General features: G+C 39.1%; 1 protein-coding gene and 5 pseudogenes across 1 annotated transcript; 3 read left to right on the top strand and 3 right to left on the bottom strand.

Moving 5' to 3' along the window:
- The first annotated feature begins 4,573 nt into the window (after positions 1–4,573).
- Positions 4,574–5,018, top strand: LOC130707059 (transcription and mRNA export factor ENY2-like; annotated as a pseudogene).
- Positions 5,019–40,416: 35,398 nt separating this feature from the next.
- Positions 40,417–40,855, bottom strand: LOC130707150 (60S ribosomal protein L32-like; annotated as a pseudogene).
- An 11,995-nt stretch (positions 40,856–52,850) lies between these two features.
- Positions 52,851–57,322, bottom strand: LOC103016301 (protein FAM170A-like; annotated as a pseudogene).
- Positions 57,323–62,804: 5,482 nt separating this feature from the next.
- Positions 62,805–63,290, top strand: LOC130707057 (60S ribosomal protein L21-like; annotated as a pseudogene).
- Positions 63,291–63,523: 233 nt separating this feature from the next.
- On the bottom strand, positions 63,524–113,169 carry LOC130707151 (peroxisomal multifunctional enzyme type 2-like). Its single transcript, XM_057540375.1, has 18 exons — positions 113,061–113,169; positions 111,076–111,135; positions 109,775–109,796; positions 109,628–109,674; positions 108,073–108,157; positions 106,795–106,982; positions 100,216–100,307; positions 97,214–97,238; positions 95,501–95,629; positions 92,196–92,299; positions 90,515–90,751; positions 87,972–88,023; positions 81,755–81,826; positions 78,763–78,866; positions 74,337–74,402; positions 66,238–66,307; positions 65,430–65,536; positions 63,524–63,625 (listed from the first exon to the last, which is right to left on the bottom strand). Exons 1-18 carry the CDS (start codon positions 113,143–113,145, stop codon positions 63,524–63,526), a joined length of 1,647 nt encoding a protein of 548 aa, XP_057396358.1. The 5' UTR covers positions 113,146–113,169.
- A 9,726-nt stretch (positions 113,170–122,895) lies between these two features.
- Positions 122,896–123,377, top strand: LOC130707060 (transcription and mRNA export factor ENY2-like; annotated as a pseudogene).
- Positions 123,378–144,179: the final 20,802 nt, after the last annotated feature.

The raw sequence follows: 144,179 nt of genomic DNA on the forward strand, positions 1-144,179 counted from the left end.
TGGAGAGGTTATTTACTTTTTTTTTTTTTTTTTAATGCTTTCAAGAAATTCAAACCCTGCAGATTCAAAAAGTCGTTTTAATCCGTGTCTTACCCCAGAGGTAACTGCTATTAACCATCTCTTGGATGTTCTTCCAGACATTTCTGTTTTCTATGCTTGATGCCTTTCCTCCTATTTTGATAAAGTTTCCGATAGCAAACAATAGCATTAAGAATCATTTCATTGATTTTAGAGCTGTGGGCCCAATGGGGATTTCTTCCTGTATTCTGTTCATGTCCTGACTGCTACCAAAAAGTATTTAAGGTGGCTTAAATGTGCAAGGGCTATTAAAAAACGGAAAAATTAAGAAAATGTTACATCAGAGAAAGAGAAGCCTACTCAAAGCATATGCTAATGGTAGTTACTCTATTTGGGGACAGTGTCAGGTTTACCCTCAAGCTTCTTGACAGCCAAAGAAATGGCGGAAAACACAGAGCTGCCATACTATTTTCACGTTTGGTAGAAAGATACAATCACCCTAGTTCATCAGAGTCTTTTCCAGAATGGCCATAAATGTATCTAAATATTTGAAGACCTCCAAAATGTTGTGACAGTTTAGAAAGCAACGTCTTAAATTAGGTCTCTTTAATTTAAGGGACTTAATCTGTCTCAACAACAAGAAGGCATCAAAGGTCTCCTTAAAGGGAGAAGAAACTGAAAATGAGAGACTGAGTCCCCTCCAGAGTTCAGTCCTGGGACCCTATCTCCTGTTTATATGCACTCACCACCTGGGTAATCTAATCCAGTCTCCTGGCTTTGAATACCACCTAGAAACTGAAAATGAGAGACTGAGTCCCCTCCAGAGTTCAGTCCTGGGACCCTATCTCCTGTTTATATGCACTCACCACCTGGGTAATCTAATCCAGTCTCCTGGCTTTGAATACCACCTAGAAACTGAAAACGGATTTACACAGCTTCAACCTGTCCCCCCAACTACAGAGTCCTATGTCCCACTGCCTACCTACTATCCCCATCTGAAAGTCTACTGGGAATGTCCCCTCTCTGCGAATCCGGCCCTCCTCCAGTCTTTCCTATCTCGGTAAACCACCACTTTATCCTTCTCTCTCCCTTTCAACCCACATCAGCAAATAAGCAAATCCTGCCATACCTACCTTCAAAATATATCCAGAATTTAACTTCTTTGCACCACCTCCATCCCTACCACCTGTCTGAATCACCCCCATCTCTTATGTAGATTACTGCAATAACCTGACAGATCTCTCTGCTTCCTCTTCTTTTTTTTAACAAAAAATCACAAGTGTGGACAAGAATTGTTAATAGGATAATAGACCCCAATATGCCCAACGTACTTCTCCACTTCCACGCCTGCTCCCCTAGAACCTATTCCTCACACAGCACTCAGAATGATCCACTTAAACCTTAAGTGAGGTCATGTTGCTCCTCCACGCTCTCCAATGGCTTCCCATCTCAATCAGGGTAAAAGCCAGTCCTTACTCTGAACTAAATGATCCTACATGACCTGACCTCCTGTGATCTCTCATCTCTCACTTTGTTCCCCTAGATGACTTCACGCCAGCCTGGGATGCCCCCTAAGCTCACTTTGACATAATCTTGAGCACAGTGCCCAGCACACGGTAGGCAGTCACTATTATTGGCTTTTTACCCCCTTTACAAAAGGTTTTAATTCTTGATGTCATTTAATCCCCATCATAATCCTGGAAGTTATTAGGTAAGGTGACTACTAATATTCAGAGGTCATGTAATTAGACAGCAGAAACAGGATTTATAGCCTGACCTAACTTCAAAGACAATTCACTTTCCCCACTGCAGTTCACCTTCTGGCTGTCAGGATCACACAGCGGTTAAAAACACAGGCTCTGGCATCAGACCACAGGAACTTGTAACTCATCTTTACCAGTTATTATGCAACTGCAGTACAGAAAAGAAATCATGTCGATCTTACTTCAAAAGATTGCAGTTTCAATTACCCAAAAATGCTACTCCTCCAGTTCAAGAATAGAAAGCATTCTTTCTTACTGTCCAAAAAGAGGTTCTCCTTGCTGGAACACTTCCATCTTCTTTGTGTTCACGCCCTCAAGACAAAACTTAATATTCAGAGAACTCGATACAGCTCACCTACTGAGGAAATCTCAAACCTATTCCATTCCCAACATTTCCTTCAGACATGTGCGAACATTTCTTGTTTTTTTTTGTTTTTGTTTTTGTTTTTTTTTTAATAAATTTATTTATTTATTTATTTTTGCTGTGTTGGGTCTTCGTTTCTGTGCGAGGGCTTTCTCTAATTGCGGCGAGCGGGGGCCACTCTTCATTGCGGTGCGCGGGCCTCTCACTATCGCGGCCTCTCTTGTTGCAGAGCACAGGCTCCAGACGTGCAGGCTCAGTAGTTGTGGCTCACGGGCCCAGTTGCTCCGTGGCATGTGGGATCTTCCCAGACCAGGGCTCGAACCCGTGTCCCCTGCGTTGGCAGGCAGATTCTCAACCACTGCGCCACCAGGGAAGCCCCGAACATTTCTTGAAAGATGTAACGTGTACGAAACCAAATGTCCCTTGTTGTAATTATCAGCCACAGGCTTAGCAGTTCTTATACCCAGATTTAAATCTCCCATAATGCTTTATATTACGGAATATAAAACATAGCAATCATATTTACATGAAGAGAATATCTTAAGTGATACCCTTAACTTTGGGCTTGGCCAGGTGATTTCCTTTGGCCAATGAAAGGTGAGTAGAAATGACATGCCACTTCTAAACAGAAGCTTTATGAGACACCAAGAGGATCCATTTTTATTTTCCTTCTGCTGGAAGAACAGCCATGATGAAAGTTGCTCCTTCAGCTGGGATCCTGAAATTAGTACGACACATAAAGCAGAGACACAGCTGACCAGAAGCTGAAAGGTCAGGTAGGTATGAAATTACCCTTTTTTTTTTTTTATGAATTTATTTATTTTATTTATTTTTATTTTTGGCTGTGTTGGGTCTTCCTTCCTGTGCGTGGGCTTTCTCTAGTTGCGGCGAGCGGGGGCTACTCTTCGTTGAGGTGTGTGGGCTTCTCATTGCAGTGGCTTCTCTTGTTGCGGAGCACGGACTCTAGGCACATGGGCTTCAGTAGTTGTGGCACACGGGCTCAGTAGTTGCGGCTCGTGGGCTCTAGAGTGTAGGCTCAGTAGTTGTGGCGCACGGCCTCAGTTGCTCCGCGGCATGTGGGATCTTCGCGGACCAGGGCTCGAACCTGTAACCCCTGCATTGGCAGGTGGATTCTTAACCTCTGCACCACCAGGGAAGTCCTGAAATTATCCTTTATTATTATAAACCATTGAGATTTGTCTGTTAACTCGGCATAACCTAGCAAAAGTTGACTTATATGAGAAACAAGGTACTCCATTTCTTAAGGTCTTACTTCTTACTGGCCTCGAGCTAGTCATAGGATTAACTGATTAGTAATTTTTCCACAAACAAGATACTCCGATGTCATAAATCCTAGGTTTGCTTACTCCTCTTTACTATTTTTTGCTTACTCAGGTAAAAATATGCTGAGCAGAACAAAATTAACACAGGAGAAATGTTAGTGCACATGATACAACCTGGACTCAGGGCATCTGTGTTTTAAAAAAGTTAAAGCAGAGGGTAGTGGTGGTTAGGGAAGAACAAAACCCATTGGTAGCCCAGAAAGTTCACAGCTAGGTCACAGGCTAAAAAGTGGTAGAAACCATCAGTGAAAAGTTCTACATTTTCACATAAACTAAGCTAAACTAAATCTGGCTCTCCAGCCTAGTTTGGTAAATATTTTTCCCAAAACACTAATTTTCTGCCTTTTTGGACTCTCACAAGCACTTGCTGAGATACCATCCCTGAGGCAATGACAAAATAAACAGATACACTGTCCCTGTTTACCTTTTTCTTAGAACTGAAAAACTCCAATCTGAGTTCAACAAATTCAAAGGTAATAAATAAATACAGGAAAACTGATCCACATAAACACATACTGCTGCAAAAGGTTTTACAAAACAAGTTTATAAACTAAGATTATAACTTAGTCACAACAAAAAAAGCAGAAATTTATTCAACCAATCTCAAAGACACACCAACCACTCCCCAGCCCGCCCCACCCCCTGAAAAGGGCTACAGCAAACAATAAAGGAAGGAATGAACAAAGTCCCTTCTTTACAAAAGGCAACATTCTCAGAACTTTAGGAGATACAAAAGATAAAATGAGATACTTGCACTTACGGAATTGAGTGGAAAAGATGTAAATAAATAAAAAGTTTTAAGTATTAATAAATAAATAACAATATTTTTTTTTTAAAGGAAAAAAAAAAAAGTAACAACATGTGCCTTTAGGCCCTGACATGAAATATTTTGGGGAAAACCTGGCAAAAAAGGCCTGAACTATACACGCCCTGACCAAATACCACAATATCAAAATTTGTCCTTGCCCCAAGAAGTAGACTGGATTAACAGCCAGTGGCTATGACCTTAAACAAGGAACATCCAAAGTCGCTGTGTCCCTTCCATAAAGATATATGCTAGGTCCGGGCAGCCGAAGAGTGTGGTTAGCAAGATGAACAAAGGTGCGCAGATGAGAGCAGCAATTAACCAAAAGTTGATAGAAACCGGAGAAAGAGAAGGCCTCAAAGAGTTGCTGAGAGCTAAATTAATTGAATGTGGCTGGAAGGATCAGTTGAAGGCACACTGTAAAGGTAATTAAAGAAAAAGGACTAGAACACGTTACTGTTGATGACTTGGTGGCTGAAATCACACCAAAAGGCAGAGCCCTGGTACCTGACAGTGTAAAGAAGGAGCTCCTACAAAGAATAAGAACATTCCTTGCTCAGCATGCCAGCCTTTAAGATTGAATTAGATTGTGTTGTTTTGTGGTTTTATTTCTGAAAGTAAAACTTGCCATAAATTAGGAATTGATTTCCCAAAATAAAATCCTTTTTTGTATGATGGTATACAGTTTTCAGTAATGATGTATACAATTGTATTGATATTTTTCCCTAAATGTGTTATTTTAATAAATATCTCATGAATTAAAAAAAAAAAAGATATATGCTGAGGAAGAAAAGTATATTCAATATCCTGCTTAGGTCTTCTTTGTTTAGAAAACCTGGCTGCTTGTTCAGTCTTTTATTACACATCTCCGTAAACAAATTGGGAGAAATTTGGCTCTCTGTATTCCCTGATAAGATGTAGGAAAACTGGGATTGGGGGGACAATAATGTGGGCCAACAATTTTAGCCCAGGACAGATATTAATAAATATTGGGCCATACATCTGCCCTATGTACCTACCTGGCACTCATTTAGATATTCCCCACAAAGACTTGGCTGTAGACAAATCCACTCCTAGGTCCATACCAACTGCCAAGTACATCAGGCAAACCACTAAGATTACTAAAACCTCCCACTTTTGGTGTATTCTTCAATACACCATCTTCCAACTGATCCCCCCATAATAAAACTCATGCAAGTGCCCCTTTAATTTAAAAAATTTTTAACTGTTATAAAAGCTTCCATTTGAAAAATTTTTATGAAAGAGATTAAAAAAAAAATACTTTGGATTCCCTGATTCCAAACATTTAGTTATGAAAATGCACTTATTTCTTACCTTATCAATATATTTACACTTACAAGGATTCATCTTGCACCAGTCTTCTACATCGAAAAATTACAGCCCACAATAGACCAAATTCAAGAATTTCCTTTTATATAATGAATGTCGGCTCATCTTTCTCAGTTCTATTAAGTTGCAAATTCTGTGAAACTAGTTCACTTTAAAAAGTAAGATACAAAGTTAGCCTCAATGGGGAAAAAAATTTTGCTGGCACAAGAAAAAATTAGTGATGAAATTTGACCTTAACAAATTATTTGATGTGAATACAAAGGCCTCTGGCTTGTGAAGACTGTATTTTAGTTCCCAGCTACTGAATGAAAAGAAAAATGTATCAACTTACCAACAACTGATGCACCTCTTTCTGCAAAAGCCAGGGCATAGGCTCGGCCCAATCCTATTGAAAACAAAAGAAAAAAATCAGAAGGTTGAGCAAATGTTAGCATAATTTTTCTGGTCCACTCAACTCAATCCCTATTGCAAAGTAACTGGTGAACAATTAATTACATTACAAGGGTAGAGCTTTCATTGGTACTCTCAGCCTCTACTTCACCTACTTCTACTTTCAGGGGTTGGAAAGCTTCAAACTGTATTTTCCACCTATTCTACCTACCATTTCCTATCATTCTACCTAGCTTCTAGGATGGACGCTAGATGTGAATTGGGTTCCACCATTAAACGCATTTGCATGAAATGTGGAAGGAGGGAATGAGGCAGAAGCCACCTTACTGTGACTTTTGGATGTTACTGTTGGTTAAGAAGCTGATTTCTTGAGGCTTCCTAGGTATTAAGCAGGTATAGTGGCAGCTTCTAGATCTAGCTCCCTAATTTCTGGATGGCAGCTTCCATTCTCTAGATCCCTGGGGCCAGTGGCTATTTGGGCTGTGGCAGTTCCAATGGTAGCCTCAGAGGTAGTGGCTCCCCTAATGGACCAGTTTTATACTGTTCCATAAGGAATTCCAAGAGGAACTGCCTAAAACCCAACTGCTTAAATTAAGTCCTTTCCTGTTTCAAATATCTAGTGGTTTCTATATCCTGCTCTGAACCTTGACTACATAATCACCACACACAGGAAATATTTAATTCACACTCAAAGGTATGAGGTGTAAATTTATACATCCAAAAATGGATACGTGCCCATATAAATTTTAGAGGCAGAGAATATCTCAGGAAGACTATATAAGAGACTGGCAATTAGTGGTTACCTCTGGGGAACAGAATTATGTAACTAGCAACAAGGGGTGGAAAGCTTACTTCTGCATTGTTTAAATTATTTTAACATGCACACGTTTTTTTGTTTTTTTGTTTTTTTCCTTTTTGCATGGAAATTTAGTGTGCCCAGTTTTACAGAACATCCCTTACAATTGCCCAGGCCCAGGTCCTTCCCCCCAGATAAGCCTTTGATAACATTCTCCATGTCTCCCATTGTTACTGGTCAGCAGAAGGGTTTCACTTCTTCTGGTGTCAATGTGGATAATCTGAATTTCCCTGAGCAGGCTGGACACCTGAGGGGTGACCAGCACCACCAGCCTCCTGGTGGCCCTGTGGTCCCGCAATGATTGCCCCAGCACCAAGGACCCTGGCAGTACACGTCATTGGTAGCCAGCGTGACAAACGCCTGGTCAGACACCGGCATGGTTTGAGGCCCAGGGCGCCGTGGGCACCGGGCGGCCAAGTGCGCCTGGGCGCGGGGCGGGCTCGAGCAGGGCCTGGCGGAGGCGTCGTCTCCAGGCGACCCGCGCGGACTTCCAGGCCTGCGGCGCTCCGGCAGCCTGTGCCCGGGCCGGCGTCACTGCCCTGCGCCCACCACGCGTCCCCGGTGCCCTAGCGCCTCGGCCCGGCCGGCGGGGCTGCGCTCCGGAACCACAGCCCCGCCCCCGCTCTGCCGCCCCGGGCGCCGGTCCACGCGGCCGCCGCAGCCCCGCGCCAGGCCGGCGCCGCCTCGTGCCCCTGACGCCCCGTGCTCACGTTTTTTAAAATATAATTGATAAATTTAATTGGTAGTTTAAATTAAATTTGAATTAACTGATAAACAAGTAAACAAATATTGAGATGGCTAAATTATCAGGCTCTTCTAAAAAGAACCCAAACTATAAAGTTTTCCAAAACTAAAAGATCACCAAATAATTTATTTTAAAATTTAATCCACTCTGAATGGATGAGAGAGAACCCACCCAATATAATAACTCAAGTCTCCTCATATTTTATCAGATCTAGGCTGAAGCACTTGCTCTAAACATGAGGTTTTCAGAGAAATCAAATACTCATAACCAGAACGCAAAAAAAAAAAAAAAAAAAAAATGGTAACAAAGAAAATCATCAGATGAAAGGAATGGGGTATGTCTCTCGTAGAGATTGATCTAAGTTAATCAGAGAATTATCTCAAAACCAAGCTATACAATTCTCTGAAAAGACATGTCAGTAATCTACTTTTACCATAAAGGCCCATGCAAACTGTACACAAATCTGTATATAAAGTTAAAAGTGACATTCTCCTCCCGGTTTCCCTGTAATACCACTCGTCCATTAACAGGTTCGTTAAGTGTCCTCCAACGTTTTTATATCTGTGCTTACATAAACATTATTTAAATACTTTATGTGTCTTAGTCTGTCTCTCCAACTAAACTAGAAGGTCCTTGTAGGTTGAGATTATGTCGTTCTTTTACATTTCCCACAATGCCCAGCACATCTTTACAGTCAAAATGCACAAAAAGGTAAAGCCAAGAGCCTCTGTTTTCTCTTAATCCTCTTTTAAATCCTGTCTTAACTTTCTCCCACACCGAAGTTCATTGTCAACCGTCCTCTCTCCCCCATTTCTCTTCTGACCTTAACTTCTTTAGCACTGTCAAATATCAGTTGATTCTTTTCTCACAGTGCTTGTTCAGTGCTCTCTTCAGTGGGTTAGACTTCTCTCTGCTTCAAGTTGACAGAGCCTCTGAGATTAGCTTCCTGGACTATTTCACCTTCTAGCTTTACCAATCAAAGGAAGTCAAATGACTTCGAAACCTCTCCTGACTCCAGAATCTCCAACTACTCACACACTTCTCCCTATCTCCAGATCTACAGCTTGCTATTTTATAACCATTTCAAATTCACAATGGCCAGACTCCCTTCTTCCACGGCCCACCTCCACCACTCTCACAACTACATCCCCAACAACTACTACAATCAGCTAATAAATACGAATTCCCGTTATACCACCCATCACGGCAAAATTGTTTACCTTAATCCTAGACAATTCTAAACCTCTCCTTCCAGGTCTCCCATTAAACTATTCAATATTCCAAGCTAAACAACAGCACCTGATATTTCTATTCATCTCTAGAACATGCGTGGGTTGGAGTCAGACTAACTCCCAGACACAGGCCTGGCAGGCATTCACGGACACCCTCCTGGGATGTTTAGCAGTGCCTCAATTCTACAGATATGTATCCTTAAATGAGAACCCCAAGACCTCAAGGACAACAGTCTTCATGAGAGGACTGGAATTAGATCTCAATCTCTCTTTCATAACAATGGCCCAGTGTAGACCTAATGACAGTCTCAACTTTACCACAAAATTATATCTGCCCCAGATCAGTATTCAAATCTAATGGCTAGTAATTGTATCATAATCCAGGCTCTTTAAAATATGAATCAGTTCATGAACAGGAGGTGCTAAATTCAGAACTGTCTAGTCACAACCCATTAATACTTCACAAAATCAATTTAGTGGGTTGTAATCTGCATTTACTTAATGAAACAGAATAGAAACGTTCAAAGTGCACTGCATTTACTATGTACCGTGTCATGAGCTTGTTTCAAATATGGTGCGTGTGTGTGTGTGTGTGTGTGTGTGTGTGTGTGTGTATACCAGGTCCTGGTATAAAATGCATTTCATACTGTGAATCACTCACTGTCAAAAGAGGTTTAAAACATGAGTGCTTTACTTAATTATTTCCATCAAAAGCAAAGTGTGAACAAAATGTTTTCCCAAAAACATAATCATTTTAGAATAAATATAGCTATGGATATAAAACATTTGGCCACCAATTAATACTAAAGATATTTTCTGAAAGGAAGCATGTGAATCCATTTTATAAATGGAGACGTGAAAATACGTATGAATTAACTGTCAGAATTCCACTGTTTGTGACTTCTAATATATAATTCATATTAATTCTGCATTAGGTCCATTCTAGGTATAAGGCACTACCAGTGGGTAATCAAAGGCCCATTAGGTCAAGATCCCTGCACTCGGAGATTACAGAGATCATAGACAGGTGGGAAATAGTGTAAAACCTCACTGCAAAGCATCCGTGTGGGTATGAGTGGTTTGTCTTAAATGTTGTCCTTTAAAAATAGGGTTATTTGGGGGCTTCCCTGGTGGTGCAGTGGTTAAGAATCCGCCTGCCAATGCAGGGGACACGGGTTCGAGCCCTGGTCCGGGAAGATCCCACATGCTATGGAGCAACTAAACCTGCGCGCCTAGAGCCCGGCTCTGCGACAAGAGAAGCCACCGCAATGAGAGGCCCGCGCACCGCAACAAAGACCTGATGCAGCCATAAATAAATAAATAGAAATAAAAATAGGGTTATTTCACATAACCAATCTCCACTTGGCTTCTGAAATACAGGAAGATCTGGCCCACTTCTGAAAGGCCTCTGCTCTCCAGTTTCTACTGCCCCCACCCCACTCTCATTTTATTCCTCTATCGCCTGCCTGAGTCCTGCAGGCATTGGAGTTTGCAATCCGCTTGATAAACACAGAAAGTCCAAAAAGGAGGACTCTTATCAGATGCCTTTTTTTAAAGAAGGCCCTCTCAAGAACTTAAAATCATCCGACAGAGGGAAAGATGACTGACTTTTCAAAGGCAAGGGACTGACATCTCTACTCCTGCGGGGGTGATTCCAGCCCCCAGGCGGCTTTTCCGCCACGTTTAAAACACTTGACAGAGGCCTAGGGAGTCTATTAACAGGAAGAGTCGCAATCGATACGCACAGACGGGCGTCGGGATGAATTATACCTAGTTTTGCAACCCGCAGCCGAGCCGGGCCTCTCTCCTCTCAAGACCTGAAGCCTTGAGAAGCTCCCACAGGGTTGGGGGCGGGTGGAGAAGTGGGCTGCACCAGGAGTTTCTGGCTCCCCACTCAAGGCTGGCCAGCCCCTCCTCACCATCCTCAGCCGATTAGGCGCCCGGAGAACAATCGTTGTCCGTCCTCCCACCCTCAACCCCACCGAGTCCAGTCGCTCGCTCCCCAAGCCGCCCCGCCACCGCTGCCCGCAGCCCAGATGCTGAGATCGCAGCTACAGCTGCGTGCGGATCCCGGACCGCTGGAGGACGCCGGCCCTCTAGCCTTCGCGTACTCACCTCCCCCCGCGCCGGTGACCAGTACCACCCGCCCGTCGAACCTCAACGGCGACGCCATAAGTCCAGCCTGCAGCGACACACATACACGAGGAGAACTACTGGAGTTCAGACTGCGGGACAAGGAGGACAGGAGGACAGGCTGGGGCAGGACGGCAATGACCTGCCTGTTTCTGCGGAGGAGAGAGACGCCGAGTTTTCCAAGTGCGCCTGCGCAGCGATCCCTTGGAACTCTGGGAAATGTAGTCCAGCATGCCTCCAGTCGCGGCGAGAGCCTGCCCAAGAGGCTTGGCTTGAAAGGGCCAGTTCTGCGGCCGGAAGTAACGGGAGCTGCTGGGACCTGTGTAGTAAAATGATTGACTCCCCTAACTTCATTCATACTTTCATCCATCGTTTTGTCATTCACTCAACAAGCGTTTTCTGGATTTAGGCGAGGATGCAACCCCTATCCTTAAGTAGCTTTCAGAAATAGCAAGGGGTAAAAAAGATTTCTTAGAATGTAATCCTTGGACCTCTTGGATGGAAACCACCTGGAAAAATGCAGAGTCCTGGGACCCCAGGCTGACCTCCTAAATGGAACTGTTACCAAACTGGTCAACTGGACCCTCACTAAAGTCCTAGCCAGGCGCCGACACCCAGGGAGGTTCTTTTTCCGCTCAGATTCGCACAGCCAATAATGAAACCTATGCTGAGACTGGAACAGCACAAGCTTTCATTAATGGCCAAAGAATGGAGAAGCGCAAATTTAGTTCACAAATCAACTTCACAACCCAATTGGGACAGAGACACCATATGTTTAGGAGGGCCGAGGTAAAAGGGAGGGAATTGGAAAGAGTGGGAGGCATACTCACGTCTTATCTGAGAACAGGGTTGTGGTTTGGACACAGAACTGATGCAACACTCTTTTTCAGTCCTTGTATGGGCTTTTCCAGTTGTTGTCAAGGCGATCGTCACCTGTCATGGTGCCGGTGGATGGGCCCTTTAGCATGCTAACGTATTACAATGAGCGTATAATGAGGGTCAAGGTCTACTGGAAGTCAAATCTTCTGTCATCTTGGGTCTAGTTGTTCTAACCAGTCCTTGCTTTTCTCTTTGCAGCTTCCTCCTGAACTTAGATAAGAACAACTGGTTTCCATTCGAGGGAGGGGCAGGGGTATGATTCTGGGGCAACAGCCTTGGTAACAGAATCTCAGGGGACAAAAAAGTGTCAACAGGTGCTCCTAAATGATTTTTGCTTTTGTATGGTGAGTACAGTCAAATGATGTAGGTTTTCTCAATTTTGACACTATTGAAATTTGGGGTCAATAATTTTTTTGTTATGTGGGGTTGTTCAGTGCATTGTAAGATGTCTAGAAACATCCCTGACCTCTACCCACTAGATGCCAGTAGCACCCACCCCCAAGTCACAAAAATCAAAATTGCCTCCAGACATTGCCAAATGTCCTCAGTTGGGGTGGGGTGGGGATAACCCCTGAAAGAGAACAACTAGTTTATACTAAGATAAACTAAGCCTCAGAAGTAACATTTTTGGAAACATAATTTTACTAGAATAAATTAAAAAAAGACATAGTGATGATAAGTACAAAAAGAGAATTATAAAGCTAGGATCAAACAAAAATCTTTGTATTTCCAGAGAGTAACCCAAAGCAGAGAATGGGGCTATACTCACAGATCTATCCTCACAACTTACTGGAATCCAAGTGCAGAAGCAGGAAAATATACCTGGAAGGTAAAGGTGATAAAGAAGATTGGGGCTCAGCTCTCTGAGAAGTCATCAGTTAGTGTCCTTCTGTTTATAAAAAAAAAAATTTTTTTTTCCACACACACACACTGTATTTTATTTTTACAAGAGATAAATAGACTGACACCAAGCATTGTACATGGATGACCACAACAAAAGCAACAATGATTGCAATTACCAAACACGAAACAAACTCATACTATGTCATAATATTGACATTCAGTCCAGTAATCCTCCACTGTAACAGCTCCTTTACTTTGCAGTGAAAATTGATTTGTATATTCTTTGCCTCTGAGTCCTTGTGGGATTTTTTTTTTTTTAATTCAGACAGAAAGTCACAAAAATTATACTCATCCTCATCAGTTCACTCAGTCCCATGTAATTAATTTTTTTTTTCATCTTGATCTTTTGTTAGCACTTTTATGAGTTCATCAGTTTTTCATTAGAGTTCTGAAAATGCTTATTCATTCAGTTCAGCAGTACAGTCAGTTACCAGAAACCTGTACTTGTCAGAGTCTTTTCCATGAATTTCTTGAAGATGAAACCCTTTTATAGGAACATATTTGCAAAATCATCAGAGTACACCCAGAACTGTCTGTAAATGACAAAAGACTTAAAAATGACCATGGTTAAAGATTTGATGAAAGTTCATAATAATGCAGTTGACAAGAAAATTAGTTATTTCTGAGATATACATTTTAAAGTAATAACTAGGATTATTACTTATAACATTATACCAGAACATATAAGATTTTTAGAAACTTCATGTAATGTCTGAAACATTTATATTAACATATTTCCATACATATTTCCATACAAATACAAATATAAGATTTTTAGAAATTTCATGTAATCTCTGAAACATTTATATTAACATATTTCCATACATATTTCCATACAAATACAAGATTTTTAGAAATTTCATGTAATGTCTGAAACATTTATATTAACATATTTCCATACAAATAACCCAATGAAAGTTTAGTATTAGTTGTTTTGTTTGTTTTTTTATACTGCAGGTTCTTATTAGGCATCAGTTTTATACACATCAGTGTATACATGTCAATCCCAATCGCCCAATTCAGCACACCACCATCCCCACCTCACCGCAGTTTTCCCCCCTTGGTGTCCATATGTCCATTCTCTACATCTGTGTCTCAACTTCTGCCCTGCAAACTGGCTCATCTGTACCATTTTTCTAGGTTCCACATACATGCATTAATATACGATATTTGCTTTTCTCTTTCTGACTTACTTCACTCTGTATGACAGTCTCTAGATCCATCCACGTCTCAACAAATGACTCAATTTCGTTCCTTTTTATGGCTGAGTAATATTCCATTGTATATATGTACCACATCTTCTTTAACCCATTCCTCTGTTGATGGGCATTTAGGTTGCTTCCATGACCTGGCTATTGTAAATAGTGCTGCAATGAACATTCGGGTGCATGTGTCTTTTTGAATTACGGTTTTCTCTGGGTATATGCCCAGTAGTGGGATTGCTGGGTCATATGGTAATTCTATTTTTAGTTTTTTAAGGAACCTCCATACTGTTCTCCATAGTGTCCTTCTGTTTATAAAAAAAAAATTTTTAATAGCCATCCTGAAACTCTGCCTGGGGTTCAGTTGATATACAGAAAGAAACTTCTTCCATGAATGTCCGACATTCCTTATGAGATCATTTTACTTCTTCCTGAAGTTTATCCTTTAGAAAAGAGCTTCCCAGATGAGGTGTCATGAATGGGTTACAGATGTGCATGAAATATTGATATCCTCAACGCTTAGTGTGGCTGTGGAGAACAGAATGGCTAGAACCCCCTGGCTGATCTCTGGCCTGTGACCATTCTTATCTAGAGCTGACCCTTGAACAACATGAGTTTGAACTGTACAGGACCACTTATGGGTGAATTTTTTTTCAATAGTAAATGCTACAGTACTACAAGATCTGAGGTTGGTTGAATCCATGGTGTGGCACCATGGATATGAAGGACCAACTATAAATTATATGAGGACTTTCAACTGCACAGAGGGTCAGCGCCCCAACCCCTGTGCTGTTCAAGGGGTTGTTCAACCCCTGTGTTGTTCAGCGCCCCAACCCCTGTGTACTTCTGTCAGAATACTGCAGGAATATTTTATATGTGTGATGCGATTTGAAAATATTTAGGAGTTAAAGTATTAGTACTTCTTATAAGAATCTTCATTAGCTTGCTAGGGCTGCCATAACAAATACCACAGACTACTGGCTTAAAAAACCGAAATTTATTTTCTCACAGTTGGAGAGGTTGGAAGTTTAAGATCAAGGTGTCGATTGGTTTGGTTTCTTTTGAGGCCTCTCCTAATGACTGCAGATGGCTGCCTTTCACTGTGTCTTCACATGGTCTTTTCTTGCAGCAGATACCCTGGTGTCCCTTTGTACGTCCAAATTTCCTCTTCTTACATGACACCAGTTAGATTGGATTAGGGCCCACTCTAACAGCCTCATTTTGACTTAATCTTCATTTTAAAGGCCCTATCTCTAAATACACTCACATTTTCTGGTCCTAGGGGTCAGGGTTTCAACAGAAGAATTTTGAGGGAACACAATGCAGCACCAACAGAGATTACTGTTGATAAACTCTTCCTATTTTACTTGAAAATATCTTCATTTCACCCTCAGTATTAAATGATAATTCAGTTGGATATAAAACTGTCAATCATAAACTATGATCAAGTGGGATTTATTCCAGGGATGCAAGGATTTTTCAATATCCTCAAATCAATCAATGTGATACAACACATTAACAAATTGGAGAATAAAAACCATATGATCATCTCAGAAAAGCATAAAAGCAGAAAAATCTTTTGATAAAATTCAACATCCATTCATGATAAAAACACTTCAGAAAGGGAGAAAAAAGGGAACATACCTCAACATAATAAAGGTCATATATGACAAACCCACAGCTAACATCATACTCAATGGTGAAAAGCTGAAAGCATTTCCTCTAAGATCAGGAAGAAGACAAGTATGACCATTCTCACCACTTTTATTGAACATAGTTTTGGAAGTCCTAGCCACAGCAATCAGAGAAGAAAAAGAAATAAAAGGAATCCAAATTGGAAAAGAAGAAGTAAAACTGTCACTGTTTGCAGATGGGATGATGCTATATGTAGAACATCCTAAAGACACTGCCAGAAAACTACTAGAGCTCATCAATGAATTTGGTAAAGTTGCTGGACACAGAACAAATACACTGAAATCTGTTGCATTTCTACACACTGACAACAAAATATCAGAAAGAGAAATTAAGGAAACAATCCCATTTACCATCACATCCAAAAGAAATACAGAGGAATAAACCTAAGGAGACAAAAGACCTGTACTCTGAAAACTGTAAGATGCTGATGAAAGAAATTAAAGACCCCACAAACAGATGGAAAGATATACTCTGTTCTTGGATTGGACGAATCAATATTGTTAAAATGACCATACTACCCAAGACAATCTATAGGTTCAATGCAATCCCTATCAAATTACCAATGGCATTTTTTCACAGAACTAGAACAAAACATTTCACAATTTGTACGGAAACACGAAAGACCCCGAAGAGCCAAAACAATCATGAGAAAGAATGGAGCTGGAGGAATCATCCTCCCTGACCTCAGACCACACTACAAAGCTACAGTAATCAAAACAATAAGGTACAGGCACAAAAGCAGACATAGAGATCAATGGAACAGGATAGAAAGCCCAGAAATAAACCCATGCATTTATGGTCAATTAATCTATGACAAAGGAGGCAAGAATACACATTGGAGAAAAGACAGTCTCTTCAGTCAGTGGTACTGGGAAAACTGGTCATGTAAAAGAATGAAATTAGAACATTCTCTGACACCATATACAAAAATAAACTCAAAATGGATCAAAGACCTAAATGAAAGACTGGATACTATAAAACTCCTAGAGGAAAACATAGGCAGAACACTCTGACATAAATTGCAGCAATACTTTTTTGGATCTGTCTCCTAGAATAATGGAAACAAAAACAGAAGTAAACAAATTAAACTTAAAAGTTTTTGCACAACAAAGGAAACCATAAACAAAACGAAAAGACAGCCTACAGACTGGGAGAAAACATTTGCAAAGGATGCTACTGACACAGGATTCATTTCCAAAATATATAAGTAGCTCATACAGCTCAATATCAAAAAAACAAACAACCCAAACAAAAAATGGAAAGAAGACCCAAATAGATATTTCTCCAAAGATGACATACAGATGGCCAACAGGCACATGAAAAGATGCTCAATATTGATAAATATTAGGGAAATGCAAATCAAAACTGCAATGAGGCATCACCTTACACCGGTCAGAATGGCCATCATTTAAAAGTCTAGGGGCTTCCCTGGTGGCGCAGTGGTTGAGAATCTGCCTGCTAATGCAGGGGACACGGGTTCGAGCCCTGGTCTGGGAGGATCCCACATGCCACGGAGCAGCTGGGCCCGTGAGCCACAATTGCTGAGCCTGCGCGTCTGGAGCCTGTGCCCCGCGACGGGAGGGGCCGCGATAGAGAAAGGCCCGCGCACCGCGATGAAGAGCGGTCCCCGCACCGCGATGAAGAGTGGCCCCCGCTTGCCGCAACTGGAGAAAGCCCTCGCACGAACCGAGGACCCAACACAGCCAAAAATAAATAAATAAATAAATAAATAAATAAATAAATAAGAAAATCCTTTAAAAAAAAAAAAAAGTCTACAAATAATAAATACTGGAGTGGGTGTGGAGAAAAAGGAACCCTCCTACACTGTTGGTGGGAATGTAAACTGGTGCAGCCACTGTGGAAAACAGTAGAGAGATTCCTTAAAAAAATAAAAGTTGAGTTACCATATGATCCTGCAATCCTACTCCTGGGCATATATCTGAAGAAAACTCTAATTCAAAAATATACATGTACCCCAATGTTCACAGCAGGACTATTTACAATAGCTAAGACATGGAAACAACCCAAATGTCCATCAATGGATAACTGGATAAAGAAGGTATGGTATATATATATATATATACAATGGAATATTACTCAACCAAAAAAGGAATGAAATAATGCCATTTGCAGCAACATGGATGGACCTAGAGAATATCATATTAAGTGAAGTAAGTCAGTCAGAGAAAGACAATTATCATATGATATGACTTATATGTGGAATCTAAAAAAATGATACAAATGAACTTACTTACAAAACAGAAATAGACTCACAGACATAGAAAGCAAACTTATGGTTACCAAACGGCATAGCAGGGGGCATGGGGGGAAGATAAATTAGGAGGTTGGGATTAACATATACACAATACTATATATAAAATAGATACACAATGAGGACCTACTGTATAGCACATGGAACTATATTCAATATCTTGTAACAACCTATAATGGAAAAGAATCTGAAAAAGAATAGATATATATACATATGTATAACTGAATCACTTTGCTGTACATCTGAAACTAACACAACATTGTAAATTAACTATACTTCAATTTTTAAAAATTGTTTAAAAAATGTCAGCTGGTGTTATATAAAGTCTAGCGTATTATATATTATGCTAGATAATATGAATATTATGCATATTATACTATATTAAAAACTTTAAATTATCTTTCACATATACATATATATTTAACATATGCTGAATATACATATTTAAGTATACTCTAGAATATATTATATATAAAATAATATACATATGAATATATATGTGTGCATGTGTATGTGTGTGTGTGTGTGTGTGTGTATATACATATATATATATATATATATATATATATATATGTATATACACACACACACATATATATTCCAGCATATAGTTTTAAATGGCCAGGCATTTGAAGAAACAAGACAATGTGAACAAAATCCAGGAGAAAACAAAGGTTATAAAACAGACACCAAGGGCTTCCAGATAATAGAGTTACTGACATAGATTTCAAAATAATTATTGTTATTTCGTTCAAGGTAATAAAAAATGATTGAAAATTTAAGCCATGAATGGAAAATTTTAAATGATCTAATGGATTTTTTAAAATAATAATAAAAATATAATGACTAGATAAAGAATTTCAAAAATGTATTTACTATCAAATTACACATGATAGAATTAGTGACCTGAGATAGGTCAGATAAAATACGTGAAATAAGCACATGGAAAAAATAAAAACATGAAATACTGGAAAAACTTAAAGGTCAAAGAGATGTGTAAGAATTCCAAAGTAGTGAAGAGAGAACATGAAGAAAAAGCAATATTTGAGTAAATAATGACTGACAATTAACCAAAACTGATGAAAAATATATAAAGCGTCTAATTTTAGAATATTCAGGTAAGATAAATACAAACAAAACTAAACCTGACTACATAATGGTAAAATTACAGAATATTGGAGAAAAGATGAAATCTTCTAGGTAGCCAGAAAGAAAATGTTCAAATGAACAAAAGTTTAATTTACGTTTGGTTTTTTATTTCTCTATTTTTTCCAGTTTTCCAATTTTTGAGAAATAATTGACATACATCATAGTATATAACTTTATGGTCTACAGCAGGATGGTTTGATTTTTTGATTTGCATATACTGTGAAGCAATTATCACAATAGGCTCAGCTCACATATAGATACAATAAAAAGAAAAAATAAGCAAAAAGGAAAAAACTGTTTCTCCTTGTTACGAGAACTCTCAGGGTTTACTCTCTTAACAACTTACCTATACAACACACAGCAGTGCTAGCTGTAGTCATCAAGTTGTACATTACATCCCTAATATTTATTTATCTAATAACTAGAAGTTTGTACCTTTTAACCACCTTCCTCCAGTTGCCCTTCCCCCCACCCTCAGCCTCTGGTAACCACAAGTCTGATCTCTTTTTCTATGAGTTTGACTTTTGTTTTTTAGATTCCACATATAAGTGAGATGACACAGTATTTGTCATTCTCTGTCTGCTTTATTTCACTTAGCATAATGCCTTTAAGGTCCATACATTGTCAGAAATAGTAGAATTTCCTCATTTTTCTGACTGAATAATATTCCATTTTGTGTATAGATACAACAACTTCTTTACTTATTTTATCTATCAATGTACACTTAGGTTGTTTCCATCTCTTGGCTATTGTAAATAATGCTGCTATGAATATGGGAGGGCAGATATCTTTTGAGTTAGAGTGTTCATTTTCTTTGTATATATTCCCAGAAGTATTAGAATTGCTGGGTAATATGGTAATCCATTTTTAATTTTTTGAGGATCCTCCATATTGTTTTGCAGTGGCTGTACCAATTTACAATCCCACCAAACCCATTCTCCTCATCCATACCAGCATTTGTTATCTCGTCTTTTTTATAATGGCCATTCTAACAAGTGCGAGGTGATGTCTCATTGCAGTTTTAATGCATTTCCTTAGTTACTAGTAATGTTCAACATTTTTTTCCATGTGCCTGTTGGTCTTTCTTATATCTTCTTTGAAGAAATGTCTATGCAGGTTCTTTGCCCATTTTTTCATTGTTTGGTTTTTTTGCTGCTGATTTGTGTAAGTTCTTTATATATTTTGGATATTAATCTCTAATCAGTTATAGGGTTTCATATATTTTTCCCATTCCATAGGTTGTCTTTTCACTTTGTTGATTGTTTCTTTTGCTGTGCAGAAGCTTTTTAGTTTGATGTAGTCCCACTTGTTTATTTTTGATTTTGTTGCTTGTGCTTTAAGTATCATATTCAAAACATTACTACCAAGACCCATGTCAAGGAGCTTTATTCCAGGGATGGGGGGGAGGTGAAGTCAAGATGGCAGAGTAGGAGGATGCAGAGTTCACATCTTCTCACAATTAGGGCACCTACCAGGCTCTGGTGGGGGACCTTGGACACCTAAGGGGACGGGAGGAACCCCTGCACAACCAGGTAGGACGTGGGGGGTTGGGAAGAGGGAAGCAAAAGTGGAGGCAGGATGGGACTGGTGCTCCTGAGGGGCGGCTGGGGGAGGGGAGGGGTTCCAACGCCCAGAGGGGCCCACTCACCACTAAGGGATCAGCGGGGACAGGGAGATACCTTCGGGGGATCAGAGGGGAATGTGGCCAGCATTTCCCCCACTTGCTCGGGCCCCAGCAAGCCTGCTGGGGTACCAGGCCTGAACCTCCACCCTCTGGGGCCCCCTCCAGTCACGCATGTCCTGTGGGCATGGGAGGGAGGGGGGGAGCAGAAGTAGAGGCGAGAGAGAACCAGTACCCCAAGGGGCAGCTGGGGGAGGGGAGGGGTTCCCATGCTCGGAGGGGCCCACTCATGGTGAAGGGATCAGTGGGGATGGGGAGAGAACTTTGGGGGATCAGGGAATCAGAGGGGAATGCAGCCAGCATTTTCCCGACCTGCTTGGGCCCCGGCAAGCCTGCTGGGGTCCCGGGCCTTAACCTCCACCCTCCAGGACCCCCTCCAGCCACACTGAGCCTAGGCCCAGCTGCCCCTGCCTAAGCCCCGCACCCCCATCTAACCCCCAAACGCCTTTTCTGGCATTTTTTCTTTTTTTTTTTTTTTGCTGTTGTGGTTCTGTTTTGCCTTCTTGTTGTTGTTTCATTTATATTATTATTTTTTCTAATATATTTTTTATTTTTCTAACTTTATTTTATTTTTTATTCTTTGTTACTGTTCTGCTCCTTTTAGTTTGTTGCCTTCTTTTTTTTTTTTTCTTTTTTTTTGCTGCACCCTGCAGCGTGCAGGATCTTGGTTCCCAGGACAAGGGTCAGGCCTGAGACCTGTGGTGGGAGTACTGAGTCCAAACAGCTGGACTAACAAAGAACTTCAGACCCCAGGGAATATTAATTGGTGTGAGGACTCCCAGAGGTCCTCATTCTGGCACCAAGACCTGGCTCTACACAACTGTCAGCGTTGGACTGCGAACTCCAGTGTTGGACGCCTCAGGCCAAACAACCAGTAAGACAGGAACACAGCCCCACTCATCAAAAAAAGTGAGATGACAAAAAAATATGTTACAGAAGAAGAAGCAAGGTAAAAACCTAAAAGACCAAATAAATGAAGAGGAAATAGGCAATCTACCTGAAAAAGAATTCAGAGTAATAGTAGTAAAGATGATCCAAAATCTCAGAAATAGAATGGAGGCATGGATTGAGAAAATACAAGAAATGTTTAACAAGGACCTAGAAGAACTAAAGAACAAACAGTGATGAACAACACAATAACTGAAATGAAAAATACACCAGAAGGAATCAATAGCAGAATAACTGAAACAGAAGAATGAATAAGTGAGCTGGAAGATAGAATGGTGGAAATAACTGCTGAGGGGCAAAATAAAGAAAAAAGAATGAAAAGAAATGAGGACAGTCTCAGAGACCTCTGGGACTACATTAAATGAACCAACATTTAAATTATAGGGGTCCCAGAAGAAGAAGAGAAAGAGAAAGGGTATAAAAAAAAATTTTTTTTACTTATTTATTTATTTATTTATTTATGGCTGTGTTGCGTCTTTGTTTCTGTGCGAGGGTTTTCTCTAGTTGTGGCAAGCGGGGGCCCCTCCTCATCGCGGTGCGCGGGCCTCTCACTATCGCGGCCTCTCTCGATGCGGAGCACAGGCTCCAGACACGCAGGCTCAGTAATTGTGGCTCACGGGCCCAGTTGCTCCGCGGCATGTGGGATCTTCCCAGACCAGGGCTCGAACCCGTGTCCCCTGCATTGGCAGGCAGACTCTCAACCACTGCACCACCAGGGAAGCCCCTGAGAAAATATTTGAAGAGATTATAGTTGAAAACTTTCCTATCATGGGAAAGGAAATATCCACCCAAGTCCAGGAAGCACAGAGAGTCCCATACAGGATAAACCCAAGGAGAAACACACGAAGACACATATTAATCAAACTAACAAAAATTAAATTCAAAGAAAAAATATTACATGCAGCAAGGGAAAAGCAACAAATAACCTACAAGGGAATCCCCATAAGGTTATCAGTTGATTTTTCAGCAGAAACTCTGCAGGCCAGAAGGCAGTGGCATGATACATTTAAGGTGATGAAAAGGAAAAGCCAACAACCAAGATTACTCTACCCAGCAAGGATCTCATTCAGATTCAATGGAGAAATCCAAAGCTTTACAGACACGCAAAAGCTAAGAGAATTCAACACAACCAAACTAGCTTTACAACAAATGCTAAAGGAACTTCTCTAGGTGGGAAACACAAGAGAAGAAAAAACCCACAAAAACAAACCCAAAACAATTAAGAAAATGGTAATAGGAACACATATATCAATAATTACCTTGAGTGCAAATGGATTAAATGCTCCAAACAAAAGACACAGACTGGCTGAATGGATACAAAAACAAGACCTGTACATACACTGTCTACAAGAGACCCACTTCAGACCCAGAGACACATACAGACTGAAAGTGAGGGGATGGAAAAAGATATTCCATGAAAATGGAAATCAAAAGAAAGCTGGAGTAGCAATGCTCATATCAGATAAAATAGACTTTAAAATAAAGACTATTACAAGAGACAAAGAAGGATACTACATAATGATCAAGGGATCAATCCAAGAGGAAGAAAAAATAATTGTAAATATTTATGCAGCCAACATAGAAGTACCTCAATACATAAGGCAAATGCTAACAGCCGTAAAGGCAGAAATCAACAGTAACACAATAATAGCTGGGGGGGAACTTCCCTGGTGGTCCAGTGGTTAAGAATCTGCCTTCCAATGCAGGGGACGCAGGTTCGATCCCTGGTCAGGGAACTAAGATCCCACGTGTTGTGGGGCAACTAAGCCCATGTGCCGCAACTACAGAGCCCATACACTCTGGAGCCCATGTGCCACAACTAGAGAGACTGCGTGCCACAACTACTGAGCCCACATGCTCTGGAGCCCTGCACCACAACTAGAGAGAAGCCCGTGCACCACAACAAAGATCCCGCATGCCACAACTAAGACCCAATGCAGCTGAAAATAAATAAATAAATATTTTAAAAATAATAATAATAATAGTGGGGGACTTTAACACGCCACTTACACCAATGGACAGATCATCCAGACAGAAAATATATAAGGAAACACAAGCTTTAAATGACACAATAGACCAGATAGATTTAATTGATATTTATAGGACATTCCACCCAGAAGCGGCAGAATACACTTTCTTCTCAAGTGCACAGGGAACATTCTCCAGGACAGATCACATCTTGGGTCACAAATCAAGGCTCAGTAAATTTAAGAAAATTGAAATCGTATCAAGCATCTTTTCTGACCACAACGCTATGAGATTAGAAATCAATTACAGGAAAAAAACTGTAAAAAACACAAACACATGATAGCTGAACAGCATGTTACTAAATAACCAAGAGATCCCTGAAGAAATCAAAGAGGAAATCAAAAAATACCTAGAAACAAATGACAACAAAAACACATTGACCAAAAACCTATGGGACTCAGCAAAAGCAGTTCTAAAAGGGAAGTTTATAGCAATTCAATTTCACCTCAAGAAACTAGAAAAATCTCAAATAAACAATCTAACCTTACACCTAAAGCAACTAGAGAAAGAAGAACCAAAAAAAAAAGCCCCAAAATTAGTAGGAGGAAAGAAATCATACAGATCAGAGCAGAAATAAACTAAATAGAAATTAAGAAAACAATAGCAATAAATAAATAAGGTCAGTAAAACTAAGAGCTGGTTCTTTGAGAAAATAAACAAAATTGATAAACCTTTAGCCAGACTCATCAAGAAAAAAAGAGAGAGGACTCAAATCAATAAAATTAGAAATGAAAAAGGAGAAATTACAACTGACACCACAGAAATACAAAGGATCAAAAGAGACTACCACAAGCAACTCTATGCCAATAAAATTGACAACCTGGAAGAAATGGACAAATTCTTGGAAAGGTACAACTTTCCAAGACTGAACCAGGAAGAATTAGAAAATATAAACAGACAAATCACAAGTAATGACATTGAAACTGTAATTAAAAATCTTCCAACAAACAAAAGTTCAGGACCAGATGGCTTCACAGGTGAATTCTATCAAACATTTAGAGAAGAGCTAACTCCTATCCTTCGCAAACTCTTCCAAAAAATTGCAGAGGGAGGAACACTCCCAAACTCATTCTACGAGGCCACCATCACCCTGATACCAAAACCAGACAAAGATATCACCAAAAAAGGAAATTATAGGTCAATATCAATGATGCACATAGACACAAAAACATTACAATTTGCATTTCTCTAATCATTAGTGTCAATGTTTTTCAAGTTGCCTAGGGCAAACAGGAATTCACTGAAGGGCAGAAAACTCATGTCAGTTTGCCATTCTGTGTTTTTTTTTATATGTTGATCTTGCTGTTCCCTGAACATATTGTTCCAGAAGGCAATATTAAAGAACAATCTCATAGGAGGTTGTAGCACTATATTTTCTTCATCGTGAATATGCTTTCAGGGTTCACACAGATGCAGGTTTTTTTGTTTAAACAGAAAAGAAGGAAATAATTAGTCCTTCCTAGATGCAGAATATAGGGATTTTGATCTGAAAAGAGTGTGAAGAAGTTATGGGGTATCACCTCACACTGGTCAGAATGGCCATCGTCAAAAAATCTATAAACAATGAATGCTGGAGAGGATGTGGAGAAAAGGGAACCTTCTTGCACTGTTGGTGGGAATGTAAATTGGTACAGCCACTATGGAGAACAGTATGGAATTTCCTCAAAAAACTAAAAACAGAATTACCATATGACCCAGCAATCCCACTACTGGGCATATACCCAAGGAAAACCATAATTCAAAAAGACACATGAACCCCAATGCTCACTGCAGCACTATTTACAATAGCCAGGTCATGGAAGCCACCTAAATGTCCATCAACAGAGGAATGGGCTAAAGAAGATGTGGTACATATATACATTGGAATATTACTCAGCCATAAAAAGGAATGAAATAGTGCCATTTGCAGAGACGTGGATAGACCTAGAGTCCGTCATACAGAGTGGGGTAAGTCAGAAAGAGAAAAATATCATATAATATCTCTTATATGAAGAATCTAGAAAAGTGGTACAGATGAACTTATTTGCAAAGCAGAAATAGAGACAGAGATGTGGAGAACAAACTTATGGATACCAAGGGGTTTGGGGGAGGTGGGATGAACTGGAGATTAGGACTGACATATATACACTGCTGTGTACAAAATAGATAACTAATGAGAGCCTACTGTATAGCACTATAGTTCTAGGGAACTCTACTCAGTGCTCTGTGGTGACCTAAACAGGAAGGAAATCTTAAAAAGAGGGGATATATGTATACGCATAACTGATTCACTTTGCTGTACAGCAGAAACTAACACAACATTGTAAAGCAAATATACTCCAATAAGAATTCATTTTAAAAAATAACACTTTTTTAAAAAAGAAAAACATTAAGAAAAGAAATAAGGAAAAGAGACTCTGCCAACCAAATGTAAATTGGAAGAAAATCACAACGTGCTGGAGCTAAAAGCAATCTTAGCAGTTGAAATACATGGCATTAATGTCCTCAATTCTTTACCCTGCCCTTATCCACATCCTTCACATACCACCTGGCAGTACCTTCTCCCAGGAAAGAGACAGAAGATACTTCCCTACCCCTTGCTTTCGGGTTTGCCACATGATCTGCCTGGGTTAATGGACTGTTAACAGAAAACTGTTTGTGCTATTGTGCCTGCTCTCTTTCACATCTGTCAGAGCAGGAGAGTAAGCCTGGGCTAGCTGAGGAGGAGGATTAGAGACCTAGAGGGCTGAGCCAGCCAGGGATGTACCCAGCCTAGAACAGGGGACCCTCAGGTGACCTATGGATTTGTGATCTAGGTAAATGCATGTTGCTGTGGGATACTGAGACTATGTGGTGGATCGTGCCATATATTAGTTGATGCCACACCCAACAACGTCAACTCCTTCAATTTATAGAGGAGAACACCAGACCCCAAAGTGGAAGCAGATGGATAGTAGTGGCAGGGCTGGAAGTTAGGCCCTGAAACAGAACCTTGACTATCTGAATATTTACTCCAGGCTCAGATATGCACTGGCCACATGGACATTGGAAAGCCAATTAGTTTGTCTGAATCTCAGTCTTTTGTTTGAAAATGAAGGTAACATGTACCCTAAATAAAAACTAGACATTGTCTGGTCTAAATAAGGTATTCGATGTGAAGACACTTTGTGAAAAAGGGATAAAGACGCTCAAGTGGTTAGTGTTTAATGCATGCCAAATGCGTGATGAAACTTTTGCTTACTTGATATTATTTTATCTCATTTAATCTTTTAAATACCTACCTATTAATAAGGTAGGTGTGCACTCATTTGTTGAAAATCAGGTGATTACCATGTGCTTACAGAGCCAGGTCCTGTGTACATGTAACGAATAAACAAATTCATGCTGAGGGAACTTAAGTAACTTACCCAAGTAACTTAACCTCAAAGAACCTGGCATGTTTTTATTGATCAGTAGGGAGCCTGATGATTGTAGCTCAGGAAAACTGTTAACTATTGCAAAATGACTTTCTGCTACTCGTCACCCAGAAACATGCTACAAAGTTATTCAAATTAGAGTGTCTGCTTTTAGAGCTTTGATCTGAGAATTTTATTAGAAACATCTGTTTTTACTATCCAAATGTCATGATATATATGCCATGCCACCTACCATTAACAGTCACTGGGGTCTCTAATCACAACATTCCATCTGCTCTGGAAGATGACTACCCCTCTCTCTGGGGCACTCCCAAGGGCATAAGGTGCATTTCAAATGTGCCACATGGCCTATATTTTGATTCAAACTACACCCAACATACCTTTAAAACTCAACAATATGTATCTTAGGTTTAACTTCTCGGCATGAGAAGGACTGACTCTCTTTTAAGGTATCCCATAACACTTTTCAAAATTAAATACATCAATATAGGCCCCTGCAAATGTGGGGGGAAAAACATAAGAGAAAAACAGATTTGATTTGCACCAACAAATATTATTTGGGAAAACAGGAGGTCAGTGCCCTAAATTACTGGGAATGCTTATTAGCAATAGAGAATCTTGCCCTGAGTGAGACTTAAGAAAAGCCACAAAAAGAATGAAAATTGTGTAAAGGCAAATAAACTTCTTTTCTCAGCTTCAAGAGTACTGAGCTCAAACTCCATTCCTGGCTTCCTAATTGCACTGTGGTTTAACATAGGAGAATGTTCTCTGAGGTGAAATCTCATGTAATTTCTTAGGGTCTTCAGGGATTTTCGTTAATCCAGATTAAAGTAAATCGATCAGAATATGAAAGGGTTAAGAAAATATGCTTTTATTCCACCTCAAAATCTCTTTCCCAATAAAACATATTTGATATAGATTCTACTAGCAGGTCTTAAAATTTACAATATTCCAAAGAAAATGAGGGATGATGCTGGAGGAGGGCAGTGGAACCCCGCCAGCATTTGAGAGGACTTCCCTCTGGGCAAGGTTTCATTCTGATTATTTATTTTCATTGCACTGAGTCACAAATTTCAGGACACAAAGAAATGAAGGGGCAAGGAGTAAGGGCTTCCTCTTCAACTTCCTGCAAAGCTTTAGTTTTGAATAGAAACACCTTGAAGTCATTATTGCTGAACAAAAATGTGTTGCGGACAAGAAGTCTGCAAACATTTCATATTCTTTTCCTTGTTGAAATATTTATAATGGGTATTGTGGAAAGAAGCACATATTTGGAAAGAATCTCTTTGAAAACTTGCCTAATTGTGATAGCTAAATAGCTTAATAGTAAATAACTAGTTTAATAGTAAATCTATTATGTCTATAAAACCACATAAATATAATAGTATATATAATTATATATAATAGTATAATAATAGTAGTGTAATATTAGTGTGTGTGTGTATATATATAGTATATAGGGACAGTATTCCTGTTCAGAAAGGGAATTTTAACTTAAAAGGTCTTCATTAACAGGCAAAATGCATGGAATTTTCAGCAGGCAAATATTAATACACATTGTGAAAGACAACTGTGACTTTGTGGTAGTATCCTACTTGCATTTTGTAAACTCTATGAAGTGCTTGCTTATCCCCTGCCTGCATTTCAAGCAACACTTACCAGTGACTGTACCAGATTTAAATCATAATTTACAGTCACCAATACAAAAGTGCTCCTGAAAAAAAATTATTCTAGTTTTTAGCATTACTGAGGTATAATTGAGAAATAAAACTAAGATATTTCAAGTGTACAATGGGATGATTTGATAAAAAATATTTATTTTAAATGGAACTCATCTATGGGTAGGAAAGTGAGTTTTGTATTTGTTATGTTTAATCTCTGCCCAAATCAACTTCCCTTTTATTTGAGGTTAAGGAACATAAAAAGTAGAGCTTGGGCTTTTATATCTTTTAAGTGGGTTTCTGCTTAAAGATACTAAAAGACAGCATCTACACTAAAATGCCTTCTGCAGTCAGCATGGTATTTATGTGGTGGCACAATATTTTGAAATATCAGCAGAAGTTCTCCTCTTTTAGTCTTTTTTTTTTTTTTTTTGGTAAGACCGTGGCCTTTTCACCATTCACGCACCTAAACTGTGAGACATTCATAAAGAAAATAATTTTATAGCAAAAAGAAGCCATTTGGGATTCTAAAGGCAAAATCCTGAGTCTGAATAGATTTGAAGACAGAGAGTTAGAGATAGACTTCCTACCATGACACCATGACAGCCAAAGATTCTCCTGATTTGATGGTGGCAGGCAGGGGACAGGAAGGGCAGTAAAGAGCCCAAATGGAGAGGAAATAGGAAGTAGAACTTACAGTTCCCTAAGAAAGGTGAGTCCTGTTCCCTGGCCACAGTAAGCTGAATAATTGAAAACCAGATTGTTTGAGGATGGTGATAGATGCACCTGGAGATCATTAAATCTATTTCTAGTTACCATTAAAGGCAGGTGGGAAGGCAGCAAAGTATTCTAAGGAGCCTCTATTCCCGAGGCCAGCATGATATTGAGATCTACTTAGGTGAAACCTGAAGAAAGAAGCACACTAAGGCTTGGCTGTTAGCCTGCGCTGCTCCAGAAATAGTTCTCAGCTACAGAGACCACAGCAAATAAAAAAGGAGAGGACACAGGGTAGAAAGTGAAAGGTTTTCAGTTCTTCTTAAGGTTCTTGGCAACTGGTCTGCAATCCACAGAGACCCACCTTGGTGTGGGGTGGGTGGAGGGATAATTTAATGAGAAAGGGAGAAGCAGGCATGAATCCTCAAATAGTAAAGGAGATATTTGCATTTGAAAGTGATCGGTAGGGCAGCAAGCACAGAGCTGAAATAGGTGGAAGCACTCTAGGCTGGTGTGTGTTATGCCTCCCTTGAGGGTGACTTGGAGGCTCAAAAGAGCCTGACAACCAGGAATGTGTTGCTTACTTATGCTAATTATGAGCAAGAGCTCAGAGTTCACTGCCCCAGAGAAGCTGCTGAATAAATACAATTCATTGCCTCTCATAAAGCACAGCTGTGTGAAATACCCTGCAGAACCAGATAGAAGTTTGGGGAACTAAAAGGGAACAACTTTCTATTTTTCAATCTGGTCTTTGAAAATAGTTTTTATATTTAAAAAAGAATCCACTAAGTACTTTTCAAATGATGCCAATAAAATTTACCTGGGATTCTCTGTAAATATCAGACAACCTGTCCTTTTTTTTTTTAATCATAGAGACAAAATAAGCCAGACTATCTAATAAATGGTCAAAGAATTTGACAGCTCAGAGGCACTTCATGTTAGGAGCATGAAATATTGTACATGCTTTAAGAGGGGTGTGAATAGAGATTAATATTGCAAAAAAAAATGGAATTGTCAGTGTAAAAAAACTGGGACAGTGTCAAAGAAAAACTGCATTGATAGGGTTAAATAGGCAAGGAAGACTTCATTCAAGACTATTGCTTAGGGACTTGCCTGGTGGTGCAGTGGTTAAGAATCCACCTGCCAATGCAGGGGACACAGGTTCGAGCCCTGGTCCGGGAAGATCCCACGTGCCGCGGAGCAACTAAGCCTGTGCGCCACAATTACTGAGCCTATGCTCTAGAGCGTATGAGCCACAACTAGTGAGCCCACGTGCCACAACTACTGAAGCCCAAGCACCTAGAGCCCGTGCTCCGCAACAAGAGAAGCCACCACAGTGAGAAGCCCACGCACCGCAATGAAGAGTAGCCCCCGCTCGCCACAACTAGAGAAAGCCCGTGTGCAGCAATGAAGACCCAATGCAGCCAAAACTAAAAATTAATTTAAAAAAAAAAAAAAAAGAGTATTGCTTAGGGGTCAAGACTACTGCAATCACGGAGAGAAATTGAACTCAGCTCCGGAAACAAAAGGCAGGAGAGAACATTAAGGCCACCTTGATCAGAAGGTAGAGTTGAGTTTGGAGAGAATTCGGAAATATGTTCCCCTCCTAGCAGAAGCACAGTCATAGGGAAATGGGAACTCGGGACTTGTAGTGTCCTATTCTGTTATTTGGGAAAAGAAAAAAGAGGATTTTCTCTGTCTCTGCCTGGACTCTTGGCAGTGGTGTGCTAGTAAAGGGTTAACAATTTTTTTTCTCCCTCCAGAAGAAAACAGAGCCTTTTTTTGTAGTGTTTGTTAATTTCCACGCTATAAATTTTCCCAAGATGACCTATTTCAAGCTATCAATTTAATGACACTGCAATGTGAATTTGGGAAGAAAGGCTCACAATCAGGTCTTCAGAGGTAGAATCAGCCAACTCAACCACATCACACTGCTTTTTAGCCATACACACTGGCAAAAAACGAGAAGCAACTAGAAATAATAATAATATATTCTAAGGATCCAACTCCTCATTAATGAGGTTTTACACACGTACATAAAGAGAAGACGTTTAGGGTAGGAATAGCTTAAGAATTATAACACAGACATTAATTTATAACACCTTACAAATTGCAGCTGATTTAATTCCCATTACTGAATTCTGATGAGAAAACCGAGGGTCTCAGCTTCACATAACTAGTAAATGGCCAAGCTGGGAATGGACCAGAGGACTAACTGCTTCCCAAACCCTCTCTCTCCATGAGCTCAACTCTGAACAACATTCACAAATCCTTTTCTCAAGACCTACATCCTCAAAAATATGTCTTACCTAGAGCCCACAGTTCTTACAGGTAGATATATCCTTTAAGGATAAACACAACCCAGGATGCTAAAAATATGAAAATTTGTCTGTGAGGGACATCCTTATTCCATGAGCATCCCTTGCACATAAGTGGGACATATTCTGACGTGATCCAATGGAAGAAGAAAGGAGTAACTTTTTGATTTGGAAGGAGACAGTTACAGAAACTTCAGTAGTTTGAAGCCCTGTTGTGATAGATGGGAAAGCAAATGTTAAGTCTAAAATGAGAAGAGAGGCAAAAATAAAAGCCCCTGGAAACAATAATCGGCTGACTTATTCATCTTTGTATCCCTCCGGGTCAGAATGTGGCTGAACTCAGAGCAGGTGCTGGCTACTCGTTTGAAGAAAGGAGAGAGAATTGGAGGGAAAGCCAGATGGAAGGAAAGGTAGAAAGACACAAAGAAAAAAGGGAAGGAGAAAATTCAGGAGGGAGCGAGGGGGACCTGGTGGGTGTACTTTTAAAAATGTGAAGAGTGTCCAAAACTGGAGTAGAAAGGCTGTCGTCACAGCTGGGAAACGTGGCCTGACTTTGACATTCACCTGAGCACTGGTTTCTGCAGGCCCACAATTGACTAAATGTTATTTGTAATCTTCACCTTGCCCACCTTGTCACAACGTGGAACTCTCTTGGTCACACCCATTTATAGGACATAGTTATTAAATATTGTGCAAGACAAAGTGGGTTCTCATGTTATGTCTTTATATTTGTCTATTTAATAATAATTAAAATGAAGTCAATAAAATATGTACATATTTTTATTTTAAATTGCATAGACAATGTACATGTGTTTTTTTATTTTTCTATGAAAAATAAGGGCAATTGTCTTATTTAAAGCACATAGCAATGAGGAGTGAAATAAAAATGCTATAAAATACTCTCTTTTTATTCAGTTAAGTAAATGAACTTTCTACCTGGAAGATGATACTCTCCTTGGCATCACTGTCATAGATTAATGGCAGATTTTTGGATGCAACCATTGATAAAAGATTTTTTCTGGCTTTTAATAAAGTACTGTTCCATGAAGGATATTATAGTCTCCCAACATGGTTCTTTTGTAGAGTGGTTCAGTTTTTTTCCACTTGCATAATTTTCATTTGTTATCAGACAATAAAACATTTTGCTCAGAATATTTCTCCCCTCATCTTGCTTAATTGCAAATAAAATTAATGGGGATAGTATTGGGGGGCAGGGAAGAGAACCAGAATGTGAATACTCATATCATAGTTCCTGTTACACACATACATCTTGAATGTGATTATCTAAACTGACTGAGATAGTCATCCCTGAAGGGGTCTTGCATGTCATAGATGTTGAACGTGGATTTGTGGGGAAAAAAAATGAACAGAAAATAGTTCTGTCTAGGAAGAGTTCTCCATTCACTAGACACCTCTGCCCTTCCCAAGTTATCGGCGCTACGTCACACTGTGTAGTCAGCCACGAGCATAGTCAACTATCAGAACTGGAAAAGAAACATTAATGAGCCAAATTCCTTTAGACTCACAGATGTTTGTTGCATACATTCTAGAATGGCAGTATTTTTTCCTCTTTTAACTGAATCTCCTAGGATGATAGAGTTAGTGCAAAGCTAGAGAAAAAAAAGAGCATTATTAAATTCACTCAGTAAACACTTTTCAATACCTACGATGTGCTGACACTAAATCACTAAAAATCCTTTTGAGAAGTAGGTAAAGAAGGATGCACCAGGCACTAGTCAGCCATTAGAGATGCTAGACAGGCAACGACGACTATCATACAGTATTGATAAGTACCAAGATGGGGATAAATGTCTGGGTATTAGCTATCGGCGCAACACAGCATGACAGTGCATGCAGGGATAGGGGACAACTTTGGACGTTTTTTGGCTTTACTGATGCTGAGCTGAGTGAGTAGCAGTGAGCCCCTCAAAGGGAAGAGGGAAAGGGTGCTCCAGGCAGTGGTGGTTTAAACTAGTTATAAAGGAAACAGGCTGTAAAGTTATAAAGGGCAAAGGAGGATCAGAGTCTGAACTCCCTGGTTTAATAACTATTGGGTCTGGGCAGATGACTTTTCTTCTACGCATCTATCTACTCATAGGGAGCCTTAGAGAGAATGAGAGAGTAAAAAAGAAAAACAAAACAAAAAAGAGTACTTGGGGACTGCCCTTGTGGCACAATGGTTAAGAATCCGCCTGCCAGTGCAGGGGACATGGGTTCGATACCTGGTCTGGGAAGATACCACATGCCACGGAGCAACTAAGCCTGTGTGCCACAACTACTGAGCCTGCACTCTAGAGCCCACGTGCCACAACTGCTGAGCCCATGCACCACAACTACTGAAGCCTACGCACCTACAACCCGTGCTCTGCAACAAGAGAAGCCACCACAATGAAAAGCCCGCACACCACAATGAACAGTAGCCCCCGCTCTTCGCAACTAGAGAAAGCCCGCGCGCAGCAACGAAGACCCAACACAACCAAAAGTAAATAAATAAAATAAATAAACATTTTTTTAAAAGCATTTGGCAGCATGTAATTACTTAATAAATTGTATTTTATCTGCAAAATTTTGGTGATGCATTCAGGTAACTGTATTTCTATAAATCTGGAGTGAAAAATTATCAACTTAGATAATGATCATTGAGGCAGAAAAGAGAGTTGAGGGTTAAAGGACTTTCTGCTAGAAATTACTAGTTGTTGCAGGTTGTAATTTCCAGAAGCAGATACCATGTAGAGTATGCGGTACAAGATGTTCATAAAGGATCAAAACCTATGAAAGAAATGGTGAAACAGGATAGAGAAGAGGAAGAAGTCAACTGTGAAGCAAGCACAAGGAAGCCCTGGCCACCCCAGCAGGGAGTCCTCAAGTGAGCAGTGCCTCTCGGAGTTATATGCATGGGCCAAAACGGCCATGTCTTTATCCCTCTGCTTCAGTCAGTTACAAGTGGGCTACCCCAGGAAAGTCGTGACCTCAGACAAGGCAGCTCTCAGCCACTGAGACAGACAAGTTCTCTGAAATTGGGCAGCAAGCCCTTCCTTGAAGGGGGATCTGCGAGGCACATCTCTGGATCTATTACAATAGTGTTCCCTAAAAGTATGTCCTCCTCCCCTTCCGGGTGAATGCCAGATGGTGCTTCTCAGCCCCTTACAGATGGGCTGGGCACCCCACTCTTTGTGGACAATGGAGACCCTACTTGGGAGTCTTCTGTTTCTCTCCTCCTGCACCAAGGGGACTGTATGTTCCATACGGCAGAGCTGAAGGACAGAGAGCCTCCCTCCACCTGCACTGAAGAACAACTACATGGACATGATCCTGAAGAGTTCAACCTTCAGATGTAATGCAATGAGGAACTGTGATAAGCTCTTAAGGAAGATGGTGACATGATTAGATCTGCCTTTAGAAAGATCAGTTTGGGGCTTCCCTGGTGGCGCAGTGGTTGAGAGTCTGCCTGCCACTGCAGGGGACACGGGTTCGAGCCCTGGTCTGGGAAGATCTCACATGCCGCGGAGCAACTGGGCCCGTGAGCCACAGTTACTGAGCCTGCGCGTCTGGAGCCTGTGCTCCGCAACAAGAGAGGCTGCGATAGTGAGAGGCCCGCGCACCGCGATGAAGAGTGGCCCCCACTTGCCGCAACTAGAGAAAGCCCTCGCACAGAAACGAAGACCCAACACAGTCAAAAATAAAAATAAATAAATTAAAAAAAAAAGTTTAAAAAAGACAGATCAGTTTGGCTACAATATGCAAAAATTTTGAAAATCGATGAGGCTGGAGGCAGACAACTCATTAGCTACCACTTTTTGAGACAAACAGGACGACAAGGGAAAAGGATTTACAGTCAAGGAAAGAAAGTAAAGCTACAGCTAAGGGCTTAACTGTACTATTTGATGACAGATTGGATGGAGGTCAGAATACATAGTCTGGGGTGTGAGGCTGGGGTCTTCTATTGTGTTTCCCAGAAGAGCGGCTTGATAGGACAACAATAGCAGCTAATATTTACTAAATGCATTTGGGCACCAGCCACTCTGCTCATCACTGCGCATGCATTGCCCTCTCTTCTCAGCAGTCACAGTTATCCTTTCTGCTCTGCTGGCAGAAAGCCAGCTCTATTTAGGAACTAGTTTTTTGTGTATCTTTAAGGGGCTTCCCTACCCCCAGGGGTAGATGCTCATCAGTCTATGCCAGCCATTATAATTTCATTTCCCTTATCAGTGATTTGTTACACATGGTCAAGTATTAGAAAAACAAGACAAAGAGGAAAGTCTAGTGAGAGGCCTCTGGGATTGTTTTCCTCATAATTAAAAAAGGAGAAATAAAATAGGGACTTGCTTGTTCCTGCCTTTGACACTGCCACGTGAGGCCTCTATGTTAAGACCTACTTGTATTCTTTTTGTGCCCAAAAGGGGAAAGTCAAGAGACTCCCAGAGAGAGTGACCAGGAGCCCTCACATCATGGAGCTGAGGAGGTAACCAACTCGGATAGCGCCGACCTTGGGACTTCCTGTTATGCGAGGTAGCGAATTATTCTCGCTGTTGAAGCCACTTTTCATTTATTCAGCGACTTGCACCTAAAGGATCCTCGGTGATACACCTGTTTTAGTGTTATTATCTATGTTTGAAGGAGGTAGGAGAAGGAGTGAGGGGATAGCCCAAGATCCGCAGATCTACCAGCAGGAGTAGGAGATCCTCTCACGACCTTGGTGGTCACCCCCGTGGAAGTACTAGCAGCTTAAATGCCAGTATTTGGGAAAATAATCTGCTTTTTTCACTTTCTTTTTTCCTGAGACCCGACCTCAGGCTTTCACAGTCTCAAGTTTTCTTCTCATTTGTAAGACATCCTTTGTTTCTGGGGATTTTAAAGTCACAGCTTTTTTCCTCACTTCTTGCTCTGGCCCTTAAGTATTTCATTAGCTCCATTCACCACATTAGATGAAGAGTGTCTTTAGCTCCGAATGATTATTAGTGGCTGTTCAAGAACTGACAATAAAAAGTCAACATTTCGGACTTCCCTGGTGGCCCAGTGGTTGAGTCCGCCTGCCAATGCAAGGGACACAGGTTCAATCCCTGGTCCGGGAAGATGCCCCATGTCTCAGAGCAACTAAGCCCATGCGCCATAACTACTGAGCCTGCTCTCTAGAGCCCACGAGCCACAACTCCTGAGCCCATGTGCTGCAACTACTGAGGGCTGTGCACTTAGAACCTGTGCTCCGCAACAAGAGAAGCCACCACAATGAGAAGCCCGCGCACTGCAACAAAGAGTAGCCCCCGCTCGCCACAACTAGAAAAAGCCTGCACACAGCAACCAAGACCCAAAGCAACCAAAAAAGAAAAAAAAAAAAAAATTCAACCTTTCACTAGTGACTGGCGTGCAATGGTGTATAATTTTGTGACACCTAACAGGGTTCTATGCTCTGTAGATCACAGGACTGGGAATGGCTGTTACTATGGCTGCAGATTTTTCAAGGACGGTATTCTTTTGAACAGAAGACCCTGCAAACAAATTCTCAGATTCTGTCTTTTGTTTCCAGTCTCATTTGTGGCTCAGGTGAAACTATTTTTTCCATCAGGATAAAACTGTTTAGAAGTTTTTTTCCTTCAATAAATACAACCTTAAATAGTATAACCTTTAGAAAATGCTCTCTTTTCATTTTAACTTTAGAGTAGTTATCTAATGAAGGCAAGATATTCCTGAAGGATAGGCAAAACTGGGAAAATTGTGTGTTCCAAACCAAAAAAGAAATCACAGAATGTTAACCAAATCTTAACTTGAACCAAATCTTATTTTGCTAAGTCTTCTTTTTTAGTTCTAAATTGAGTATTAAAGCATAGAGCGCAATGACATCAATACATTCTCTTAGCATAATGCTATGTATCCCAAAATGAAGCATGGTATTAAATACGAATTCCTCCACTTGGGGTTTGCATCCCATGTTTTCTCAAAGACTTTCCTCAAACACCCCCTCTCCTGCTTCAACCAATTCTCAGTTCTTGATGGAATATTACCATCAGCATACAAACAAGCACTAATACTGGTTTTTTTCAAATCAAATCAAATAAAACCTCCCATGACTTTGACCTGAATCATCTTCCCACCACTCTTCCATTCCTTCCCAATTCATTGTACGTTTTCTTGACAAATATAGAGTCATGTCAATATGATCTTCTACATCCAGTCCAATCAAGTTTCCACCCCTTCTATTCCAGAAAAAGATCTTGTCAGGGTCACACACACACAAATTTATCCAGTGGTCACCGTTCTTTCCTTAACCAGACCTTTCCATTGCTTTCAACATAACTGCTCACTTTTCTTCACAAAACTCTCTCATCTCTTAATGTCTAGGACCCCATGTGCTTGTAACTGAGTGCCTGCATTGTTAGCTGCTTCATCACAGTCTCCTTCGCTGGTCCTTTTCTCCTCCTCCACCACTAAATGTCCTGGGCTCTCTAGGTGACATGTTTTCAAGCCTATGGCTTTAAATAGAACTTGTCCGCTATCACTTCCACATCTGTACCTTAAGATTCAAACATGCCCTAGAACTCCAGAATCATATACCCAACACCCTGCTGGATATTTGTCCACAGGTTTTTTAAAAAGCATTTTAAAATTAACACAGCCAAAATAGTACTCTTGATTCTCCATAGAACTCAATTACCAAACTCTTTTCTCAGATTAACTGTTCTGAATAAATAACACTATCCAATTTTTTAAGCCAAACTTTCAGGGATTTTTCCTTATTTCTCACTGTCCATCAGAATCCCCACTCCCAAATGTACACATATAAATTATCCACGTATCACGTAAAATTTGCCTTCAAAACATATCCTAAATTTATCTTCTTGTTTTCCATTTCTACTGTTTCAACCATCATTGCTCAGATTATCCACAGCACTTTAGCTAGTCTCCCTGCTTCCATTCTTCTCCCTACACAATAGTTTTCTGTTTGTTTTTCCTTATTAACTTTATTGAAGTGTGACTTACATGCAATAAAAAAGCACCTATTTTAAGTTTGCAGTTTGATGAGCTTGTCAAATGTATACACCCATATGATCATCAACCCCATCAGGATACAGAATATTTCCATCAACCCCCAAATTTTCCTTGTATCCATTTGCATTTTACCCACCCTCACCTCTGGCCTAGGCAACAACTGATATGTTATCAGTTGTTGCCTAGGCCAGAGATTACTATAGATTAGGTTTACCTCTTCTGTAATAGTATATACATGGGTTCATATGGTATGTGTTCTTTTGTGTCCTAGGTAGCTCAGCACATTTTTTGAGATTCGTCAATGCTGTGTGTCTAGTAGTTTGTTTCTTTTTATGGTTTGGCTATACCACAATTTGTTTAAGAAAATATCAAAGAAAATCTTTGTGATCTTAGAGGATGAAAGTACTAAATAGGCTATAATAAAAAATTAACACCATCAGTTCATCATGATGAACTGCCCAAAATTAATGTATTAAATAACTTAGAGCCCAGGGAGATGATGCTAGGAAATCTACCAAATAAACCATCTAGTCTAAAAATCATATAATCATGAGGAAGTATACTTATAAGCCCATTCTTCAATGGGGAAGTACTAAGGTTCAGTAATTAAACATAAGAAGTACATAAATAGTGAGTTTGGGGGAAAAGAGATTGTTTTCTGGGATAATCACACATAGGTGACAAGCTAAAAATGGCATAAAGTCCATTGAAATTGGTTACATAAAATTACAAGGTATCTGAGGCATCTGCATTCGAGACAATATTCTCCTCCAGTTAAGGTATGGAAAATTAGACATAGGGCATTTCCAAGTAATGTAGTCAATACTACTGTAGTATTAAGTGGACAGGAAGTCCTGCTTTTAAACTGAAATTGTTCCTATTAGCTTTAATAACTGATGTGAGCACTTTTAAAGTCTGGATAGCCATTAAGGATTCATTTCCACAATATGCCTCCATTTAATGTGAAATCAGATGGAAGGTGTCCCAAACAACTGTTCAGTTTCTTTTTTTTCAGTTATTCATTAATTAATTTTATTTTTTGTTCCACCTGTTGAATGTGCTCTTTAAAAAGACTTTGTATGTTCCATTGTTCAGTGAATTATTCTATAAATTTCAGGTATGTCCTGCTGGTTGATATTTTATTCACATCTTTTATATCCTTAGTAATTTTCTGCAGAAATTTCAACTATAATGTGGATTTGTCTCATTTTGTTTGCAGATTTTTTGCAGTTTATGCTTCATAGATTTATGAATCTCTGGTACTAGGTTCACAGGGATTCAGAATTGACACTTTTATTTTTATGAAATTCCCCTTCTCATCTTTGTCAATATTCCTGGTTGTGAGGACTTCTCTGTATATTTTCCCATTCTCTTACTGTTGGACTATCTGTAACTCCATATTTAAAATGCACTTCCTCCAGATGATATAAAATTGGATTTAGCTCTTAAATCCAGTGTAATATTCTTTGGCTTTTTTTAAGAAAGTTTAGAGCATTTATAATTAATCTAATGATTTACATGGTTGTTTCTAAGTGTACCATCCAGCTATTTGTTTTCAATTTGTCCCATACGTATACTTTTTTGAGTTTTATGGTTTTATTAACACGAATACAATGTGCACACAAGCTGCCTCTTCATTTTCTTCGCTGTGCAGCCTGGCATTGGGATTGGTACTGACAGCCAGCTAGGCTGCTCTTTCCACAATGGCTCTGTGGTTCTTAGAGGAGACGATGTGAGAAATCACAGCCCAGTAATATATGTTCCAGATCAGCAGCATTTCAAGCTCCTTGACATTGTGGACAGAAACTTTCAGAAGTCACTGGTCAGCAAGTGCTTTGTTTTCTTGTTGTTCCAGTAACCAAAGTTGGACATCAAAATCTGGCCCCTGAATCTCCTGCACACCCTATTGTCATGACCCTGGGCTTCTGCCAGTTCTTAATTATGACATATCGGTCTGACTGGTGCTGGATGGATTTGTTGGTTCTCTTTTTGAACTTTGGCTTCATGAGAGGTCTGAGGGTGGCCATGATGCTGAGGAGGACGTGTCCCATATATTTTTTGTTCTCCGTCCCTGCATTTTTTATGACTATTTAAATATTTTCAATATTCAATTTTTCTTTACCATGGTCTTACTAGCTATAACTTTTACGTTTATGCAGTAGGAGCTCTAGGGTTTGCAATACGCATCTTATCACAGTCTTTCTTCAAGTAATATTATGCCTCTTGAGTTTTAATGTAAGAAATGTATAACAGTATATTTCTATTATGCCCTCCTCTTATTTATACTTTTATTGTCAAATAATCTACATCTTCATATGTCATAAACCCCACAAATATATTATTTTATAATTTAAACAATAAAATACACTTTAAAGAAATTTTAAAATGAAGGAATTTTTAAAAAATTTACCTACATAGTGACTATTCACAGTATTTTTTATTTCTTAGTAAAACTCTGGTTTACTCTTTCTTCAGCCTGAAGAAATTTACTATAAATTTTCTTCTTGTGCAGATCTTTGGGTGATGAGTTCTCCAAGGTTTTCTTTTCCTGAACATATTTTTATTTTAGCTTCATTTCTGAAGAATATTTTTTCTGGATATAGAATTTTAGGTTGACAGACCTTTTTTCAACATTTTAAAGATGTTGTTCCAAAATATTCTGGTTTGCATTGTTTCCGATAAAAAGTCAACAACTTTCTTATGGTTATTCCCCTGCATTTAATCTCTCTTTTCTCTGACTGCTTTTAAAATTTTCTGTTTAACAATGATTTTATAAAATTTGAATTATGTGCCTTTGCTTTTCTTTTTCTTGATTAGAATTTTTTGAGCTTCTAGGACATGCAGCCTTATAATTTTGAACAAATTTGGAAAATATTAGCCATTATTTATTCAATTCCTGTAAACCTCCTTCCTGGAACTCTAATAACACTATTGTTAGAGTTCTTAGTACCATCCCATATTTCACCAAAGCTAAATATATCTGTATGGATAATTTCTATTGTTATGTCTTTAAGCTCACTGATATGTTTTCTGTGGTGTTTAATCTGCACATAACGTATTTTGGGTTCTAGACATTCTATTTTGTTCCTTTTAATATATGGAATTTCTTCCTCACTATGTTCATGTTTACATCAACCCTTGAATGATCTGGACATTTCCCTTTTCCCAGTGCTGAGGCACCTGAATTAAAGTTCAGGGGTCACCTAGGTAAAGTACAGGGGAATTACTGTTATACATTTGTCACAGTGAAAAATGATCTTTCATCATAGGCCTCTCTTCCAGTCAATGGGTTCATGGTCTGAGAATCAGATCACATCTGGAATCTAGGGGGAAAAACTTGTGGGCAGCTTTTTAATGGGCAGCTTCCCTCTGCCTCCTTATCATTTATTTTTATTTATTTTGATTGTACATATTATGCAAAATGCTTGCTTGCTGCATATTCAGATTTCTGTAAGGACTAACATATCCTGTTAACCATTTCTATATCTCACTGTGAGTCAAGCTTCCTCATCTGCCACACAGATCTTGTTGCTCGTTGTGATCATTGCACTTACCTTGCTTTTGATTGCTAAGCACTACCATCTCCGCTTTGTTATTTTGAGATGCAATCAAATTAATTGCTATCAGGATTCCCAGTCCTAAAACAGCATCTTTTACTGTCATTCATAGCCTAGAGAGAACAGCCATCCCTGAGCTCCTAAACAATTTTTGTTCCCCTTTCACTTGCTTAGTTCCCCAGTACTTGCTTAGTACTGTCACCTGGCATGTCCTCTAGGCCTTCACATGAAATACTGTCAGCTGTTTATCCAGCTTTATGTAATATATCCTACCTACCTCTCTTTCGGAATCCTTTTTCCATCATCAGCCCTGATAACTCCGACATTCCTACCTAATTTATTTTGTGTCACTATTTTTTTTTTACATGTTTCTAATAGCTATCCTAGGAGAGAATAGCATGATCTCCCACTGTAGATGCCAGAGTGTTAAATTCTATTTCACAGGACTATCTCCCATATTGATAAACTCCCCCATCCCCAACTTTCTTTTTTGTTCTGTTCCCCCTCATTCAGCATCCTCAACATATACAATCCTGTGCATCTACTCTTGTCTCCTCATGCTATATTGGTACATATTAGCCAAATCCTGCAGCAACGGCAGCACATAGTTTTCCTCATTCCTTAGCAAGCCTAATAGTTCTCCATATGGATGTTCTGGGATTTGTGCTGGTACTATCTTAGATCGGGTTTCCTGAAAATGGGGCTTTTTAATGGGAAAGTTAATGGACAATGCTCTTAGGAAGTTCACCTGGAAGAATGTGAGAAAGGCAGAATCTGGCAGAAGGAGAAGCTGAATCACAATGTACAGTTGACCCTCGAACAATGAGAGAGTTGTTGAACAACCCTGCACACAGTTGAAGATCTGAGTATAACTTATAATTGGCCCTCCTTCTATGTGGTTCCTCCTTATACACAGTTCTGCATCCATGGATTCAGCAACTGCAGATCGTATAGTACTGTAGTACAGTAATGACCTATTTCTGGATCTCAGTGCTGGTTACACAGTATGTTTAGTGTAAGAAAATCCACTGAGTTTTAAATTAACAATAGATGGAAATTAATGCAGCATATTGTAATTCAGTGAGTTTTTTTTATGGGTTAGAGGTTTAGAAAACAGTTTTTAAAAATCTTTATTAAAAGATACTTTTCAGAGCCAATTATTTTCAGAAAAAAAAGTTTTCTTAAATGAAAATAAAGATGAAAAGACAAAACTTGAAATACTCTAAAAAATTTCCCCAGAGTTGGATTTTTTCAGTTTATATAATGCAATCTGCTTAAGCTGATCTATTCTAAACAGTCTTTCACCACTGTGACAGTCCAAAGTTAACAACTTTTATTTATATATGTAAGGTCCTTCCAGGGTACATTTGAATCATCAAAGACAGACAAAGATGTGTTTAATTTCATTTAAGTCTATTTGGTTAAATTTTCTCTCTTTGAACATCAGTAGAGCCATGTGTGATATCTAATGGAAAATATTTCAGATTATTTGCTTAAGCAGATGGTCATGTGTGAGTCTATCGTCTATTATTTATATTTTAAAGTCATTTAATTTTAGAACTATATAATTTTGTTCTCTATTTTCTTCCTTCCTTCTTAGGTGTACACCTAATACATAGATGGATTACAAAAGTATAGGAACTAGAATGTTTATAACATCACTGTTTATAATAGGCCAAAACTGCCAACTACACTATTAATGCTTATCAGCACTAGAAGGGATAAATAAACTGTGGTATATGTCCATAATCGTAGTATGTAACAATGAGAATAAAAATCAAAATCCACGTACAACAATATAAATGAAACTCACAGACATATCAATTGAAAGAAGTTCAATTCTTCATGAAATACTCATGAATTCAAAGTTCAATTATTCATGGCTGAATAATATTCTGATGTGTGTGTGTGTGTATCAAAACTTGTTTATCCATTTAGCTGTCAACACTTAGGTTGTTTCCATGTCTTGATTATGAAGTAATGCTGCAATGACCATGACACTGCAGATGTCTCTTCAACATAATGATTTTGTTCTCTTTGGATATACACCCAGAAATGGAATGGCTGGATCATATGGCAGTTCTATTTTTAATTACTTGAGGAACCTCCAAACTGTTTTTCATAGTGACTATATTAAAACACTTCCTGATGTGAAATTCCTATACACTAGCAATGAAAGATCAGAAAGAGAAATTAAGGAAACAATCCCATTTACCATTGCGACAAAAAGAATAAAATACCCAGGAATAAATACCTAAGGAGGCAAAAGACCTGTACTCAGAAAACTATAAGATACTGATGAAAGAAATCAAAAATGACACAAACAGAAGGAGAGATATACCATGTTCTTGGATTGGAAGAATCAATATTGTGATAATAACTATACTACTAAAAGCAATCTACAGATTCAATGCAATCCCTATCAAATTACCAGTGGCATTTTTCACAGAATTAGAACAAAAAATTTTACAATTTGTATGGAAACACAAAAGACCCTGAATAGCCAAAGCAATCTTGAAAAAGAAGAAACGGAGCTGGAGGAATCAGACTCCCTGACTTCAGACTATACTACAAAGCTACAGTAATCAAGAGAATATGGTACTGGCACAAAAACAGAAACATAGATCAATGGAACAAGATAGAAAGCCCAGAAATAAACCCACACACCTATGGTCAACTAATCTATGACAAAGGAGGCAAAGATATACAATGGAGAAAAGACAGTGTCTTCAATAAGTGGTGCTGGGAAAACTGGACAGCTACATGTAAAAGAATGAAATTACAACACTCCCTAACACCATACACAAAACTGAACTCAAAATGGATTCGAGACCTAAATGTAAGACCGCACACTATAAAACTCTTAGAGGAAAACATAGGAAGAACACTCTTTGACATAAATCACAGCAAGATCTTTTTTGATCCACCTCCTACAGTAATGGAAATACAAACAAAAATAAACAAATGGGACCTAACGAAACTTCAAAGCTTTTGCACAGCAAAGGAAACCATAAACAAGACGAAAAGACAACCCTCAGAATGGGAGAAAATATTTGCAAACGAATCAACGGACAAAGGATTAATCTCCAAAATATATAAACAGCTCATGCAGCTCAATATTAAAGAAACAAACAACCCAATCCAAAAATGGGCAGAAGACCTAAATAGACATTTCTCCAAAGAACACATACAGATGGCCAAGAAGCACATGAAAAGATGCTCAACATCACTAATTATTAGAGAAGTGCAAAGCAAAACTACAATGAGGTATCACCTCACACCAGTTAGAATGGGCATCATCAGAAAATCTACAAACAACAAACGCTGGAGAGGGTGTGGAGAAAAGGGAACCCTCTTGCACTGTTGGTGGGAATGTAAATTGATACAGCCACTATGGAGAACAATATGGAGGTTCCTTAAAAAACTAAAAATAGAATTACCATATGACCCGGCAATCCCACTACTGGGCATATACCCAGAGAAAACCGTAATTCAAAAAGACGCATGCACCCCAATGGTCATTGCAGCACTATTTACAATAGCCAGGTCATGGAAGCAACCCAGATGCCCATCGACAGATGAATGGATAAAGAAGATGTGGCACATATATACAATGGAATATTACTCAGCCATAAAAAGAAATGAAATGGAGGTATTTGTAATGAGGTGGATGGAGTTAGAGTCTGTCATACAGAGTGAAGTAAGTCAGAAAGAGAAAAACAAATACAGTATGCTAACACATATATATGGAATCTAAGGAAAAAAAAAAAAGGCCATGAAGAAGCTAGTGGCAAGACAGGAATAAAGACACAGACCTACTAGAGAATGGACTTGAGGATATGGGGAGCGGGTGGGTGAGATGTGACAGGGTGCGGGAGTGTCATGGACATATATACACTACCAAATGTAAAATAGATAGCTAGTGGGAAGCAGCCACATAGCACAGGGAGATCAGCTCGGTGCTTTGTGACCACCTAGAGGGGTGGGATGGGGAGGGTGGGAGGGAGGGAGATGCAAGAGGGAAGAGATATGGGAACATATTGTATATGTATAACTGATTTACTTGGTTATAAAGCAGAAGCTAACACACCATTGTAAGGCAATTATACTTCAATAAAGATGTTAAAAAAAAAAAAACCCAAAAACACGCATGCACCCCAATGTTCATTGCAGCACTCTTTACAATAGCCAGGTCATGGAAGCAACCCAGATGCCCATCGACGGACGAATGCATAAAGAAGATGTGGTACATATATACAATGGAATATTACTCACCCATAAAAAGGAACGAAATTGAGTCATTTGTTGAGACGTGGAGGGATCTAGAGACTGTCATACAGAGTGAAGTAAGTCAGAAAGAGAAAAACAAATATCGTATATTAACGCATGTATGTGGAACCTAGAAAAATGGTACAGATGAGCCGGTTTGCAGGGCAGAAGTTGAGACACAGATGTAGAGAACAGACATATGGACACCAAGGGGGGAAAACTGTGGTGGGGTGGGGATGGTGGTGTGCTGAATTGGGCGATTGGGATTGACATGTATACACTGATTTGTATAAAACTGATGACTAATAAGAACCTGCAGTATAAAAAAACAAACAAAACAACTAATACTAAACTTTCATTGGGTTAACTGTATGGAAGTATGTTAATATAAATGTTTCAGACATTACGTGAAATTTCTAAAAATCTTGTATGTTCTGGTATAATGTCATAATTCATAATTCTAGTTATTACTTTAAAACTTATATCTCAGAAAAAACTAAATTTCCTTATCAATTGCACTATTATGAAGTTTCATCAAATCTTTAACCATGGTCCTTTTGAAGTCTTTTGTCAGTTACAGACACTTCTGGGTGTACTCTGATGCTTTTGCAAATATGTTCCTATAAAAGGGTTTTATCTCCAAGGAATTCATAGAAAAGACTCTGACAAGTACAGGTTTCTGATAACTGACTGTACTGCTGAACTGAATGAATAAGCATTTTCAGAACTCTAATGAAAAACTGATGAACTCATAAAAGTGTTAACAAAAGATCAAGATGAAAAAGAAAATTAATTACATGGGACTGAGTGAACTGATGAGGATGATTATAATTTTAGTGATTTTCTGCTTCAAATTAAAAAAAAAAATCCCCACAAGGACTCAGAGGCAAAGAATATAGAAATCAATTTTCACTGCAAAGTAAAGGAGCTGTTACAGTGGAGGATTACTGGACTGAATGTCAATATTATGACATAGTATGAGTGTGTTTCGTGTTTGGTAATTGCAATCATTGTTGCTTTTGTTGTGGTCATCCATTTACAATGCTTGGTGTCAGTCTATTTATCTCTTGTCAAAAGAAAATACAGTGTGCCTGTGTGAAAAAAAAAAAAAAAGAGAGGCGAACTCATAGAAACCGAGAGTAGAAAAGTGGTTGCCAGTGGCTGGTGGTGGGGGAAATAGGGAGAGGTTGGTAAAAGTAAAAGGGTATAAATTTTCAGCTATGAGATGAATAAGGCCTGAGGATCTGATGTAAAACGTGGTGACTCTAGTTAATAGCACTGTATAGTGTAATTGAAATTTGCTGAGAGTAGAGCTTAAATGTTCTCCCACACACAGAAAAGGTAAATATGTGAGGTGATGGATATGGTAATTAACTCACTGGGGGAATCATTCCACAATGTATATGTATATCAAATCAGCACGTATGCTTTAAGTATCTTACGATTTTATTTGTCAACTAGACCTCCTTAAGGCTGAGGTGGAAAAAAAGAACAGACACACGGGAGGAAGCCACAGGTGAGTGGGGGAGGAGCCTTCCAGGCAGAGTCCAAAGGTGCTCTAGGTAGAGGCCTAGAGGGTTTTGAGATAAGACGTGAGAGATAACGAAGGCATCAGCCATGCAAAGAGCCAGGGCAGAGGGCCCTGGGCAGAGGGAACAGCGTGAGGTGTGTTCAAGGAACAGAGAGGGTCCAACCAGGAGAGCAGCGTGGGCAGCTCTTGGTGGGGATCCTCCTCTGCCCTCTCCCCTTGGGCGGAAAGACTCGCTCCCTCTCCAGAGTGTCCTCACTGACGGAGCTCCAGCCACATTAAATAACAGTTAGTCTAGTAAGAAAGACAGTAGTTTAATATCCCCAGCAACCGCTCAGTGCCTGGAGCTTAGCAGGTGTCTGTAAGATGAGTGTTTGTTGACTGACTGACTGATGGACTGACTGGTAGACGGCAGGATACTTCTATCTGACTACAGACAGCCTACGAGGAATAATGTCTGGCTCTAGCTTTACTCTCTGCTCTTGATATTTTCCCTTGTGAGAGCCTATTCCCCTGAGGCAGAAAGCAGCCAAGACACCAGCATATTCCTCCCTTTGAGCGTCCTGCCCGTGGCTGGAGGAAAGGCAGCAGGTGTACGCACTCCTGTGTGGAGTTTCTCTCCTGCCCAAGCGGCAGTCATGACCCCACCTCAGTCCTGCCCTTGTTCCAGGGTTTTCTGCCTTTTCCGGTCCTACCAGCCCTCAAACCGCCAGCTCCTGCCCCTTCCCTGCCTCTTACTGGTGACCAGCTTTTACTGCACAGGGGAGGCAGAAGCCACTGGAGGGAAGCCCACAGCCCCTCTCCCGCCCCCTCCTCTGCGCTCTGCCTCAGTCCCCTCTCCCTCTGGTACCGGAGAGGGACCTCCGGCCCGGGTCCCCATCTCCTCTCTCAGTGCTTAACACACCAGCAACTCTCCCCTCTCCACTGCAACCTTCCACCGCCACACAAACATGGTCTTATTTCTTCTCTTTAAAGGACAACGACCCTCTCCTAGCCCACTTCCCTCCCAGCTGTTGCCCCATTTCTCCTCCCCTTTGCAGCCCCGTCCTCGAAAAGCTGCGTGTAATTCTGTGAGGGAACGAAACCGCCCGCCTCGGCCCGGCACGACGATGACCACTTGCCTGAGGCGTCTCACAACAGGAGGTCCCGACACGGAACACGGTGCTGCCGAGGAAAACTAACCAGCAGGACTCGGGAGGGGCCAGAAGACGGCGGAGACGACCAACCTCGCAGAGCCCTTCGCACTGGAATCCATCTTGGCTGAGAGATGCGCGCGCCACCCGGAAGGACCCTGAGGCCGACTACAGGCCAAGCGAGGTGATGGGCCGGAGGCAACCCGGAAACTAACCCCGTTACCGTGAAGCCCGAGACTGCGAGGCACGTGGCAGAGCAGTCCGCCTGGGTTCCCTAACCCTGCTGCTCTCCGCCCGGGCGCTCCTTCCCAATAAAGCCTCTTGCTGTGTCAGCAATTAAAAAAAAAAAAAAAAAAAGTCACAAGACCTATATAAATTATTTAGAGTTAAGCATATGTAAAAGTAAATATAACAAACTGAGTATGACCAATTAAACTCTGCCCAACCCAAGGATTAAAAAAAGACTGTTCTTACTTTATGAGAACAGACCCTCTTCTTAAGTAGCAGATCAGAAAGTGAGAGTGAATCAAAGAAACACAGCATTTGAAAAGTCAGCTAGTCCAAGCCTCTTGATCACGCATACAGAAGCTGAAGCCCACATAGGTTGAGTTACTTGGTAAAGGGCCCAATGTCCTGACTCAAGGACTAGCATTTTTCACTAATTCATAAGACACAATCAAACTCAGTACCTTGGAAAGAGATGGGAAAAAATGAAGAAATCAATCATAGAGTTACTCATCTTTAAGTAGAGAAATAGCCATGACAAAATTACAGGTATTGAGGGAAAATTGAAGTGCAGAGTTTAAAATGTCAATAATCCACAGGGAAACGGGAGACTATTTAAAATATTAATATTAAATCCCTATCTAAAAGACATTAAAAGATCTCCAATCAAAATGTTAATTTTAGAATAGATATGGTATGATACAATTTATAAATCAAAAATACTTAGAAGAAACACAATCTGGTTAACAGGTTAAGTCACAAGGCAATTGCAGGAGAAAAAGAGTATCTTTCTCGAAATGTCCATCAATAGGGGAATAATTATATTATGATTTGTCACTAGAAGTAAATAAATAACATTGGCCTAAAAAATGGGATAGACCTACAGCAAAGATTTATACTAAATCTCTATATTAAAGACATCAAAATATCTCCAATCAAAATGTTAATTTTAGAATGGATATGGTATGATATAATTTATAAATAAAAAATCTCTGTAAAGCTATAAATCACATATAAAGCACCTACATATGTAAATTCATGGACCAAAAGTCTTGAAATCAGACAGCTAGTGATCAATAATCTCTACAAAAGGAAATAGTCTTGACAGTGGGGTTGGGGGGTTATGAAGGGAGAATTTTATTGTACTTTTATACATTGTACCCTTTAACATAATTGTTTTTTTAATTAATTTATTGATTTTTGGCTGCTTTGGGTCTTTGTTGCTGCTAGCGGGCATTCTCTAGTTGCAGTGAGCGGGGGCTACTCTTCACTGTGGTGCACGGGCTTCCCATTGCAGTGGCTTCTCTTGTTGCAGAGCACAAGCTCTAGGCATGCAGGCTTCAGTAGTTATGGCACGGGGGCTCAGTAGTTTTGGCATGGGGGTTCTAGAGCGCAGGCTCAGTAGCTGTGGTGCACGGGCTTAGTTGCTCTGCGGCATGTGGGATCTTCCCAGACCAGGGCTCGAACCCATGTCCCCTGCATTTGCAGGCAGATTCTTAACCACTGCGCCACCAGGGAAGCCCAATAATTCAGTTTTTTTATAAAGAGAACATTCCTAATATTATTCCTAATTTTTAAAAATATATAGTTGGATAACACTATGAAAAATTAACTGATATATTTTTTATTATTTCTCTTTGCTCCCTGGATTTTTTCCCCCCATCCAGTCAGCTAGGCACTCTGAGTTCACTGCATTAGGAAGGTAAAGACTCAGCAGAAATGAGGGAGAAAAAAAGAAACTTCTCAGCTTTGGAATGTTAAAAATGGAGGCCACAGTAGAACAGGTGAGAATTCTGTGAACAAAATATAAATCTCATCTCAAATGTAAAAAGTATTCTCTGCACTAGGAGGCAGGAGAGGGAGGGAGGGAAGGACTGAAGGAGGGAGATCAGTGTGGCCAGGGACATGGAAACTGTGCTTGAGGACGACATGCCCAGGAAGAGAATCAGAATCTGGAGGAGATCCAGCCTGCACGTGATCATTGCCTCCAGCCAGCACCCCCATCTCAGGCCTCGGGCAATTCACAGAGTGAGTGGGAGTAAGTCAGGAGGGCCACGCACATAGTCTGTGTGGCAAGGGTTGTGGCCATTCCCTATTTGTGAGAAGTCCCCAGCAGTTTTCAGGCCTCCTTCTGGAAAATGCTGGTGGACGTCCCTAGTGCTTATGTGAAAGCTTGTTCATGAACCCTGAAAGATACAGATGTAGATGACTGATAGATAGATGCATAGATAGATAAATGTAATTAAATGAAACATCCAGGAAAGGTTTGGAAAATGCCCTTTATTGCCTATGATATTTAGACTGTCATATGATGTTAGACTGAGTGCTGGGCCCTTCATCCTCCTTCAGACCACTGGCACTCTGTCTGCTACTACTATCCCGAGGGTCCTTTCTTCTCCCTGGAAGGGATAAAACAAATGAGGCAGAACAGGAAGAGACAAGAAGCACTATAAGCTCTGCTGGTCGGGGTTACCCTCCAGCGTTGCCTTAAAGCTCAGAGCCACACACACCACAGTGAGCTTGGCTCCAGATCAACTACCGCACAACGAAGCTTCTGGAACATTTCCATATCTCGGGGGACCTCATTTCCACCTGACTCCCTTTCACATTTCCCTTTGTCCCAGAAGGCTAGGTACACTGGTCAGGGTGAGATCTCAGCTCAGGCCACAGGCTCTCAGACCTCAAACTTCTGGTCCTGCGGGGCCCCCTGTCCTCTCTTCAGACCACCCCTGGCTCTCTCTGCCGAGAAGGAGCTGCTGGCAGTACGTCCTCTTAAGAGCTGAGGTCCATCATGCAGACCCTGAGAAAACTCCTAGTCAAAACGCTCCACATTCTTGTTTAAGTCAACAGAGGTCAATTCCTTTGGAAGTGCTGGGTGTGTCCCAAGTTGATGCAACTGCAGAGCCCTTAGATAAACCAGCACATCTCTGCAGCCCCTTCCCTTACACTCCTCGGGGCCCTCGTGACATAGGCTCAGAAGACTGTGCCAGCCTCAAGCCTTACCTCTTCCAACAGAAGGCCACACCGTCTTCTAGGATCTTGTCCCATGAATCTCAGTTGCTGTGTGGAAATCAAAAGAGAGAAAAACACTTCTTCGCTAAAGAGAATTTCCTGTGGAAGCTGAAAAGCTCAGGATCAATTCCCACTTACAGTCATGACTTTATTATTACATGACTGGGCCAGAAGCACGGGAGCCGGTTATCTCCCCTTCAGTTCCCCCTGAGGTGCTAAAGCCCCCAACTCTCCCTTATGGAAGCATGAGTCTGGGGTGGAGAGATGGGACTGGCTCGGAGAAGGTACAGCTCCCTCCGCAGCCCCAGCCCCTGCTCACTTCCTCTCCTTCGGAGAATGTAACACGCAGCCTGGACATTGGCTCCACGGTCTCCTCGGGCTGAGGTCTTCCCCCGTGGGCTGCTCCTCCTCATTCTCCTTTGCTCCTTGCTTCTCCTCCTCCTCTCCTCCTCCTCCACCTCCTCCTCGGTGGTGCTCTCGGATTCCACATCGCCCATCATCTGGGCCATGGTGAGATGAAAGACATGGCAGCTGAAGCCCTCCTGGACGCCGTACCGCACGTGCTGCCGGAGGATCTCCAAGGTGGGGAACACCCGGCAGCAGGCCATGCACCTGAAGCCGGCCTCCATGGTCACCAGCCAGTCCGGTGTCTTGGCCCTGGGTCTCTCCTGGACTGCAGCTGACCCTGATGGGCTGTATGGCTCTGCCCTTTCCTCACACTCTTTCTCCGCCCCAGTGGGCTCACTGTCAGACAGGCGGTTTCTGGTGGACACAGCAGAGCGGGGAGAACCTACCCGCACATCCTCAGGAAGGGTCACTTCTTCTATCCTCAGCCGCTTTTCTAGCAACCCCAAGGGTTTCTCTGTCTCCCAGGAGACAGCTACACCCTTGATCGTTTTCACCCGCATGTAGTATATTTTCATGCCTCTTTCCTCTTTGTTTGTATACAGAGAGGTCTTACTGAATGAAGGGGATGAGAAGGCGACACACTGTGGTGGGGGAGCGGTCTCCCCTTCTTCCTGAACCCGGGCTAGGGCTGCTCTAGGCCGGGGAGTGTCTCGATGTAATCTCCAGATTCCTGGGAAAGGAAATTAAAAACATAATAACATGCGCGGGCCATGCTGGAAGCTGAGGGAGCAGGTGTGGTAGATGAGAGAGGGACATTTGCATGACGTAGCTGTGTCATGAGCTTGGTGTCTGTTGGCCGTAGGATGGAGTGGTGTATCTGGTGTCATCTGTGGGCTTTTCATCTGCGTGTGGGGGGATACTGGAGCGGTGTCTGTATACAGGGCTGTGGAGTATGGTGGTGAGGGCTGTGGTATGTGAGGGATGTGGGAGGATGCGTGTACTACGAGGAGTGTGAGTTTGGGAATATCGGTGGTGCATTACTTGTGGAATGGGGGTGTAGGAGAGGAGCACTGTGGATCACGTGCTTGGGGTTTACGTGTGCACTGAGAATGGCTGTGCCTGGAGAGCGGATGTATGTGTGAGCTGGGTGGACCTCAGCTGGATGGTCCTGCTCTCAGGCTGGAGGTCTATGATGAAGAACTCTGTCCTTCTCAGGAAGCAAAGGCAAAGGCAAACCCTACATTTTCCTCTGAAGATGCTTAATCTGGTCCCTCTGCCCTCCACCTCAAGCCCAGACCTTTCCGGCCCCTGCTCCTTAACTTCCCCACCATGGTGGTACCAGGATTCACACGCCCCCAGACTCAGCTGAGATCCACGCCCTCGTACAGCTCAGCCATCCTGCTCAGGCTCCTCCACAGAGCCCTCAGCGCCTCTGATGACCCTGGGTTTCCTCTCAGCCTCCCTGGGATCTGTGTGCCTCCTGCCTCCCAGCCAAGCAGCCCCTCACCTGAGGAGCCCCGCGCCCTTACCACCACGGATGAGCTTGCGTGGAGAAGAAGCACAGAAGTATTCAGAGGCAGAGGGGACCTCCCCTGCCCCTGGGCTGCAGCCTTGGGCCACCACAGGAGATCCAAGCTGAGGGGGATCCTCTTGTGACTTCGAGATTCCTGAGGGAGGAATGAAAGGCTCAGGGTGGGTTCCTCAATCCTCTGGCCACAAATATTTACTGACGGTCTGACATGTGTCAGGTGCAGTGAATACACACAGTTGAGAGTGTGGCTCCCAGTGGATACTCCAGTATTTAATTAAAATCAATACTTATTCTGTCAGTGTCTTGTGGGTAATGTGGGCCTAGGTGACGACTGTGAGTATGTGTGAAGAGTGAGTGATGTCTATCACTTAAGTCTGTGGTAAGTGTGGGGTTGGCGTGGGGAGCACAGTGCAGATGTGTGTATCTGTATCTGTGGCCTCTGTGTGCATGATTTCTGTTCACAAGTCAGGAATTCTGGGACATGTAACTTTTCCTCATCACACGGTGTGGCTTGTATTTATGGTGTGTGTTCATTCATTCATTCACCAAGGTTCAGTAAGCAGCTACTCCTATGTATCCGGCACTCTTCCATTGTTCTAGTCTCTGGTAAGGCTGCACATTCTAGTAGAGGAAGACAAACACTAAACAACAATACAATCAATATATAACACATCAGCTGGCGGTAAGTATATAAGGGTTGCCAGACTTAGCAAACAAAAATACAGGGCACCCGGTTAAATTTCAATTTCAGATAAACCCAGAATAATTTTGTAGTGTAAGTATTCCCATGCAGTATTTGGTCTTACTTATTTTTCGTGTAAGTATGGCCCATACAATATTTGGGACATACTCATACTGAAAAATTACTTGTTGTTTATCTGGAATTCAAATTTAACTGGACAGCCCATATTTTATCTGGCAACCCTGACATGGGTTAGTGAGACTGTGCTTTACTGTGGTTTGTACAAAGCGGGTCTGGCATCACTAAAGAATGTGTTAGAAGTGTGGTGTGTATGACATGTGACTGGTTCTTACAGAGGTATTTAGAGATAGCTGAAGTTAGCTGTGTTTGCGAGAGTTGAGGAGATACATATATATATAGTGTGTGTGTCATATATATATAGTGTGTGTGTCTATATACATATCTCATCTCCAGCGTTTGGTGTTGGAGGAGAGGATTGTGACACAGGTGGGTTGTATGAGAACGTAGTACAGGAGTGATGCGTGTATATACCTACATGTGCTGTGTGTGGTTTAATAAGGAAGTTATATGTGGGGTGTGTGATATATTTGCTGTATCAGAGTGTACATGGGTGTATGAGTTACTGCCTCATAAAACACCCCTAACAAGAATTCTGTACACACTCTTACATACACCGAGTGTCACCCAGGTCCAGGCAGGGTGACAAGAACTTTACCATGCAGACTTTATATCTGATGAGCACTCTACCCCCATTCATCCCGCTCTTCTCTCCACTACCACACACACACACACACACACTCACACTCACACACACACACACTGGAACATAGAGAAAAATATTCTGAATGGTGAGACAGGGGCAGTCATTGCCTTCCCCAGCCTGTCCCAGCCACTGCCTGAAAATCTGCCTGCTGTCTAGACCTCCACTCCCAGGGCCCATCCTAGTCTCCAGGACCCTAGGCCTGGTAGGAGCTACTGGGCTCTAATCTGGGGCAGAGGCCTCCAGCTGGAAGTCTGGGGTAGGCTCCACTCTGCCCCACTTCCTCACGTGACCACCCCTCTCCCAGGGCAAGCTACTCGCCTACGTTTAAGGCACGCAGGCACCAGGTGGCCCGTGGCTCTCAGAGCTCCCCGCAGGACCCTGAGGACATCTCTCACCCCCGCCCATGCGGGCTCAGTCTCTGGAAAGCCCTTCCCTTCCCTTGATCTCCTTTGAGAAATTCTTCCTGTCGAAGGAATAAAACCTCCTTGCTTTCAATGACACCATCCCTAGACAAACAATCTCCTTTCGAACTGCATTCCACTTCTCAAGATACTTTTCAACAAGGCCTTCAACTCATGGGGCTTCTCTTTCCACTTTGGGAAAAGGGGCCAAGCAGCTCATGGGTCTCTCTCAGCATCCTTGCATCCTTCACACCCCCCACCTCGTGACCCCAGGGGAAGATCAAAGAGAATAAGAGAGAACTCGGGGACTGAGAAAAGCTGCACCTCTAGGTCTGTGCAAGCAGGATGCAGCCTGCTGTGAGTCCGACAAAGCTCCAGGCCCGGCAGCCCCAGGAGAGGGTCCTCAGACCAGCGGAGCTGACCTCCCATCTCCCAGGGGCACCTGGCCGTTCTGTGCCGTCTTACACCACAGGGACCCTCTGCGTGGATACGGCAGCATCAGTGAGACAAGGTCTCTCGCACCCTGCTTCACAGGTGACGCGTTCTCAGTACCCCCCTTCCTAGAGAAGGCTCAGTTTGGCAGAAACCCATGTTCCCCCCACAAGTTGCCCCCCACATACCTCCTCCCTTCTCGGCAGTTTCCTGGGACTCTTCACTTTCCAGATGTTTCCTCTTTTGTCGCCGTCTCATCGTACCAACTGGAAGATTCCCTTAGAAGATGCCTCACGTCCAACTCCTCCTCTTCCCTACAGGTTGGCCCTTCTTGGCTTTTGGGAAATCCGTTGAAATGATTCAATACAAATAAAAATAGTCAAGTCTCCTAAATGGCTGAACAACTTGGACCACTTAGTGAACAAGCAGTACTGCTTAGTGCTCACCAGGGCTGTTAAGTTTCAAAGGTTGCCAGGCCTACAGCAGAATTCTCTAACCTCAGTGATGACATCAGAGCATTCTGTGGACCTAGGTTCAACAGTCTCTGCAACAGCACAGACCCCATTTTCAAGAACAGCTCCTTTTTTCCAGCAGAACCTTTCCCATGAATTCAACTCTCACATCTTTCAAATGTGGCAGGATACTTTGAGATGTTAATCTGTTCCTGTTCATTTTTTTCCTTTTCTTCCTTTATTTCACGTTTTCCCTTCTGCATTCAAGTGGGTAGCAGACCCTATGTTCACTGGCCAGTGGAAGAGCCCGGCAGGGCATAGCAGAAATAGCATGCTGATCATCTTGGCTTTTATTTCTAAAATCCCAAACTCCATGGAAAAGAGAGGATACTTGAGCAGAAACATAACAGAAGCAGGTTTTTGAAATTAGGTACTGTCTTGTTTCCCTACTGGAGTGTTGAAATGTGCTAATTAAGTCAGAGAGAGATGTCTGTAAATCCTGGAGGAGAAAAGGCCTCTCAAGTGTGGCTGGAGGGGTAAATGGAGCAAAAATTCCAAAAGGAGATGGCTGTAGTGTGCATATAAGCAGAATCATGGCAACCTGTCCCACGCATGGCACAGGAGCCACCAAACCTACAGGAGGCACGGCCCCCGAGCTGATGGGCATCTACACTTACAACTGTGGGCTCCAGTCCACAATGATCATGCTTCCACCCACTCTCTCAAAACCTTGGCCCTGTATGACTTCCAAATAGGGATGGCGGAAATCCAAACAGGACACCAGCAGGATCAAGGCTTCAAATACAAATTACATGGAGTTATAAAAAAATTTTCGTACTATTTCTTGCACACCTCTGCTTGTGGGCTGTAATTTATACCAGTTATAAGTGGCAATGCATCTGGATCCTCCTGATTCCACTCTAGAATTAGAGACACCTCATTTTGAGGTAGTGGCCAGGATGATCCAGTGGGAAGATTGGTGCACGGGATGAGGTAGCCTCCCAGAAGTCACTGCTTTCATTAGAAATACCACATGGACTGAGGCGGGTCCCAATTTGAAAAGGCACTGCAGAATGACTTAAAGTTTCAGGCACCGAGAGAGTGAAGAGAGGACAACTTCAGCCTTGTGAGGGTTTGCTGATGAGATTCAATCTTCCTGCTTCTTGGAAAATCTCTAGAAAAGAAGGGACAAGGAGGATTTTTTTTCTTAATTTTTTTGTGGTAGAAATTTTCAAACATACACAAAGTAAAGAGAATGATATAAAAGGAATGCAGCACCATTTACCCATCACCCAGTTTCAACAATTATCAAAAGTCTGCCATTCTTCTTCTGCTACACACACACACACACACACACAAACACACTCACTCACTTGCACACTTTCATTTCTTTGTGTATTTATTTTGGTTTAGGAGTTTGGGGAGGGTGGGGGAAGTGCTGTTTTTTATTGTAAATCTCAGACATTATGTCATTTCTCCTTACATGCCACAGTATTTACCTCCAACAGATAAAAACTTGTTTCTAACATAACATCATTCTCTCGCCCAACAAATTTAATCATCATTTCTTTTACCACAATAACTAAGCCATACTCAATTGCCTCCAAATGTGTTTAAATGTCTTTTTTATACATGATCTATTGAAATCAAGATCTAAAGAAGGTCCACGCCTTGCAATATGTCCATGTGTCTTTTAGTCTACAACAGTTCTCCCTCCCTTTGATTTGGCACCGATTTATTGAAGAAACTAAGTAATTTATCCTGTAGAATTTTCCACAGGAGTCTGTTGATTGTATTCCTGTGATGTCATTTAAGATGTTCCCTATTACCTCGATTTCCTTATAAACAGGTAGTTATAGCTAGAGAATTAATTAGATTTAGATTCGATTTCATGTTACTACAAGATTATTTTATAAGTGATGCTGTGTACCTTCCTATTGCTTTGCAACAGTAAGTACAAAAAGTTGTCCGGTTTTTAATGAAGTTAAGATTGATCAGTGAGCTCAGGTACTGTCAGCTTGGTCCCTCCATCCATAATGATGAGGAACCACAATGCTCCTCACCAACCATTCAACAAAGAGTATTAACAACCGGTGATAATCACCACTTCCTTAGGAGCTGAACTTTCATTAGAAGTTCTAATGCCGTCATTCCAAGGAGGATGATTCTTAAGGCATCTTTCTTAGACCCTGAATTTCTGAAAGAAATGAACCTCTCCTCAGAAAAGGAAAGATGATTCCAAACGTACCAGCTCAGCTTCTCCAACCTAGAGCCAATGGGTTCATCACAGCAAGCCCCAGCTAGGTTGGGACATACTTTTGTCATTCCTTCATTTCTCTGTCCATTCTTCATTATAGAAACCGTTACTTAGCCCCTACTATGTGCCAGGCTCTCTAGATTCTGTACTTGAACATTTAAGAACAAAAAAGATGCAAAGAGTTTCTCTCAAGGAGCTTAATTCTAGAGGAGAAGATAGACCATTTTTTTTAAATAAGTAAAATACCTAGTAGGTTAGATATTTTCAAGTACCATGATGAAAAAGAAAACAAGCAACTGGATATGGGACTATAGGAAATAGGGCAATTTCTATGCTGAATGGGAGATCATGGAAGGCTTCACTAAAAGGGCCTCATCTCAGTAGTACCTGAGGGCAATAAGGGAGCTTAGAGCCAAGGTTACATTTTTCAGGCAAAAAGAGACTGGAGTCTGGGTCAGGGGTTGCCTGGCCTGTTTGAATACCAGGAAGAAAGCCAGTGTGGCTGAGGGAGGGAGAGAGTGGTAAGAGGGGAAGTCAGAGGGATAATGAGGAACCAAATTATATAGGGTTTTAGAGGCTACTGCTCAAACTTTGGCTTTTACTCTGAGTGACATGGGAAGCTTGGAGAGTTTTAAATGAGAAATTACATGTTAAAAGATCACTCTAATTGCTTTGTTAAGAACAGACGTTTGGGAGGCAAGGTCAGAATCAGAGAGAACAGTGGGCCTATTGCAATAAACCAGGAAAGAGATGAACCATAAAAGGAAAAAATAGGTAAACTAGACATTATCAAAACTAAAATCATTTGCTACGTGAAAGATTCTTTTAAGAGTATAAGAAGTCAAGCTAGAGACTGGGAGAAAATATTTACAAACTACATAGCCAACAAAGAAGTAAGTCTATAACATATAAAGAACAGACATATGGACACCAAGGGGGGAAAACTGCAGTGGGGTGGGAATGGTGGTGTGCTGAATTGGGCGATTGGGATTAACATGTATACACTGATGTGTATAAAACTGATGCCTAATAAGAACCTGCAGTATAAAAAAACAAACAAAACAACTAATACTAAACTTTCATTGGGTTATTTGTATGGAAATATGTTAATATAAATGTTTCAGACATTACATGAAATTTCTAAAAATCTTATATTTGTATTTGTATGGAAATATGTATGGAAATATGTTAATATAAATGTTTCAGTCATTACAGGAAACTTCTAAAAATCTTATATGTTCTGGTATAATGTTATAAGTAATAATCCTAGTTATTACTTTAAAATGTATATCTCAGAAATAACTAATTTTCTTGTCAACTGCATTATTATGAACTTTCATCAAATCTTTAACCATGGTCATTTTTAAGTCTTTTGTCATTTACAGACAGTTCTGGGTGTACTCTGATGATTTTGCAAATATGTTCCTATAAAAGGGTTTCATCTTCAAGAAACTCATGGAAAAGACTCTGACAACTACAGGTTTCTGGTAACTGACTGTACTGCTGAACTGAATGAATAAGCATTTTCAGAACTCTAATGAAAAACTGATGAACTCATAAAAGTGCTAAGAAAAGATCAAGATAAAAAAGAAATTAATTACATGGGACTGAGTGAACTGATGAGGATGAGTATAATTTTTGTGACTATCTGTCTGAATTAAAAAAAAAATCCCACAAGGACTCAGAGGCAAAGAATATACAAATCAATTTTCACTGCAAAGTAAAGGAGCTGTTACAGTGGAGGATTACTGGACTGAATGTCAATATTATGACATAGTATGAGTGTGTTTCATGTTTGGTAATTGCAATCATTGTTGCTTTTGTTGTGGTCATCCATGTACAATGCTTGGTGTCAGTCTATTTATCTCTTGTAAAAATAAAATACAGTGTGTGTGTGTGGAAAAAAAAAAAAAAAAAAAGAAACTAAAAATGCAACTACCATATGACCCAGCAATCCCACTACTGGGCATATACCCTGAGAAAACCATAATTCAGAAAGACAAATGTAGCACAATGTTTATTGCAGCACTGTTTACAATAGCCAGGACATGGAAGCAACCTAAGTGCCCTTCGACAGATGAATGGATAAAGAAGATGTGGCACATATATATAATGGAATATTACTCAGCCATAAAAAGAAACGAAATTGAGTTATTTTTACTGAGGTGGATGGACCTAGAGTCTGTCATACAGAGTGAAGTAAGTCAGAAAGAGAAAAACAAATACCGTATGCTAACACATTTATATGGAATCTAAAAAGAAAAAAAAATTGGTTCTGAAGAATCTAGCGGCAGGAGAGGAATAAAGATGCAGATGTAGAGAATGGACTTGAGGACATGGGGAGGGGGAAGGGTAGGCTGGGACGAAGTTAGAGAGTGGCATGGACATATATACACTACCAAATATAAAATAGATAGCTAGTGGGAAGCAGCCACATAGCACAGGGAGATCAGCTTGGTGCTTTGTGACCACCTAGAAGGCTGGGATAGGGAGGGTGGGAGGGAGACACAAGAGGGAGGGGATATGGGGATATATGTATACGTATAGCTGATTCACTTTGTTATACAGCAGCAACTAACACAACAATCAAAAGCAATTATACTCCAATAAAGATGTTAAAAAAAAAAAAAAAAAAAAGAAATCATGATACAGTAAAAAAAAAAAAAAAAAAAAAAAAAAAAAAAAAGTTAGGGCCTAGGAAGTAAGCCTTGAGCCAGGCAGACCTGGGTGTCTATCCCAGCTCCACCACTTTCTACGTGACCACGAGCAAGTTATTTAGGAGACCTGAACCTAGATTTTCCTAAATTAAATGTAGAGCTGTTACGCATAGTAGAAATAATGGGATAGCCTGCTTATAGGTACTCGACAACTTTAAGCTGTTATTATTGTTGGTGGTGGTATTTAAACTGCTCGACACAAACCATCAATGTAGTACAAATGATCAGGCCAAAAAGTGTCACCCTGGTCAATTGTATTAACAAAAATAATCTGTAAAAAACTTATAAAAGGCTGATTGCATGTCCTTTTAGTATTTTACTGGAGCACTGCTAACAGCCTCACCCCAAAATTACTTAACTCTATAGGGAGATATACTCTGTCTTGTTACTTACTATTAATTAAGCCCAGACTCTGTGACATAAGATGTTAATTTGTGTCACATTTTCATTTTATATCTGTCTGAGAGTCATGCCTTTAATTTTCTGAAGATTATATTCTGACAACAACTTGAATGATGGGTTGAGCCAAAAAGATATGGTTGGTTGGGTTTTCAGAAATGCTATGTAGACAGGAACCAATTTAGCTGAGAATAAAAAACAGAAAATAGCTTCTTTTCGGCCAGAACCTCCATCTTCCAGTAATTCGCCAAAATGACCAACACAAAGAGAAAGAGGAGGGGCACCCGCTACATGTTCTCTAGGCCTTTTAGAAAACATGGAGCTGCTCCTTTGGCCACATACATGCAAATCTACAAGAAAGGTGATATTGTAGATATCAAGGGAATGGGCACTGTTCAAAAAGGAATGCCCCACAAATGTTGCCATGGCGAAACTGGGAGAGTCTACAATGTTACCCAGCATGCTGTTGGCATCATTGTAAACATACAAGCTAAGGGCAAGATTCTTGCCAAGAGAATTAATGTGCGTATTGAGCATGTTACGCACTCTAAGAGCTGAGATAGCTTCCTGAAACGAGTGAAGGAAAATGATCAGAAAAAGAAGGAAGCCAAAGAGAAAGGTACTTGGGTTCAGCTGAAGCGCCAGCCTGCTCCCCCCAGGGAAGCACACTTCGTGAGAACCAATGGAAAGAAGCCTGAACTGTTGGAGCCCATTCCCTATGAATTCATGGCATGATGGGGGTAAAGAAAATAAAAGACCTGGACTATAAAAAAAAAAAAAAAAAAAAAAACAGAAAATAAAAAACAAGGTACGGAGGCATCTTATTTTCAATTAAAAGTTACCACTGCTTTTTAAAAAAAAACTTTCTAAGTTTTATCTCATATCCATAATATTAACCAAAAGAATGCTAGGATGGAACATAATTATAGGATACAGTGAAGAGGGTTAACGAAACAATGTACCTCTAACTACATTATCCATACCTTGGTTTGGAAATGGATTCTATTTCCTTCCTTCCACATCTCAGTTTGTAGAGTTTGTCCTGGATATACTGGTTTTGCAAAACGAACCTTTCAAAAAAATGTGTTTTAGGGTTAAGAATGTTTTAATATGAAACTTTTCCACTTTGCAGGGGGGTGGTATTTGGGGGGAAGGTTGGAGAGCATAAAAGGAAGAAACAGAGACTGGACTATACTTAAATTCATAAAAATAGTAGTATGATAAAATTAGTAGAGATATAGTTAGTAAAAGTTAATTCTTTGTCTTTCAAAATATAGAATCAATAAATAGTTTAATCTTGACAAATCAAAACACAGAAGAATAATCATATTAAGTAGAGTTATATAGGTAACCACCAAAACAACTTAAGAGAAGCAGTTAAAAGTAGCACTAGGGGCTTCCCTGGTGGCGCAGTGGTTGAGAGTCTGCCTGCCAATGCAGGGGACACGGGTTCGAACCCTGGTCTGGGAGGATCCCACATGCCGTGGAGCAACTGGGCCCGTAAGCCACAACTGCTGAGCCTGTGCGTCTGGAGCCTGTGCTCCGCAGCGGGAGAGGCCGCGACAGTGAGAGGCCCGCGCACCGCGATGAAGAGTGGCCCCCACTTGCCGTAACTGGAGAAAGCCCTCGCACAGAAACGAAAACCCAACACAGCCATAAATAAATTAATTAATTTAATTAATTAATTAAAAAAAAAGCACTCATTAAGTCTGAGGAATAAGACCTGGGGTTGTTGTATAGGACAGAATAATTACATTTTTTATTTCCTAATTTTCTATACTATTTTATTTGCTCTGTGTATATATTATTCGCTGGTTTTAAAAATAATTATAATAATAACTATAAAATAGTTATAATAATGAGAATAATCAGTGTTATCAAAGGCAAGACATCAGAAAATAAATTTCCACTGCTGCAAGGAGCACAAACTGATAAAAGCTTTTGGAGCTATTTGACACTGCCTTAAAGTTTTGTTTTGTTTTGTTTTAAGTGTATGTCTTTCGATTTATGCAAAACTGTGCAGAGTCAGTTTTCTTTGCAATTTATAATGGATGAAAACTTGAAGCTAACTTAAAAGTGCAAAACTAGGGCTTCCCTGGTGGTGCAGTGGTTAAGAATCCGCCTGCCAATGCAGGGGACACGGGTTCGAGCCCTGGTCCAGGAAGATCCCACATGCTGCGGAGCAACTAAGCCCGTGTGCCACAACTACTGAGCCTGTGCTCTAGAGCCCACGAGCCACAACTACTGAGCCCGCGTGCTATAACTACTGAAGCCCGCACACCTAGAGCCTGTGCTCCGCAGCAAGAGAAGCCACCGCAATGAGAAGCCCGCACACCACGATGAAGAGTAGCCCCCACTCGCCACAACTAGAGAAAGCCTGCGCGCAGCAAGGAAGACTCAATACAGCCAAAAAATAAAGAAATTTACAGTGACCACAAAAAAAAAAGTGCAAAACTAAAATCAATATGCAACCAACATACTGATATAGGTGCATGTTTATTAGAGTTCAAATGCAGCCACTTAACATTTTCAATTAAATTAAGGCAAATTATAAAACTGTAAAACATGAATAAATAAATTTTTACAGGTAAATCATGAGTTTGTTAAGGCATATATGCTGATATATGTATGCTCCTAATTAATTTACAAAACAATCAAATCAATCTGTTAAAAGTATAACTGTATATAATATCCTTCATGATGCATGTGTAATAGAGGCATTTATAGCTACAAAAAGAGAACTTGCGGATTGCCAAGTCAATGAAATAATAAAAATAATAACTTCGGATAGTACCTATTTTTAAATGAAGTCACTAAGACTCCTCTAAAACTAAAAAGGAACAAGTAGTTAAATTATTAATAATTTACACATACCTTAATTGCTTTGAATCTTGACACATCATTATCTGCAAACTGCTGTAAAACATGCCTGGCAGAAAATCCAAATGTACATAATCCATGTAATATGGGCTTGTCAAAACCTAAAAATGAGAGAGAGAATTTAGTTAGATAAAGGCACATTTCATGTTTAAAAACCAAGAACAGTTCATTCAGGACTTCAAAAATACATTTTTAAACTGCATTAGCCTGACTCATACCACCTATTTTAACACATTATTGACCAGGGGGATTTTTGCAGAAACTAACGCCTATGGCGTTAATACATCTCCAGTCAATAATGTGTTAAGAAACATGGAAAATATTTTACAAATAATACTTCCTGGGAAAAAAATTATGAAATAAACAAAAAAAGAAAAAAAAAAGGAAGGAATGTCAGAGATCTGGGGACACAAATAATTATTTTGTTTCGCTTTGGTTGTAACCACGAAATCATCCACAGTGATTTCAATATCCATGTATGTAGATGATCCTTCTTCAACCTTTCAGTTCTTTGCTCTCCCCTCCAATGGCCTTGACCTTCATGATAACTCAGACACCCATCCCCATGGTCCCATCCTAGACCTTGCACTAGCAGGAGCTACCTTCCACCATAATCTGAATTTCACGTACACCATTTTCTGAACACTACTTCCCACCTTTCCATGTCTTTTGCATAAACATATTAGGAGAGGGCTATTTTTTAAATGTTACTCAAACTTCCAGTCATAAGTAGCGACGGCTTTAAGTATTATTTAGATAACTGAGCTAATATTTTCATTGGCTCACATTATTAGCAACTCACCTGCTAAGTTAGCAAAGTCAGGATCAATGTGTAAGGGATTCCAGTCTCCACTGAGGCGGTACAAAGCAGCCTGTGGAGAAAGAATTATAAAAGAAACTAGCACCCAGTGCCTTCTTAGAATACATTAAAATAAAAACAGGGAAAAAAAAAAAAAAAAAAACAGGAAATATGGCTGATTATTGCATAAGAAATGCATTATAATGTACCTCATAGTAGCTTTGATTAAAAAATAACTATTTCTAACAAAAAAAGATTAAGTGTAAATCAAATGCTTTTTGTAACACCTGCCACTGAGATCATAAGGCGTGAGGACTGTCAAATAATAGGAAGGGGAACCAAGAACTACATCTGGGAACAACACTGGTTACCACTGCCTAAGGAGAAATTCACAAAAAGGAATCCATCAATCTACTCTCGTTAAAACACAATGAAGGGCTTCCCTAGTGACGCACTGGTTAAGAATCCGCCTGCCAATGCAGGGGACACGGGTTTGATCCTTGGTCCGGGAAGATCTCACATGCCGTGGAGCAACTAAGCCCGTGCGCCACAGCTACTGAGCTTGAGCTCTAGAGCCCGCGAGCCACAACTACTGAAGCCCAAGCACCCCAACTACTGAAGCCCACATGCCCTAGAGCCCACGCTCCTCAACAAAGGGAAGCCACCACAATGAGAAGTCTGTGCACCACAACGAACAGTAGCCCCCGCTCGCCGCAACTAGAGAAAGCCCGCGCACAGCAACAAAGACCCAATGCAGCCAAAAATTGTTAATTAATTAATTAATTTTTTAAAAATAAAATAAAATAAACACACATTTTTTAAAAAAACACAATGAAGATAAGGTGTAAATGTTTATAGCCTCTTCTAACCAAGCAAAATTTATGCCAACTTTCTTAATGGGGTGTTTTAAATTGAAGCCTGTAACCCAATACTAGACATATAAACATCACACACTTCTCACAAACTTTCATTCTACTGGGTATACTAAATCCTGAGATCAGCTCATCCTGCAAAAAAACAGACTAATAACTTGCCATTAAGATTATATTCCTGCTTACTCCAGATCTTCACATCACTTCTGTACTTAGATAAGGCACAATTAGCAGAAAGATATAGATAACAATAGGAAAAAAGTCACCATACTTCCCAGCATTTAAATTGTGCGTTGGTCAAATGAGAGAGTACTTTTCAGTACTGAAGGGAAGAAATTCACAAAAGAGCTAACAGTAAGTATTTAATGTATCTGTGTATTAACTTTGGGTCTGCCTCTAGACTTCTCTCTTATCAATTGCTAGGTTAAGCTTTCCAAGACTATTAAGATGTTGTGTAGAGACTAGCCAAGTCAGCATACCTGACTTTCTTAATGAGTTTTTGTTGTTTTTAATTATTGATTATTCTTTTTTAACAAATTTTATTTACAGAAAATAACATCTCCTGTAATTCATAGGAAAATGTTGTTTACTTTTTAATGTTTTGTACAATTTTAATAAGCTCTTTCTCTTTCCCATCACTCTATATGATAGTTTTCTAAATTATTCACTTTTTTAATGACTCAGTATTTTTTCCCTTTATATGGCTTCTAAAAATAATTAAATCAAATCAACAATTATCATATAGATGTGACTTAAGATTCTGTATAAGATGGCAGAAGATTAAATGATAAATTTTAGAAAGCACTTTAAAAAAAATAAAACACTAGGCAAATATACATCATCATGTTGCATACAAATGGTAAAAGAATGACGAATTTCAGGGCCCAAAGCGGAAGGTGTCAAACACATAATAGATCATGGGCTTTGGCACCAGACAGACCTAGGTTCAAATCCAGCTCTGCCATTAGTGGGCAATTTTCTTTATCACCCTAGCCTCAACCTTCTCATTTAAAAAACTGAGAGGCTAATCAAACTCTTACAGAGCATTATCCTTGATAAATATTCATACCTCAATAAATGTGAACTATTATGATTATTTAAAAGATTTCAGCAACAGTATAAGACAATCAAGTTTTTAAGATTAGTGTCAGTGTTCTTACCCCACAGATATCATTCCTATAAATGAAAAGAAACAACTTTTCTAAAGAAATCATATTAAAGGAATATGAAAATTTTCATATTATTTCAATGACAGCATTGCTTCCAACAGAAGGCAGAATTAGCAAAGACATAAAAGATCTATGATGAGAAATGACTAAAGTCAACTGATTGGATGTTTGACTAAATTCAATCATAATGCAAAATAACCATTCTCCAAACAATAAAGAACACTATCAAGGTTTATTTTCTGAATATCCTGAAGGACTTTCGTATTTCAGAAGAAAAGCAAAAAGCTTCGTGTTTTGGTGTTTCATTTCTGCCTAGATGTAAAAATCACTAAAATTCACACATACAAACTAAGAAAAATAGCTCTATATTGTCTTACTTGAGTATTAAATGTAAGTGGGAGGATCTTCCATATATGAGTAAATTAGTTCCTAGTTTTATTTATTTAAAGTGTACCATTAGGGACTTCCCTAGTCATCCAGTGGTTAAGAATCCACCTTCCAGTGCAGAGGACATGGGTTTGATCCCTGGTCAGGGAACTAATACCCCACATGCCAAGGGGCAACTAGGCCCTTGCGCCACAACTACTGAGCGCACACCCTCTAGAGCCCGCGCACCACAACTAGAGAGCCCACGTGCCGTAACTACTGATCCCACACACCCTGGAGCCTGCGCACCAGAACTAGAGGGCCCACGTGTCTCAGTGAAAGAGTCCGCATGCCGCAACGAAGACCCTGTGTGCCACAACTAAGACCCAATGCAGCCAAATAAATAAGTAAATTTTTTTTTTAAAGTGTACATTAAGTTAAACCAAATGCTAAATAAAAAAGGTCAGGAATTAGTTCTTCCCAAATCCTCACATCCCCTAAAAAAGCAAACAGATCGACAAGAAAAACAAGTAAAACTACACAGATCCCAGGCCTACAGTGTAATTAGAAGAGAAAAACCACACACTTCAAATTCCTATAAGTAGAAAAAAAAACACCTATATCCAGCAGCACTGTCTTGTGAGCACCCTCTCAAAACTGCTAGAGAGAGTGGTAGGGGTGGGGAGGGGGAGTATAGCAGAAGCTCATGGAAGAGAAAAAAGGAAACAAAGAAAAATCACTTCGAGACACAGACAGTCTACCTCGAGGACAAAAATACTGAGAAGAATCCTGGAAGATTAGAATACTGACTACTGAGAAAAGAATTAAAAGTGCACGGGCCTCCAAACAGCAGTCCTAGAAAGGCAATACTTCTGAGGAAGAAGAGGATAAAACAAAGATGTCTCCTTCGAAGACGAATGGTGAAGAAAGAGAAGCAAGAGGGGAAATTTATGATCCTGCAGGATAAAGAGAACTAAAAAAAAATTTAATAAAACACTTCCCCACTATGCCTTACTCCAAAAAGCCATCCATTAAAGAAAAGGCACTTTGCTATACTGACAGATGACAATCTTGAATTTCTTTAAGAACCTTGTAAACTGTCCCAAACTACTAACTTTACCTACAAAATGCATATAGGTAAGTAATCTTCACCTGTACAAAGCTACAATAAGACTAAAAAAGAAAATAAGAACCAAAACATTATAATAAATACAATTTTCCCAAACAAAACAACTAGCAAACAGAAGAAAACGATAACACAATACTCAAGCATTTGGGGATAGGAAATAAACATCTGGAATCTGAAATTCAAAAACCAAAAATATAAATGGACAACAAACATGAAGAAATGAAGTAAGAGATGATTAAACTTGGGAAAGAAATAAAAGAAAAATCAAAGTCATACCAGAAATTGAAGACTAAATTATAATGTTCCCAAAGGAGAACATATTCAAACAAAATTTTAATAAGGGGCATAGAAGAAAAAGAAGAAAAAAACCAAGAGAATGGAAATGAGATTAATAAAGAACTACAAAAGGACAGAAAATGGTTGGAAGAAAGATAGAAAAAGATCCAATGTACATAAAGAGTACCTGAAGAAATAAAAATAAAACAATGAATAAGAACTAATATTTAAAATTATAACCCTAGAAAACTTTTTGAAAATAGAAGATCTGAACACACATATTAAAAAGGCCCACCAGGTACATGGGAAAACTGACCTGGAATGAGCAACACTGAGACTTATCCTAGTAAAACTATTAGATTTTTAAAGATGAAGGAAAAAAAATCCTAAAGCCCTTGAGGATAAAGATCAAGTAACTTAAAGGAAGATAATGACTGGCATCAGACTTCTAAACAGCAATATAGAAAGCCAGGCAACAATGGAACACCATTTTAAGAAACTCAAGATTTCATATCCAGCCAAGCTGTCCTTTGAGTATCCAGGGTATAGAAAAATAGTTTTAAATACATAGGAACCGGACTTCCCTGGTGGCGTAGTGGTTAAGAATCCGCCTGCCAGTGCAAGGGGACATGGGTTCAAGCCCTGGTCCAGGAAGATCCCACATGCCGCAGAGCAACTAAGCCCATGTGCCACAACTACTGAGCCTGTGCTCTAGAGCCCATGAGCCACAACTACTGAGCCCATGTGCCACAACTACTGAAGCCCGCACGCCTAGAGCCCGTGCTCCGAAACAAAGAGAAACCACCACAACGAGAAGCCCGCGCACCACAACGAAGAGTAGCCCCCGATTGCTGCAACTAGAGAAAGCCCGTGCGCAGCGACGACAACCCAGTGCAGCCAAAAATAAATAAATAAATTTATTTAATAAATAAATAAATACATAGGAACCAAAGGAATACTATACACGAGGCCTTCTTGGGGAACCTACCACAGGAGGAGCTTTATCCAACCAGGAGATATGGGAGAACCTTTGGCAAAAGGATTGATATATATTCGATTGCAAATCTAAGACTAAAACAAAGGTGGGGAAGAGGGAAGAATAATATATAAATGTTAAATTGTTCTGAAAAAGTAAAATTAATGCATTCCCCAAAATGGGAACTGTAAGGGAAAGAGAAACAAGAAAATAAAATAGGCTCTTTAATTGTTAGAAACAAGTAGGAAACAAAGCACAGCAATAAAAACTGAGAAAACAAATAGTAATAAATGAGAAAATTGGGCACTATGGGCATATAAAAAGGTATAGGACTTCCACTTTCAGCCTAGATGGAATAAGTGGAATGAACTTACTCTTCCACTGTAAACAATTAGGAAAAAAAAATTTTTTTTAAGTGGGCGAGGGAGATACTGTTCTTAGACATTGGACAGTAGGCAGGACAGGATTATGATTCTTGATAGAAAAGAAACAAACAAGATGGACTCTACAATGGCCACAGCGCTCTGCCTGACAGCACTTTCTAGACTGCAGTGCAAAAAGGGAAACTGAAACATAGCAAAACAGTCTCAAAGAGTTAAAGAGATAAAGATCAGAGTTCTGGGAGAATGGGCAGCTGGAATGCAGACGTACTGAAAGGGAGGAAGCTACACAGGAAAGAGCTCCAGAAATTGAAATAGAAATCCCCTTGAGGGCCACAGAGAAAGGCCCTGGAAGATGAGACACCACCCGGAGAAGAAGCCGGGTGGAGATTAGAGGCACGCCAGCCAACAGGGAGCACTAAGACCCTGCACTTGTGAAAGAGCCATCCGGGACTTTCCTGCCCCACCCAGCCGCCGTCTGAGAACAGCCACATGAGTGACAGCCAACACCGTTTGTAGCACAAGGACCACCCAGGCGACCCAGAGTCATGCAAAATAATAAATCAGTTTCAAAACAAAATTTTAAAAGTACTTACAATACACATGGTAATATAATAAAGAATTATACTTTAATGGATAGTATAACCAATATTCCAAAGATTAACTTTATTTAACAATGATGGTAGCTAAGGTCCTAATTGTTAGAATAAGTAGTAGGAGATATGTATCTAGGGAAACTAAAGATACTTGTTTTCATTCTCCTCAAATACAAAGCCTGACACCTGTTACCTATTTATTCTTTGGTCTTTCTAGATTATCGGGGAATAATTTTCTCTTTATTAATTATGAAAAACCATGAAGTATACTTGTAATATATACCAGTTTGAAGATGAAGAAATTTTCCTAAAGGCATGAAAAACAAAATATTCCAGAAGTGATATTGGTAGAGCTATGGTTGCCAGTTTCCCTACTGATTGAAAAGTTACTTATTTAATTTAAATACCTGGCACAAAGTTTAGGCTATAACAACATAATCTGTTCCATTTCCACTTCTCCTTAAAGGTCTGTTCGTCCACAATCATCTCCCACCACTCTCCGGTGTGAATGCTCTAATTCTTACTCCTTGTACATACATCATGCTCTTTTCTGCTATCATTACTAAGTTCTTATCCCCTTCCAGGCCATACTGCAAGCCTTATACCCCTGGCAAGACAGAAGATCTATACACCATTTTAGTTCAGAAGTCCCATCTTTCCTACCAAACTCTTCTGTATGTCATTCTCTAATGAGTAGCCCATCTCAGAATGTCTACAGCACTTACTCTATAATTCAAAGCCTTGTATTTAATCATTCGTTGCTTAGAATAGGTGCCCTAGAAATGAAGACATCTACGCCTTATATCTAAGTGTCCTTTCAGTTCCTTGTCAATAGATCACACTTCTTCTACTTGATTTGTATCTCCTATAGCACAGATCCAATTTAAAACAGCCCACAAATCCCCTGAAATTTATGCAAAGTTTTATGCAAAATGTTTTTGAAGAGACAGTCGGTAGTTTTTATCATATTCTCGAGTGACCATATGATACAAATGGTCAGGAACCTCTGTCAAATGATGGGTGCCCATTATTTATACAAAAAAGATTTGTTAACTTATAAACTGTCCTTTGTCACACAGCAAAATACTCAAGTCTGCTAAAAGCTAACAAAAAGTTCTATTCATCTGAAAAAAGAAAACAAGAAAATCTTTCTGCTTACTGTATAAAGAAATTCAAGCCATGGAAACTATTCAGCTTTTCTTATCTACAGCAGATACATTTTATTATTTCAGTAACACAAGAATAATAATGGAGCATTTCTGGGTTTTCTGAACCATGAAACCATGAAGTCTTCTGTTCTTCAGTGTGCTAATAAAATTAATTTCACTATGAAGCTTTAATTAAACATAAATATGAGTGCTCTCTTAAGAAACTGATAAGAAATAGGGATGGGAAGAACAATTAAAGGCAAAAACTAATCTGAGGTAGAAAGTATTGTTCTATCACCCAATTATATAGTGTATAAAAAAATACAATTAATATGTTCCAAACTTAATTCTTTCTGGCTCATGAAATTATATTCCTATTTGCCAGCACACATAAATCCTGCAGAAGTTCTCATATCAAGTATATCAAAATTAGTATCAAAAAATAAGTGAATTTTACAAATAATGTGCTGTCATCACCTGCTTATTCACAGCATAACTTCAGAGTTTTACATATTCTGCTCTATATTTGCATGGTTAGTATTCTGGCCATCTTAGGGAAGAATCGTCAGGTCTCTCAAAAACAAAGTTGCTTTTCTCATCTTTATGGTCACCTTTTGCTTCTTAGATAAATCTTTGCATGCTTACAGAATTTGTTAACTGACAGGGCATTTTAACTCCTCCATCAGAAAACATATTATTTATGCCAAACAAATGAGATTAAATCATCTACTCCTTTCTCAGATGCTTTATTGTACCTGTCCACTAAAGTTAGCATAAAATAATCTCTCTCGAAGCAATGTAGCTCAGTTTTCTTTTCCAATAGAAGAAAGGATAACTGAAATTTGCCTTTTATTTTATCCTGCTCTCTAAGGCTTTAATGAAATTCTTCACTACTAAGCTAGGCAGTCTCCTTAAGGCAAGCAATCCATTGCCAACAAAGCATGATGCTTTTTCAATTGACTAATGAAAAGCCATTTTACATTTTCTTTTGATACCTAGTGGAGAAAAAAACTGCTAAGTAAAAATTCAGAAAGAACGAATTTCAACTACAGAAATATGCCATTATTTTTATTACATAGAAGAACACAGCCACTACTTTTGGACTCACAAAATTACAGGGTATCAGAGTTATCAATCAAAAAGTGTCAGGAGTCAGGTGGCTTTATCACTTTTCGAAAATACATTCTTACCTGATTAAGTGAGGTGGTATCTGTAAGTACAGCATCAGGAGGTCTATTAGGTATGGCTACAGCTACCTGAGATCAAAAAACATTACACGTTAAATTATAACAAAATAATTGTTATTCTCTTTACCCAGACTGATATTTGATAAACAACCATGTTTCAATATACAGTCATCCCTCAGTTTCCAAGGGTGATTGGTTCCAGGACCCCTTCATGGATACCAAGATCTGCAGATGCTCAAATCCCTTATATAAAACGGTATAGTATTTGCATATAATCTATGCACATCCTCCCATACACTTATAATACCTAATACAATGGAAATGCTGTGTAAATAGTTTGGGAACTTTCTGGAATTTTTTTTTTCTGAATATTTTTGATCCACGGTTGGTTCAATCTGCAGATGCCAAACCTGTGGATACAGAACCCACAGATATGGAGGGCTGACTGTAACAAAATCTGCAAGCTGGATAAAAAGTTTATTTTAATATTTTATTTTCAGCACATAATGACATTTAAAATTTCATAACTGCTAGCTTCATCTACATTATGATTTCCCTGAAATGACCTTGTTTAACGAAAGGAATTATATAACCAGATCCATTCTCTAGGCCACAAAGGAGAAAAAGGTAAAGACTCTTTTCCCAATGCAAAAGATGACAATAACTGTAAGAATTAGACCAACAATTCACATCTATATTGATTTAATCTTTAAATGCACTTTACTAAGGGTGTGGATCTCTTTGCATTTATTTTCTTTTTAATTTTTATTGGAGTATAGTTGATTTACAATGTTGTGTTAATTTCAGGTGTACAGCAAAGTGAATCAGTTATACATATATATATCTATATCTATATCTCCACTCTTTTTTAGATTCTTTTCCCATATAGGTCCTTACAGAATATTGAGTAGAGTTCCCTGTGCTATACAGTTAACTCCTTATTAGTTATCTATTTTATATACAGTAGTATGTATATGTCAATCCCAATCTCCTAAATTATCACTCCCCCACCATTTCCCCCCTGGTAACTATAAGTTTGTTTTCTACATCTGTGACTCTATTTCTGTTTTGTAAAGAAGTTCATTTGTATGTTTTTTTTTCAGATTCTGCATATAAGTGATATCATATGATATTTGTCTTTATCTGACTTACTTCACTCAGTATGGCAGTCTCTAGGTCCATCCATGTTCCTGCAAATGGCATTATTTCATTCTTCTTTATGGCTGAGTAATAGTCCATTGTATATATGTACCACTCTTCTTTATCCATTCCTTTTTTTTTTTAAGTGCATAAATCTTTTTTTTTTTAATAAATTTATTTATTTTTTTTTGGCTGTGTTGGATCTTTGTTGCTGTGTGCGGGCTTTCTCTAGTTGCAGTGAGCGGGGGCTCTCTTCATTGCAGTGCGCAGGCTTCTCCTTGCGGTGTCTTTTCTTGTTGCGGAGCACAGGCTCTAGGCGCACAGGCTTCAGTAGTTGTAGCACGCGGGCTCAGTAGTTGCGGCTCGTGGGTGCTACAGCACAGACTCAGTAGTTGTGCCGCACGGGCTTAGTTGCTCCACGGCATGTGGGATCTTCCCGGACTGGGACTTGAACCTGTGTCCCCTGAATTGGCAGGCGGATTCTTAACCACTGCACCACCAGGGAAGCCCCCATTCCTCTGCTGATGGACATTTAGGTTGCTTCCATGTCCTGGCTATTGTGAACAGTGCTGCTATGAACATTGGGGTGTGTGGTTTTCTCCAGATGTATGCCCAGTAGTGGGATTGCTGGATCATATGCTAACTCTATTTTTCATTTCTTAAGGAACCTCCATACTGTTCTCCGTAGTGGCTGTATCAATTTGCATTCCCACCAACAGTGCAAAAGGGTTCCCTTTTCTCCACACCCTCTCCAGCATTTACTGTTTGTAGATTTTTTGATGATGGCCATTCTAACCAGTGTGAGGTGATAACTCATAGTTTTGATTTGCATTTCTCTAATAATTAGTGATGTTGAGCATGTTTTCATGTGCTTTTTGGCCATCTGTATGTCTTCTTTGGAGAAACGTCTGTCTAGATCTTCCTCTTTGCATTTATATCCTAATTGGAGCAGTTGAGCTTCTTGGATGTGTAGATCAACGTTTTTCATCCATGCCATTGTTCCTTCAATTATTTTTTCTGCTTCTTTCTCTCTCCTCTCTGGTATGCCCATTACATAAAAGCTGGTGTACTTAATGGTATTTCACATTTCTCTGAAGCCTCTTCATTCTTTTTCTTCACCTTTTTTCTTTCTGTTCTTCAGACATAGATAGATTGATCGATCTTCAAGCTTTTTGATTTTTGATCTTCAAGATTTTTGATTCATCAACAGATGAATGGACTTTCAAGCTTTTTGATTAAAATCAAAAAGCCACTTCAAATCTACTGTTGAGACCCTCTAGTAAATTCTTCATTTCAGTTATTGTACTTTCAGTTCCAGAACTACTTCTATTTGGTTCTTTTTTAATATAATTTCTATTTATTGATTTCTTTCTCTTTTTTTTTTTTTTTTTTTGAGCCACACCACGCAGCTTGCAGGATCTTAGTTCCCCGACCAGGGACTGAACCCATGCTCCCTGCAGTGGAAGTGCGGAATGCTAACCACTGGACCACCAGGGAATTCCCCAATTTTTCTCTATTTGATGAGACATTGTCCTCATACTTTACTTCTTTACACACTTTACTTCTTTAAGCATGGTTTCCTTTAGTTCTTTGACTATATTTACAATAAATGCTTTGAAGTCTTTTCCTATTAAGTTGTCTCAAAAGCAATCTCTGTTGCCTGTTCTGTTTTGTTTTGTTTTTTCCTATCTATGGGTCATACTCTTTTATTTCTTTCAGATCTTGTAATTTTTTTGTTGATAACTGGATACTTTACATAATATATTGCAGCAACTCTGGATACTGAGACCCCTTTCCCCTTCCAGGGCTTGTTGTTATTGTTAACTTGTTCATTTGTTTAGACGATTCATTTGGCTAGACGATTTTAGTTAAGTATATTTCCCCCACAGTGTGCAGACTCTGATGTTGCTCCTCAGAGGGTACAGCCTTGGGCGAGCACAGTCAGCCTGGGATGACAGTGGTTTTAGCAGGGCACTCTGTGACCGTCTCTCCCTGATCTCTCTGTTAAACTGTCTGTCCAGCTGTTCGGCTTCACAAATTGCCAGATGACTGTTCTATTATTTTCAACAGTGCCCTGGGGCATAAATTGTTCCACAGTCTGATCCAATTAAAGTCAGGCCTTTTAGGAGGTGTAGTCTTTGAGGCCAGTCTTTGAGGTTTGTTATGATCCCATGACGACTCCTCTTAGCTGTCTCTTTCCATGGTTCTCTCTGGCAAACTTCTAGTTGGACTAGTTTAGTTTACTGCTTCCATGGAGCTACCAGCCTCCTCTTGATTATCACTAAAGTAACCTTGTTTTTGAAACCATCCTTACTTTTGAGCTTCCAAATACTTGGTACCAAAATGAGTCAGTTTCCGTGGGAAGGGCTTCAGAGCTCTCTATCATTACAGCCTGCCTTGCCCCCCAGGCAAAACCTCTGCACCACTGCCATGGACATGAGGGCAAGGATAGTGGCCCACTTCTCTCCAAGTGACATCCTCACTTTACAAGAAGAGTCCTAGGCAGAGGTCGGAGCTTCTGGTCTTCTCAGCTTGCCTCTAGCAGCAGGGGACCCCCACGCTATGAGCAGCCTGGGCAAGAGTTATCAGGGCCCTAGTGTTCTCAGCCTGCCATGGTGGAACACAGTCTCCACCCTACAAGTGGGGACAGGGTGGAGGAAGACAGCCCCGTAACTCTCAGCCACTTTTACCTGGAATTGAGCTTCTGCAACACAAGCTGGGGCCGGGGAGCCGGGGTGGGGGTAATAGGAAAAATGAGTGAGCTGCTCCTCCTAGGAAGACAGTGCAGCCCTATTCAGGGAACTGAGGGCAGAGGTAAAAGCTAGGTTAAATTGATGTAAAATCCAATTTACAAAATATTTTTAGGAAAAAAATATGTTTTTGGATAGAATTTGAGAACTAAAGAGTAACTAGAATTGTTTTATACAAGAGAAATGCTCAAGTCATTTAATGAATGATAATTTGCATTTATACAAGGATCACTTGTAAGTGTTAGGTTTTTCTAAAGAGTTTTGGATGCAGGCAAAGTTTGCATAAGAAAGTAAAGATATTCCCATAGTTACCTCAGCTACATTACACTTACGTCAGCCAGACTTTTCTATATATAACATATGTTATATATTAAAATATACAAATATAAACAGCATTTCAAATCCAAGGAACACATTCTGGTTCAAAGAAGTGTGGATTACTGAAATCCTACTCTATGAAATTACACATATGGTAAGTTCAAAATACAGATAAGGATATTTAACGACACATGTATCTCACTTATGAAGTCATAGCCTACCTTAGCTTTGTCTGACGTCCGTTTTCCACCAAAGCCTCCAGCGCCAACAACAAAGATGGAGAACTGATTATAACATATAAGTTCCTCCCCAGAGTAAGAGTAGACTGAAAAGCAAATGAAAAAAAAAAAAGAGGTTATTACCAAAAGACATAACTAGTTACCCAATATGTGATCAACAATCCTTTTAAAAGTTTCAGAAACAAAATCCAATTACTAAAAGGCTTTGCAATTTAAAGACACCCAAGTTTGGGATACAGAGCACTCATTTTAATCATTCACTACCAGTCTCTGGAAGGCAGAGAGAAGAGGATCTTGACAAATCCTTTCTGGACTATGAAACAGCAGTTCATCTCACCTCTTCTTAAAGTGCCCCAACTGCCTTTCATATTTCAATTCTCTCCTTCTCAAACCTTTCAAACAATTCCACTATAAAATGCAGACTAACACACATGAAAAGATGCTCATCATCGCTAATTATTAGAGAAATGCAAATCAAAACTACAACGAGGTACCACCTCACACTGGTCAGAATGACCATCATTAAAAAGTCTACAAATAACAAATGCTGGAGAGGGTGTGGAGAAAAGGGAACCCTCCTACACTGTTGGTAGGAATGTAAATTGGTGCAGCCACTATGGAAAACAGTATGGAGGTTCCTCAAAAAACGAAAAATAGAATTGCCATATGATCCAGCAATCCCACTCCTAGGCATATATCCAGACAAAACTATAATTCAAAAAGATGCATGCACCCTTATGTTCATAGCAACACTATTTACAATAGCCAAGACATGGAAACAACCTAAAAGTCCATCAACAGATGAATGGATAAAGAAGATGTGATACACAAACACACACACACTGGAATATTACTCAGCCATAAAAAAGACTGAAATAATGCCATCTGCAGCAACATGGATGCACCTAGAGATTATCATACCAAGAGAAGTCAGAAAGAGACAGACAAATACCATATGATATCACTTATATGTGGAATCTAAAATATGACACAAATGAACATATCTACAAAACAGAAACGGACTCAGAGATATAGAGAACAGACTTGTGGTGGCCTAGGGGAAGGGAAGGGAAGGTGGTGGAGGGATGGATTGGGAGTTTGGGATTAGCAGATGGAAACTATTATATATAGGATGGATAAACAACAAGGTCCTACTGTATTGCACAGGGAACTATATTCAATATCCTGTGATAAGCCATAATGGAAAAGAATACGAAAAAGTATGTATATATGTATAACTAAATCACTTTGCTGTACAGCAGAATTTAACACAACATTGTAAATCCACTAAAATTCAATAATTCAATAAAATTAAAAAATTAAAATAAAATACAGATAACCACACTCCCAAATTTTCAAACATTCTGCTGAAGTCCTCAATAGAGCCTGGAATGTAAAAGAAGAAATAAGTGAGAATGAAGGTATAAGCTTCAGGAGGGCAGGATCACGGCTTTTTTGCTCACCATCATATTTCCAGCAATTAGAATAGTAACTGGGACAGAAAAGGTACCTAATAAATATGTATTAAATTAATTAGTAAATCAATGAACAAACGATGTGACTGAGCAAGTTAGTGAATAAGTAAGCAAGTAATGAATGAAAGACAGCTGTCCCTCTTTCTACTGACTACTTTCCTGGTGACAGTTTGAGCATCACCTAAATCACCAGCACTATAAAACTAGGAATATGATTTTGAATTGTATAATAAGGAAAAATATAATTATAACAAAAAATAAGGGAAGTCATGGTGATTTGCATTTAAAATAAGACTTTTATCCTTATTACACAGAAAATTGGATATCTAATTTCATCTATATTTTATCTACAACTTCTAATACATTATTACCCATTACCAAGCTATAGCTAAATAAATGGAGTAGATCAAGAAAGAATAGTAAAAATTAAAGCTAAGGTTACTGCAAAACTTTTTTGTGGTAGACATTTGGTAGAATGGTGAGAAGACTAAAAGAAAACCAGGAGAGTTCCAGCCAAATGTTAGCCAATATTTGGAGTGGTAAGAAAATACCAAAACCTTAAAAAAGAAAGAAGAGGGGTAAGGAGGAAGAGGGAAAGAGAGAGAACAGACACATGTTCTATGTGTCTATGATGAAATACATAGTTTACTTTGTAAACTATGAGTTAACAAAAACAATGTACTAGAAAAATATTTAAGAGCATTAAAAATGTTCTCAATATATTATTAAGTAAAAACAAGGCAAGTTCCAAAACAACATATTCAGTATAACCTCCTATGTATTTAGAACAAAAATGATAAAGCCTACATTCCAAATACCAGACAAAAACTTTCCACTGTTATTTCCAAAATTTTTTATAATGTTTATCTATTTCTATTGTTCTTAAACTTTAAAACAAATAAATTCTAAGCAATGTATCTTTGGCTTATGTTTAGTTACTAGTATTTCAACATTCATTAAACTACTATCATCTTTTTTTCCACTGCAAATAAAATGTGGTTATGGTGTTTAAACCCCATTATAAGTTCAATAGGTTTGAATGTGCAAGGTTAAGAACCTAACTACCATTTATAAGAATGATTCAGGGGTCAAGTACGTTTGAAGTTCCAAAGAGCTAACACAGAAAAGAGTATCTACAACATAGCCTAATTATCAACTGAGGGCAGTCTATGTATTCATTCCTGCCAAAAAACATACTCTAGGAAGCATAATTCTCCTCTATGTTTGCTATACCAGCTACATTTCTCACCTCTGTGCTTTGGTTATGTTGTTACAAATCTCCTGAAATGTCCCACTCTCTGGACCTCTACCCCAATCTACTCCACCCCCTCCTCCCGTATTTTCTAAAAAAGCTTATGAATTTTTAGAACACTAATCTTGCTTTCTCACAATTGGAAGATAAATAGAAACTTATTAATCAACTTCTGTGATAAAGTATTACGTTACATACAAAGCCTATGAATCTAACAATATTATTATAAGAACTAGAAATGAGTTACCATCCATAAGCATTATTAAACCGGATCCTTTATCCAGGACGTCAGCAACAATTGCTTCACATTTTAATTTTCCTAAAAATGGAAAGTAAAATAATAAATAAATAAATAATAAATAAATAAGGAGACTGTTTTAAAGACCATAAGTTATATGAAGACATGAGAGAAATTAACATAACTTCCACTGTAAGTTCAGTAAAACTAAAAAATCATGATTTAGAATAATTTTCAATATAATGTTGAATCATAAACATTAAAAGCAATCAGAATACCTGAGTCACCAAATTTGAAACATCAATAATTCTGATACATTAGGTTGTAAAAAGTAACAATTTTCAATCATTCAATGAACACTTGTTAAGCATACAGCCAACACCAGCTACCCCATTCCTTCTCAAATCTCTACTCTATGGGCTTCAGTTAGACAGTGTTTCTTTCTAACTACTCTGTTCTTTTAGGGACTGTTCCATTATTTAACTGGTAATGTCTTGATGGATTAACAATTATTTGGGAGTGAACTCATAATCTTTTTCTCCAACCTGTTTTTCTCTTTTGTTCCCTATACGAATGAATGGTACTATCCACCCAACTGCCAAGCCAGAAACTTCAGCATGACCCCTGCCTCATAAAATAGTGTCTAAGTATGTGGCAAGACTGGAGTATGCAGAGACTGGGAGAACCTAGATTATATGAAAAGTTTCTGACTTCATCCTGAAGTCTATGAACAGCCATCTGGGGTTTTTAACAGGGAAGTGACAAATACACTTGCATTTTGGAAATAATATTCTGGCTGCAGTGAGATGAGCAGACCTGAAGGGAGCAAGAATGGAGGCAGAGAGCTTCCCTGGTGGCACAGTGGTTGAGAATCTGCCTGCTAATGCAGGGGACACGGGTTCGAGCCCTGGTCTGGGAAGATCCCACATGCCGCGGAGCAGCTGGGCCCGTGAGCCACAATTACTGAGCCTGCGCGTCTGGAGCCTGTGCTCTGCAACAGGAGGCCGCGATAGTGAGAGGCCCGTGCACCGCAATGAAGAGTGGCCCCCGCTTGCCGCAACTAGAGAAAGCCCTTGCACAGAAACGAAGACCCAACACAGCCAAAAATAAATAAATAAATAAACTCCAATCTCTTTAAAAAAAAAAAAAAAAGAATGGAGGCAGAGAGAACACTTAGAAAGTGAGAGATGATGGTGGTCAAAGTGAGGGGGACAGAAATAGGATTCTAAATGTATTGAAGGGAGAGAATCAAAGAACTTGGTACCCGCCTGGGTATGAAAGATGGTAAAAGAAACGCTAAGGATACCTAGATTGCTGTCACTTTCACCTCCTAAATCTCTCTCTGCTTCTCCCACTTCTCTCCATCTCTCCACCACCACCTTAGCCTAAGCTACCATCATTTCATTTGAACTACCACAACAGACTTCTAACTAGGTACCTACATGTCCACTCTGACCAACTTTAAAACATGCTCTCCTATTATGTCTGAAGTTATTTTTTCCCAAAGTCAACCTGATTACCAACCTGATTATGCTAAATCCTTCTATTTTAAGTTCTAATGGTATCACGTATGTTTCATCTGTAATGTTTATCACATATAGTTGCAAGTGTACATTTATTTGTGTGGCTTTTTGACTATTGGCTGCCCTCCCCACCAGCTAGGTTATATGCTCCGTGAGGGCAGAGTCCAGATTTACTTCCATTCTCCATTTATTCACAACCCTAGCAGAAAGTTTAGAAGTTAGGAAGTAATCAATAAATATTCATTGTCAAATTGCTGGTGACCTCCTCAGGTGATCAACTCCACATCCAATCAAACACCAAGCCCACTCCCTACATATCTCTATAATTTCTCCACTTATATCCATCCCCATGCCCACAATCCTATTCAATCAACCACGGTCTCTAACCTAGATTATTACAACAGTCTCTTAGAAAATCTCCTTCTCTCTATCTCATTCCCTTAAAATCCAAGCATTACAAACATGAGCCAGAGTTGATGCTTTCTAAAATCCATGTTTGATCATATAATTCTCTCCTTTCAGTCCTTCAGTGGTTATCTATTGTCTTTAAAATAAAAGCCAAACTTCTTCACCTGACCACACACTGCACACTGCCTCAGATTAAAAAAAGGGCTGTGTGAAAACTTAGGCTGTAACACTAAACTGAAGACTCAAACTGAGACGGTGGAGCAGGAGGACACGGAACTCACCTCCCCACCAACAAACACATCAAAAATACATCTACATGTAGAACAATTCTCACCGAAAACTAAGTGCAGACTAACAGAAAGACCTGTACAACCAAGACTATAAGAAAGACCCACCGGTAATTGGGTAGAAAGGGAAGAAAAGCGATCAGGTCAGGACCTGTGTCCCTGAGAGGGGACTCAGAGGAAAAAGGAGATTACACGGGAAGAGACCTTCCCTGGGGAGTGAGCAGTTCAAGCCACACATTGGGCGCCCCAGCCCTGGTGTCCAACAAGGGGAACACGAGTCCCCTTGGCTGGTTGGAGGGCCAGTGGGATTAACAGGAGGGCTGTGGGAAGCCTGGACTCCGGAAGCACGTGAACACTTACGTGCCCCTGAGGCAGGGCAGAGAGGGCAGACTGAAACCACTTGGGTAGCTGACTGGTTTCCTACGACTGCCCTGGTCCCCAGCCTGAGCTGAGAGAACACGCCAGCACCATGTGCCTCATGTCGCAGCTTCACACTCTGGGCTGCCATGATTGAGGAAAAGGCTCAGCCATGAGACACTGAGGAGGTTCAAACTCTACATGGCAACTGAGCAGCGAGGGGGCAGCAATTACTGGTGGCTGCACAGGGGCCCCAGATCTCTGATGGTGGCCATGCCAAACGAAACCCATGCTCCGGGAATATTACTCAGCCATAAAAAGAAACGAAATGGAGTTATTTGTAGTGAGGTGGATGGAGTTAGAGTCTGTCATACAGAGTGAAGTAAGTCAGAAAGAGAAAAACAAATACTGTATGCTAACACATATATATGGAATCTAAGGGGGGAAAAAAAAAGGGTCATGAAGAACCTAGTGGCAAGACGGGAATAAAGACACAGACCTACTAGAGAATGGACTTGAGGATATGGGGAGGGGGAAGGGTAAGATGTGACAAAGTGAGAGAGTGGCATGGACATATATACACTACCAAACGTAAAATACATAGCTAGTGGGAAGTAACCACATAGCACAGGGAGATCAGCTCTGTGTTTTGTGACCACCTAGAGAGGTGGGATAGGGAGGGTGGGAGGGAGGGAGATGCAAGAGGGAAGAGATATGGGAACATATGTATATGTATAACTGATTCACTTTGTTATAAAGCAGAAACTAACACACCATTGTAAAGCAATTATACTCCAATAAAGATGTTAAAAAAAACAAACAAACAAAACAAAACCATGCTCTGACCGTCACTGATTACCCACACCTGCCCCTCTTGCTCCACCACTGCTCCCCTCTGGAGTAAGGGTGCCAGTGCTGGGAGCGGGGGGAAGCACACACTTAAAGGAAACTTAGCCAGCTCAGACCCGACCCTCAGGGCTTCTGCTCCAGCAACTTGGGACCTGCCCCCGCACCAAATAGTGGGGTAACAGCCACTAAGCAGAGGGGAAGCTCTACCTAACATCTGGCTTGGCCCTACCCCTCCATCTCCAGCCCCACCCCCTACCAAGATGACAGCTGCCAGCACACCTTGAGAAAAGACATAAGTTGTGCTCACATCAAATCCAGCTCTCCCATCAATGCCACTGGGCACATGCAGACTGTATAGGGACATGCCCACAAAAGAACACCCCTTCAAGACCACCATAGGTAACTATTTCACCAAATTTCAATAGATAAAGAAATAGATAAGCAAAATGAAAAGACAGAGGAATCTGTTTCCACTGAAAGAGCAAGAGAAAACTCCTGAAAAAAACAACTAATGAAATAGAAATAAACAATTTACCAGATAAAGAATTCAAAGCATTAGTAATAAGAATGCTAACTGAATTATGGAAAAGAATAGCTGACTACAGTGACAGTTTTAACAAGGAGCTAGAAAATTCTAAAAAGAACCAATCAGAACTGAAGAATACAACAACTGAAAAGAAAAACACACTAAAAGGAATTAACAGCACACTAGGTGATACAGAAGAACACATAAGTGATCTGGAAGATAGAAAATGGAAATCACCCAATCAGAACAGCAAAAAGAACAAAGATGAGAACATTTTAAAGGATCTTTGGGGTAACATCATGCATACCAACTTTCCATTATAGGGGTCCCAGAAGGAGAAGAAAGGGAGAAGGGGGTAAAAATATATTTAATGAAAATTATGGCTGAAAATTTCCAAAGTCTGAAGAAGGAAACAGATAGCCAGGTACAGGAAACACAGAGGGTCCCAAACAAGATGAATCCAAACAGACCCGCACCAAGACATATCATAATAAAAATGGCAAAACTTAAAGAGAGAATTCTAGAGGCAGCAAAAGAAAAACAAAGAGCATATACAAGGGAATGCCCATAAGGCTATCAGCTGATTGTTCTGCAGAAACTTTGCAGGCCAGAAGGGAGTGGCATGGTATATTTAAAGTGCTGAAAGGGAAAAACCTACAACTTAGGATACTCTGCCCAGCAAGATTATCCTTCAGAATTGAAGGGGAGATAAAGAACTTCTTGAATAAGCATCAATACTAAAGCAACCCTAAAAGAAATGTTAAAGGGTCTTCTCTAAGTGGAAAAGAAAAAGCTATAACAAGAATTAAGTATCTATAGAAAAGAAAAAATCCCATTAGTAAAGGCAAATATATAGGGAAGGCTGAGGCTCAACCACTTAAATAAGCTAGTACAAAGACTAAAACAAAAAAAATTGTAAAATCAAGTATAACTACAATAATCAGTAAAGGGATAAACATGAAGATGTAAACTATGACATCAAAAACACAAGTATAGGGGCTTCCCTGGTGGCGCAGTGGTTGAGAATCTGCCTGCCAATGCAGGGGACACGGGTTCGAGCCCTGGTCTGGGAAGATCCCACATGCCACGGAGCAACTGGGCCCGTGAGCCACAATTACTGAGCCTGCGCATCTGGAGCCTGTGCTCCACAACAAGAGAGGCCGTGATAGTGAGAGGCCTGCACACCGTGATGAAGAGTGGCCCCCGCTTGCCACAACTAGAGAAAGCCCTTGCACAGAAACGAAGACCCAACACAGCCATAAAAATTAATTAATTAAAAAAAAAAAAAACACAAAGTATGGGGGAAGCGAGTAAAAAATGTAGAGCTTTTAAAATGTGTTTGAACTTAAGGGACTACCTGGTTTAAAACAAATAAACACAGTCATAGATCAACATCTATGAGCCCCATGGTAACCACAAATCAAAAATCTACAACAGATACTCAAAAACAAAAGAGAAAGGAACACAAGCAAAAGAAAAGCATGAAACCACAAAGGAAAAAACTAAAAGAAGAAGAAAAAAACAGCGAAGAACTACAAAAACAACCAGAAACAAGTAACACTAACACTGAAACAGAACTATTCAGCATTAAGCAATACAAATTTTTTTTTAATCTCAAAAAAAATTAAAGTACAATTCTAGCTATTTGCTGACCTCTACATTATATAATGTGAAATGAAAAAGACTTTTTTTTTATTTTACCACCTTACATGGTCAGTATATAATTAATATTCTGACATCAGAGTAGCAACATAAAACAAACATATCAAAGTAAAGTGAAAAGATAATGAGAAGATTTACTGAACAAGTAAGATATTATTGAGAAAAATAAACTGATTATTAAGACAGCCTTGGTTTTACTTACTCTAAAAGAAAATAGAAAAAAGTTAATTACAAGACATTCTGTATCTTTTAACATTGTTTGCGTTATGAAAAACAGTACCAACACAAATACCTGAGAAAAGAATGAAGAATCATATTCATGGGAATCATAACTGATTATACACAATCACTAAGTTTAGGACACACACAGAATATGCTCCTTTCAATTGTTGACCAGATGTTTAGTATTTTGAAATAATTTATTAAATAAGACTATTCAAATAGGACAAAGTTTAAGGCAACCAAAATAGGTACTAGTTAACATCAATCTACTCTAATGGCTGACATGCACATGAATAACTTATAATATAGTTTATTTAGGTTGCTCTATGCCAGTTTAACACATTGACACAGTTTGGAAGGTTAGTCAGAAAATAAAACGATCAAGAACTCACCTGCTCTGGGAAGTGGTTTATATAACTCCAAGTACTGCTCCCCATGAAGAACCTACGTTAGGGTAAGCAAAATTTTATTAGTAGACTTTCTTTTTCCACAGCTTCTTCTGTGGATACCGCTAATCACAAGTGGCATTTCACTGTCCACACGTTCACGCGACTACTTCCCCCAAACTATCTGTCTCAATTTGGCTCCCACTTCTTAATTATATGATTCAGAAATAATCAGTCCCCCAATCTAAAGACTGTCAGCTCTCTAGAATAGAAAAGATACATTTGTGTTCTTTCTTGACATTCATAAATTTTTGTTGACTGATAACTGTGGATTATTTGCCAATGGAGACACTAAACTAGGCGTATTTCCAGTGCTCGTCACTGCGCCTGGAACACAGCAGGTATCCAATAAATATCTATTGAATAAAAATGAACAAATAGGTCAGTACTAGTAATTTCAGGTCACACCTGCCAAATACAAATGACACAACCAAAACATTAATATAAATCTTACAACCACAGTCAAGTAAAAGCACTGCCAATGTCAACATTTCCTTAGTGTAAGAGTAAATACTGAAGACCCCGTGCAACATCAGAGCCACTTAACTTCAATGTATCAAAGCAAGAATATAAAAATATATGTAGGAATACAATAGGACAGTAAAAACAAAACCTGACCCATATATCCGAATGACCACACTCAACTGCTATGGGACAGTTTAATTCCCAGTCTTCCTCAGAACCCAGAAGGGAAAAAGAAAAGGGGTGAGGGTAGTGATGGGAGGACAAATGAAAGACTGCCTCACTATCATACGACCTGGAAGCTCAAGGTTAGGAAGACTGGGATTCAAATCCCAAGACGGCTATCATTCCCAGTGACAGATTTTGAACACTATTCATGATTTCCAACTCCTTCCAACTCTGAGGAAGAATTCTGAAACATTTACTTTAATTGTTTGTACTGACATTACCCAAACAGAAGAACTGTATGCAACAAATACCATGGGAGAGTGACTAAAACAACAAACTGCCTGGCATCTATTCCTTGCCTCCCTCCCAACTTCATCGAATACTTTAATAAAATAACCGTAGATTCTCATAGACTCAGAGCAGCAATGAGCTAATCGATCCTCCAGTAAATGGGTTCTCCAATCAGTCAAAATCACAGAAATCAGTTCAAAAGTCTACGATTCAACAGTTATCAACTGGACTCATGGCCTGACCCTCACTTCAAGAAATAAAATAACCCCAAAGCCTTCTCACAATTGTTTGCTCCTCCCTTCTTGAAACCATTTATTCACTTTGCTTCTCAAATACCACACTCTCCTGATACGCCTCATACCTCACCAGCCACTCCTTCCCAGTCTCTCTTGCTCACTCCTCCTCATCTCTTCCACCTCTCACCTCTCACCAAACTCAGGCTTTTCTCTACTTACGTTCACACATGGGTGATTTCACCCAGCCTCATGTCTTTAAAGCTCACTTAAATGCTACCAATCCCAGTAGGGCCTCCCCCGCAAACTCTAAACTCACATATTTAACTGCCCACTGTATACCTCCACTTGAATGTGTACTAGGCATCTCAAATCTGTCCAAAACCAACTCCTGATCATCCCCACCTTAAAGTAACTGTATATATCTATTTTATTATACATAGTAATATATCATACATGTTACTACTACTATACATGTTAAATACATTGTATGTAATTAATTCTAAATATATGGGTATATATGCATATATATCATCCCAGTTAACCAGACCAAAAACCTTCTTCCTTGACTCCTCTTTCTGTCCATGCATATCCAGACTAGTGCTGGAATTACCATAATCAACTCCAAACTGGTTTCCCTGCTTCCATGCTTGGCTCCCATAAATCTATTCTCCACAGAGGAGCAAAAATGAGCCTGTGAGTGAACATAGCCAGATCATACCACTCCTCAGTTCAAAGCACTACAGATGGCCTCCCATGTTAATCAGAGTATGAGGTGAAATTCTTACGATGACTACAAGGCCCTCTTCTCCTACCACTGCCCCCTTGCTCATTCTATAGCTGTATCAACCCCCTTGCTGTTCCAAAAACAAGGTAAGTATGCACCTGCCTCCAGGCCTTTTACACCTGTTCTCTCTGCTTCAAATATTCTTCACTCTTGCTCCTTCATCACTATCGTCAGGTGAGGATTATCATACCCACTTTATAGATAAGGAAACTGAAGCTTAGAGAAGTTATTTACCCTTGGTCAAATAGCATGTAATGGCAGAGAGAGAATTAGTAACATTATGCCAGGGTTATGGACTGTACATAATTATTGTTGTCTTCTTTTTGCTTGCCTTTTCAACTAACTCTCTACCCTTTTTTTCTTTTTAAGAAAAATCAAAAGACATGCTAAATCTTTATCCTTGAATCCACCACTATAAACTATTGTATTAAGACACCACACACACACACACACACACACACACACACACATACACAGCATGTGACATTTACCAATCATATTTAAAGAAAGAGAAGAAGAGCAAAATAAAGGTTTCTTATTATGCATACCTTTGCCAAGTTGACTGAGAGCCCAGGAATCTCTGCTAATCCTCCACCCATTATAGATTTCTGAGCTAGAATAACTCCGAAGGTAGGCAAACAGGAGAAATCAGAACTCCCTTCATAAATAAATTTCAAATCTTTCGGTTCCTTGATAGATGCTCCCACTCCAAGGGCATACATAATAGTGTCCAGTTCCGTATAAGAAGAAGAAAATGGAGGAAGTTTATGGCCAATAGCTCCAGCCTATGGAACAATTGTAGAAAGTTATTTTTTTCACTGATATTCTTGTCAAATCTTTAAATTTCTGACTTTTCAAAACTATTAACTGCTACATACTTAGCTTTGTGAATAGAATGTCATTTTACTAAATCTGATAGGGTATCATAATTGTTTCACTATATTTTTTAAATAAAATCAATTATAATGTATGGAAAAAGACTTCATTTACAAATAAGTACTTTTTTCTTGCTCGCTTCTTGTTAACAGATAGTATATCTCATTTTCAACTTTCCTGTCTCTGATGATGGAAAAGCCTATTAATACAGTGACTGTTAGCTACTCAAAATTACAAAAAATAAAAAACTTATTATAAACAGGGATAATGAATGGCTCTATAAGATCTATTTTATAAAAGTCAGTAGAAACAGATGAGCAAAACACTGCTTAATGCTTGTAAATCAGACTCCCTCATAATGGTTTTGGTTATAATTAGATTTTACCATAAGCTCCTACCCAGGACTGTCCTTTATCTAATTGGATATTGTATTTTTCTATTTAGTGATGACATGCCTAACTAATTTGTGAAGCATATGTTAGGTTCTAAAAGAATCATGTCCAATTTTTGATCACTTTCATTCTAAAGCAAGAGTCAGCAAACAACAGCTGAGAATTAAGAATGGTTTTTACATTTTTTTAAGAGTGGTCTAAAAAAAGAAAAAGAAGATTATGTGTCAGAAACAGTACGTGGTCCATAAAGCCTAAAATATTTACCATCTGGCCCTTTACCAAAAAAGTTTGCCAACCCCTACTCTAAAGTAAAATCACATTTATAAACTGATCATATTCTCAGGGTTACAATTAGATTGTTTATTTCATCACTATGTCTCCCCTGAGTCACAAAACACCACAACTGAATGTGTCAAATGACTTATGTCTTATTATTTATGCACTATAATTTTTTTTAAAAAAAAGAAGTACTGGACATAGTTAATCAGCAAACTTCACAAGAGCTATAACCACAGCTCTCTTAGAATTTCTGACACAATGGGAGACTTTTTACTTGCAGCCATGTTGAAATATTTCCAAAATACAATCTGTCAATGCTTTTCCTTAAAAGAAATGACTCAAAAGAGGCACTAAGTTAAATATCCTTTTCTAAAGAGTTAGAAAGTGACTGAAGGACGATTATCAAAAATGCTCCAAAAAACAAAAAATACGCTTGTTTATTACACTGAAGAAGAGAAAGTAAAAGTTACATTTAATATTTTAGCTTTACGTTCATTCAAATTTTATAAACATTCATTACATGTTCTATAAAGTTTTATGGTCACTCACCTTTCCTATTTAACAATAAATTAATAGCTTGGAAAAGCATTTTTTGCATAAAAGAAAAGAAAAAAGAAAAAAAGGAAAGAAAAGAAAAAAGTCTCCAAAGAAGGCAAAGCGTTAGGCTTTCTCTTCCACTTACAAATCCTGATGTAGCTGTTGATGTCACATTACTGGTATGATTTGCCGAAACTCCTCCATCTGAATCTATTTTATTTAGAGCTTCAATTATACCGTCAATTGAGTCTAAAAAAAAAGAATAAACAACAATAATAATGCTTTTTTCCATCAACAGACGAATGGATAAAGATGTGGTACATATATACAATAGAATATTACTCAGTCATAAAAAAAGAATGAAATAATGCCATTTGCAGTGACATGGATGGACCTAGAGATTGTCATACTGAGTGAAGTCAGAAGGAGAAAGACAAATATCTATGATATCACTTATATGTGGAATCTAAAAAAATGGTACAAATGAACTTATTTACGTAACAGAAACAGAGTTATAGATGTAGAAAACATACTTATGGTTACCAAGTGAGAGGGAGACAGGGAGGGATAAATTGGGAGACTGGGATTGACATATAAATACTACTATATATAAAATAGATAACTAATAAGAACCTACTGTATAGCACAGGGAACTCTACTCAATACTCTATAATGACCTATATGGGAAAAGAATCTAAAAAACAGTGGATATATGTATACGTATAACGGATTCACTTTGCTATACAGCAGGAACTAACACAACATTGTAAATCAACTATACTCCAATAAAAATTAATTAAAAGAAAAATCAGTCCCACTAGGGTGTGGGAAGAGCATTTGCATATGTGAAATATCTAGCCAGTTATTTTACAGTGCTATTGAAATAGTGACCCACAGGACAAACTTCCAGATTTTTCCTATATAGTTGAACTATATTTCATTTGTACTGAAAAAAAATTTAAATCATGAATGATTCAAGTCAATCAACTTCAGGATAAATAAGGATGAACGAACTGAATTTTCTCTTTAGGATCACTGGAATTTAAATAAGACAGAGTGCTTTGGTAAACCTATTACATAAAGATCATAAAAGCATCATCTTTCAAATATCCTAAAGAGCTAATATTCTCCTGGTGAAATCCAAATAAATGTAAGCTATTTCCAAAAAAAAAAAAAAAAAAAGCTTTTGTTACAGACGTGACTAAGAAAAGCTACAATGCTTTAGACAATCATTCCTATAACATCCAGCAAGCCTGCTGCAGAACCTTCACTGGCATTCATGAACTGACTGTACGATGTCAGGCTATTGCAGGAAAAAATCGTGAGACTCTGAACAGACCAAAGATAACTGGGTGTTTCCAACATACTCTCCCCAGGTTATGATTCCAAAGAGGCTCTGAGCTTTGCAGTCTTTGAGTGATTTTTACAACTCTGTAAAGTCGGATCCTTGTCCACAGATGTGCAATTTCCATCTGGTGGAGGGACAACTAATTTTCCTTCTCTCCCCACCATCACCCCTCCTCCAGGATGCAACAATGTCAAGATTACCCCCCAGGTCTCTGTACAGGTAACTTGCTCAGAAAATATTACTGAAAATTCTTCCAGAGAAAACCACCATTATGACCAGTGACTATGGACAGAATTCAGAAGCTGCTATTCTGGGGTCTGAAAGGTTAATAAAGGAGATTCACAGAGTATCCACATATGCCATAAGGTTCCAAAAGCTCTGGGACCTTTCTAACAAACCTCCTTCTAAACTCAGACAAAAACTATAACTAAACTACAGAATGTGAGATGACCAGGGCTCTCTGCCATTCCTGGTGACACTAGGTAGGTTTCTTGCCTACCAATCTTCCTCTTACCACCCCATTTAGGCTGCTGCCTAGATGGGAGGCTATTTAACTGAAAGTAACCTCGGTACAGGCCGGCGGTACTGCACTCAAAGACAGACCACCGGAGTTAACTCTTGGCTCAAACACTGAGAAAGCTTGGGCCACTTACTCAGCTTTTCTGGGATTTAGTTCCATCATCTGTAAAATGAGAATGGTGAAATGGGTGCTTGGAAAGTCGTGATTCTACAGAAAGTGTAAGATTTTTTTTCTAACTGTACTTCAAATACTAGGGGTATCTTTTCATTTATAACTATATAGTTCATTGTTAGCTTTTTCTTTATATTAGTCTAATACTTTTAAGGCAATAAAATGGAATTCTGACCTCAGAGAAGAGTTTTTAAGACACTTCTTCCTTTTTCCTTTTCCTAATTTTCATTGATAGGTGATTGCTATTCGGAGACTAAATTTATCTCAAATATCAAAAAAAAGAATACAAAAAATGCTACCGCTAATGACATAACAATCATGTTATCCTCTGATTGAGAAAAGTACAATGAATATTTCAGTGAGTGTACCAGCAGACAGGAAAGTAACATTGGGATTAAAAAAAAAAAAAAGAACAGTCATTTTTCAGATATATTCTTCTGTCAAACATTAAATATAATACTAGGAAGGGAAAAAAAGATTTTTCTATAAAATAATCCTGATTCATGATCCTTCCCAGAAAGGTCCTTTAAATTTCATATACTATATACATATGTGAGTTATACTAGAAAAAATAATGTGACTTTTATTGGCCATCTCTTCCTGTGGCATATCATAGATGATTCAATAATTCAAGGTAACAAGCATTTACTAAATCCTTTCTATGAGTTCAGCACTATACTAGCACCAAATACAAAAGGACATACAAGATACATTCTCTGCCTCCAAAGGAACTTACTATGCAGCTAAGAAACCACACACTTATGAAACAAAAGCAGTGGAAAGCAGTCATGATTAGATGCTCAAGTTGTAAGAGTTCAGCTAAGAAAGAGATCAATGAAGCCCAGAATATCTGGGGAGGTTTTGTTGAACATCTGGGGCTTGAGTTTTTCTAAAGAAGCACCGAGATTAGCAGAGGTGATAAAAGCAATAAGAGGCATCTTAGAAAGGCAGAGAAACAGTAGCAAAGACAAAGTGCTAAAACAAAGCAAAATCTATTCACTAGAGAGAAAAGACCTAAGCCTAAATAATATAAGACTTAAATAAACTTTTGGGGAAATAAAGAAAAATCAGGTCAGACAAGGAGCATGTGATTAGATAAGGCAAGACTTTGAAACCAACCACCAGATGGGGAATAGATGCATTGAGCACAAATGGGTAAACACCTCCTACCGTCCTCTCAATCACACATATACCAAAAAATCAGGATCATAAGAAAACTGAAAAACTGACAGTGGGAGTAACATACATACCTTAAATTGGAGAGTTCTAATACCTACTGGAGCAGAAAATGTGCTCTAGATGATTTGAGCATCTAAGTTATCACAATTAAGAAGACAATTCCATAAGAGAAGAGAATGCTTTGTTGCCTCTGATTCCCCAACCAGGACCGAACTGACTTGGGACTCTTTACCTTGAATTCTCTGAGGCTTGGTGGCATTATCAAAGTCACAGATCTTCGTCCAGTTAGCCTTCACCGCCTCAGGAGTCATTGGCTGAGTCCTCTGTCTTACAATGGCTCCAAGGGTCCGCTCCCATCGTACTGGTTATAGAAACAAAACTAAGATACTGAACACACAGTTTAAGAGCGAGACAGAAAGCAGAATTCATGAGTCCCCTGAATTTTTTTTTTTAACTTCAAGAAAAATGGAATTTGGAAAAAAGATTCTAACTTCTAAAGATTTTTACTACAAAATTTTTTTAAAAGAATAACAAACCCATTAGGATGTCAAATTTCTTTTTCTAATATTTGAAGCTGAAGGGAAAACCTCTCCCTCCTCTGACTATGCCAGATACTGCTAAAGGTAAGATGAAATGCTGAATCAGAAAGTTAAATTATGTATAATCACACCAAAAGACTGTCTTCATCACCACAGATCACTTAGATAATACACTTTAAGGTAACAGAACAGAGTAGAGCTTTGTTGAATAGCAAACTGAAAACTAGTGGTGATAACAGGCCAAAGACTCCAGATAATCAAATTAATATATCAGACAACCCCACATAATTCTCCCGTTTCCTCCCTTTGCTCTTCCTCCTTGTCCATGGGAAGTCAACTAGATTGCCCAGATTCACAAAAATCATCATTGCTGCATAAGTTCCATGAAGATAATTTTTAACATTGTGTCTTTTTTAAAAAGCCTGAGGAATAAACAGAACCTTATTTAAACAGAATGGTCAGACTTTGATGATTACTAAATCGAAGATTTGTCCTGGGGAATGACAGAAGCTTCTAGAGATTTCTTATTGATAAAGTCCCATATACAGCTTTTATTGCAACAACTGATCTTCCTTTCTTAAAAGATGTCATAAGACACTTAAAAATGTTTGAATAAGTTACTTCATAACTTAGAGAACAGTCATTAATAATATTCTACAATATGTTGTAACAATGTCATCCAGTAATGGCAGCCTTTTAAATAATTCAATTAATTTTGATACCAGCATCCAACTGAAAACTTGAATTGGGATATTGGAATGTTCACAATTTTTTTTAAACACCATAAAGTAATTATCCAATCTGGAGCTCACAAGGTTTAAGAACTGGGGGAAAAGAGGACTTAAGCCAGATGAATTTACTGTTGGGCTGAAGGAGAATAATTTCTATAGATCAGCTGCAATTTCTCTTCTAGAAAGCTGTCTAGTGTGATTCCCCACTGTCTCCTTCTGATGTCTCATGCTCCAAGGAAGAAAAGAATCACTGAGAGAATTGGAGAACTTGCCTAGGACAGAGCTCTTCCCATCTTCAAAAAACGCCCTCCCTCCCACTCACTACTCTGCTGAACAAGCATGTGGGGTGCCGGAGACATGGGAAGACAAACATCAATATAAAGAGAGACTGTGCTGTCTGAAAAAACAGCCAGTTCTGAATAGGACAGGACAAATATTGAATAAGCACTGCTAATAGGAAAAAAACTGAAAAGATCCTTGAAAATACCACAGGCCTGCAGGACAACTTCCATGTTTTAGAAGACCTGTTGCTATTACAATGTTTGAGTTTGATTATGCCTGCACTAAATCCAATGGTTCGGCATTTGACAAGGTCTTTACCCAGCTCTACCTGGATATGCAGGTTTAAAGATATGGAAATAATGTATGGCAAACCAAAAACCAAAAGGGACTTACATTTTCCAATCCATCCTGCTCCAACCTACCAAAAAGAGGAGGAAGAAGTTATACCATCTAATGTGAAATTACTAATAGAATTTTTATGAAATTAACAAAACAGGCAGCTATCTTTTTACGAGTATCAGAATGCTAGATGACAATGGATGAAAATAATGCAGCTCTACAAAACTCCGTTGGCCGGCATGACTTTGCACTATTCATGTTATCAGAGTAGAAAAATAAAGCAACACGATATAGCAGAAATGCATGTAGTAGAAAAGCATGACTTTGCACAGAAACCAAGGTGCGATACCAGTTCTTCTACAGACTAGCTGTCTGATTCCTGGTCAAATAATTTGACTTCCCTAAACTCAAGATTCCCCTTATATAAAATCAGGATAATAATACACTCTTCATGAAGTAACCATGAAGGTTAAACAATATAAATACCAAATTTGCCCAGCACATCACTTGAAATACATGTCCTTCTAGAAAGACTTAATGAATCAAAAAAAATAAAAAGCAAAGAAAAATAAAGCCAGGATTTGACTTAATGAACTACATATACTCATTTTAATGAAACACCTTTATATAGAAATATGGCAAATGACCAAATACATTAATCACCGTATAGAAAGATGGTATTTTTTCTAGAAGCCATTCAAGGAAATCCTCAGAAGAAAATGTCTGATGTAAGAAAATCTGTTTGTCATATCTTCAAACACAACAACTACAGTGTTCCACATGCATATAACAGAAGAAACTGTACCAGCAGACAGCACACTTCTCAGTGGCTCTACGCTCAAGGGTATGGCTTTTTAAAAATCACTCATTCCTTTACGTATATTAACAGGACAATCGGCCTTGATGCTGTCAGAGTAGTTAAAGTGGCAGTGGTACTGATAACAGGCAAGAAAAATATCATCTTTTATCATATTTGGGGAGTGAAGCAACAAGCTGCAAACTCCTCGCAGGTGCTAGAAACGACAGCTCCAGTCGATCCAAAAAATCTCTATCTGCCACTCTAGATATCTATCAAAACTTGGCAAACAAAGTGTCAATTTACATTCAAGGTTTAAGTCAGGATATTACACACCGCTCTTACTGTATTTTGCACTCAATCTCACACAGCAAATGTCCCTTACTAAAACTGTTCACAGTATAGTAAAATAAAAGAACAACATACAAAACTTCATCTACAGCATTATCCTAGTTATCTGTGCATGTCTGGGTATGTGTGTAAATTGTATACCTAAAATAAAAAGACCACTCGTGTAAAATGCACATCTAATAAAAGACTGGAAAAGAATATCCATAAAAATATTAATAGGAGTTATCTCTTGATAGGGGTAATGTGGGTGATTTTTATTTTCCTCTATAAACTCCCCTATATATTTGAAGTTTTCTACAAAAAGCATATATTGGGCTTCCCTGGTGGCGCAGTGGTTGAGAATCTGCCTGCTAATGCAGGGGACACGGGTTCGAGCCCTGGACTGGGAAGATCCCACATGCCACGGAGCAGCTGGGCCCGTGAGCCACAATTGCTGAGCCTGCGCGTCTGGAGCCTGTGCCCCGCGACGGGAGGGGCCGCGATAGAGAAGGGCCCGCGCACCGCGATGAAGAGCGGTCCCCGCACCGCGATGAAGAGTGGCCCCCGCTTGCCGCAACTGGAGAAAGCCCTCGCACGAACCGAAGACCCAACACAGCCAAAAAATAAATAAATAAATAAATAAATAAATAAATCCTTGCATGCTTTAACCATTAAAAAAAAAAAAAAAGCATATATTATTTTTGTTCACAGAATTAATAACAAATATAAATGTAAAAGACAAAGAATTTTTGTTTAATTCCTTAATGAGATAAAAGACAGGCAGACCAAATTTGGAGCTCCACATGGCTTGATATTATTAAATTTCTCTTCTGTAAATCTAGAGTTGTAAAGTTCTTTCCACCTCTAATTTTCCACAATTCACAATCAACGACTGTGATTAAGAAAGCAGAGGTGCCTATCTCTGCATAGACAGGCGTAGACTTTTTTTCATTTACTAAACAGCTTTTTATTCAAATAAATCAGGCTAATATATCATTCACTTCAAACTGAGCCAGGTAATTTTGCTACCAAGAAATATCTTTGGATGTCATGTATTCTGCATGCAACAGGTTTATTATTATATTACCACAGAGAATCAAATAAAGGGGGGTGGTCTAAAATATAACAGTTTATGCTAGAAAAGAAAAAAGAGATCAAACTCAAATGAGGACCAAAAAATATATAAAACAGCATAAGGAAATCTAAAGGGACTTTGATTATAGAGTGAAAACTGAACCTCACTGGATGGTAGGATTATGTGTGGTTTTTATTTTTATAGCAAACATGTAAAGCTTTGCGATAGGGAAACATAGCAAAGTTTATTTTTAAAGTTAATACAAATAGTAAGTGGTGTTTACTGATCTATCATACCCAGACTGAATTCCTGCTATACTGATATAATAGTTAAAATTGAGGGGTGACTGCTAGGTAGGCTAAGAGTTTAAAAATATGATCTCCAGTTCTCACAACAAAACCCCAAGAAAACTAAAACTCAGGGAGGTTAATCTGTACAATATTCCAGCGAGCCAGCAATTACCAGAGCAAGAAATCAAAACCTGGCCTGGCTGACTTTAAACCACCACCTCTGTCCCTTCACTTTACTACTCAGCATCTCTAACCAAATGAGACTTTCTGTATCTGACTAAACACATCAAACCAGCCAGTCACATTTTCATTTGACAAGAATATCAGAAATGAAGAACTAGGGAAGAACAATTTACAAAGTTGCTGTTACTTTCTCAAAAAAGGACATTAGTCATACTTGTTCCTTAATTATAACATATACATAATATTAAAAAATATACAAGTGATACCAACTGATGCAGATTTTTACAAATGTGAACAATTGGAAAATACTAATTTTTGAATCATTTTTTATATTTAATTACACAAATATTGCTTTGGGAGAAAGTGCAAAGGTGCAGAATACCTCAAACAAGCCACCATTTTCCTCACAACTCTCATGGCAAAGCCAAAGGACCAGGGGTGCCACGTAATCTGGCTTCAGAGCTTCCAGAAGATCTGAAATAAATAGCCAAAAAAAAAAAAACTATCAATAAGAATATATACATATTCAATCAATCATTTTACTTTCTGAAAATTCCTCACTTATAAAATTATAGGTTCAGAGACTTTTTAAATAAATAAGAAAAAAATTAGATATACATAAATAATTAGTATTAACATCCAAGGCTTTTAGAAGAATCTTTTCATCCCAATGGATATATTCAGGCTTCTAACATAGAAGGCATCAGATATACCTTTCCAAGATGGGTAACGTACTCTTTAGAAGACAAGTTAAAGCTGCCTTGGCAAAGACTGGTGAGCAAAGGCATACATAGCATAATGAACTTAGGTACCATTCTTTCCCAAAACTATTTTGCTCTCCCAGAAGCTAGAAAACTACAAAACAGCCTTGACAACTGTAATGGCAGTAAGATGATGTAAAATGGACCTTGCAACCGTGACTGATGAGTCACAAAGTGTAAGAAATATTTTCCTGTTGCATACCTTCTGTGAGCAACTTAACAGAGCAGAAAGGTACTACACAAGGAGCATGAACACCTAGATTTTACTGCTGGCCCTGCCATGTAGGCAATTTAGGGCATTGAGCACAGCGCTCAACTCTCTTGGACGTGTGTCTGCATCTGTAAGATGGTAATTAAAATGCGTTACCTGCCTATTCTACTAAGTTGTTGCAAGGCTCAAAGGAGACACGATTTGTAAATACATCTTATAATCTTTAAAGAATCAAATAAATGTAAATTTTAACTGTGAAGGGACAAAATACAGTTTTATATTTTAAAGTGACAAAGATGACATTTACAGTCCCTGTAAATTAAAGAGCAGCTCTAAGAACCTTTCACTTTACAGTATTCCTGACCCCAGAAACTGTGAGATAATATATACTTGTTGTTTTAATCCACAAAATTTGAAGTAATCTATTACACAGCAGTAAATAACTAATACAGCTTGGGAAGTTAGTTCATGGGTATTCATCCTAAGATTATGTTTCATTTCATGTAAGAAACATGTAAGTCACATACATGACTTTCCATTTTTCAAATATATTTCAAAGGGGGAAATGAAATTGCAAATGTCTCCCCACATTACTCATAACACCTGGTTCTTTAACAAATAATTCCTTTGACAGCCTGTAAGTTAATATATCAGAGGAAAAGAGGAAAAACGCTGAGGCAAAATAAATTTTCGGCTTTTTCTAAACTATAAAAAAGTAATAAATACCAAAATTTAAAATAACAGGAATTCAGAATCTGAAGGGCTTTTAAAAATGATCTGTAACAACTCTCTTCCTCTACAGAAGAGAAAGCAGGTCCAGAAACATTAAATTATTTGTCTAAAGTAGATCTTATTCTCCAAACATCTTTCACTAGGGTTTGGTGGACATAAAAGATACTACATTAAACAGTGACCTAACATCTCTAGAGGTCAAAATTAATGGAAGCTACATTCCCAAAGGAAAGCAAATTTAAAAGCTCAAGTTTTCAATATTTTCTTGGAAACTTGCTGCTTCCCCAAGAAAGTCTACAGCCAATGGCAAAAAGTGACTAAGGTAGGAGTCTAGCACAGAAATGATAAGCATAAAATTCTAAATAGTGGTTATCTCTTGGCATGAAGCAGAGGAACAGAATAGAAGGTATAAAGTTAGATGCAAGTAATGTTCCAATTCTTGGGTTGAGCAGTGAGTTCATGACTATGCATTACATTTTGATACTTTACTTCTTGCCAGTAACCTACACTGTTGTGCATATATATGTAGCATTATACTTAAATAATCCAGTTCTTTAACAAGAATTCCTTCAATAAGACATGAGAGTATCAAGTTTTTTTAAAATAAGGGACTTTTTTAAATGGCCCTGTTGACAAAAGAAAAGGAAAAAAAAAATTAGATCTCAGGTACAAATAGCTATTCTACACTAAAGCAAACTGGTTAGGCACAGCTCTTAGGAAAAGCTAGCAAGTACATACTTGGTATTACAAATCCCAAGTTCTAAAATGAATGTTAGCTCAAACGTGGAAAGTAAAATGGTATTGTGAATAAGCATTTGTATGCCATGAAGCAGCTAATTCTAAAGTAATTTCACTCATCAATTGTTTTGTACTGTTTCACAGAAACTACTTTTAAAGTATTATAGATATTTTCTTTTTAGAAATATGTTAAAACCAGGAGTATCAAAAACCATACAGTTTTCCACCAGTCAAGTATTCTATTTCTTATATAACTAAATAAATAAGCATTGGCTCTCAATCATACATTTAAATTTTTAAATTTAAAACTTTATATTTCATGTTTTCAAAGAACAAAGTTGGAAGACTCACATTACCTGATTTCAAGACTTACTATAAAAATATAGTAATCAAAACATCATGGTATTGGTAAAAGGACAGGCCCATAGATCAATACAACAGAACAAACAATCCAGAAATAGACCCACACATACATACATGGTCAACTGATTTTCCACAAAAGTGCAAAGGCAATCCAAATCAAGAATGACGGGGCTTCCCTGGTGGCGCAGTGGTTGAGAATCTGCCTGCTAATGCAGGGGACACGGGTTCGAGCCCTGGTCTGGGAAGATCCCACATGCCACGGAGCAGCTGGGCCCGTGAGCCACAATTGCTGAGCCTGCGCGTCTGGAGCCTGTGCCCCGTGACGGGAGGGGCCGCGATAGAGAAAGGCCCGCGCACCGCGATGAAGAGCGGTCCCCGCACCGCGATGAAGAGTGGCCCCCGCTTGCCGCAACTGGAGAAAGCCCTCGCACGAACCGAAGACCCAACACAGCCAAAAATAAATAAATAAGAAAATCCTTTAAAAAAAAAAAAAAAGAATGACGAATAGTCTTCAGGACAAATGAACTCGCAGTTTCTTCAACAAATAATTGGCACTTTTTCAAAAAGGAGAATGAACTATCATATGTTAAATAAAACTTAAGAGATACAGTAACAAAATGACTGTGAACCTTGTTTAGATCATTGTGGAATAAACTAACTCTAAAATGATATTTTTTAGATAACGAGGAAGTTTCCATATAAATTTGGTATTAGACAATGTTAATGAATTATTTTATTTGGTGTGATGTTGGCATTGTGGTTATAATGTCCATATCTGTTAGAGACACATTTCCAAGTATTTATTAGGTGAAATGCAACATCTAAGATTTGCTTTGAAATGTTACAGAGAAAAAGGGAGAGGGTAACAAAATAAATAAATCAATAAGATAAAATCATTTTGAAATATGCCCAGAGCATTCTGTTCTCCTTAACAAAGGCCCATCCTCAAAGGAAGCTACCAGAGCCTTATTTGACCTAAGGGAAGAGCAATTAGACTAGTGGAACCCCTCTAGCCTTCCTGTCTCAAATAAGGGGAGAAAAAAAAAAAAGGCTAAAAAACTCTACTGAAGCTCAGAGTCCAGAGACTTTGACCTGCTAAAAAACTTGCGGATTTAATCATAAGATTATAGAACACTTCCCCTCGCCATAATTTACAGCCACTTCAACAGGCCTCCAGTATAACAACAGTGGATTACAACTGAGAGAGCTGCAAACACAAAGAGTACCTAGGGAAACCCAAAGACAACAGGGGACACAAAAACAACGACAAAGAGGAAAATGTAGCCTCTGACACCAACAGCTACAGCAACCAATGAACGCAACCTAACTCCTAGCCAGATAAACATGAAACCTCACAATAAAGCTCTGTATACCACACTTTCTACTACCCCAATACATCATGTTCAGTTTTCAACAAAAATTTCAAGGCATGCTAAAAGACAAGAAAAGTACAGGCTGAGGAAACAAAGCAAGCCTCAGAACCAGCTTGAAATATAGCAGAGATTTTCGAATTTTCAAACTAGGAGTTTAAAATAACTGTGATTAACATGCTAAGGGCTCTAATGGAGAAAAGTGGACAACTTACAAGAACAGATGACTACTGTAAGCAGACAGAAGGAAATGCTAAAAAAATCAAAAGGAAATGCTAAAAAACAAAAACAATATAACATTTTGAAATGAAAAAAGAAAAATCAGTAAGCTTGATTTGAATATATGTCAATAGAAACTTCCCAAACTGAAATGAAATGCAAAGAGAAAAAAGGACAAAAAAATAAAAGGGAATAGAATATCCAAGAACTGTGGTATAATTACAAAAGATATATTGAGACTTCCCTGGTGGCGCAGCGGTTAAGACTCCACGCTCCCAATGCAGGAGGCCCAAGTTCAATCCCTGGCCAGGGAACTAGATCCCGCAACTAAGAGTTTGCATGCCACAACTAAGAGTTTGCATGCCACAACTAAGGAGCCCACGTGCTGCAACTAAGGAGCTTGCGAGCCACAACTAAGGAGCTTGCGAGCTGCAACTAAAGGGGCCCACCTGCTGCAACTAAGACCCGGCCCAACCAAATAAATTAATCGATTAATTAATTAAAATAAAAAGATAGAACAGGCACATAATGGGAATACCAGAAGTAGAAGAAAAAAAGAAAACAACAGAAGAAATATTTTAAGCAGTGATGGCTGAGAATTTTCCAAAGTTAATCACAGATACCAATCGCAGATCCAGGAAGCTCAGAAGACATCAAGTAGAACATTGCCAAAAATCTACACCTATTATTATGCATACTATATTCAAACTGCAGAAAAAACAAGGAGAAAATCTTGGAGGAACACAGAGGGGAAAAAATACCTTATGCATAAAGAAACAAGGAAAGAATTATGTCAGACTTTCCTTCAGAAACCATGTAAGCAAAAGAAGAGTGGAGTGAAAGATTTCAGGTGCTGAAAGAAAAAAATTACCAACCCAGAATTCTGTACCCGGTGAAATTATCCTTCAAAAGTGAAAGAGACGAAAGAGAACAAAAAAACAAGCTAAAGACTGGGAAAAAATATTTGCAAAACACATATCTGATAAAGAACTTGTTTCCAAAATATTCATGGAACTCTTAAAACTCAACAACAAGAAAACAAAGAACCCCCCCCCCCGAAAAAAAGAAGAAGAAAACAAAGAACCCAATTTAAAAATGAGCAAAAAATAAGAACAGACACATCACCAAGGAAGACAAATAAATGGCAAATAAGCACAGGAAAAAAATGCACAACATCATAAGTCATTAGGGAACTGCAAATTAAAACAATGAAATACCCTATACACCTATTAAAATAACTAAAATGCAAAAGACTAACAATAATAAATGCTGGCAAAGATGTGGAGCAACACGAACTCTCACTCACTGCTAGTAGGAATGAAAAACGATACAGCCATTTTTGAAGACAGTTTGGAAATTTTTACAAAGCTAAAGACACTCTTACGATACAATCCAGCAATTATCCTCTTTAATATTTACCCAAATGAGTTGAAAACTTACGTCCACACAAAAACCTGCACATGAATGTTTATAGCAGCTTCACTCACAACTGTCAAAAACTGGAAACAATCAAAATGTTCCACGATAGGTGAATGAAAAAACAAATTGTGGCACCTACATACCATGTAATATTATGTAGTGATAAAAAGAAATGAGCTTCAATCCTCCCAGACATTTGGGAAAAAGAGGAGAGGATGAAGAGATGGAACACAGGGGATTTTTAGAGTGAAACCATTCTGTATGATCTAGAATCGTGGGTACGTAACATCATGCATTTGTGAAAACGCATAAAATCATACAACCTAAAGAGTGAGCCCTAAAGTAAACTATTAACTATAGTTAATGATAATCAATCAGGGACTTCTCTGGTGGTCCAGTGATAAAGAATCTGCCTTCCAATGCAGGGATGCGGGTTCGATCCCTGGTCAGGGAACTACGATCCCACATGCCGAGGGTCAACTAAGCCCGGGTGCCACAACTACCGAGCTCACGTGCCTCAACAAGAGAGCCAGCGTGTCACAAAATATAGAGCCCACGCACCCTGAAGCCCATGCGCCGCAACTAGAGAGAGAACACCCACGTGCCACAACTTGAGAAAAGCCCACGCACCACAACGAAAGATCCCACATGCCTCAACGACCCGATGCAGTCAAATAAATAAATAAATAAATAAATAAAAATTGATCAATACTGGTTCATCAATTGTAATAAATGTAGCACACTGATGTAAAACTGTGTGGGAGGAAGAGTATATGGGCACTCTCTTTACTACCTGCTCAATTCTTCTATAAACCTAAAACTGCCCTAAAAAACATAATCTATTAATTGTTTTAAATAATTATTATTATAAACCAGTAAGAATGGTATTACCTCATTCTGTAAAGAAAAAATGTATGTATGTCTACCTACACAAAGAGAAAAAGTTTAGCTCAGTGTGGCAGAATTATGGGTCACATTTTGTTTGTTTGTGCTTTCCTCAATTTTCTATAATGAACATAAACTACACATTATGCTTTTTTAAATTGTAAGGAAATTATTTTAGCTACTCAAAAAATTAAATACTTTTACAAAGCTCACGCCACACAGGTATGTGAGGAACAGCATTAAAAAAAAACTAAACTACTTACCATCAGGCAAAATGTTCTGGGTCAACCGTGATCCAGCAGTAGGGGCAATAGTGTTACAATGAATGTTGCTTTTCTCGCCTTCAACTGCAAGACAATTTGAAAGGCCCAGAAGACCCAGCTTTGCAGCACAATAATTTGCCTGGCCAAAGTTGCCATATATTCCTGAAGCCGATGAAGTCATGATGATCCTAAAAGGAAAATCAATCTCTCAACATCATCTTTTCTATATTTTGATAATGTTGCAACTCTAAGCATTTTTTTTTCTTTTTCATTACTATTATACCTGTCAAAAGCAACTCTGTATACTGCCATTAGGTTCTTAAAGTCATGATTCATATATCTAAATTAATATAAATAATAAAAGTAATCTCTCAAAATTCAACTGTGAGATTTTATTGTTTTAGAAAGAATCCCTGGTCAGGATCAAATGAATTCAAGTGTAAGAATGTATATTCATTATGTACTGAAAACAATAAGTATTTATAAACATAAAATAAACTGCCAATTTACAAGTTAAAATTTTAGTAAGAAATATTAGATCATGAAGTTCTAATTCTTTAGTCCTCAGAACTTTGCTCCTTTCCCTTTCTAGATAATATTAAATGCCTCATATTAAATAATACCATCTCATAATCTGACCTAATCTCACTTACTCTACTTAGTAGAACAAGTAAATCCTATCATTGACTTTCAGAAACTGCTAGTATCAAGATATACTAGAACTCTCCAATAAGAACAGATATCACACGCAATTTACTTCTAGTAGATGTGTGTGAACCCTGAGTTAACAGGAATAACTTTTATGTTAGAGAGCATGGGGCCACTTACTAGGTCTGCCACGTCTGAGTCACACAGACGCAACTATAAGAGTCTTACCGTTCCTAGTTTACAAAGACTAACTCATGTCTGACCAGTGTCAGCCAGTAGAAAACAGCCACTCATCTCTCCCCAGTTGGTCACTGGGCACAAAAAATGATATTTTGGTTAGAGAATAAAGTACTGCTGAATCCTCAATGTTTGTACTGCTAAAATATCAGAGAATAGCAGGAGAATCATTAATAATGAAAAGTAGGAGGTGAAAAGAAATACTAAGTTGTCCACCTCGCTAATCTATGACTGACACCAATGTAACGGGGAGGCATCTTCCAAAACTACGTTTAAAAAGCCTGTGCATATCTGAAGGTGTATTTTTCAACGTCAAAGCAATTCTTTTCCTCTGGACATAAGAACCCACACACGGCATCTCCAAACCCCCTTGACAGCCACATACAACTCTACCTTCCAAATTTCTGTTTCTTCATGTGATCCCACGCTGCCCGGGTCACCAGGAATGAGCCCCGCAAATGAACTCTCTGGATGATATCTAAAACAAGACATTTTTATCATGAATATTGTCAAATTTAGACAGACCTATCTCAGAATCAACATAAGCAAAGACTTACTTATACAAAGATGTTCATTTTATACCTAGCATTCAAAATCAGCTATTGTCACATTGCACTCTGAGTAATCATTTTTGCTTTAGTTCCAGTTACATAACCAATCAATAATTCATACCTATTTTGCCTATAATTTATGATTAGATTATTATCTAATATATCTAACTTTATCATAAATATAATGCCACCTAAATACGATGCCTATGCATATCTAAGTGCAATGCCATCTTTAATTTTTGCCTATTTTATATAAAAATTCATAATACAAATAACCAAGAATTTTACATACATAATTGGGACTCAACACAAACGTTAGTTAAAGCATAATCAAAAACCACTCAGTTCTTCATCAAGAAATGTTTATAAAATGTTCAATATATCCCTAAATCCCTATTTTTAACAGGATTTGCAAATGAGTTAGAGAGAGCTGGGGGTCGGGGCGTGGAGGTGTAGGAAAGAGGGGGAGGGAAAGAGGGAAAAAGAGAGACAGAGAAGCCTGCTTTCTGAAATGTCAATCTAATGAACAGACAACTTGGAGGATGATGCAGATAAACAAACAATTCCAGATTTAATCTTACTCTGATGAAACCAGAAGAGGACACACTCCAGCCCCATCAGAGCTCAAAGCAAAGCACCGACTTAAGTCCCCTCTGCCAACAAATTCTATCTTTCTCAGCTCCTTTTTTTCTCCAGTTATTACAAGGGAATTGGAAGCTAAAAGCCGTCTTTGCTTAATTCTAAGTCAGAAAGATATCTTGCTTCTTCCAAAAGAACTTCTGGCAATATTTCCCAGAAACACACTCTATAAACAATGATGTAATTCATCTCAGTTACCATGCCTGCCACCGTCGCAGCCACCAATGCTTGTTTTAGTTCTGATAGCCAATGAAAGTAAGGGCAAAAAAGAGCAAACAGGATAAAAAAATTTTATAACTGTGACTGTTCATCATCTAAACTCAATCTTTCCAACATGACATTCCTAATGGAAAATTTTCCTACTTATTAGAAGTTTCAAAATTATATCTAGGTTTTTCCCACCCAGTTCTCAGATCTCCATCATTTTTAGTGCCTCAGATTCTCTTCCATAGCCTACTCTTGCTCTTGAAATAAGAATCACACAGCCAGACAAGCATGCAAAAGGCTGTTAGAAACAACTAATACTGCAAGAAAACGCTGACAATCTCTCAAAGAGAAAAAGGGAAACGAACGAAAGTCACAAAAGCCTTTTCTTCCAACTGTTCATTTTCAGTTGTAAAGCTTACTCATCATCAGTTATATTAGCAGAAGCAAAAACAGGTAGAAGCAAGTTTTTCCGTAAGTGTGTAAATGTATCAAATATTAGAAGGCTAAATGGATAAGTATGTTCCAGAGAACGTATATTTAAAATAACTTACCCCAGTCTTCATCACTTATTCTACCAAAGGAACGGTCCCTCAAAATTCTAAAAAACTGATATTATATATGTTGAGAAGAGAAAGTCAACACTTAAAAAAAGTTTGCATGTACATTACTTTATTGGAAATTTAAAAAGAAATACTCACCCAGCATTGTTGATCACAACATCTACAATATAAAAATATTCAAGTCATAAATATAAAAGCAAGCATATTAATTTGCCTTTGCTTACAACACATTTCTTTCAAAAGCGTTCCCTGCCTCACCCCTGCCCATGGAAAAGTAGATATAATAGGTAACAAGTGCTAGCAGAACACAATTTTATACCTATAGTAAAAAAAAATCTGATTCACAAAAGCACAATAAGTACCCCATTATAGCAGTGCTTTCCTCTCAAGTCTACATACCTAAATGTTTCCACCTCTACCTCCTGCCAAAATTCTGTCAGCTTATTTACAGAATTAGCAGTCACACAACTCTTAGGTTCTTAGAATTCAGTGGTAATCGTAAACCATCCCTCAATTAACTTCAAAATTCACTGGGAAAGTTAAAAGTTTAAAAGATTTTTCCTTGCCACTCAAAAGTCAAAAGCCCAGAAAGGAAACCATTAGAGTTAGAAACTGATGGCCTGTCTTCATACATAATTGCATTCTCACTATAAAATAGAAGGGATTGTTTCTTAAGGTTCAACCACCATCTTGTGGCTATTTTCACCTTATGACTTCAAAACTTTGTGGTCTCTATCCCTGTGTCAGACACTATGTGAACATGTCTCTCACAAGCTCAACCAAATATAGCTAGAAAAATATATATGCTAGACCAAAAAAAGGGGGGGGGGAAACATATTCAAACTACAAAAATTAACATTTTTCAGATTATAAACATGTTGGGCTTATCTGCAGTAGTTTCCCTCTAGTAATTCAATAACCTTTTACTAACAATGTATGGGACTAAGTCAGGAAAATTAAACAATATATTTGAAATGCTTGAAATGCTTCTTAAAAATGAAGATTTTTATTTTATATAATTCATCTTAATTAATTTGCAAGATACTGAATCATTTTCATCTGAATCATTATAATTATCTAAAATATTCCACTGGGTCCTCTATTGCCAAAATACTGATTTATTTTTTATTTTCTAAATATATTTGGGGTATGATTAAATTATTATAAAAAGGAAACTTAGAGAATACTTACAAGTTTTTTTAAAGGCTCTTAAAGTACAAAAAAATATAAAACAAACTCAACACATACATGCATAAAAACTGTCACCTCAAGCCCTTTGTGGAATAAGATTAGGGTATGTAAAAAAATTAAAATTTAAAACAAATCTAAAAATTTGATTACCAAAAAAGAGTTTTTAATAAACAAAAGTGAAATAAAAAATATTTCATTAGAAAGGTAGAAGCTGCTCTGTTAGTACCATAAATGCAAAGAAACATTACCTATTCTTCCAAAAGCATCCAGTGCTGTCTTCACAACCTTCTCTCCTGCTTCCACTGAATCTGAGGGAAAGGGAAATTAGGACAAAACTTCAGTAATATCCCTTACAAACGACTTCTAAATTCTGTGGCTCAGAGCACATGACAGATACTATTCATTCAACAGAACTCATTTCCAAGGAAAATACATTTATATTGCAGGCACGTAACAAACTAAAATATAAATGATAACATGTTACAAAAGAAATTTAGTCCCTAAGGCAATCCTTTAACCTACCAAAAAAAAAGAGAGAGGGGGTAAATGAGAAGTACTTGACAAATAATATCCAAGACACCATGGTCGAACAGAACTTTCTGTGAAGATGGAAATGCTCTATTTCTGCACTAACATGGTAACCACAAACCACATGTGGCTCCTGAAATGGGGCTAGTACGACAAATGGAATAATCTATTTTATTTCATTTCTGTTGAATTTTAAATAGCCACATAAGCACTTCCCCTTAAGGATGCAAATGAGACTTTGAGAGGGAGGGAAGGAGAAGCGTGTTTAATTTGAAAAAGCATGTTCAATTCTGTATCACTACATTTGGAAAACAAACCTACTGTTCTTGTAATACTAACTACAAAAAGTAAAGCTCAATGAAATATTACGGATTTGTTATTTTCTGCTAATCAGCCCAGGAGAAGGGCTCATATCCCCAGAGCTGTGTGTCAAATGGTCAGCTGTCAACTCAACATCACCATTGCCTCTTTCTACTTCCTCTGCAATCACAGGCGGAGCCAGGTCCCTTCCCTGGGACCCATAAGCTCCTGAGTTAGATCTGCCAAAAAGAAATACTCGCTTAAAGGGAGGAAAAGTAGGAAGAGACTGTAAACGCAGGCAATCTTGTGAGCAGGCTGCAGATGTGAGACTGACAGCACATCTAGGTGAGCTCTTGAAAACCACCTGCCACAGGCTGAGATGGTCATCGACAGTTTCCCTGACATGCACCTGCCCAGACCTTCCAATGGTAAGTCTCTAATTCTTTGTATAAAACCCTTCACACTTGGAAAACCGAGAGGGGCTTCTGTTTTCTTGACTGAATCCTGATTGATACAGGTGGAATATCAAAACTGAGGGGCAGGGAAGAGAGTCTGAAATCTTTATCTTTACAAAATAGGTTTTAAAACCCCAGAAATTTTTTTAAGTTGAAAACATTTTTCTAGACTCTCAATGTGGAAATAAGATACTAAAATGTCTGTCTCATTATTCCCTTGAACTCTCAAAACAAATCATATCCTATTTCCTTTCCTCTAAAATTTCAGAATAAAGTCACTGGCAATCTAATTTTCTCCCTGGTCCATAAAAACAATCTAATTTGCAGAAAAGTCAGTAAGCACTAGCTTTTTAAAGTAAATCTACTCAAGAGGATTCCTTACAAATACTACTAGAATCAATACATCAAACATAAAGGTTGTATTTGCTGTCTTTATTTCTAATGCCTAACTTTGACTCTTACATTTTCATAAAGATAAGAAAGTTACATACAGCAATGATCACCTGTGCAGAATGTAATATGAAGGCTGGGTGCAGAAAGGGGGCACTTCACTTCTTACACTATATTACTTTAAGAAATGTTTTTTAAAAGCAATTTTAAAACGAAGAATTTAATGTTACTCTGTAGAAATACATAAGACCTTTTAGCTAAGGCAGGTCTTTTAAGAAAAGAGCATATTCATATTCACATCTACAGTAATGTACTGATTATATCATGCGCTCATTATTAAAAATATTAAATAGACAACTGAATAAAAGTTAGACTCGTGAAATAATCTACATCAAAAGTTTAAAAAATACGTCACTAAACATCTTTGGCAGACTTAGGTAAAATCTAATTTCATAATTATACTGGAATGCCAAGATATTTGCTCAATACTTATTAACATGAGAAACAGCATCAGTTGAGGAAATATAAAACAAGCAGTATAGTTCTCTCAAATACTGTACCATAGTTGGCCACTGCTTTTCCGCCTTTCCTTCTTATTTCTTCAACAACCTTATCAGCAGCTAAGGAGCCTTTACCAACTCCCATGAAGTCCCCTCCTAGATCATTCACTGCAATGCAAAAATAAACTAATAAGAATTCAGTTCTAGGGCTTCCCTGGTGGCGCAGTGGTTGAGAATCTGCCTGCTAATGCAGGGGACACGGGTTCGAGCCCTGGTCTGGGAGGATCCCACATGCCGCGGAGCAGCTGGGCCCGTGAGCCACAACTGCTGAGCCTGCGCGTCTGGAGCCTGTGCCCCGCAACGGGAGGGGCCGCGATAGTGAGAGGCCCGCGCATCGCGATGAAGAGCGGTCCCCGCACCGCGATGAAGAGTGGCCCCCACTTGCCGCAACTAGAGAAAGCCCTCGCACGAACCGAGGACCCAACACAGCCAAAATAAATAAATAAATAAATAAATAAATAAATAAATAAAGTAGCTATACAAAATTAAAAAAAAAAAAAAAGAATTCAGTTCTAGATCTTAAAAATATGAGTTGGAAATGAAATTATATTATTAGTGTATTTCTTCAGTCATCTTCCTAATTCCCTACTACTATATTCCCATCTTACTGAACACACCATGACATACGTACTTTCAAAACATGCCTCTTTGTTTTTAAATATAGATATGAAAAAAATATATATATATATATAGATATGAAGCAGAAAAATATTTAAACACAGGTTCATGTCATGAAATTTTTAACTGTGCAATGCTTCTCCTTTTTTAGAAAGAAAAAGACCATGATTCAACCCACTTTTAGCAAAAAGAAAGAAAAGAAAAAAACCTAAAGATCACTTTTAAGATTAAATACACAGGAAAACAGTATGGACATTCTTCAAAAAATTACAACTAGAACTGCCACACGATCCAGCAATCCCATTTATTCAAAAGAATTGAAATCAGGAACCAAAGAGATAACAGCACTCCAAATGTTCAATGCAGCACTATTCACAATAGCCAAGATGTAGAAATAATCTAAATATCAACTGACAGATAAAAATGGATAAAGAAAATGTGGTACATAAATACAATGTACTATTATTCAGCCTTTAAAAAAAGAAGGAAATTTTGCAATATGTAACGACATGGATGAGCTTTGAAGATAATATGGTAACCCAGTCACAGAAGGCCAAACGCTGCATGATTCCACTTACATCAAAGTACCTAAAATAGTCAAACTCATAGAATCAGAGAGTAGAATGGTGGTTGCAAAGATTAGGGGGAGGAGAAAATGGGGAGTTGCTAATCGGTGGGCATAAAGTTTCACTAATGCAAGATGAATAAGTTCTATAGATCTTATCTGCCATACAACATAGTGCCTGCAGCTCATAATACTGTATTGTACACTTAAAAATTTGTTAAATGATCATATTAAATGTTCTTACCATAATTAAAAAGAAAGAAAGAAAGAAAGCTTAAATACACAATGTGAAATATCTTCTCCATGTCAAGAAGGCCTTTATTTACAGGAATGGTGATAAAGAAAAAGCACGGGGCTTCCCTGGTGGCGCAGTGCTTGAGAGTCTGCCTGCCGATGCAGGGGACATGGGTTCGAACCCTGGTCCGGGAAGATCCCACATGCCGCGGAGCAACTGGGCCCGTGAGCCACAGCTACTGAGCCTCCGCGTCTGGAGCCTGTGCTCCGCAACGAGAGGCCGTGACAGTGAGACGCCCGCGCACCGCGATGAAGAGTGGCCCCCGCTCGCCGCAACTGGAGAAAGCCCTCGCACAGAAACGAAGACCCAACACAGCCAAAAATAAATAAATAAATAAATTTATTAAAAAAAAAAAAAAAAAAGAACAAGCACAATATTAAACTCTTGGAGAAGCACACGTGAATTTTTATAAAACATAGTGTGTCATGGTCTACCAAAAAAAGAAATAAAAACTATTTATTGAAAGAGGTCAAAAATTACATACACAACTAATATGTGTTCAGTCACTAATTTATAGCATATATGTAATTTATATGTTTAACAACTGACCACACTTACCACATAACATCTCCCTATATCCAATTATATAGATACAAACATTAATTGCACATTTACTATTTGCAAGGAAATCTACAGAAATCTACAGATGTATAAGAATGGTGCCTATCCTCAGAGTTTATAATCTACTGAAAGTTAAGTATGTGGTAACTACACTAATGCACTAATTGCATCATAAAGTTTATAAAAGCCAACATAACTAAATAATATGATAACGAAGGTAATTTATACAATAATTTAATTATTTACAAAATAACATGCAAAAACAAATGAAAAGATATATAGATCAATGCCATAACTTGGAAAAAACAGAATTTAAAACAAATACCTGGGACAAAGAATTAATTTGCATTGCAAAGTGATCATTTTTGTAGGGTTATTGCACACTGTGCAGAATATAACAATTTAAAAATTACTAATTAATAAATGGCATAGAGGTATATACTAAAATTTAAAGTCTCTTAATATTACCAAATTGATAATTACCATACCTGGGGAAAAAAGAAAAACCCACAAGATCTTTTTTTCTTTTCAAGAATGGTTCTCTTTTGGTGGGGGCTGCAGTGAGGGCTGCAAGTGGGGTTGGGTGGTAAAGGGAGATACAGGGATGATACCGAGCAAAGCTAGCCTAATGTGCTTTTACTCTTAAAGGAAATGAGTTTTTCAAAATGTGGACTGGGATATATTTTTTCTAACAATATAGTCTTAACAGCCTTACTGAAAATAAAAAATGCCGCAAAGACACAAAATAATGGGGAAAAGGCTTACATTATCCCTCAGAGATTTTAAAAAAAAAGTGTTAAGATTCTCAAGACTAAATTCCTATTAATTATTCATTTCTGTACAATTACTCAAATGACAGGAAACAGTTTTTAAAAATCAAGATTTTAAAACATGCGGCTAACAGTCTATTAAGACCCTTTTTAACTAAGCAAGGGAAAGTTCAAGAGCAAACTGGCAAAGGCCATACTTAAGTAAAGAAAGAATTGTTCAATTGTGAAATGAAACACTACCCCCAAGTGGAAACTGTTCAAAGTGCAACCAAGTGCAAACAAAGGTAAGAACTGAAGACTGTATAAATAATTATTGAGATCAATGATGTGCAGTGAAACAGTTTCAGAATAGATTTATTCAAGACAACTCTCCACCTTAGAGAGTACAAACTTAACACTGACCCCACTCAGTTATCCCACTATCACCAGAGCTAAATCACAGGGATTTCAGGCTTAACTAGAAAAGCACTGGTTACACACTGAAGGGCTTGGATAGCAACAATGTTCACAGATTGTATACAAAGAGAAATGCATCCACACTATGTGACACTGTTCAGCTTAAATATATGACTAAAATTCTAATCACAATAATATTTTAAAATACCATTACCGCCTTATACTGGTATGTATATACTTTACATTTTCAAAGACCCATCTATGTACATTGCTGCATTTGATCTCCATACAGCTTTTTAGGAGTTTGGCCGGAACAGTTGTTCCTATTTTCGCAGAAGAGCAAAGTTTAGGAAAGGTTATGTAACTTGTTCCAGGCTCCAAAGCTTGTCCAGGCTCCAAGGCTGTATGAAATGGCAAAATTCAGACTAGAACCTGGACCTACCACAATACCACTCTGCTCCTCTAATGCTGTAAACAAGTTTCTTTTATCCTAATTATTTCCACTAAAAAAAAAAATCACATGTGCTTGGGGAGAATATAGAAGGAACAGTAAATCAGCCACCCCAGTCAAACAAATAGCTTTAAATTAGGGAGTAAAAATGGTTAAGATTATGATAGTTAAGGACAGAGTCTTTTCAGCTAAAACCATCAAAATATCCCCCAAAGTGATATATTTGTAAATCCTCCATATAAAATCCAGTTTATAGCTCTGAAGAGTTTTGTTTTTTTTTTTAAGATGTAAAATCTTTTTCCTATTTCTGTCATTTTAAATAAATCAATGACTTGGATAGTCTACTAAAGACTACATAAGGTTTTTTACTAAAAATCCACCCCAAGATTTTACTAAATACCTGCAATATGCTAACCACTAGAGCAGGGATATAAGAATCCAGAGAATTCTAAAACACACTTGGAGCCTGTAAAAGTACTCTATTAATAGGTAAATGGATACCTAAATACAAAGTATCAAGTTATCAGCTATCCAAGCCTGAAAACAGAACCATGTTTGTGACAATGCCTGTTTCCCCATATCCTCCCAACACTGGACAGCATCATTCTTTTCAGTATAACAATTAAATGATTACGAGTTGTAGCTCATTATTTAATTTACATTTCTTTGAGCACTAGTAAGGTAACATTATTTTAATGGGCTTATTGGTCACTTATACTTCTTATTGTTTTGCCTGCTTAAATCACGTTTCATTTGGGGTGTTTTTCTTTCTTACAGATGTGTACGTGTCCCTTACTTATAAAAGATTTTAATTCTTTATATGTGTTGCAGATCATAAGTTCCTTTATTGAAATGTTGAAAGAGAAACAGAGGTAACATTGGAGCATTAATATTATTTGATGAGCATTACATACATTGTTTTCCAGTGTTTTGTTACATAAACCAGATTGAGAAATCTGGATTTGTCTTTAGCAATCCTATTTGTGTACAGGACTTTGCTCTCAGAAGTTGGTTTTCTTGTTCTTTCTTGCTATCCTTCAGCCCTGACTATTGGCTCCAAAGACTAGAGCAAGAAACATGCTTTGGGTCTCCTGATATCAGGGCTGCTAAACCAGCTGAGGGAATATACGTCACTTATAGTTTGATAGGAAAAAAAAAAAAAAGCAAAGCAAATTGATTATCATCTTCCTCAAACTGTCCCATCTTCTCAACATCAGTTTGCTGGGTGAGTTATTTCCCAGGTACTCTTTCCTTTCTCCCATTTCTGAACAGCACATGTCACTGAGCCATCAAGGCTTGACATCAATTTCATTATGATTCTTCAAATGTTCACTCTGTTCCCACTCTGTATCCAGCACTGTGCTAGGTGCTTTAAGCTCGCAAGGTAGACAGTTTGTGCACTGAGGAGTTTCCAGTTCTTTCGAGGAATCGTTTACTGCCATTTCTTTCCTATTCTATAATTTCATGCCCAGATTACTACAGTTGCCTTCCCGGTGGTCTTCTGCCTCCAATCTTAATCTTTCCAGGCAATCAGCAGACTGTTGCTGGGTAATGGCCCAAAGGCAGCCTTTATACTACGTCATCCCCTTGCTCAAAATCTGCAGTGGAACCCTAATTATTCACTGCCTAACTTTCAAGATCCCTTAAAGTCTGCCCTCACTTTACTGCTTCACTTTACTATAAGTAGTTCGTCCTTTTTGCTGTAGCTCAGTGCGGGAAATTGCTTATATAGCAGTTTCTAACTTGCCACTTAATTATCAAGAGTAATAATGTTATAATGCTTTGTATTTGAAGAGTGCTTTATCACTGTGCTTACACATATTCGTGTTCATATATTTATTCAATCCAAGGGTTTGACACCAGCTGAGTCATATCCACTACCAATGACATATCTATAAACGACTTTTATTTCCAAAGTAAAATGGTGCTTCCAAATTTACAAAATCAAAATAACTTGCATATGTATTGATTCTGTGAGTGACATCCTTTACAATGAGTAATCTGAGAAGCATATAAAAAGATGACACGGGCAATATTATACTACAAGTGTACTTATTTTTTGGAGAGGTTATTTACTGTTTTTTTTTTTTTTAATGCTTTCAAGAAATTCAAACCCTGCAGATTCAAAAAGTCGTTTTAATCCTTGTCTTACCCCAGAGGTAACTGCTATTAACCATCTCTTGGATGTTCTTCCAGACATTTCTGTTTTCTATGCTTGATGCCTTTCCTCCTATTTTGATAAAGTTTCCGATAGCAAACAATAGCATTAAGAATCATTTCATTGATTTTAGAGCTGTGGGCCCAATGGGGATTTCTTCCTGTATTCTGTTCATGTCCTGACTGCTACCAAAAAGTATTTAAGGTGGCTTAAATGTGCAAGGGCTATTAAAAAACGGAAAAATTAAGAAAACGTTACATCAGAGAAAGAGAAGCCTACTCAAAGCATATGCTAATGGTAGTTACTCTATTTGGGGACAGTGTCAGGTTTACCCTCAAGCTTCTTGACAGCCAAAGAAAAGGCGGAAAACACAGAGCTGCCATACTATTTTCACGTTTGGTAGAAAGATACAATCACCCTAGTTCATCAGAGTCTTTTCCAGAATGGCCATAAATGTATCTAAATATTTGAAGACCTCCAAAATGTTGTGACAGTTTAGAAAGCAACGTCTTAAATTAGATCTCTTTAATTTAAGGGACTTAATCTGTCTCAACAAGAAGGCATCAAAGGTCTCCTTAAAGGGAGAAGAAACTGAAAATGAGAGACTGAGTCCCCTCCAGAGTTCAGTCCTGGGACCCTATCTCCTGTTTATATGCACTCACCACCTGGGTAATCTAATCCAGTCTCCTGGCTTTGAATACCACCTAGAAACTGAAAACAGATTTACACAGCTTCAACCTGTCCCCCCAACTACAGAGTCCTATGTCCCACTGCCTACCTACTATCCCCATCTGAAAGTCTACTGGGAATGTCCCCTCTCTGCGAATCCGGCCCTCCTCCAGTCTTTCCTATCTCGGTAAACCACCACTTTATCCTTGTCTCTCCCTTTCAACCCACATCAGCAAATAAGCAAATCCTGCCATACCTACCTTCAAAATATATCCAGAATTTAACTTCTTTGCACCACCTCCATCCCTACCACCTGTCTGAATCACCCCCATCTCTTATGTAGATTACTGCAATAACCTGACAGATCTCTCTGCTTCCTCTTCTTTTTTTTAACAAAAAATCACAAGTGTGGACAAGAATTGTTAATAGGATAATAGACCCCAATATGCCCAACGTACTTCTCCACTTCCACGCCTGCTCCCCTAGAACCTATTCCTCACACAGCACTCAGAATGATCCACTTAAACCTTAAATGAGGTCATGTTGCTCCTCCACGCTCTCCAATGGCTTCCCATCTCAATCAGGGTAAAAGCCAGTCCTTACTCTGAACTAAATGGTCCTACATGACCTGACCTCCTGTGATCTCTCATCTCTCACTTTGTTCCCCTAGACGACTTCACGCCAGCCTGGGATGCCCCCTAAGCTCACTTTGACATAATCTTGAGCACAGTGCCCAGCACACGGTAGGCAGTCACTATTATTCGCTTTTTACCCCCTTTACAAAAGGTTTTAATTCTTGATGTCATTTAATCCCCATCATAATCCTGGAAGTTATTAGGTAAGGTGGCTACTAATATTCAGAGGTCATGTAATTAGACAGCAGAAACAGGATTTATAGCCTGACCTAACTTCAAAGACAATTCACTTTCCCCACTGCAGTTCACCTTCTGGCTGTCAGGATCACACAGCGGTTAAAAACACAGGCTCTGGCATCAGACCACAGGAACTTGTAACTCATCTTTACCAGTTATTATGCAACTGCAGTACAGAAAAGAAATCATGTCGATCTTACTTCAAAAGATTGCAGTTTCAATTACCCAAAAATGCTACTCCTCCAGTTCAAGAATAGAAAGCATTCTGCCTTTCTTACTGTCCAAAAAGAGGTTCTCCTTGCTGGAACACTTCCATCTTCTTTGTGTTCACGCCCTCAAGACAAAACTTAATATTCAGAGAACTCGATACAGCTCACCTACTGAGGAAATCTCAAACCTATTCCATTCCCAACATTTCCTTCAGATATGTGCGAACATTTCTTGAAAGATGTAATGTGTACGAAACCAAATGTCCCTTGTTGTAATTATCAGCCACAGGCTTAGCAGTTCTTATACCCAGATTTAAATCTCCCATAATGCTTTATATTACGGAATATAAAACATAGCAATCATATTTACATGAAGAGAATATCTTAAGTGATACCCTTAACTTTGGGCTTGGCCAGGTGATTTCCTTTGGCCAATGAAAGGTGAGTAGAAATGACATGCCACTTCTAAACAGAAGCTTTATGAGACACCAAGGGGATCCATTTTTATTTTCCTTCTGCCGGAAGAACAGCCATGATGAAAGTTGCTCCTTCAGCTGGGATCCTGAAATTAGTACGACACATAAAGCAGAGACACAGCTGACCAGAAGCTGAAAGGTCAGGTAGGTATGAAATTACCCTTTTTTTTTTTTCATGAATTTATTTATTTTATTTATTTTTATTTTTGGCTGTGTTGGGTCTTCCTTCCTGTGCGTGGGCTTTCTCTAGTTGCGGCGAGCAGGGGCTACTCTTCATTGAGGTGTGTGGGCTTCTCATTGCAGTGGCTTCTCTTGTTGCGGAGCACGGACTCTAGGCACATGGGCTTCAGTAGTTGTGGCACACGGGCTCAGTAGTTGCGGCTCGTGGGCTCTAGAGCGTACGCTCAGTAGTTGTGGCGCACGGGCTCAGTTGCTCCGCGGCATGTGAGATCTTCCCGGACCAGGGCTCGAACCTGTAACCCCTGCATTGGCAGGTGGATTCTTAACCTCTGCGCCACCAGGGAAGTCCTGAAATTATCCTTTATTATTATAAACCATTGAGATTTGTCTGTTAACTCGGCATAACCTAGCAAAAGTTGACTTATATGAGAAACAAAGTACTCCATTTCTTAAGGTCTTACTTCTTACTGGCCTCTGAGCTAGTCATAGGATTAACTGATTAGTAATTTTTCCACAAACAAGATACTCTGATGTCATAAATCCTAGGTTTGCTTACTCCTCTTTACTATTTTTTGCTTACTCAGGTAAAAATATGCTGAGCAGAACAAAATTAACACAGGAGAAATGTTAGTGCACATGATACAACCTGGACTCAGGGCATCTGTGTTTTAAAAAAGTTAAAGCAGAGGGTAGTGGTGGTTAGGGAAAAACAAAACCCATTGGTAGCCCAGAAAGTTCACAGCTAGGTCACAGGCTAAAAAGTGGTAGAAAATATCAGTGAAAAGTTCTACATTTTCACACAAACTAAGCTAAACTAAATCTGGCTCTCCAGCCTAGTTTGGTAAATATTTTTCCCAAAACACTAATTTTCTGCCTTTTTGGACTCTCACAAGCACTTGCTGCGATACCATCCCTGAGGCAATGACAAAATAAACAGATACACTGTCCCTGTTTACCTTTTTCTTAGAACTGAAAAACTCCAATCTGAGTTCAACATATTCAAAGCTAATAAATAAATACAGGAAAACTGATCCACATAAACACATACTGCTGCAAAAGGTTTTACAAAACAAGTTTATAAACTAAGATCATAACTTAGTCACAACAAAAAAAGCAGAAATTTATTCAACCAATCTCAAAGACACACCAACCACTCCCCAGCCCGCCCCACCCCCAGAAAAGGGCTACAGCAAACAATAAAGGAAGGAATGAACAAAGTCCCTTCTTTACAAAAGGCAACATTCTCAGAACTTTAGGAGATACAAAAGATAAAATGAGATACTTGCACTTACGGAATTGAGTGGAAAAGATGTAAATAAATAAAAAGTTTTAAGTATTAATAAATAAATAACAATATTTTTTTTTTAAGGAAAAAAAAAAAGTAACAACATGTGCCTTTAGGCCCTGACATGAAATATTTTGGGGAAAATCTGGCAAAAAAGGCCTGAACTATACACGCCCTGACCAAATACCACAATACCAAAATTTGTCCTTGCCCCAAGAAGTAGACTGGATTAACAGCCAGTGGCTATGACCTTAAACAAGGAACATCCAAAGTCGCTGTGTCCCTTCCATAAAGATATATGCTAGGTCCGGGCAGCCGGAGAGTGTGGTTAGCAAGATGAACAAAGATGCGCAGATGAGAGCAGCAGTTAACCAAAAGTTGATAGAAACTGGAGAAAGAGAAGGCCTCAAAGAGTTGCTGAGAGCTAAATTAATTGAATGTGGCTGGAAGGATCAGTTGAAGGCACACTGTAAAGGTAATTAAAGAAAAAGGACTAGAACACGTTACTGTTGATGACTTGGTGGCTGAAATCACACCAAAAGGCAGAGCCCTGGTACCTGACAGTGTAAAGAAGGAGCTCCTACAAAGAATAAGAACATTCCTTGCTCAGCATGCCAGCCGTTAAGATTGAATTAGATTGTGTTGTTTTGTGGTTTTATTTCTGAAAGTAAAACTTGCCATAAATTAGGAATTGATTTCCCAAAATAAAATCCTTTTTTGTATGATGGTATACAGTTTTCAGTAATGATGTATACAATTGTATTGATATTTTTCCCTAAATGTGTTATTTTAATAAATATCTCATGAATGAAAAAAAAAAAAAAAGATATATGCTGAGGAAGAAAAGTATATTCAATATCCTGCTTAGGTCTTCTTTGTTTAGAAAACCTGGCTGCTTGTTCAGTCTTTTATTACACATCTCCGTAAACAAATTGGGAGAAATTTGGCTCTCTGTATTCCCTGATAAGATGTAGGAAAACTGGGATTGGGGGGACAATAATGTGGGCCAACAATTTTATCCCAGGAAAGATATTAATAAATATTGGGCCATACATCTGCCCTATGTACCTACCTGGCACTCATTTAGATATTCCCCACAAAGACTTGGCTGTAGACAAATCCACTCCTAGGTCCATACCAACTGCCAAGTACATCAGGCAAACCACTAAGATTACTAAAACCTCCCACTTTTGGTGTATTCTTCAATACACCATCTTCCAACTGATCCCCCCATAATAAAACTCATGCAAGTGCCCCTTTAATTTAAAAAATTTTTAACTGTTATAAAAGCTTCCATTTGAAAAATTTTTATGAAAGAGATTAAAAAAAAATACTTTGGGGCTTCCCTGGTGGCGCAGTGGTTGAGAATCTGCCTGCTAATGCAGGGGACACGGGTTCGAGCCCTGGTCTGGGAAGATCCCACATGCCACGGAGCAGCTGGGCCCGTGAGCCACAGCTACTGAGCCTGCGCGTCTGGAGCCTGTGCCCCGCAACGGGAGGGGCCGCGATAGTGAAAGGCCCGCGCACCGCGATGAAGAGCGGTCCCCGCACCGCGATGAAGAGTGGCCCCCACTTGCCGTAACCAGAGAAAGCCCTCGCACGAACTGAAGACCCAACACAGCCAAAAATAAATAAATAAAGTAGCTATAAAATTAAAAAAAAAAAAAAAATACTTTGGATTCCCTGATTCCAAACATTTAGTTATGAAAATGCACTTATTTCTTACCTTATCAATATATTTACACTTACAAGGATTCATCTTGCACCAGTCTTCTACATCGAAAAATTACAGCCCACAATAGACCAAATTCAAGAATTTCCTTTTATATAATGAATGTCAGCTCATCTTTCTCAGTTGTATTAAGTTGCAAATTCTGTGAAACTAGTTTACTTTAAAAAGTAAGTTACAAAGTTAGCCTCAATGGGGAAAAAAATTTTGCTGGCACAAGAAAAAATTAGTGATGAAATTTGACCTTAACAAATTATTTGATGTGAATACAAAGGCCTCTGGCTTGTGAAGACTGTATTTTAGTTCCTAGCTACTGAATGAAAAGAAAAATGTATCAACTTACCAACAACTGATGCACCTCTTTCTGCAAAAGCCAGGGCATAGGCTCGGCCCAATCCTATTGAAAACAAAAGAAAAAAATCAGAAGGTTGAGCAAATGTTAGCATAATTTTTCTGGTCCACTCAACTCAATCCCTATTGCAAAGTAACTGGTGAGCAATTAATTACATTACAAAGGTAGAGCTTTCATTGGTACTCTCAGCCTCTACTTCACCTACTTCTACTTTCAGGGGTTGGAAAGCTTAAAACTGTATTTTCCACCTATTCTACCTACCATTTCCTATCATTCTACCTAGCTTCTAGGATGGACGCTAGATGTGAATTGGGTTCCACCATTAAACGCATTTGCATGAAATGTGGAAGGAGGGAATGAGGCAGAAGCCACCTTACTGTGACTTTTGGATGTTACTGTTGGTTAAGAAGCTGATTTCTTGAGGCTTCCTAGGTATTAAGCAGGTATAGTGGCAGCTTCTAGATCTAGCTCCCTAATTTCTGGATGGCAGCTTCCATTCTCTAGATCCCTGGGGCCAGTGGCTATTTGGGCTGTGGCAGTTCCAATGGTAGCCTCAGAGGTAGTGGCTCCCCTAATGGACCAGTTTTATACTGTTCCATAAGGAATTCCAAGAGGAACTGCCTAAAACCCAACTGCTTAAATTAAGTCCTTTCCTGTTTCAAATATCTAGTGGTTTCTATATCCTGCTCTGAACCTTGACTACATAATCACCACACACAGGAAATATTTAATTCAGACTCAAAGGTATGAGGTGTAAATTTATACATCCAAAAATGGATACGTGCCCATATAAATTTTATAGGCAGAGAATATCTCAGGAAGACTATATAAGAGACTGGCAATTAGGGGTTACCTCTGGGGAACAGAATTATGTAACTAGCAACAAGGGGTGGAAAGCTTACTTCTGCATTGTTTAAATTATTTTAACATGCACACGTTTTTTTTGTTTTTTTGCTTTTTTCCTTTTTGCATGGAAATTTATTGTGCCCAGTTTTACAGAACATCCCTTACAATTGCCCAGGCCCAGGTCCTTCCCCCCAGATAAGCCTTTGATAACATTCTCCATGTCTCCCATTGTTACTGGTCAGCAGAAGGGTTTCACTTCTTCTGGTGTCAATGTGGATAATCTGAATTTCCCTGAGCAGGTTGGACACCTGAGGGGTGACCAGCACCACCAGCCTCCTGGTGGCCCTGTGGTCCGGCAATGATTGCCCCAGCACCAAGGCCCCCTGGCAGTAGACGTCATTGGTAGCCAGCGTGACAAACGCCTGGTCAGACACCGGCATGGTTTGAGGCCCAGCGCGCCCTGGGCACCGGGCGGCCAAGTGCGCCTGGGCGCGGGGCGGGCTCGAGCAGGGCCTGGCGGAGGCGTCGTCTCCAGGCGACCCGCGCGGACTTCCAGGCCTGCGGCGCTCCGGCAGCCTCTGCCCGGGCCGGCGCCCCTGCCCTGCGCCCACCACGCGTCCCCGGCGCCCCAGCGCCTCGGCCCGGCCGGCGGGGCTGCGCTCCGGAACCACGGCCCCGCCCCCGCTCTGCCGCCCCGGGCGCCGGTCCACGCGGCCGCCGCGCCAGGCCGGCGCCGCCTCGTGCCCCTGACGCCCCGTGCACACGTTTTTTAAAATGCAATTGAGAAATTTAATTGGTAGTTTAAATTTAATTTGAATTAATTGATAAACATGTAAACAAATATTGAGATGGCTAAATTATCAGGCTCTTCTAAAAAGAACTCAAACTATAAAGTTTTCCAAAACCAAAAGATCACCAAATAATTTATTTTAAAATTTAATCCACTCTGAATGGATGAGAGAGAACCCACCCAATATAATAACTCAAGTCTCCTCATATTTTATCAGATCTAGGCTGAAGCACTTGCTCGAAACATGAGGTTTTCAGAGAAATCAAATACTCATAACCAGAACGCAAAAAAAAAAAAAAAAGGTAACAAAGTAGAAAATCATCAGATGAAAGGAATGGGGTATGTCTCTCGTAGAGATTGATCTAAGTTAATCAGAGAATTATCTCAAAACCAAGCTATACAATTCTCTGAAAAGATATGTCAGTAATCTACTTTTACCATAAAGGCCCATGCAAACTGTACACAAATCTGTATGTAAAGTTAAAAGTGACATTCTCCTCCCTGTTTCCCTGTAACACCACTCGTCCATTAACAGGTTCGTTAAGTGTCCTCCAACGTTTTTATATCTGTGCTTACATAAACATTATTTAAATATTTTATGTGTCTTTGTCTCCCCAACTAAACTAGAAGGTCCTTGTAGGTTGAGATTATGTCATTCTTTTACATTTCCCACAATGCCCAGCACATCTTTACAGTCAAAATGCACAAAAAGTTAAAGCCAAGAGCCTCTATTTTCTCTTAATCCTCTTTTAAATCCTGTCTTAACTTTCTCCCACACCGAAGTTCATTGTCAACCGTCCTCTCTCCCCCATTTCTCTTCTGACCTTAACTTCTTTAGCACTGTCAAATATCAGTTGATTCTTTTCTCACAGTGCTTGTTCAGTGCTCTCTTCAGTGGGTTAGACTTCTCTCTGCTTCAAGCTGACAGAGCCTCTGAGATTAGCTTCCTGGACTATTTCACCTTCTAGCTTTACCAATCAAAGGAAGTCAAATGACTTCGAAACCTCTCCTGACTCCAGAATCTCCAACTACTCACACACTTCTCACTACCTCCAGAGCTACAGCTTGCTATTTTATAACCATCTCAAATTCACAATGGCCAGACTCCCTTCTTCCACGGCCCACCTCCACCACTCTCACAACTACATCCCCAGCAACTACTACAATCAGCTAATAAATACGAATTCCCGTTATACCACCCATCACGGCAAAATTGTTTCCCTTAATCCTAGACAATTCTAAACCTCTCCTTCCAGGTCTCCCATTAAACTATTCAATATTCCAAGCTAAACAACAGCACCTGAATAGTGCAAAGATATTTCTATTCATCTCTAGAACATGCGTGGGTTGGAGTCAGACTAATTCCCAGACACAGGCCTGGCAGGCATTCACGGACACCCTGCTGGGATGTTTAGCAGTGCCTCAATTCTACAGATATGTATCCTTAAATGAGAACCCCAAGACCTCAAGGACAACAGTCTTCATGAGAGGACTGGAATTAGATCTCAATCTCTCTTTCATAATGATGGCCCAGTGTAGACCTAATGACAGTCTCAACTTTACCACAAAATTATATCTGCCCCAGATCAGTATTCAAATCTAAAGGCTAGTAATTGTATCATAATCCAGGCTCTTTAAAATACGGATCAGTTCATGAACAGGAGGTGCTAAATTCAGAACTGTCTAGTCACAACCCATTAATACTTCACAAAATCAATTTAGTGGGTTGTAACCTGCATTTACTTAATGAAACAGAATAGAAACGTTCAAAGTGCACTGCATTTACTATGTACCGTGTCATGAGCTTGTTTCAAATATGGTGCGTGTGTGTGTGTGTGTGTGTGTGTGTGTGTGTGTATACCAGGTCCTGGTATAAAATGTATTTCATACTGTGAATCACTCACTGTCAAAAGAGGTTTAAAACATGAGTGCTTTACTTAATTATTTCCATCAAAAGCAAAGTGTAAACAAAATGTTTTCCCAAAAACATAATCATTTTAGAATAAATATAGCTACGGATAGAAAACATTTGGCCACCAATTAATACTAAAGATATTTTCTGAAAGGAAGCATGTGAATCCATTTTATAAATGGAGACGTGAAAATACGTATGAATTAACTGTCAGAATTCCACTGTTTGTGACTTCGAATAGATAATTCATATTAATTCTGCATTAGGTCCATTCTAGGTATAAGGCACTACCAGTGGGTAATCAAAGGCCCGTAAGGTCAACATCCCTGCACTTGGAGATTACAGAGATCATGGACAGGTGGGAAATAGTGTAAAACCTCACTGCAAAGCATCCGTGTGGGTATGAGTGGTTTGTCTTAAATTTTGTCCTTTAAAAATAGGGTTATTTGGGGACTTCCCTGGTGGTGCAGTGGTTAAGAATCCGCCTGCCAATGCAGGGGACACGGGTTCGAGCCCTGGTCCGGGAAGATCCCACATGCCGTGGAGCAAGTAAACCTGCGCGCCTAGAGCCCGGCTCTGCGACAAGAGAAGCCACCGCAATGAGAGGCCCGCGCACCGCAACAAAGACCTGATGCAGCCATAAATAAATAAATAGAAATAAAAATAGGGTTATTTCACATAACCAATCTCCACTTGGCTTCTGAAATACAGGAAGATCTGGCTCACTTCAGAAAGGTCTCTGCTCTCTACTTCCTACTGCCCCCACCCCACTCTCATTTTATTCCTCTATCACCTGCCTGAGTCCTGCAGGCATTGGAGTTTGCAATCCGCTTGATAAACACACAAAGTCCAAAAAGGAGGACTCTTATCAGATGCCTTTTTTTAAAGAAGGTCCTCTCAAGAACTTAAAATCATCCGACAGAGGGAAAGATGATTGACTTTTCAAAGGCAAGGGGCTGACATCTCTACTCCTGCGGGGGTGATTCCAGCCCCCAGGCGGCTTTTCCGCCACGTTTAAAACACTTGACAGAGGCCTAGGGAGTCTATTAACAGGAAGAGTCGCAATCGATACGCACAGACGGGCGTCGGGATGAATTTTACCTAGTTTTGCAACCCGCAGCCGAGCCGGGCCTCTCTCCTCTCAAGATCTGAAGCCTTGAGAAGCTCCCACAGGGTTGGGGGCGGGTGGAGAAGTGGGCTGCACCAGGAGTTTCTGGCTCCCCACTCAAGGCTGGCCAGCCCCTCCTCACCATCCTCAGCCGATTAGGCGCCCGGAGAACAATCGTTGTCCGTCCTCCCACCCTCAACCCCAGCGAGTCCAGTCGCTCGCTCCCCAAGCCGCCCCGCCACCGCTGCCCGCAGCCCAGATGCTGAGATCGCAGCTACAGCTGCGTGCGGATCCCGGACCGCTGGAGGACGCCGGCCCTCTAGCCTTCGCGTACTCACCTCCCCCCGCGCCGGTGACCAGTACCACCCGCCCGTCGAACCTCAACGGCGACGCCATAAGTCTAGCCTGCAGCGACACACATACACGAGGAGAACTACTGGAGTTCAGACTGCGGGACAAGGAGGACAGGAGGACAGGCTGGGGCAGGACGGCAACGACCTGCCAGTTTCTGCGGAGGAGAGAGACGCCCGAGTTTTCCAAGTGCGCCTGCGCAGCGATCCCTTGGAACTCTGGGAAATGTAGTCCAGCATGCCTCCAGTCGCGGCGAGAGCCTGCCCAAGAGGCTTGGCTTGAAAGGGCCGGCCAGTTCTGCGGCCGGAAGTAACGGGAGCTGCTGGGACCTGTGTAGTAAAATGATTGACTCCCCTAACTTCATTCATACTTTCATCCATCGTTTTGTCATTCACTCAACAAGCGTTTTCTGGATTTAGGCGAGGATGCAGCCCCTATCCTTAAGTAGCTTTCAGAAATAGCAAGGGGTAAAAAAGATTTCTTAGAATGTAATCCTTGGACCTCTTGGATGGAAACCACCTGGAAAAATGCAGAGTCCTGGGACCCCAGGCTGACCTCCTAAATGGACTGTTACCAAACTGGTCAACTGGACCCTCACTAAAGTCCTAGCCAGGCGCCGACACCCAGGGAGGTTCTTTTTCCGCTCAGATTCGCACAGCCAATAATGAAACCTATGCTGAGACTGGAACAGCACAAGCTTTCATTAATGGCCAAAGAATGGAGAAGCGCAAATTGAGTTCGCAAATCAACTTCACAACCCAATTGGGACAGAGACACCATATGTTTAGGAGGGCCGAGGTAAAAGGGAGGGAATTGGAAAGAGTGGGAGGCATACTCACGTCTTATCTGAGAACAGGGTTGTGGTTTGGACACAGAACTGATGCAACACTCTTTTTCAGTCCTTGTATGGGCTTTTCCAGTTGTTGTCAAGGCGATCGTCACCTGTCATGGTGCTGGTGGATGGGCCCTTTAGCATGCTAACGTATTACAATGAGCGTATAATGAGGATCAAGGTCTACTGGAAGTCAAATCTTCTGTCATCTTGGGTCTAGTTGTTCTAACCAGTCCTTGCTTTTCTCTTTGCAGCTTCCTCCTGAACTTAGATAAGAACAACTGGTTTCCATTCGAGGGAGGGGCAGGGGTATGATTCTGGGGCAACAGCCTTGGTAACAGAATCTCAGGGGACAAAAAAGTGTCAACAGGTGCTCCTAAATGATTTTTGCTTTTGTATGGTGAGTACAGTCAAATGATGTAGGTTTTCTCAATTTTGACACTATTGAAATTTGGGGTCAATAATTTTTTTGTTATGTGGGGTTGTTCAGTGCATTGTAAGATGTCTAGAAACATCCCTGACCTCTACCCACTAGATGCCAGTAGCACCCCCCCCAAGTCACAAAAATCAAAATTGCCTCCAGACATTGCCAAATGTCCTCAGTTGGGGTGGGGTGGGCATAACCCCTGAAAGAGAACAACTAGTTTATACTAAGATAAACTAAGCCTCAGAAGTAACATTTTTGGAAACATAATTTTACTAGCATAAATAAACTTTAATGTTTATTTTCCAAGGTGAAAATAATGCTTTCTAAATAGTTACTAAATAGCTTCAGTGGTGTCCAATTTTCAAGCGTGAAGTTTCATTTTGGGTATTGTCATGCACTTTAACACAACTGAATTGAACATATGAATCCTCATGTGGTGTCTCAGAAATCAATATCTTAGGCAAAGAGGAATCTGAAACTTTCTGAATAATGGCTATGCTTGGTTTCCGATTAAGTCTCCATTTGTTCACACTCTCAATATACTATCTCTGTCCAAAAGACATAGTGATGATATGGGCTTCCCTAGTGGCGCAGTGGTTAAGAATCTGCATGCCAATGCAGGGGACACGGGTTCAAGCCCTGGTCTGGGAAGATCCCACAGGATGTGGAGTAAGTAGGCCCGTGCGCCACAACTACTGATCCGGTGCTCTAGAGCCCATGAGCCACAAGCCACAACTACTGAGCCCACGAGCCGCAACTACTGAAGCCCTGGCACCTAGAGCCCGTGTTCCACAACAAGAGAAGCCACCACAATGAGAAGCCCGTGCATTGCAACAAAGAGTAGCCCCTGCTCACCGCAACTAGAGAAAGCCCACGTGCAGCAATGAAGACCCAACGCAGCCAAAAATAAAATAAATTTTTAAAAATAATAAATTAAAAAAAGACATAGTGATGATAAATACAAAAAGAGAATTATAAAGCTAGGATCAAACAAAAATCTGTGTATTTCCAGAGAGAAACCCAAAGCAGAGAATGGGGCTATACTCACAGACCTATCCTCACAACTTACTGGAATCCAAGTGCAGAAGCAGGAAAACATACCTGGAAGGTAAAGGTGATAAAGAAGATTGGGGCTCAGCTCTCTGAGAAGTCATCAGTTAGTGTCCTTCTGTTTATAAAAAAAAATTGTTTTAATAGCCATCCTGAAATTCTGCCTGGGGTTCAGTTGATATATAGAAAGAAACTTCCTCCATGAATGTCAGACATTCCTTATGAGATCATTTTACTTCTTCCTGAAGTTTATCCTTTAGAAAAGAGCTTCCCAGATGAGGTGTCATGAATGGGTTACAGATGTGCATGCAATATTGATAACCTTAACCCTTAGTGTGGCTGTGGAGAACAGAATGGCTAGAACCCCCTGGCTGATCTCTGGCCTGTGACCATTCTTATCTAGAGTTGACCCTTGAACAACATGAGTTTGAACTGTGCAGGACCACTTATGGGTGAATTTTTTTTCAATAGTAAATGCTACAGTACTACAAGATCTGAGGTTGGTTGAATCCATGGTGTGGCACCATGGATATGAAGGACCAACTATAAATTATATGAGGACTTTCAACTGCACAGAGGGTCAGCGCCCCAACCCCTGTGCTGTTCAAGGGGTTGTTCAACCCCTGTGTTGTTCAGCGCCCCAACCCCTGTGTACTTCTGTCAGAATACTGCAGGAATATTTTATATGTGTGATGCGATTTGAAAATATTTAGGAGTTAAAGTATTAGTACATCTTATAAGAATCTTCATTAGCTTGCTAGGGCTGCCATAACAAATACCACAGACTACTGGCTTAAAAACTGCAATTTATTTTCTCACAGTTGGAGAGGTTGGAAGTTTAAGATCAAGGTGTCGATTGGTTTGGTTTCTTTTGAGGCCTCTCCTAATGACTGCAGATGGCTGCCTTTCACTGTGTCTTCACATGGTCTTTTCTTGCAGCAGATACCCTGGTGTCCCTTTGTACATCCAAATTTCCTCTTCTTACATGACACCAGTTAGATTGGATTAGGGCCCACTCTAACAGCCTCATTTTGACTTAATCTTCATTTTAAAGGCCCTATCTCTAAATACACTCACATTTTCTGGTCCTAGGGGTCAGGGTTTCAACAGAAGAATTTTGAGGGAACACAATGCAGCACCAACAGAGATTACTGTTGATAAACTCTTCCTATTTTACTTGAAAATATCTTCATTTCACCCTCAGTATTAAATGATAATTCAGTTGGATATAAAACTGTCAATCATAAACTATGATCAAGTGGGATTTATTCCAGGGATGCAAGGATTTTTCAATATCCTCAAATCAATCAATGTGATACAACACATTAACAAATTGGAGAATAAAAACCATATGATCATCTCAGAAAAGCATAAAAGCAGAAAAATCTTTTGATAAAATTCAACATCCATTCATGATAAAAACACTTCAGAAAGGGAGAAAAAAGGGAACATACCTCAACATAATAAAGGTCATATATGACAAACCCACAACTAACATCATACTCAATGGTGAAAAGCTGAAAGCATTTCCTCTAAGATCAGGAAGAAGACAAGTATGACCATTCTCACCACTTTTATTGAACATAGTTTTGGAAGTCCTAGCCACAGCAATCAGAGAAGAAAAAGAAATAAAAGGAATCCAAATTGGAAAAGAAGAAGTAAAACTGTCACTGTTTGCAGATGGGATGATGCTATATGTAGAACATCCTAAAGACACTGCCAGAAAACTACTAGAGCTCATCAATGAATTTGGTAAAGTTGCTGGACACAGAACAAATACACTGAAATCTGTTGCATTTCTACACACTGACAACAAAATATCAGAAAGAGAAATTAAGGAAACAATCCCATTTACCATCACATCCAAAAGAAATACAGAGGAATAAACCTAAGGAGACAAAAGACCTGTACTCTGAAAACTATAAGATGCTGATGAAAGAAATTAAAGACCCCACAAACAGATGGAAAGATATACTCTGTTCTTGGATTGGACGAATCAATATTGTTAAATGACCATACTACCCAAGACAATCTATAGGTTCAATGCAATCCCTATCAAATTACCAATGGCATTTTTTCACAGAACTAGAACAAAACATTTCACAATTTGTACGGAGACACAAAAGACCCCGAAGAGCCAAAACAATCCTGAGAAAGAATGGAGCTGGAGGAATCATCCTCCCTGACCTCAGACCACACTACAAAGCTACAGTAATCAAAACAATAAGGTACAGGCACAAAAGCAGACATAGAGATCAATGGAACAGGCTAGAAAGCCCAGAAATAAACCCATGCATTTATGGTCAATTAATCTATGACAAAGGAGGCAAGAATACACATTGGAGAAAAGACAGTCTCTTCAGTCAGTGGTACTGGGAAAACTGGTCATGTAAAAGAATGAAATTAGAACATTCTCTGACACCATATACAAAAATAAACTCAAAATGGATCAAAGACCTAAATGAAAGACTGGATACTATAAAACTCCTAGAGGAAAACATAGGCAGAACACTCTTTGACATAAATCGCAGCAATACTTTTTTGGATCTGTCTCCTAGAGTAATGGAAACAAAAACAGAAATAAACAAATTAAACTTAAAAGTTTTTGCACACAAAGGAAACCATAAACAAAACGAAAAGACAGCCTACAGACTGGGAGAAAACATTTGCAAAGGATGCTACTGACACAGGAGTCATTTCCGAAATATATAAGCAGCTCATACAGCTCAATATCAAAAAAACAAACAACCCAAACAAAAAATGGGAAGAAGACCCAAATACATATTTCTCCAAAGATGACATACAGATGGCCAACAGGCACATGAAAAGATGCTCAATATTGATAATTATTAGGGAAATGCAAATCAAAACTACAATGAGGTATCACCTTACACCGGTCAGAATGGCCATCATTAAAAAGTCTACAAATAATAAATACTGGAGTGGGTGTGGAGAAAAAGGAACCCTCCTACACTGTTGGTGGGAATGTAAACTGGTACAGCCACTGTGGAAAACAGTAGAGAGATTCCTTAAAAAAATAAAAGTTGAGTTACCATATGATCCTGCAATCCTACTCCTGGGCATATATCTGAAGAAAACTCTAATTCAAAAATATACATGTACCCCAATGTTCACAGCAGGACTATTTACAATAGCTAAGACATGGAAACAACCCAAATGTCCATCAATGGATAACTGGATAAAGAAGGTATGGTATATATATATATATATATATATATATATATATATATATATATATACAATGGAATATTACTGAACCAAAAAAGGAATGAAATAATGCCATTTGCAGCAACATGGATGGACCTAGAGAATATCATATTAAGTGAAGTAAGTCAGTCAGAGAAAGACAATTATCATATGATATGACTTATATGTGGAATCTAAAAAAATGATACAATGAACTTACTTACAAAACAGAAATAGACTCACAGACATAGAAAGCAAACTTATGGTTACCAAACGGGATAGCAGGGGGCATGGGGGGAAGATAAATTAGGCGGTTGGGATTAACATATACACAATACTATATATAAAATAGATACACAATGAGGACCTACTGTATAGCACATGGAACTATATTCAATATCTTGTAACAACCTATAATGGAAAAGAATCTGAAAAAGAATAGATATATATACATATGTATAACTGAATCACTTTGCTGTACATCTGAAACTAACACAACATTGTAAATTAACTATACTTCAATTTTTAAAAATTGTTTAAAAAATGTCAGCTGGTGTTATATAAAGTCTAGCGTATTATATATTATGCTAGATAATATGAATATTATGCATATTATACTATATTAAAAACTTTAAATTATCTTTCACATATACATATATATTTAACATATGCTGAATATACATATTTAAATATACTCTAGAATATATTATATATAAAATAATATACATATGAATATATATATACATTCATATGTGTGCATGTGTATGTGTGTGTGTGTGTGTATATATATATATATATATATATATATATATATATATATACACACACATATATATTCCAGCATATAGTTTTAAATGGCCAGGCATTTGAAGAAACAAGACAATGTGAACAAAATCCAGGAGAAAACAAAGGTTATAAAACAGACACCAAGGGCTTCCAGATAATAGATTTCAAAATAATTATTCTTATTTCGTTCAAGGTAATAAAAAATGATTGAAAATTTAAGCCATGAATGGAAAATTTTAAATGATCTAATGGATTTTTTAAAATAATAATAAAAATATAATGACTAGATTAAGAATTTCAAAAATGTATTTACTATCAAATTACACATGATAGAATTAGTGACCTGAGATAGGTCAGATAAAATACGTGAAATAAGCACATGGAAAAAATAAAAACATGAAATACTGGAAAAACTTAAAGGTCAAAGAGATGTGTAAGAATTCCAAAGTAGAGAAGAGAGAACATGAAGAAAAAGCAATATTTGAGTAAATAATGACTGACAATTAACCAAAACTGATGAAAAATATATAAAGCATCTAACTTTAGAATATTCAGGTAAGATAAATACAAACAAAACTAAACGTGACTACATAATGGTAAAATTACAGAATATTGAAGAAAAGATGAAATCTTCTAGGTAGCCAGAAAGAAAATGTTCAAATGAACAAAAGTTTAATTTATGTTTGGTTTTTTATTTCTCTATTTTTTCCAGTTTTCCAATTATTGAGAAATAATTGACATACATCATAGTATAACTTTATGGTCTACAGCAGGATGGTTTGATTTTTTGATTTGCATATACTGTGAAGCAATTACCACAATAGGCTCAGCTCACATATAGATACAATAAAAAGAAAAAATAAGCAAAAAGGAAAAAAATGTTTCTCCTTGTTACGAGAACTCTCAGGGTTTACTCTCTTAACAACTTACCTATACAACACACAGCAGTGCTAGCTGTAGTCATCAAGTTGTACATTACATCCCTAATATTTATTTATCTAATAACTAGAAGTTTGTACCTTTTAACCACCTTCCTCCAGTTGCCCTTCCCCCCACCCTCAGCCTCTGGTAACCACAAGTCTGATCTCTTTTTCTATGAGTTTGACTTTTTTTTTTTAGATTCCACATATAAGTGAGATGACACAGTATTTGTCATTCTCTGTCTGATTTATTTCACTTAGCATAATGCCTTTAAGGTCCATACATTGTCAGAAATAGTAGAATTTCCTCATTTTTCTGACTGAATAATATTCCATTTTGTGTATAGATACCACAACTTCTTTACTCATTTTATCTATCAATGTACACTTAGGTTGTTTCCATCTCTTGGCTATTGTAAATAATGTTGCTATGAATATGGGAGGGCAGATATCTTTTGAGTTAGAGTGTTCATTTTCTTTGTATATATTCCCAGAAGTATTAGAATTGCTGGGTAATATGGTAATCTATTTTTAATTTTTTGAGGATCCTCCATATTGTTTTGCAGTGGCTGTACCAATTTACAATCCCACCAAACCCTTTCTCCTCATCCATACCAGCATTTGTTATCTCTTGTCTTTTTTATAATAGCCATTCTAACAAGTGCGAGGTGATGTCTCATTGCAGTTTTAATGCATTTCCTTAGTTACTAGTAATGTTGAGCATTTTTTCCATGTGCCTGTTGGTCTTTCTTATATCTTCTTTGAAGAAATGTCTGTGCAGGTTCTTTGCCCATTTTTTCACTGTTTGGTTTTTTTGCTGCTGATTTGTGTAAGTTCTTTATATATTTTGGATATTAATCTCTAATCAGTTATAGGGTTTCATATATTTTTCCCATTCCATAGGTTGTCTTTTCACTTTGTTGATTGTTTCTTTTGCTGTGCAGAAGCTTTTTAGTTTGATGTAGTCCCACTTGTTTATTTTTGATTTTGTTGCTTGTGCTTTAAGTATCATATTCAAAACATTACTACCAAGACCCATGTCAAGGAGCTTTATTCTAGGGATGGGGGGGAGGTGAAGTCAAGCTGGCAGAGTAGGAGGATGCAGAGTTCACATCTCCTCACAATTAGGGCACCTACCAGGCTCTGGTGGGGGACCTTGGACACCTAAGGGGACGGGAAGAACCCCTGCACAACCAGGTAGGACGTAGGGGGTTGGGAAGAGGGAAGCAAAAGTGGAGGCAGGATGGGACTGGTGCTCCTGAGGGGCGGCTGGGGGAGGGGAGGGGTTCCAACGCCCAGAGGGGCCCACTCACCACTAGGGGATCAGCGGGGACAGGGAGATACCTTTGGGGGATCAGAGGGGAATGTGGCCAGCATTTCCCCCACTTGCTCGGGCCCCAGCAAGCCTGCTGGGGTCCCAGGCCTGAACCTCCACCCTCTGGGGCCCCCTCCAGTCACGCATGTCCTGGGGGCATGTGAGGGAGCGGGGAGCAGAAGTAGAGGCGAGAGAGAACCAGAACCCCAATGGGCAGCTGGGGGAGGGGAGGGGTTCCCATGTTCGGAGGGGCCCACTCATGGTGAAGGGATCAGTGGGGACGGGGAGAGAACTTCGGGGATCAGGGAATCAGAGGGGAATGCAGCCAGCATTTTCCCGACCTGCTCGGGCCCCGGCAAGCCTGCTGGGTCCCGGGCCTGAACCTCCACCCTCCAGGGCCCCCTCCAGCCACACTGAGCCTAGGCCCAGCTGCCCCCGCCTAAGCCCCGCCCCCCCATCTAACCCCCAAAGGCCTTTTCTGGCATTTTTTTTTTTTTTTTGCTGTTGTGGTTCTGTTTTGCCTTCTTGTTGTTGTTTCATTCATATTATTATTTTTTCTAATATATTTTTTATTTTTCTAACTTTATTTTATTTTTTATTCTTTGTTACTCTTCTGCTCCTTTTAGTTTGTTGCCTTCTTTTTTTTTTTTTTTTTTTTTTGCTGCACCCTGCAGCTTGCAGGATCTTGGTTCCCAGGACAAGGGTTAGGCCTGAGATCCTGTGGTGGGAGTGCGGAGTCCAAACAGCTGGACTAACAAAGAACTTCAGACCCCAGGGAATATTAATTGGTGTGAGGACTCCCAGAGGTCCTCATTCTGGCACCAAGACCTGGCTCTACACAACTGTCAGTGTTGGACTGCGAACTCCAGTGTTGGACGCCTCACGCCAAACAAGCAGTAAGACAGGAACACAGCCCCACCCATCAAAAATGTGAGATGACAAAAAAATATGTTACAGAAGAAGGAGCAAGGTAAAAACCTAAAAGACCAAATAAATGAAGAGGAAATAGGCAACCTACCTGAAAAAGAATTCAGAGTAATAGTAAAGATGATCCAAAATCTCAGAAATAGAATGGAGGCATGGATTGAGAAAATACAAGAAATGTTTAACAAGGACCTAGAAGAACTAAAGAACAAACAGTGATGAACAACACAATAACTGAAATGAAAAATACACTAGAAAGAATCAGTAGCAGAATAACTGAAACAGAAGAACAAATAAGTGAGCTGGAAGATAGAATGGTGGAAATAACTGCTGAGGAGCAAAATAAAGAAAAAAGAATGAAAAGAAATGAGGACAGTCTCAGAGACCTCTGGGACAACATTAAATGAACCAACATTTAAATTATAGGGGTCCCAGAAGAAGAAGAGAAAGAGAAAGGGTCTGAGAAAATATTTGAAGAGATTATAGTTGAAAACTTCCCTAACATGGGAAAGGAAATAACCACCCAAGTCCAGGAAGCACAGAGAGTCCCATACAGGATAAACCCAAGGAGAAACACATGAAGACACATATTAATCAAACTAACAAAAATTAAATTCAAAGAAAAAATATTAAATGCAGCAAGGGAAAAGCAACAAATAACCTACAAGGGAATCCCCATAAGGTTATCAGCTGATTTTTCAGCAGAAACTCTGCAGGCCAGAAGGCAGTGGCATGATACATTTAAGGTGATGAAAAGGAAAAGCCAACAACCAAGATTACTCTACCCAGCAAGGATCTCTTTCAGATTCGATGGAGAAATCCAAAGCTTTACAGACATGCAAAAGCTAAGAGAATTCAACACAACCAAACTAGCTTTACAACAAATGCTAAAGGAACTAGGTGGGAAGCACAAGAGAAGAAAAAAACCCACAAAAACAAACCCAAAACAATTAAGAAGATGGTAATAGGAACACATATATCAATAATTACCTTGAGTGCAAATGGATTAAATGCTCCAAACAAAAGACACAGACTGGCTGAATGGATACAAAAACAAGACCTGTATATACACTGTCTACAAGAGACCCACTTCAGACCCAGAGACACATACAGACTGAAAGTGAGGGGATGGAAAAAGATATTCCATGCAAATGGAAATCAAAAGAAAGCTGGAGTAGCAATGCTCATATCAGATAAAATAGACTTTAAAATAAAGACTGTTACAAGAGACAAAGAAGGATACTACATAATGATCAAGGGATCAATCCAAGAGGAAGAAATAATAATTGTAAATATTTATGTAGCCAACATAGAAGTACCTCAATACATAAGGCAAATGCTAACAGCCATAAAGGCAGAAATCAACAGTAACACAATAATACTTGAGGGGGAACTTCCCTGGTGGTCCAGTGGTTAAGAATCTGCCTTCCAATGCAGGGGACGCAGGTTCGATCCCTGGTCAGGGAACTAAGATCCCACATGTTGTGGGGCAACTAAGCCCATGTGCCGCAACTACAGAGCCCATACACTCTGGAGCCCATGTGCCACAACTAGAGAGACTGCGTGCCGCAACTACTGAGCCCACATGCTCTGGAGCCCTGCACCACAACTAGAGAGAAGCCCGTGCACCACAACAAAGATCCCGCATGCCACAACTAGACCCAATGCAGCCGAAAATAAATAAATAAATATTTTAAAAATAATAATAATAATAGTGGGGGACTTTAACACGCCACTTACACCAATGGACAGATCATCCAGACAGAAAATAAATAAGGAAACACAAGCTGTAAATGACACAATAGACCAGATAGATTTAATTGATATTTATAGGACATTCCACCCAGAAGTGGCAGAATACACTTTCTTCTCAAGTGCACAGGGAACATTCTCCAGGAGAGATCACATCTTGGGTCACAAATCAAGGCTCAGTAAATTTAAGAAAATTGAAATCGTATCAAGCATCTTTTCTGACCACAACGCTATGAGATTAGAAATCAATTACAGGAAAAAAACTGTAAAAAACACAAACACATGATAGCTGAACAGCATGTTACTAAATAACCAAGAGATCCCTGAAGAAATCAAAGAGGAAATCAAAAAATACCTAGAAACAAATGACAACAAAAACACGATGACCAAAAACCTATGGGACTCAGCAAAAGCAGTTCTAAAAGGGAAGTTTATAGCAATTCAATCTCACCTCAAGAAACTAGAAAACTCTCAAATAAACAATCTAACCTTACACCTAAAGCAACTAGAGAAAGAAGAACCAAAAAAAAAAAGCCCCAAAATTAGTAGGAGGAAAGAAATCATACAGATCAGAGCAGAAATAAACTAAATAGAAATTAAGAAAACAATAGCAATAAATAAATAAGGTCAGTAAAACTAAGAGCTGGTTCTTTGAGAAAATAAACAAAATTGATAAACCTTTAGCCAGACTCATCAAGAAAAAAAGAGAGAGGACTCAAATCAATAAAATTAGAAATGAAAAAGGAGAAATTACAACTGACACCACAGAAATACAAAGGATCAAAAGAGACTACCACAAGCAACTCTATGCCAATAAAATTGACAACCTGGAAGAAATGGACAAATTCTTGGAAAGGTACAACTTTCCAAGACTGAACCAGGAAGAATTAGAAAATATAAACAGACAAATCACAAGTAATGACATTGAAACTGTAATTAAAAATCTTCCAACAAACAAAAGTTCAGGACCAGATGGCTTCACAGGTGAATTCTATCAAACATTTAGAGAAGAGCTAACTCCTATCTTTCGCAAACTCTTCCAAAAAATTGCAGAGGGAGGAACACTCCCAAACTCATTCTACGAGGCCACCATCACCCTGATACCAAAACCAGACAAAGATATCACCAAAAAAGGAAATTATAGGTCAATATCAATGATGGACATAGACACAAAAACATTACAATTTGCATTTCTCTAATCATTAGTGTCAATGTTTTTCAAGTTGCCTAGGGCAAACAGGAATTCACTGAAGGGCAGAAAACTCATGTCAGTTTGCCATTCTGTGTTTTTTTTTATATGTTGATCTTGCTGTTCCCTGAACATATTGTTCCAGAAGGCAATATTAAACGACAATCTCATAGGAGGTTGGAGCACTATATTTTCTTCATCGTGAATATGCTTTCAGGGTTCACACAGATGCAGGTTTTTTTGTTTCAACAGAAAAGAAGGAAATAATTAGTCCTTCCTAGATGCAGAATATAGGGATTTTGATCTGAAAAGAGTGTGAAGAAGTTATGGGGTATCACCTCACACTGGTCAGAATGGCCATCGTCAAAAAATCTATAAACAATGAATGCTGGAGAGGATGTGGAGAAAAGGGAACCTTCTTGCACTGTTGGTGGGAATGTAAATTGGTACAGCCACTATGGAGAACAGTATGGAGTTTCCTCAAAAAACTAAAAACAGAATTACCATATGACCCAGCAATCCCACTACTGGGCATATACCCAAGGAAAACCATAATTCAAAAAGACACATGCACCCCAATGTTCACTGCAGCACTATTTACAATAGCCAGGTCATGGAAGCAACCTAAATGTCCATCAACAGAGGAATGGGTTAAAGAAGATGTGGTACATATATACATTGGAATATTACTCAGCCATAAAAAGGAATGAAATAGTGCCATTTGCAGAGACGTGGATAGACCTAGAGTCCGTCATACAGAGTGGGGTAAGTCAGAAAGAGAAAAATATCATATAATATCTCTTATATGAAGAATCTAGAAAAGTGGTACAGATGAACTTATTTGCAAAGCAGAAATAGAGACAGAGATGTGGAGAACAAACTTATGGATACCAAGGGGTTTGGGGGGGGTGGGATGAACTGGAGATTAGGACTGACATATATACACTACTGTGTACAAAATAGATAACTAATGAGAGCCTACTGTATAGCACTATAGCACTAGGGAACTCTACTCAGTGCTCTGTGGTGACCTAAACAGGAAGGAAATCTTAAAAAGAGGGGATATATGTATACGCATAACTGATTCACTTTGCTGTACAGCAGAAACTAACACAACATTGTAAAGCAAATATACTCCAATAAGAATTCATTTTAAAAAATAACACTTTTTTAAAAAAGAAAAACATTAAGAAAAGAAATAAGGAAAAGAGACTCTGCCAACCAAATGTAAATTGGAAGAAAATCACAACGTGCTGGAGCTAAAAGCAATCTTAGCAGTTGAAATACATGGCATTAATGTCCTCATTTCTTTACCCTGCCCTTATCCACATCCTTCACATACCACCTGGCAGTACCTTCTCCCAGGAAAGAGACAGAAGATACTTCCCTACCCCTTGCTTTCGGGTTTGCCACATGATCTGCCTGGGTTAATGGACTGTTAACAGAAAACTGTTTGTGCTATTGTGCCTGCTCTCTTTCACATCTGTCAGAGCAGGAGAGTAAGCCTGGGCTAGCTGAGGAGGAGGATTAGAGTCCTACAGGGCTGAGCCAGCCAGGGATGTACCCAGCCTAGAACAGGAGACCCTCAGGTGACCTATGGATTTGTGATCTAGGTAAATGCATGTTGCTGTGGGATACTGAGATTATGTGGTGGATCGTGCCATATATTAGTTGATGCCACACCCAACAACGTCAACTCCTTCAATTTATAGAGGAGAAAACCAGACCCCAAAAGTGGAAGCAGATGGATAGTAGTGGCAGGGCTGGAAGTTAGGCCCTGAAACAGAACCTTGACTATCTGAATATTTACTCCAGGCTCAGATATGCACTGGCCACATGGACATTGGAAAGCCAATTAGTTTCTCTGAATCTCAGTGTTTTGTTTGAAAATGAAGGTAACATGTACCCTAAATAAAAACTAGAAATTGTCTGGTCTAAATAAGGTATTCGATGTGAAGACACTTTGTGAAAAAGGGATAAAGACGCTCAAGTGGTTAGTGTTTAACGGATGCTAAGTGCGTGATGAAACTTTTGCTTACATGATATTATTTTATCTCATTTAATCTTTTAAATACCTACCTATTAATAAGGTAGGTGTGCACTCATTTGTTGAAAATCAGGTGA

Source organism: Balaenoptera acutorostrata, chromosome 2 (genome assembly GCF_949987535.1).
Source record: "Balaenoptera acutorostrata chromosome 2, mBalAcu1.1, whole genome shotgun sequence".
Classification (NCBI taxonomy): Eukaryota; Metazoa; Chordata; class Mammalia; order Artiodactyla; family Balaenopteridae; genus Balaenoptera; species Balaenoptera acutorostrata.

Bases quoted from the DNA above. Each gene is read 5' to 3' on its own strand.
- LOC130707151 (XM_057540375.1), bottom strand. From the start codon at position 113,145: ATGGGAGTTGGTAAAGGCTCCTTAGCTGCTGATAAGGTTGTTGAAGAA. The intron at 111,136-113,060 runs GTACAGTATTTG...CCTTTCCCTCAG, and splicing joins AAAAGCAGTGGCCAACTATG to ATTCAGTGGAAGCAGGAGAG. The intron at 88,024-90,514 runs GTATGCATAATA...ACCCTAACGTAG, and splicing joins TCTCAGTCAACTTGGCAAAG to GTTCTTCATGGGGAGCAGTA.